The 119,263-nt window shown below is 41.3% G+C and overlaps 7 protein-coding genes and 31 non-coding genes across 46 annotated transcripts; 33 read left to right on the top strand and 5 right to left on the bottom strand.

Annotated features, from left to right (window-relative positions):
* Positions 1-3,124: 3,124 nt before the first annotated feature.
* Positions 3,125-16,603, bottom strand: ttyh3a (tweety family member 3a). Of its 2 annotated transcripts, XM_077618699.1 has the most exons (16): positions 16,314-16,603; positions 15,865-16,051; positions 13,998-14,167; positions 12,644-12,755; positions 12,341-12,561; positions 11,192-11,287; positions 11,042-11,114; positions 10,878-10,953; positions 9,873-9,928; positions 9,328-9,420; positions 8,083-8,175; positions 7,401-7,534; positions 6,156-6,329; positions 5,721-5,796; positions 5,037-5,138; positions 3,125-4,239 (listed from the first exon to the last, which is right to left on the bottom strand). In XM_077618699.1, exons 2-15 carry the CDS (start codon positions 15,988-15,990, stop codon positions 5,058-5,060), a joined length of 1,581 nt encoding a protein of 526 aa, XP_077474825.1. In that variant the 5' UTR covers positions 15,991-16,051; positions 16,314-16,603; the 3' UTR covers positions 3,125-4,239; positions 5,037-5,057. The 2 variants fall into 2 exon arrangements, with proteins under 2 accessions (XP_077474825.1, XP_077474826.1); XM_077618700.1 differs by lacking the exon at positions 5,037-5,138 and having other exon boundaries at positions 16,314-16,601.
* Positions 16,570-27,189, bottom strand: pex12 (peroxisomal biogenesis factor 12). Of its 3 annotated transcripts, none has more exons than XR_013304851.1 (5): positions 27,017-27,189; positions 26,139-26,274; positions 25,516-26,036; positions 24,502-24,943; positions 16,570-16,715 (listed from the first exon to the last, which is right to left on the bottom strand). XR_013304851.1 is itself a non-coding variant. In XM_077618701.1 (4 exons), the coding sequence occupies exons 2-4, from the start codon at positions 26,259-26,261 to the stop codon at positions 24,568-24,570; spliced, it is 1,020 nt and encodes a 339-aa protein (XP_077474827.1). In that variant the 5' UTR covers positions 26,262-26,274; positions 27,017-27,189; the 3' UTR covers positions 22,721-24,567. The 3 variants fall into 3 exon arrangements, 1 of the variants encoding a protein (XP_077474827.1); XR_013304852.1 differs by lacking the exon at positions 16,570-16,715 and adding an exon at positions 16,913-17,122; XM_077618701.1 differs by lacking the exon at positions 16,570-16,715 and having other exon boundaries at positions 22,721-24,943.
* snx8a (sorting nexin 8a) lies at positions 17,724-23,589 on the top strand. The gene is made up of 13 exons (XM_077618702.1): positions 17,724-17,764; positions 18,630-18,757; positions 18,930-19,062; positions 19,865-20,055; positions 20,622-20,742; positions 20,879-21,015; positions 21,127-21,207; positions 21,547-21,707; positions 21,821-21,947; positions 22,021-22,089; positions 22,157-22,312; positions 22,388-22,537; positions 22,912-23,589. The coding sequence occupies exons 1-13, from the start codon at positions 17,743-17,745 to the stop codon at positions 22,981-22,983; spliced, it is 1,548 nt and encodes a 515-aa protein (XP_077474828.1). The 5' UTR covers positions 17,724-17,742; the 3' UTR covers positions 22,984-23,589.
* Positions 27,190-27,729: 540 nt separating the features above from the next.
* On the bottom strand, positions 27,730-63,570 carry hdac5 (histone deacetylase 5). 6 transcript variants are annotated; one of them, XM_077618475.1, is made up of 30 exons: positions 63,502-63,570; positions 63,012-63,346; positions 54,494-54,657; positions 44,834-44,920; positions 43,987-44,234; positions 43,598-43,742; positions 43,217-43,319; positions 42,932-43,059; positions 41,771-41,902; positions 41,581-41,690; positions 40,950-41,066; positions 40,719-40,830; positions 39,895-40,008; positions 39,620-39,813; positions 39,425-39,543; positions 39,115-39,307; positions 38,346-38,457; positions 37,613-37,746; positions 37,368-37,488; positions 36,584-36,633; positions 36,394-36,501; positions 35,688-35,743; positions 35,484-35,571; positions 35,176-35,295; positions 34,791-34,888; positions 34,446-34,564; positions 34,185-34,318; positions 33,484-33,565; positions 33,206-33,395; positions 27,730-32,404 (listed from the first exon to the last, which is right to left on the bottom strand). In XM_077618475.1, exons 3-30 carry the CDS (start codon positions 54,513-54,515, stop codon positions 32,365-32,367), a joined length of 3,276 nt encoding a protein of 1,091 aa, XP_077474601.1. In that variant the 5' UTR covers positions 54,516-54,657; positions 63,012-63,346; positions 63,502-63,570; the 3' UTR covers positions 27,730-32,364. The 6 variants fall into 6 exon arrangements, with proteins under 6 accessions (XP_077474601.1, XP_077474603.1, XP_077474602.1 ...); XM_077618477.1 differs by lacking the exon at positions 63,502-63,570 and having other exon boundaries at positions 63,012-63,133; positions 63,205-63,449; XM_077618476.1 differs by lacking the exon at positions 63,502-63,570 and having other exon boundaries at positions 63,012-63,133; positions 63,217-63,449.
* Positions 56,039-56,155, top strand: trnal-caa (transfer RNA leucine (anticodon CAA)). The gene is made up of 2 exons: positions 56,039-56,076; positions 56,110-56,155. It is a non-coding gene; the product is annotated as a tRNA-Leu (tRNA).
* On the top strand, positions 56,240-56,356 carry trnal-caa (transfer RNA leucine (anticodon CAA)). The gene is made up of 2 exons: positions 56,240-56,277; positions 56,311-56,356. It is a non-coding gene; the product is annotated as a tRNA-Leu (tRNA).
* On the top strand, positions 56,441-56,557 carry trnal-caa (transfer RNA leucine (anticodon CAA)). The gene is made up of 2 exons: positions 56,441-56,478; positions 56,512-56,557. It is a non-coding gene; the product is annotated as a tRNA-Leu (tRNA).
* On the top strand, positions 56,642-56,758 carry trnal-caa (transfer RNA leucine (anticodon CAA)). The gene is made up of 2 exons: positions 56,642-56,679; positions 56,713-56,758. It is a non-coding gene; the product is annotated as a tRNA-Leu (tRNA).
* trnal-caa (transfer RNA leucine (anticodon CAA)) lies at positions 56,843-56,959 on the top strand. The gene is made up of 2 exons: positions 56,843-56,880; positions 56,914-56,959. It is a non-coding gene; the product is annotated as a tRNA-Leu (tRNA).
* On the top strand, positions 57,044-57,160 carry trnal-caa (transfer RNA leucine (anticodon CAA)). Its single transcript has 2 exons — positions 57,044-57,081; positions 57,115-57,160. It is a non-coding gene; the product is annotated as a tRNA-Leu (tRNA).
* On the top strand, positions 57,245-57,361 carry trnal-caa (transfer RNA leucine (anticodon CAA)). Its single transcript has 2 exons — positions 57,245-57,282; positions 57,316-57,361. It is a non-coding gene; the product is annotated as a tRNA-Leu (tRNA).
* On the top strand, positions 57,446-57,562 carry trnal-caa (transfer RNA leucine (anticodon CAA)). Its single transcript has 2 exons — positions 57,446-57,483; positions 57,517-57,562. It is a non-coding gene; the product is annotated as a tRNA-Leu (tRNA).
* On the top strand, positions 57,647-57,763 carry trnal-caa (transfer RNA leucine (anticodon CAA)). Its single transcript has 2 exons — positions 57,647-57,684; positions 57,718-57,763. It is a non-coding gene; the product is annotated as a tRNA-Leu (tRNA).
* trnal-caa (transfer RNA leucine (anticodon CAA)) lies at positions 57,848-57,964 on the top strand. Its single transcript has 2 exons — positions 57,848-57,885; positions 57,919-57,964. It is a non-coding gene; the product is annotated as a tRNA-Leu (tRNA).
* On the top strand, positions 58,049-58,165 carry trnal-caa (transfer RNA leucine (anticodon CAA)). The gene is made up of 2 exons: positions 58,049-58,086; positions 58,120-58,165. It is a non-coding gene; the product is annotated as a tRNA-Leu (tRNA).
* On the top strand, positions 58,250-58,366 carry trnal-caa (transfer RNA leucine (anticodon CAA)). Its single transcript has 2 exons — positions 58,250-58,287; positions 58,321-58,366. It is a non-coding gene; the product is annotated as a tRNA-Leu (tRNA).
* trnal-caa (transfer RNA leucine (anticodon CAA)) lies at positions 58,451-58,567 on the top strand. The gene is made up of 2 exons: positions 58,451-58,488; positions 58,522-58,567. It is a non-coding gene; the product is annotated as a tRNA-Leu (tRNA).
* trnal-caa (transfer RNA leucine (anticodon CAA)) lies at positions 58,652-58,768 on the top strand. The gene is made up of 2 exons: positions 58,652-58,689; positions 58,723-58,768. It is a non-coding gene; the product is annotated as a tRNA-Leu (tRNA).
* On the top strand, positions 58,853-58,969 carry trnal-caa (transfer RNA leucine (anticodon CAA)). Its single transcript has 2 exons — positions 58,853-58,890; positions 58,924-58,969. It is a non-coding gene; the product is annotated as a tRNA-Leu (tRNA).
* Positions 59,054-59,170, top strand: trnal-caa (transfer RNA leucine (anticodon CAA)). The gene is made up of 2 exons: positions 59,054-59,091; positions 59,125-59,170. It is a non-coding gene; the product is annotated as a tRNA-Leu (tRNA).
* Positions 59,255-59,371, top strand: trnal-caa (transfer RNA leucine (anticodon CAA)). The gene is made up of 2 exons: positions 59,255-59,292; positions 59,326-59,371. It is a non-coding gene; the product is annotated as a tRNA-Leu (tRNA).
* Positions 59,456-59,572, top strand: trnal-caa (transfer RNA leucine (anticodon CAA)). The gene is made up of 2 exons: positions 59,456-59,493; positions 59,527-59,572. It is a non-coding gene; the product is annotated as a tRNA-Leu (tRNA).
* On the top strand, positions 59,657-59,773 carry trnal-caa (transfer RNA leucine (anticodon CAA)). Its single transcript has 2 exons — positions 59,657-59,694; positions 59,728-59,773. It is a non-coding gene; the product is annotated as a tRNA-Leu (tRNA).
* trnal-caa (transfer RNA leucine (anticodon CAA)) lies at positions 59,858-59,974 on the top strand. The gene is made up of 2 exons: positions 59,858-59,895; positions 59,929-59,974. It is a non-coding gene; the product is annotated as a tRNA-Leu (tRNA).
* On the top strand, positions 60,059-60,175 carry trnal-caa (transfer RNA leucine (anticodon CAA)). Its single transcript has 2 exons — positions 60,059-60,096; positions 60,130-60,175. It is a non-coding gene; the product is annotated as a tRNA-Leu (tRNA).
* Positions 60,260-60,376, top strand: trnal-caa (transfer RNA leucine (anticodon CAA)). Its single transcript has 2 exons — positions 60,260-60,297; positions 60,331-60,376. It is a non-coding gene; the product is annotated as a tRNA-Leu (tRNA).
* Positions 60,461-60,577, top strand: trnal-caa (transfer RNA leucine (anticodon CAA)). The gene is made up of 2 exons: positions 60,461-60,498; positions 60,532-60,577. It is a non-coding gene; the product is annotated as a tRNA-Leu (tRNA).
* trnal-caa (transfer RNA leucine (anticodon CAA)) lies at positions 60,662-60,778 on the top strand. Its single transcript has 2 exons — positions 60,662-60,699; positions 60,733-60,778. It is a non-coding gene; the product is annotated as a tRNA-Leu (tRNA).
* trnal-caa (transfer RNA leucine (anticodon CAA)) lies at positions 60,863-60,979 on the top strand. The gene is made up of 2 exons: positions 60,863-60,900; positions 60,934-60,979. It is a non-coding gene; the product is annotated as a tRNA-Leu (tRNA).
* On the top strand, positions 61,064-61,180 carry trnal-caa (transfer RNA leucine (anticodon CAA)). Its single transcript has 2 exons — positions 61,064-61,101; positions 61,135-61,180. It is a non-coding gene; the product is annotated as a tRNA-Leu (tRNA).
* trnal-caa (transfer RNA leucine (anticodon CAA)) lies at positions 61,265-61,381 on the top strand. Its single transcript has 2 exons — positions 61,265-61,302; positions 61,336-61,381. It is a non-coding gene; the product is annotated as a tRNA-Leu (tRNA).
* Positions 61,466-61,582, top strand: trnal-caa (transfer RNA leucine (anticodon CAA)). Its single transcript has 2 exons — positions 61,466-61,503; positions 61,537-61,582. It is a non-coding gene; the product is annotated as a tRNA-Leu (tRNA).
* On the top strand, positions 61,667-61,783 carry trnal-caa (transfer RNA leucine (anticodon CAA)). The gene is made up of 2 exons: positions 61,667-61,704; positions 61,738-61,783. It is a non-coding gene; the product is annotated as a tRNA-Leu (tRNA).
* Positions 61,868-61,984, top strand: trnal-caa (transfer RNA leucine (anticodon CAA)). Its single transcript has 2 exons — positions 61,868-61,905; positions 61,939-61,984. It is a non-coding gene; the product is annotated as a tRNA-Leu (tRNA).
* trnal-caa (transfer RNA leucine (anticodon CAA)) lies at positions 62,068-62,184 on the top strand. Its single transcript has 2 exons — positions 62,068-62,105; positions 62,139-62,184. It is a non-coding gene; the product is annotated as a tRNA-Leu (tRNA).
* Positions 63,571-67,673: 4,103 nt separating the features above from the next.
* Positions 67,674-72,715, top strand: cyb561 (cytochrome b561). The gene is made up of 6 exons (XM_077618947.1): positions 67,674-67,763; positions 69,117-69,318; positions 70,732-70,830; positions 70,911-71,014; positions 72,023-72,180; positions 72,344-72,715. The coding sequence occupies exons 2-6, from the start codon at positions 69,120-69,122 to the stop codon at positions 72,534-72,536; spliced, it is 753 nt and encodes a 250-aa protein (XP_077475073.1). The 5' UTR covers positions 67,674-67,763; positions 69,117-69,119; the 3' UTR covers positions 72,537-72,715.
* Positions 72,716-73,440: 725 nt separating this feature from the next.
* Positions 73,441-103,429, bottom strand: tanc2a (tetratricopeptide repeat, ankyrin repeat and coiled-coil containing 2a). The gene is made up of 29 exons (XM_077618946.1): positions 103,128-103,429; positions 94,315-94,392; positions 93,774-93,881; positions 88,186-88,325; positions 87,242-87,404; positions 86,777-87,094; positions 84,817-84,942; positions 84,452-84,718; positions 83,448-83,569; positions 83,055-83,286; positions 82,797-82,969; positions 82,349-82,429; positions 82,059-82,259; positions 81,848-81,982; positions 81,286-81,482; positions 81,087-81,195; positions 80,844-80,966; positions 80,208-80,345; positions 80,031-80,129; positions 79,010-79,201; positions 78,801-78,894; positions 78,028-78,161; positions 77,834-77,957; positions 77,165-77,340; positions 76,951-77,083; positions 76,797-76,888; positions 76,590-76,724; positions 76,399-76,499; positions 73,441-75,625 (listed from the first exon to the last, which is right to left on the bottom strand). The coding sequence occupies exons 2-29, from the start codon at positions 94,370-94,372 to the stop codon at positions 74,062-74,064; spliced, it is 5,535 nt and encodes a 1,844-aa protein (XP_077475072.1). The 5' UTR covers positions 94,373-94,392; positions 103,128-103,429; the 3' UTR covers positions 73,441-74,061.
* Positions 103,430-105,136: 1,707 nt separating this feature from the next.
* Positions 105,137-118,755, bottom strand: LOC144088768 (retinoic acid receptor alpha-A-like). Its single transcript, XM_077619423.1, has 9 exons — positions 118,193-118,755; positions 111,122-111,276; positions 109,775-109,916; positions 108,754-108,914; positions 107,915-108,091; positions 107,618-107,822; positions 106,919-106,986; positions 106,718-106,808; positions 105,137-106,369 (listed from the first exon to the last, which is right to left on the bottom strand). The coding sequence occupies exons 1-9, from the start codon at positions 118,374-118,376 to the stop codon at positions 106,140-106,142; spliced, it is 1,413 nt and encodes a 470-aa protein (XP_077475549.1). The 5' UTR covers positions 118,377-118,755; the 3' UTR covers positions 105,137-106,139.
* Between the last annotated feature and the right edge of the window lie 508 nt (positions 118,756-119,263).

Below are 119,263 nucleotides of genomic sequence, written 5' to 3'. Positions count from 1 at the left end.
AAGGGAGGCAATTCTCTATTTTGCAGCTGGGAAGAGTGGACATTTATGGGCGTATACCAACGTCAATGGCTGATGTTTTTTACCTGACACTTTTGGAAAGTAGAAAGTTCTAAATGTAACGGGTGACTCACCGACGCTGGCATCCTGACGTCTCCCCGTTGAAGGACCTGTGAGAAGTTGTGAAGTTTGTCATTTCCTTAAAATGAGCAATTTGTGGACGGCGACCACTCATACCTTGTCTTGACAGTTTCCCTCCATGGCGTCCAATGATGCAGCCGGATCGGACCCGCGTGGGGGCCTCGTCAGACACGTTGCAGCAACTGGCGGAGGTCTTGATCCCTCTCGACGTGCGGCCTAATCCCGCTATCACGTGTCACTTTTGGAACTTGAACTTTGGAGAGCACACGCTTCGCCGATGACTTGAAGAGTTCTCCAGACGAGAGTTTGCTTCAAGTTAAAACTCGAGTTTTGGTTGTTGAATTGATATGCTCTCTATCTGCAGATTTTGGTCACTGTTATTAATACATTTTAATATAAATGTATCGCCTTTGGAAATGAACGGTGCCTTTATTAGCGAAAAACACCGTCCACATTAGGGGCGAAATCGTTTTTTTTTCGGGATGTTCACAAGGCACCCTTACGACTCCACATGTTGCTCCACCTCTTGTTTTCAGGTAAAAATATGAATTGCCAAAAGGTAAAAATAAACAAAACGGAAATGTTTTCATTAGCTTTGGTGCTTTGTGTCGTTCGTTAGCATGAAGTTAAATTAACTTCCCAAAGGACAAAAGCCGTGTGGTTGTTCAACGTCAATATTATTATTTAAAAAATAATAATGATGCTGTTGTTTTTCTCTATTCCAACGCCAACTGTGCGGGCACGGACGCCGTGATTAAAGTCGGTGTCCAGCAAGAATAGGAGTTAAACGAGGGGCACTCTTTCACTGGGCTAAGTGGGCAACGCCATAAATCCTTCTTTGGACGATCGCTCCTTCTGACTGGTGTGGCCGAGGCGTATAAAGGAGGAGGTGAGCCTTGAATAACGTGACACACACACAAACATACACACATTTGCACACACACACCCACTACCATTGAGCGGGCGCCCCCCCAACCCCCTTTCTGAAAAGCCATCCAGGACGCAGCTGCCTCCTTGAGAACAGACCCCGCACTCTCTAGAAGACACAAAGATACCAAGCGGGACCTCGATGTATGAAATGATGAACTCATGGGCTCTAAAAATAAACTGTTTTGACCACAAAGTCATTTTGCCTTCTTGCAACAACAAAACTAATGAAACTGATCCAGGACAATCCTATCGTAACGGCTACATTTTAGGGGGAATGCTTTATGTTGGACATGTGCCAAAAAATATAAGAAAAGTAACACAAACTAAGAAAAAAAGTCATTAAATGAAAAAGTTATTTTAAAAATGAACTCAATAGCAGCCAAAAGCATCCAATGAATTTGGACTGCGGTCCATCTATAACAAGGGTGTCAGACTCGGGTTGGTTCGCGGGCCGCTTTAACGTCAACTTGATTTCACATGGGCCATTTTAGATACAATATTTAGATTTTTTTTATATATAAATGGATTAAAAGAATGGGATTAAAAGCCCTGAATATTCAGTTTTTTATAGATCTAAAACAATGTTTGAGCTTTTTTATTATTATATATTTTTAGATTTTACAAAATGATTTTTGAACTAAAAACACAGAAAAAATGGAATAAAAAATTACAATTATTGATTTAAAAGGGGGAAAATTAGGAAATTTCATATACATCTATACTCTTCATTTTAATTTGATCCTAAAATAGAAAGTCGGCACTCATGATTTACTTTCCCGGGCCACACAAAATGATGCGGCGGACCAGATTTGGCCCCCGGGCCGCCACTTTGACACCTGTGATCTATAAGAAGCAGCAAATTATGGAAAAATTGTTGAAAGTGGCCCGCACAAGACGCTTGAGTTTATCCAACATTATGTTGCAGTTCACAGCATCAACACCAGATTGAGTTAGTAAATTGAGCTCGATTTTTCTGCCAAATGCGTTTTAGCCATGTACATATAGTAAATACATTGTAATTTCCCTATAGAATCTTCCTGGTAAAGAAACGAACACCTCGGCACTACGCCCAAAAAGTTTCATGACAAGAGCGCTGGCTTGAGCCAAAACGGGGGTGCCGTTACACTCCAGAAGCGGGAAGACGGAGGCCAACGTTGAATAGAAATAGACGTGGCCTTGTGTGCTACTCAATTCTTTTAATGCCGCAGCTGCCCAATGTGCTATCACAGGGAGCTCTGTGGACCCCAGCAGCTGGCGGAGGGCCTGAATAGACCCAGGAAGTGTCCGGAGGGGGGTCTAGGGGGGGTTTTGCTGAGGGCACTTGGGACAAGAAGGCTTCTGGCGTCTGCTACGCCAAGCGACCTTCCAGCCATTCAGCTCCCTGCCTCTCAAGCTTTAGTGATGCATTCCTCTGGTCCGGCAACAGGCGAGCTAATTTAATTTTCTCCACGGGGAGAGCGTGTGAAATTTCATTTGCATCCCGAATCCCGACTCACTGATAATGACCCCTCCCCGGTCCCGCCATTTCACTCCCCTCCTCGGCGCTTTGTTTGTTTACAGCCTTGTTTGGCACAAGCAGAACAATCAACAGCAGGGGAGATGATGTCATCTACCCCAAACGCCCCCCTAAAGCACACAAACACACATGCTAGGAATGGAGCTCCTTTGTTCAAAAAGAACATGAAACATTTAGACTAATCATTTATGGACCCATTCAGAGTCGCAGGCCCCTCAAGCAAAGAAGGGAATGGGCTATGGAATCATCACTTTTGGGGGTGGGGCCTTACTAGATAGTTTAATAAATAAATTAGACCCTTTTACATGACAGCGATTCAGATTAGCAGATTGAAATGACTTCATTTCGGCTTCTGAAATCGATTGACAAAGTTGGGATGGACGTTTGAAAAGTTTCTCAAGTCAAACAGCACCCTCCTCTGGCGGAATTGTGCACATCAACTGTAATTTCCCACCCCAAAGGTCGAAGACAAAACAGTACTGTTTTGCTGCCACCTGTTGCCTGATAATGGAGTTACACTTTGGAAAAAGGAGTATATTTAGTGAAAGCGGGTTTATTTAAACACGGCAGTCAAGCTCAATATAAACAACTCCTTGTTTTCCCATGTTCATCTTTAAGATTTTGTTAAAAAAATAAATAAAAAATAAGCCCAAAAGATAAACGTTACTAAAAAGGGAAATAGCTACCAGTCACTTGAGTGAAGCAACATTGTTTGCTTCAGTCAAAAAAAACAAAAACAAAAAACAGAAAGGAAATCAAACAAATGTAAAAGTAAGGAATTTTTAAAAGTATTTGAGCTATTACAGTAAATGTTCAGCATTCAACAATTTTACACAAGGGGAGTAGACATGAGCCAACCTAAAACTGATCAGTGTACAAAGCACAAAGCATTGTTTAAAAAACAACAAGAACAATTTAAGACATTGAAAAAGTTTAAATGGCACCGCCTGGAAATTCCTTAATGGGTGTAAACTTGTCACCTTCCGACTATTTTCGAAAAAATGCTAAAACACATTTGTGAGACGTCGCATCGCAATGCAAATTTTGAGGGGGAAAAAAACTCTACAAACAAAAAATAAAATAAAATGCACATTTCACATCAACTGTAAACGACTGAATTGGATTCGGCACCCTTCGACAGATATATTTGGATGTCATCAAAAATGTTCCAGTCGTACGTGAAGATACCAAGTTTTGAGGAGTTTTGAATCCTCCCAATTCACAGCTTTGCAGCTCGAGGGGTGCCGGAGGACTTTTAGGGAATGCTTTATTCTAGGCTGGTAAGACACACTTTAGTAGGACAACCGGTCCCTAACACCAGATTTAAGACAAAATACTCAAAAGACTTTGAACAATATACAGTCAGTCAGTCAATGCCATTTGGTTTGAGGCAGTGCTCTGAAAAAAGGTCTTCACTTTAGGTCGAAAGAAAGGAAAATCCTTCTTTTCTTATGAGAAGAATCCATATTTGACCAAGAAAATGATTGAAAGGTGAGGGCTACGGAATCAACGACGAAAAAAAGGCGGAGTGACTTTAAAGCTGCGGCGGCCATTTTGGGGAGGGCGTTGCCCGGTCGCGGCTAGTTTGACGGGGGAGTGTTGTCGGGCTCTGGTCGGCCGTTAGCGAGATACTTTGCTCGCATGCTGGAGGTGTACTGCGTACGACAAGTAGATGGGAAAAAGGTGACTCAGAATGGTAGGAAAAGACAACGCTCACATCAAGAGAATGAAGCTTCTGAATGATTGCTGGATATTTATCATGGAGCACAACATTTCTTGATGGCTGGGAAAAGGGGGAAGGGGGGGTGGTTGTATAGGTTGCACATGCACCAGCTGACATGGCTGCAAATTGCTCAACTTATATTTTAAATAACTGTGCATTGGGGTAGTGATTCCCCACCTCCGACCCAAATAAACGTTTTCTTCATCCATTCATAACATGCAAAATAATCTGTATGATCTTAAAAAAGTATGACAAGCCTTTGCACTCACCTGTCATCACGCCGGATGGTAAAAATGTGCATGTTTTTATCGTCTTGTCAAAGACGATTCTATCATTTAATTAGCCTGTAAAAACCTTATTAATTCGACATCTATTGTCGTAGATTATGTTCAAGTTAAACTGTTTTTACCTTTAAAAAAATACATTTAGTCATAATAAAAAAAGAATTGTTTTTTGTTTAACAAAACAATCGTAAATATTTTCCTCAAATACACCCCTACGTTGTTTGTTTTATGCTAACATAATTAGCGATTACATCTTTGGAGTGTGGTTTAAGAGAGCATACAGGGTTGGTTTTTTTTTTGTGATCATAAAGGAAACATGCAGCCTTTGGGACAAGGGCCACAGGCAACAAACATCAGGTGGGAGACTGGAATAGAATTAGGTTTTAGGTGGGGCGGGGGGTGTCACTGGGTGGGTGGGTCAGGATTGGTTGGACATGTTATGTACCTGTTAGCATAGCAGACGAGGTTACCAAAAGGATCTGGAGCTGTCCGAAGGCTTTAGCTGCCAGCTGTGGCCACTGTTAGTGTGGGCGGGGGTCAAATACAACTGGACGGATTGGCCGAGGGAGGGGGGAGAAAAAGACCACAAGAAAAGTGGAGACAAGAAAAGTGAAGTGTTGTCCAGGTCAGACTGAGAAATCGAAAGGAGAGTTGGCCAAGCTTTGAGAGCTTTTGGAATGTTAGGGGACCTGAAAACTTTTTTAAAAAGTAAATATTTTCTTTGTATTTTAAAAAAAGATAAACTGTAAACAGTTTACATTTTTTTGATGATAGGGAAAACTACATAGCACTTTTGTTTTTTCTCCATTAGAAAAAAGAATAGACTATATTGGTTTCAATTCTTTTTTTCAAAAACCTTTTAAAGTGTAATTATTTTTTTAAACATCTGTAAATATTTTGTTTGTTATAGGTCATCAACCGAGGACTACAGAAATGTTTAGATTTCATTTTAGCGTGAAATTTTAAGTGGTTGCACTATTTATTTTTGTGGGCTGCGCTATATTTTTGTCAAATGGAGAGAAATATTTGACCTGTCTGCTGTTTTGCTACTTTTCTATTATGTTTGTAGCTCGGGCTAAATAATAACGTTTGGTGGAAACGTGGGTGATGTGACGCAGTCGGCACTCACCGAAGGTGGAGGAGATTCCCGTCCGATCAGGGGTGTGTTTTCGCAGCGAGAGTTAGGGAAGTTGGCATTCTGAGCCCTGTGGGATGAAAAACGTTTTATTTTTAGAGCCACTCTGTTTTGTCTAACATCAATGGAAAGCAACGACTTCAATCAGACATTAGCAGCAGTTCAACTTGAAGATTAGAGGAGAAAATTCCAAGAAGTGAGCCCAGCATTCATCAAAGTATTGGATTTCACAGCTGGTTAGCAACAGCTGCACATAGTGAGTAGCTGTGTCTCTGGAAGACTTTTCTAGGAGTGACACATGGGCAATTTTTAGCTTGGCATCCGTCATAAATTTGCAAGTTTTTGGCCAGGGGCTCCAGATCCGGCTCTACAGAGCCATGTCAAGTGGCCCTTTACAGCTATCGAGACCATAACAAAGGGAACACGTACATGTACTCGGTGACGGGCGCGTTGCTGACGGTGTGGGCGGCGGCGGGGATGGACGTCTCGCTGCCGTAGCTGCTGCCACAACTGTAGAGGCTGGGCATGTGGACTCTGTACAGGTTGTCGTGGTTTTGCCTACCGCCGCCACCCAGTGAACTGTCGTCGACGTCCTCGTCCACCCTGCAAAATGACACCGATGATGTAAGTCGCCGCCAGAGGGAGACGTTGCGCCCTTTATGAAAATGAGAGCGCCCACCAGGGAGGAGCTATGTGGTTAGATGTGTCGTGATGGTTCTCACAAGCTTGCAAATGGATTGACTTCAGTGGTATCAGGAGAATGTTTCAAGTTTAAAAGCACAGGATTTGCTTATTCACTATATTTTAATATTTTTATTGCATGCGTTGGTACAGCACAACCCTGCACCTGGCGCTAGACGACCAATCCATTTTGACTGCCAACCTCGAGTCAAATCTATTGAAATATCAATGGCAGGGAAACAGACTCAATGCCAGCCTTCCCAGTTGAAATGGATTTGATCTGTTAAGGGCGACGAGCAACAAAATAATCCTGCAGTATAAGGATATTGCAATATATATTCATATTCACACTATTTAGAGCAACAGAATGTAGGCTCAAGCTTCTTGTGCGGGCTATATTCAATTATACTTTCATATTTTGCTGCAGGCCAATAAAAGTTGGGCCGCAAATGGCCCGCAAACCATTTTTGGACACCAGTGTTTAGATGATTAAAAAATCTATATTTCAAATCAAACAAGCTTAACAGGGACAACTGGGAAGAACCAAACCAGCTGCGATCGAAAATGATGACACCCCCCACCCCTTCATTGCTTCGGAGGGGTCTGCTAATGAAGTGACTGGTGGACAGCTGAGCTTTCCGGTGAAGTGTAACAAGGCTCGTAGGACTAGGACATGAGGAGTTACTCCTACTCTCTGCCGTGGGAGACGACAAACTCTGGCAATGTCTACGACAGATTTAGGCCGACTGCTTGAGAAGGCAGCTGCAGAATTTGGAACGTTTGAAGAGAAAATGATACATATTCATCCTTCTCTTTTGTTTACTGTATCTCAGCCAAAACGGGACCATGGAATAGCCCATGATTAATTAATGGGCTTGTCCTCATAAATCATTTCCAACTGCACATGGGAGAAAAGCGTGTGGCCGTAAAACCTCCACTTGAAAGCTTTTATGCCGTTTTACCAGTTTTAGGTGTCATTGAAAGGAACTTTACCGTTTGCGCCAGGTGTGAGGCACGCCGCAAATGATGGAGCTGAACATGAGGGCCGTCACGAAGGAGAAGAACACCAGGTAGATGACGCCTTCAAGTCCGTCGTAGCACAGCCCGGTGACGCCCTGCACGTAGTCCTGCGAAGACGGAGCGACGAGGCATTCACAAAAGCGTAATAAAGACCTTCACGATCACCCAATGATATGCTGGCCAAAGTTAAGATTTCACAGAAACTAGGTCAAAGCGCTAGGCTTAAAGTTGGCGAGCATGCACACGCAGGAAGCGACGCATTTTCCCACAAACATCCGAAAAGCACCACGGCGCTCCCCCACCGCATGAGGATCTGCATCCTGTATGCATGGCTTGGTCTTGCTGTAGAAAGGGGGGGGGGAATGCCGGAGGGAGAAGGCGAGGCTCCACGTGAGCCCTCGGATTTCGGACGCAAGCCCCCGTCCTCGGACAGGAAGGCCAGTGTGAGGAGCGTTATTGGTGAAGACAAGCCGAGTCAGCTGGGCAAGCGTGGAAGAAAGGTGGCTTTATATAACTTTAGCTAGGCCGCACTGATGTCACAACGCATCAGCGCCGGCCGGGCAGCTTCCGACTAGCGAGACCCCCCCCCCCCCCACACACACACACACACACTTCCCACGCATGTCTGCGAATCTCAGCGGAGCGGCTCGCTCACCATGTGCAGGCTGCGGCAGTCCACTAAGGCGGTGAGCTGATGAAGGCTGATTTCTGTGGTGTTTAGGATCTCCTGGATCTTCTCCAGACTTCCCTGGAAATGAAGGAGCGCAAGGGGGGTTAAAATATGCAGAAATGAACTACTAAGCAGAAGATAAAAAACAGTTACTTCTTAAATCAATATTCTTCGCGGAGGATAAAGAATACTTGAAGTATGGTTATATTTTGTAACCAAAAACATTTGGTTTACAAGCGCATCGCCAGCTAAAATTTAGAATCTAGACCACGTGTCAAATCTGGCCAGCCGCATCATCTTGTGTGGCCCGGGAAAGTAAATTATGAGTGCCGACTTTCTGTTTTAGGATCAAATTAAAATGAAGAGTATAGATGTATATTAAATTTCCTGATTTTCCCCCTTTTAAATCAACAATTGTAATTTTTTTAATCCATTTTTTCTGTGTTTTTAGTTCAAAAATGATTTTGTAAAATCTAAAAATCTGTTTAAAAAAAGCTCAAATAAACATTGTTTTAGATCTATAAAAAACTGAATATTCAGGGCTTTTAATCCAGTTCTTTTAATCCATTTATAAAAAAATATCTAAATATTATATCTAAAATGGTCCGCCCAACGTGAAATCAAGTTGACGTTAAAGCGGCCCGCGAACCAACCAGAGTCTGACACCCTTGATCTAGACTATAGCGCTGTGGCATTTGTGTTAGCATTAAGATAGGCTAATGTTTCAATAATGTCTTTGTCGTTTGTTAGTAAACATACAGTGAGAGGAAGAATAAACAACTTTGAGCTACATTTTAGACAAGTTGAGGTAATGCCACCATACAGCCTTCAAATCTGAATGTATGCTTTAAATGCTTGAGTATAGAATCAACTTAACGCACAACAGCTGAAAACTCCAAAACACCCAAGCCGAAACCGTACTTGAATTTGACAAACGCATCTTTCTGCGCGTGCCACCGTTGTGGTATTAAATATGTCCGTTTGCCTCGAACAAACGCTTCCACGAGCTCAGCACATCTGCGCGAGAATGCAGAGTGAAATGAGCTCCACTTTGTACCCGTCGACACACAGTGGGGACAAAAAAGGCACCCTTGTATTGAGCGAGAGGCTAATACAGATCAACGGACATAATGTGAGGCCACCAGGTGACGGAGTCAGCTTGCGCACTGCACTTTACGGCCCGTCATCACAAATTCAAACAATTGAGCCGGTCGGAAATACGAAACTTACCCGAGTTTGTTTGAATTCCCCGGTGGCCGAGCGAAGGAGCTCCAGAACATCATCCTGCATCTCCACTAGCGCCTTGTAGCTCCCAGAAAGCTTCTGAAAGGGAACATTAGTAGCTAGACTTTTATATTTATAGTATAACGTTCATGCGCTGCTTCCATTTGTAGTCATGGTGACAGTTTATCAATGCGCACTATAAAAAAAATTATAGTCTTAACAATAGATGCAACTGGGCACTCAAAAGCATTTCATTTATTCATGCAGTCAAATTATAGATTTGTTGCAGAGAGCTGGTTCCATTTTACATTCATCTTTCCGGCACAAGCCCAGTGGAGCAAGACTTGGTAAATGCCGCAAAATGGGATTATTGTACTCGCATGCATCAAGTCTCGAGACACTGGGAGCGATCCATTGTGCCCACTTATGCACCAAATTCCCATATTGTGCAGAAAAATGCATTTTTAAAGCCCCATTTAAATAACGGTTACAACAAAACATGGTTGCTAGAGAAGCTTAAATTGAAAGCTTATTTGTAGAAAGCAACAAACCTGCTGGAAGGGGTTGGTTTGCTCCAAACTGCAACCAATGTAGTAACTGAGGATTTCTGTGGGTTAAAAATAGACAGATTAAACAGAGGAGTATGTTTTGGACACCATTGGAAAATTTCCATTGACACAACAATTGCTGTCACTGTAGTGTGTGTTTTGAGACAGTGAGTGGCCTCTTAAATTTCATGTCCTGACTCGTCACGTTTGAAACGATATTGAGCTTGTCTGTTTAAACACGCAAGAACAACACATTTCCTTTAGTATGCTTGATTGAGTCCTAAAAACATCAATTTGTATCAAATACAGAACTCATTAGTTCAAACAATTTCAATTTTTTCCTCCCATTCATGGCAGCGTTTATATTTTATGTTTTCTCTTTGAAGCTCTTCTAACAGGATAATCCTGTGCCTGTTCTATAACCAGCCACCCACAGTCATGAAGAGGCTTGGGTATTAGTCATATGGATTATGAGCCTGTTAACTGACACATTTGAATGGTGGGAGTGATGCTAGGGGAAAAATATATTAGCTATTTGCATTGTAAGTAGTAAAGACATCCAAAGAATAACAACAACAACCAATTTCTTGACAATTGAAGCACAAAATGAGCATCCTTGGGAGGTCAAGGAGATGTGAACATTTTATTATCTTTATCTACTTTTAGTCCCTTTCTCAACTCCTTACATCTCACTTGCCTTTCCACACTCCCTATAAAAATCAGCTTTTTACAAGCATGCTATCATTTAAGCAATCACAAAAAGGATCTCTAGTAGTATAGAAGCTTCTATTCAGCCTAAAATGGCAGCCACTTTTAGAGGCTTTTTATGAGCGGTGAACAAGGGCTCCTCTTTAGAACAATGCCGTCTCACTGCTGGACCACAATCACAGCATTGAGGGGGCCGAGACTTGACTATTCACTCGCGCGAGTGTCCCCCTTTGCAAGTATTTAGCGGGTCACGGTGAGAACAAAGGACAAGCTAACACATCTCGAGTGAGTGATAAACACCTTGATTGACGACTTTGTACTGGTGGGTCACTTGGGTGATATACGTGTCAGGAGCGACGCAGAAATCGCTGGAGGTCTAGAGGAGAGTGGGGCAAATGGTCAGAAGTGACAGTGAAAAGACAACAATTTATTATCTATTATTGAATTGAGGAAAAACAAATGACCACAGAGAGAGCCAGCTCCAGTCCCAAGGAGGCCCAACTGAGCACCAGAGCCAAAACACCAAACAAGCAAACTCTAAAGTGTAAAAGAGGAAAATAAAATCAGAGATCAATCGCTTGGAAAATCTCCAAACTGCGTTTTCTGTGACTCACCCAATGAGTGTCGCCTTGGAATTGCGAATGAGACCCAACAGTACCAGAAGACAAATGAGGACGTCGAATATCAGCAGGCCGAGATAGCCCAGCCACCTGCCAGGACAAAGAATAAGAGGAACGTCTACTACCATCTATTTAAACAATCAGATGTCATGTTGTACACAATTGAATTGTCCCAGTAAACCCTCGTTTTAGTCCACACGCTGTTGTGAGTAAATAGAACGTGCAGAAGTCGGGTCAACGGTCACGACAATTTCATTTAGCTTCATCCACGCCTCCCTTTGTCCTTTTTTCCCTCATTGTCAAAAGGCTGATAACATTTACGCGAACGAGGAAATGAGATGAACAGACGTGAAAGATGGTTTGCTGATTGACCATGGGGGTGAAAAGGCAGGCGAGAAGGAGACCCAGATAGCATCTGGGCTTATTACCGCAACCGCCATAAAACCTCCCCGCCCGCACGACTAAAGTTAATTACATTCAACCATGAATTGTGGTCTGAAATAACCAAACTTTGAAAACTACCGTATTTTCTCGCATACCCGCCGTATTTGTCGCCCAAAAAAATGATGATTGAATCGAGGGTACGGCTTATATGCACAGAAATTAGACTTGACATTCACAAAACTGCAAGGTGACAAAGACGAAAACGCCCTAAGGCAAGACAATGCGGCCGATACGGTCATTTATTTCAAAATAGAGAAAAGATTAATAGATAAAACGCCGAACAAAATATATTTTGACATCTATGAATGAAATTCAAGGGAAAAAAACGTATCTTGCATAACTCGCTCAGGGCGCCGTCATCTTACCAAGGGATGACAAACTAGACTGCTATGGACACACTTCCTGGTTGTACTGCTCACATGACTTCCTTTCTCACACAGAGCCTCAGAAATACCACGTGCGATTATTTTTCTTAAGATTTTCCCTTCAAAGTAACACATTTGTACTCCCTATTAAAACCACAAATATGGAGGTGATAATTGTGAATCAGGGGGCGGCTTATACGCGAGAAATTGTAAAATTCAACGATTTTAAGGCAATTTTAAGGGTGCGACTTATATGCGGGGGCGGCTAATAGGCGAGAAAATACGGCAATACCACAAAATATTGCACAGTCCCCTTTTCTGTTGAGGGGCTCACCTGTACCAGTCAAACAGGTCGAACCAGCCAGCCAACTCTTCCAGGGAGATGTTTCTGTTGTCCCAGTAGGGGATCTCCACCATCTGTCTGACCAGCTCATCCAGCTGTCCCTGCAGCTTCTGGATGATGGACAGGTAGTCTGCCTGCTGGGCATACTGGCCCTCGAGTTGCTGCAGGTTGTCGTCCACCGTCCAATTCAGCGAGGAGGTGCTGTCGGTAACCTGAGCCCGACCGGGGGGACAATCACACGCATGATGGAAACGAGAACAGGCATGGTGGCTTCGTGTAATACTCAAATCTCACCAGTTTTTGCACACCGGTGATTGTGCGGTTTGCGTGGCGCAGGGAATACGTCAGTCGATTCACTCCGTCGCAAGTCTCGCCGTTCCCATAGAAACCCACGGCAATGCCAGCGCTGCGTGGAGACAAAGGGAGAAGAGAAGAGTTCACTTAGGGGCGCTTGCTTAAAAAAAGACAACCCGAGGAGAGCAGAGTGTTGAGCCAGTGAAGGGGAGGCGTGTGAATTTGAACCCAAAATTAACCCTGTCAGTTCAGACGCCTGAAACATCAAGCGCAAAACCATGGAAACGCAGCGGAATGGACTTTGTACGTTCGCCCCAAAAGCGGCGCTCTGGGTGGGTTATCAGATCGTACTTGGAATGAAAGGCCTCGGCTTGGGGGGGGAAAGCAGCTCTGGCGCTAGACTGGGAGGTGATTTTTCTTGGTCTGGCTGCAATTTAATTCGTTTACGGGTGATGTACCGAAACATCGGAGGCGCGGGAGACTCAAGTTGAACACAAACAGTTTCTTCACCAAGTCAGTCTTACATATTTTCTGACTTAGGAATATCATTAGCCTATTAGCATGATGGGGAATTTTTAAAACAGTTTTTTTCGCTCACTGGTAAAAGGTTTAATCTACACTCAGATGTTTTTTTGCTTTAAGTGTTTATGCAAAAATGATACTACCAAGGGTGGACAAAAAAAGTCCTGAGAACTAGATGAGCATCTTTAGAAAAGCTGTAATTACATGTCAATTTAGACTTTTTGGAACACTCATCCAGCATATAGTTGGGTTTCCTAGTGGGGTGATTACACCAACGCCACTTCAATCTGTCGGAACAGTCGAGTGGTATTCCGCCAACAGTGCATCATTGTTTTTCCCCCACTTCCTGGGCCAATAATCTCTTCCTCTCACGCTCAGTGGTGTGAAAGAGGTGGACACGAGCTGTGTCAAAGTTTAAAAAAACAAACAGAAAAAGCGTGGGTGCAGGAATGTAAAATATGCATCCATTTTCTAATCATTGCGGGCTAAGCTAGTTTTTTAATTGCCCATTTTGAAATTGATAATCTAACAACATCATGTGCTCATCTTGTTTTCTATTTACAGGGGGAAAAAATTGATTGTAATGCAGTCGGTGTCCTCATCAGGACCCCGAAGCTCTTTTCTTGTATCAATGAATCGACTGTCATGGCTCTCTAGCGGCCAATCGGCATATGGAGGAAAACAGGAAACAACTGCTTGACAACAAAAGTCCAGATGGCCACGGTTCACAGTTTGGATCAAAAACAAAAATTCAGCATCAAAAGACTGACGTCAATGTTGGCGCCATATGAAAATACCGGACGCGCTTGGCTGTTTTGTGCACCGCGCTCACCTGCACACGAGTGTTGCGATGATGACACACCAGGCGGTGCAGCAGCAGTCGGCCGAAGGTCGGTCGGGACTTTTGTTGCGCCGGCAGCAAAGCCAAATAGAGTAGATGAGCAGGAAGAGCAGGTCAAGAGCCAGACAGGCCAGCGCCACACCTCCCAGTAGCAGGATGGACTACAGGGAAGAGGGTAATGGAAAGATAATGGGGGCCATTAATCGACAATGCAAGAGTAATGGGCTATTGAACGTAAGCGTTCGGGAAAGAGCTGACATTCAAGTTTTTTTTGTTTTTTGTTTTGCCCCTTGTTAAACTAATGTGGCGCAATTATTGGCACAGACTAAAACAAATTTTAATTTGGTCACGTACTGGTTCAAATATGCTTCTTTCAGTAAGTAGCTGCAAAATATGCCAATACTTAGCATGGCTTGTCAGAAATGTATTCAACGGGAGTAGTGTTACATTACAATACGACGCTTGAAAAACAGCAGAATTAACTCAATTAAAAGAGATTACACCGACATTGTTTATGTCACGTGACACCAAAAAAAGTTAGTTTGAAAACCTCTGTTTTGGGCTGCAGAGATTTTTGGGAGAGTCATGTGACTGCCAGGATTGTATTTGATGAGTCAAATGGAGTGAAACAATTGTTAGTAGTTACGATGTATTGTGCAAACAGTGTCATGTGCCAAGGCCTGAAGCAGAAGTTGATTTTTTTCCCCTCTTAAAGCCTGAACAAATAGATGAGTATGCAAGAGACAGACAGATGCAATCAGAAGTCAAATTTGTGTGTCACTGCAGAATGGAAATCATTGCGACACAGTAAAAATGGTTTCTTATTTACATAAATACTTAACTAAACGTAAAAATAATGTTACCTGTGCATCCAAAATACAGTAAAATGCACGTACAATTGATCTGAAAAGTTAAGACTTCGCCAAGTAGATTCACAAATTATCATGTGTATTCAGGATGCTAAAATAATAGTATTTTTTAATCTGAATGACACTTTAGGGAGTTCTATGACAATGTACCAACTTGGGGGGAAAAATGACATAAAACACATCTTCCACTTGAAAATGGCAGATGTATGGAACCAAATCAACTTGCATTCTACTTTTTAGTGTACCTCTGAGGTTACTTATTTTCATGATCGCCTACAAAGACAATACGATGACGCATCTATGCTGGGTAGTTTCTTCCTGTTTTAGATCAACTGGAATCGAGATGTGAAATTCTTTCCCAGTAGAAAAAAAGGGAAGTATCATCGGACAACTGAAGAAAAATAGGAAAAAATAACAAAATAGGATATCGCCTTATAGAGGATTTTTAACTGCAATGTAGATAAGAGCCACCGCATATTCCGACCGCAAATGTGGGGACGAAAACATGGAAAAAGTAATTACAGGATGTAATTCTAAACAATTCGGTATAATTGAATGTTTGTCTACCCTCCCAATTTGAAAACAACCTTTCCTTTCGCCATGTTCTTCAAACACCGACACACAAAGAACCCAACCTTAATATTTAATGAAGGGCTTGTATTTACAATGGCGCTGGCTTCGTTTCAGCCCCCAAAACGAGGTCATTAGCATACTTTGTTATCGTGCCTATTTTAAAACATATACTCCGGATATGTAACTTGTCTCAAATCTAAGGCGGCTTTAGCTTGGATTAGAATATACCAGCTGGTAACAAGGTTGGAATAGGCCAAGCTATGGATATAGCAAGTTAACAGATGGTGACTCAAGCCAAAGGTGAGGAGAAAGAACAGGTGCTAACAAACGGGTCTTTAAGTTACTCAGGAATTCCATTAATCCTGCGAGTTTCAGCACTAAATTCCAAAGTCTACCTTGATTAAGGATGTGTTTACCTGTTGGTAAGTCAGGTCCCATGGCTGGAAGTCGCTGCTCGTTCTCTCGAATTTCAAGTTGAAATGTGGAAGTCGGTGCAAGAGGTCAACCCACCATGGTGGCGTGTAAATAACCACAGCCGCCATTTGCCGAACAGTAGTACTCGTCGAGTTCGACAAGGATGCGAGTGGTTCCTCCTGGAAAAGGCTAATAAAAAAAATACATTAGAAAAAAAATCTCCTTATTAATTCAAGTTGATACTTAAAAATAAGCAGCTATTACTTATTTCGACAACTGACTCACAATGGTAGCTTCCAGAGAGCATCCCAAGCATAATTATGATGCTAATGAGCTAATTATAAACTCAGACGCCAATAGCAACTAGTTAACCACTTGGCATCACTGTTTAAATTCCCGATTTAACAAGCAATGAATGTCGTGTAGATGAAAAAGTGTGAGGTGTTCTCACCCCGGTAAAGGAGTCCCAGTTAAATCGGCTAATGTTAGCCGGTTTAGCAGCTGGTTAGTTAACAACAAGTTTCTTTGTTCCTCTCGTCATTGCGTCGGCTTTGTTTACATCCTGTGTTGTTAGTCGACGTGAGCTGCCTCCGCGGTTCGCCGCTTGCGTTTTTAAACTCCAGGACGACGGGCTCGCTTCGACAAACAAGCGAGTGAAGTCCCCGTGCATCCGGACAAGAGTCGGACGCAAACGCGGTGGCTATTGACGACACTATGCCAGCTGACAAATCCCCACGAGCTCGCGTCTGGATGGTTGGCTAGCGCATAGATATATTCTAATTAAGACTAGATGTCTCAGGGCGGAGTCGGCTGCATAAGTAGTAGAAGGGCGTTTTACGACAGAGACTGCGACCTGGTTAGACAGAAAAATGGTACAGTATTATAAATAAAATAATAAGACAGGGCCATCTTGCTTGCAAGGACACTAATGTAGTGAATATAAAATGACATTTTCTACATTAAAATACTCTATTTTAATTCATGACTATCGACATTCAAGTTGACGTTGATACAAGTTCTTTTAAAACACATATTCAGTCAAGTTAATGCATCTGCAAAAACAAGCAATTGAAAACTGAGCCCTCCAAAGTATTTTAAAGTACACGCTCATTGATTCGTTTGACTTAAAGGGCCACCAGACATCTAGCCTCGTGTATATAGTTATTGACTTGAGTACGCCCTCCCACCAAGCAAGCTGAAACGACGCTGTAGCACCACTATGTGTCCATCGACGACATTGCAGTGTGGTGGATTCACGAACTGTTGGAAACATGGAAACGAACTTGATTTTTTTATACACAAAATCCCAAAGGATATCCAATAGCCAAATCCCAAGCAAAATAAAGTAATATATATTAAAAATACAATTAAATATGTACAGCTGTGAAAGGCCATAAATAAGGGTATTTACAACATATGTAAATTCCAATAAACCTAATAAAAACACGAGTAAACAAGATTACGAAAGCCATACCATTTAAATAGAACATTGAACTAAGCATCGTAGTGCTGAATTAAAGTTGAATAGAGTGGGTGAATGAATTTTTTTTTAAAGGACATAAGAATAAAATCAATGTCTGCATTCAATTTTAGTATTAAAAAATAATATTGAAGATCACCTGATCTCATTGGGAATATTACTAACTTTACATTTAAATTCCAGGTAACCAACAGATCTGTTTTGATGCTATTAACTTTAAAAAAGATCATTTTATAACGTTATAGCCCTCAAGGACCGCTTGGACTTTAAACCAGAAGCTGCCTACTACAACTTTAAGAAATAAATGAGCTTTTTTTTTTTTCGTTTCTGCAGGAAATCACATGGAGGTGCTCTTACACTCACACGTCACATGACAGTCCGGTCCGAACCGAACGGAACCATGGCTGTTGAGATCAATGAAGGTAAAGTATTAACATTCTTCACTTCTAGACTTCTCTCGTGCCTAATTTGGGGACATTTCAACTAATAAAAGCATGCGTGCGTGCAAAGATGCAGTGTAAAGTTAGCTACAACGTTTTTGGGGGTGCCTGTGTTCACTTGGCTGGAGTCAATAGTCGGATATTAAAGCAACATTTTTGCAATTCTTCAACCTGCTTGTTAACTTCTAAAGCATGCTTAAATCGTAGTCAATTTGATAAGGGTTTAAGATTTGGGTGCGCTAAACTATTGATGTTCTGAAATTACTTTAGAGTTCTGGGGTACTTGGATTTTGGATTTACTTTCTTTTATTTTGAAGAGTGGACCATGGAAATGTTAAATTATGCCAGGATAGAAGTATGGATGGAATTCAATTAAAGAAACGCGAGTAGGCTGTTGAAGGTTGGTCATAAATGAGTAAACCATACCTGACTGTCACATGGTGAGGTGCAATTTGTGATATGATTTTTGATGATAGGGCAGATTGTTGAAGCACTGCTTTTCAATAGGTTACCCAAGTCGTTTTTGTTTGTGGTATTTACGGTTTAATTTTAAGGGGTGCTAACAATTGATTCATTGACAGCTCTGACATTAAAATGGACCTAAATCCCCTTTTTGAGCCTCTTAAATAAATAAAAAATATTCTCTACTTTTTTAAATAGATAATTTAATATTCTATTTATTTTGCTGAATTTTAATGTATTTTTAAAAAATATTTGGGGATCAACAAAGTGTTTTTGGGACTCAAAAAAGTAAGAAAGGTGAAATCATTCCTGTTCTAAATTTTTAAATCATTTTTATATTATCTAAAAATGATTTCCCCCCCCCCCCCCCCCCCCCCCTTTCCAGGCTCAGTCCCTGCATATTACAGAGAAGTATACGAAGCGATCTGCAGCCAGAACCATGAGAAGGTTCGAGGGGACGTCTTTCAAAGGTTGCTTGAGAGCACCAAGCTCTCCAAGGCAGTTCAAGCCCAGGTGAGGAGCTCTACAAACTTTATTTTAACATTTGCGGGGGAAATAAATGGCTGTTTGTCTATTTATTGCATTTTTCAGCCCACAGTTGCAAGAATATGCCCCGAAAATGGATCTTAGGAATGTCATGTTGCATTTTAGAAGCATTTAGATTGCAGAGTTTTTTCACCCTTAGATTAGCGAGCACGTTGACGCGTCCCCCGACGGCTTCCTGAGCAAATTGTCGTTGTACAAAGCGCTCGCTTTGATCGCCATCGCCCAGCAAGGAAAGCAGCCCAGTCCCAAAGCCCTGGATAACTACGTACAAGGTGGGTAAGCGTGCCGGCAATCGATGTTTAGCTTAATGAGTGGTTAGCTCACGCTTCTGAGTGTCAAAGGTCGGTGTGACCATCCACCTCTTTTAACCGCAGACACTATGTCATGTGGGGAATAAATATAACACCTCAAAAGTTGGAATTGGACTAAAATGTTCCGGAAGAATGTCCCAAAAGTCAAACAACTTTAGTTTTTAAATGATCAATGCATGAGTCAGCTCAACGTCTATCTAAAGCAAAGACCTTTTTGCCAAATATAACCACAACAAGACCTTGCATTTCAAGCACAGGTGTTATGAATAACATTTTTTTTAAAAACAGTAGTGTAGTATGGTCAAGTATTCAAAAACAGACATCATTTTAAACAGATGTCAATGTTAAAACAGCAAAAAACAACATGTTGCTAAAAAAATGTTCTACTAGAATAATGTCTATGTTAAGAATTTATGGAAGTGTGTAGGTTTAAAAAAAAAAAATTGACATACTGTAGTTATGCTTGCAAATTATTTAAGCCCCACACAGGTTTTTTCAGGTGGCCAACAAAGCGGCTAGCTACACAAAACGTCTCAGTCCGAGTTTTTTTGTTGTAATTTTCGCCGCAGATTACATTCAAGTGGTTGTGGAATGCACAAGCACGGGGTGAAACGGAGATCACCGTGCCCCCGGCACGTATTGCTAAATCAGGAGATAACTTCTTCCCAAAGTGACATTCCTCGCAAGTGAGGCGTAGCTTCACCGCAGCTAAAAGCGTTAGCGCTCGCGTTTGAATATTGGGGCGGCTTGCTTTGCGTTGCAGAGCTTCCCAAGCCTCGGCTGGGCCAGCCCGGGGACTTGCGAGCTCTGAGGGTGCAGCCGGCGCCGGAAGACGAGCTCACGCTGTCTCCGAACTTGGACGGGATGCTGGAGAAAGACGCGGTTAACGTCAAGCTCATTCCGGAGAAGAAGGGCCTGTTCCTCAAGCACGTGGAGTATCAAGTCACCAGCCTGGTAAGGTGGTTTTTGTCACTTGTGAGAGTAAACTCAGAAAACCTGATTTCCATTGGCGATTTCATCCTGAGAGCGTTTGAAATTAATTTTGTGGGTGTGATCAAGTCTGCATTACGGTAAAATGGCCGCCTGATTTGGTTGAAAAGTGAACGCGTTTTAACAAGTTTTGTTGTAGGGACATTGAAGGAATTACCGTATTTTTTTGGGCAGAAGGCCACTACTTTTTTCTCCACTTTGAACTATTGAGGCTTTTAATCCGTTGCGTCTTATAGGTGGATTTTTACATGGCGATAAATTGTCTTTAGTAGCGTTGTCAAAAGTATAGACATTGAAATAGGGCATGTTATTGAATTGTAAAAATACTTAAACACTGGTCACCATACATTTTGTGGAATGGGGTAAATTGGGATTTTGTACTGCTCTTAATAGTAATGGATGATTTTTTTTTAAATGTTGCTTTATTGGCTAATATTGACTTGGTCTGGGAAAAATCATATCATGATGAAGATAAATTGGATCACAATAGTTCCAATCGCATGTTTATTTTAGCTTTCTCTTTCATGCAGCAATACAAAATGTCGGTCTATCGCCGCTACAGCGACTTTGACGTCTTCCACGAGATCCTGCTTCAGAGATTCTCGTACAGAATTGTGCCTTCGCTTCCGCCCAAAAGAATGTTAAAAGGAGGTACGTTGCGTCCACTTTACACGGCAAAACAGGATGGAAATCTAAACCCTGTGATTGCCCCGAAAGCCATTTCCTTTTCCCGCAATCAGTACTACTTGCTGACACTTGTAAGGTAAAATAAAACTATTTTTTTCAGTCTTGACGTCAGTTTCCGAGCAAGAATTCATTGAAGGGAGAAGACGGGCCCTGTGCAGATTCCTCAACTTGGTGGCGCAACATCACATCTTGTCAAAAGACGACTTGGTCAAGACCTTCTTCACCTTCTCTGGCTCTGTATGTGTTTACCTTCTCCAAATCTGCTAACTCCACAAACATTGGAGTCCTAGCGCCATGGCAACTTCCACTAATTCATGATAACCCCGCCCCCTCCGGGTTCGCCAACAGGATGTCCAGATTAGGCTGCGTGACATTTATAAGAAAATGGGTGACGAGTTCATGACCAACAGAGTGGCGACGCTGGCAAAGGTTTGTTGGTTTATTCGAGTTCCCCAACGCCGATGATTTTGCTTTCCTAGTGCATCATACTTGTTGTTGGTATGCCAGGAGTCTCTTTGACCTGTTTTTTGGGCCTCCTTTTTTTCAAAATATAGCTGCAAAGACGAAAGCTGGCTCTTTTAGGTATTTAGATATTAGCGATTAGCGTGGAAGAAGACTTTACGTCGCTAAGAGTCAAAGTCAAACAATGACCGGTTGTGACAATGTTGACAGAGTGCTGTGGGTTATTTTTAGACGCAAGGACTGCCAGTTTTTAGGAGAACCTTGCAATTTGCAGACGTCTTGAAGGGATTTGGTGTGTTTTTGCAGGAATACCTCCCCGCTGATATCCAAGCGCAGTTTGCTGCAAGCAGAGAGCTGATCAAGAACATCCACAACAGCTTTTCCAGGCTGCGCGAGAAGGCCGAGAAGATTGCCGAGCGCTCCAAGGGGAACGCTAGTGACCTCCTCATGTTCGGCAATGAGCTGGGGTATTTTATTTTTGGATGGCTGTCCTTCCTGAAGCTCGGGAATCCAAATCTTCGCCCCCACAAAACACGAGAATTGGAAATTTTGCCCAGAAGTTTCCGCATTTTATCTACAGGACGCTGGGCTCGGAGACATTTCTTCCGCCATTGGCCTCGTCGCAGAATACGTGGGGGCGCCTACGTCAGAGCTTGAAAAGTCTCTCCTCGGAATTTTCGGTGCTTTCAGAAAAAGCGGCCGCCCAGGTACGTAGTGCGCTTACGTCTGCCCAAAAGCGACGTCGGGAGGTCAACGTGCCGTTTGATTCCTTGACTTCAGGGTAGACGGGAAGAGGACGAGGTGGTGGAAAGACTGAATCTTTTCCTTGATTTGCTGCAGTCATACAGAGTGAGTCTTGTGTTGGCTTCTTTGGTGGGAGGTAAAAAAAAATGTAATCTGGCTTCCGATTGGTCAGGACCTGTGCGAACGCCACGAGAAAGGCGTACTTCACGAGCATCAGCGAGCCCTGCACAAGTACGGCGTGATGAAGAGGCAGATGATGAGCGCCACCGCTGCTGCGCAACCCAAAGAGCAAACTTCCGTGGAGCAGCTGGAATCGCGAATTGTCCAGGTATGGCTTTCCCTCAAGCATGTGGTGAGAGTTGTACTTTTTTTTCCAGTTTTTCTACTTTGCTTTTGTTGCTAGCAAGAGAACGCCATCCAGGTGATGGAGTTGCGCAACTACTTTTCCCTGTTTTGCCTCCACCAAGAGACGCAGCTCATCTTCAACTACCTTCCCGTCACGTCACACATCCTGGGAGCGTTTGTCAACTCCCAAGTGCAAGGACACCAAGAGGTGAGGCATACATTTTAAGAACTTTTACACGGAAAAAAAAATTGAAAATATCTCGGACCAAAACATACGAGACCTAAAATGAACACTTTAGGGACATTGAAATGCTGTCAAAAAATTAAATCCATTGGTGCATGAAAATGTTTCAAGAACATATTTCCAGAAAATAAACTATGCTGTATATTTAAAATAGTGTTAAACATTTAATATAGTAGACAATTACGCCAAATTTTCCTTACAATTTAGCATAATGTGCAACACTCAAGATACAACCCACCATAAATTTTTGTTAACAATGATTTGCTGTTATTGCACAAACTAGCGCCCCAACAAATTTTAGCGTAATTGTGTGTCTTTTGTTTTGTTTTGTTTTTCAGATGGGTGCGGTGTGGAAAGAACTCCAGCCCAAGCTTAGCTGTTTCTTTGGTGAAAAAAATGGTGTGAAGTAAATTGTTCCGCAAGTTGGAAAAGGAAAAAAAATAAAAATAAAATGCATTTCTACTGCTTTATAATTCAACAAAGGTGGACTTTCTTACTCCATGCTGGATTTTTCAGGCTTGGCCTTTTGACATTTTGCCTGTTGGCTAATGCAAAAATGTCCAAATCCACTTTTACTGCCAACCAAGCAGGAAATTGTTCGGGTTGCAAGGGACCAGTTAGCACAGTAAATTCCAGCCCCCTTAAGTTATTACGTGTGAGAGAGGGGGGTATATAAATCGAGCATTTTACTTTATTTAAACTTTGGGACTTGTTCTGTTTTTCCTCCCAAAAGTTCCCAATTTTTTGATACAAATGACATTTTTCTTTTATATTATATTAGATATTTGATAAGCGAATTCAAAGTGCCTAAACTTAAATATCCGCACATTATGACAACACTAGATGACCTGATGAAAGCTGCTTTGGAACATTTGAACATTTGTAAAGAAACTTGACACTTTAGAAAAAGGAACACTTGGATACAGTTGCACAAAGATTGATTTTCTTGGAACTTATACGGCAAAGCCATTTAACTGACTGAAATGTGTATATTTTTTTGAAAAATAAATGCATAACAATAAAATGTCTGTTTTTTTTGGGTTTATGAATGGCAAACAATTGACCAATCTTCAACTATTTAACTATAAAAGGGACCGCATCAAAAAGGTCCGGACCAAGGAAACTCAATTACAGACTTGCCTGGTGCGAATACGGCGACTACAATGGCTAAACAATTTTTGTAGGCCACAATTGGTTCCTGAGACGCAAGTTGGATATTCATACGTATTATTAAAAAAAACAGGAACGACTCCAGTGTAGCTCAAAGTACAGTGATTCCTCGAATATCGCAGACAAAGGACTTGGACTAAAACTCCCATTAACCTTTTTTTTTTTTTTTCAAGTTTTCATTGTGTACACTATTTAAAGTATTTATATATACATATGTATATACGTGTATGTATATATATATATATATATATTTTAAATTCAAGCGAAGGGGAACTATTTTCAGTGTGTACAGTATTTAAAGTATTTATATATACATATGTATATACGTGTATGTATATATAAATATATATGTGTATGTATATATATATATATATATATATATATTTAAAAAAAAATTCAAGCGGAGGGGAACTATTTTCAGTGTGTACAGTATTTAAAGTATATATATTTATGTGTATATATCTATATTAATACATTAGTCTTGATGCTTATACCTAATATTTAATAAATATCCACTTTTTGATAATTGTACTTGTATTTCTGTATAGGCATGAAAACATGTATTGTGGAAGTAATAATGACTTTGTGGTTTTTCGTTTAGGGTGGCCATGTCTGGTCTACATTAACCGCGATATTGGAGGGATTACTGTAGTGGAGTATGTTTCTTCTCCACACATCTACTCATAATATAACATATAGATATAACTACTCTGAAAAGTTTGGACCGGATTAAAGGTAACGAACGCGTTGCTACCCACCTTCTGACAAAGGACGCTTGACTGGTCGAGGCCGGTCCTTGAAATTGCGGGCACTCCACGTACGTCTTAAGAGTCGGGCGAGTAGATCTTGATGAGGTGTTGCAGTTGGCTGGGGTAGCCGCTGATGGGACAGCGCCGCTTGGCTTTCACGTAAGCAAAGATGCAGCGGTAGCAGAAGACCAAACCCGACGTGGACAGCGCCGCCGCGTTGACGCGAGGCCGACGGCAGAGCGGGCAGCTGGTCGCGTCCTCCGTCTGCAGGTGGAGGGGCGGCGGGGGCGCGGGGAGCGAGGCCAGGTTCTCGGCGGTGGCCCGCTGCTCGGAGGAGTACCACCACTCCAGGAACTGAAGGAAGAAGACCCCCAAAGAGAGGGAGGTCGACAGGGAGACAGCCAAGCCTTTTGCCCCCTGGGAGGTCCACCGACGCAATCTTTGGAGCGCACTGCCAAGAAAATCAGACAGCTTTTATCTCATCCCCTTACCGTATGTTTGACAACCCTGATCTAAAAGATATAATTAAAAAAAAAAAAAAATGCAATCACAGTATCTTAAAATGCTCGTTTTACGGTTTCAATGATTATGTCTAAAAAGTTTGCCTTCCATGACTCTTGGTTTAATTGTTGTAAGTTTTCTACTTTTTATTTTTCCAGTGGCGAACACGCAGCTCTCGAGCCGCATGCGGCTCGCGGGCAAAATAAAAGCGGCTCTTTGCTTCTTATCATATTTTGTATATACTGTGGCTCTTTTCTCTTATTTTTACTCTGTCTTAAGGAGCCATTAAAAACTAATAAATTATATTTAAAAAAATATCTTGGCAGATTGATTTTTTTGTGCTGCTTCTGACGTAAGGTCTTTGACCCTATTATCCCCCCAAAAAATGGCGGCACCGTGGATAATATCATACCGTTGCATTCGTACATTTTTTTTTAAATCACCTAATAAGGGGAATTGCGATCATTAATAAGGGGAGCGATTGGCCGAGGTTGACAGGTATGTAATATTAGCGATTTGTACCTGTCTCCGGCCAGGATTGGGTTTTGACGCTTTTTCATCTCCATGTCTCTTATATCGCTCTGCGTGAGTCGAGCCAGTCGGACCCCGGCCAGCCACAGCAAAGGATGATGGGTACGCGAGGCCCCAAAGACGTAGAGCAGCTGTTGACAGAAAATCCAGGCCCGCCACGCCGAGTCCACGTACGGGTAGACGGCCACGGCCGCCCGGTACAGCTTCTGAATTCTGCTCTGCGCCAGCCGGATGGAAAAGTCTTCTTCTTCCCTCTGCCGCGCAAACGTGGCCTCCAGCTTGGCCCGCAGGTACGGCGCCAGGCACAAGAGAAGAAGAGAGCGCCATCGGGCCGAGCCGACGGGAAGGCCGCGGCTTCCCGAAAGCCTTTTCAGGCCGTAGAAGTTCTCCGAGAAGGAGGCGCCGCAGTTGGACAAGAAGTGGTTCTGCAGGAGGACGTCCAACAGCAGGTAGAGCTCGTCAAAGCGTCGCCACAGGAAGCCAAAGCGGGACGGGTTGGACTCGGCGAGAACCTGAAGTGAGGAAGGCGGGGGTATTTTTCGAATCCCGACAGAGCTCTACGTTATCTTTAGCTAACCGGCCGCCATTGAGCAAAATTGCCGTTTGGGGCCGACCTTGACGGCGTGTCTCAGTGCCGGTTTGACCGCCTCCATCAGCGACTCCTGAGCCAGAAGCTCGAAGATGGACGGCTGCTCGGACGCCGTCCCGGAGGTCAAATGAGCACCGGCCTCAGCCATGACCCTTGCGCTCCTACAAAATACGGCTAATCTTAATCCCAGTGTAGACAAGGCAAACTGAATTCATATATTATATTGTATTTACAAATACTGTATTATACACAAATGAAACCCTTTTACCCAAATGACTATTTTTGGTTGTTCATGATTCCATATGTGAAAACTATGAATCATTATTGAATCGGTATGATTTGGACAATAAAATACATTAGTACAATGCTAATAAAAAACTTAAAAAGAGTAATACTCAAAAGTTGATGTAGTATTCAACTCACTGCTATATTGCGATATTGACGGGTCCAATTCATTAAAAATAGCCAAGACTTGTGATTTTTAGTGCTCTTAACGACGATAGACGTCCAATCTTTTTTTTTTTTACTGGTAGGACCGAATGAATGAACGAATGCGGCCGAGTATGAGTTAATAAGAGTTAATAGTGTATATTATTCATGCATAACACTGTCAAACAAGCTACGAGGGCTTTTAATTTTCCTAAGCACTATTTACACTTATCAATACTTAATTCTATAGCTATAAGATAATGTCTTATACCAGGCTGGTAATTTGTCGAAATATATTACAAAAAACAATCGGATATTTGGATAGGGCAAATTCTGTACATGACCCCCAACAAATAGAAGTTTGAACGAGGAAAACTTGAAGGAATCAACAAAAGAAGACACTATGCGCGTATAGTTATAAAATGTTAGTCATGTATATGTAAATAAAGTTAAACCCATGAAAACATTCCTTACCTTCACCGCTTGCTGGAAAATAGGACTTTGAATTATCCCTGATTTTGATTACAGTCAACAGCCATTGTTGTTAACTAAAATAATCCTTCGAAAACATTTTTAGAAACACACGCGCGATACTTCTGTCGGTAATTGATCACCTTGCAAAATTGTATTTCCGCGTTAAACGTCCCTTTTCTTGTTCTTCCTTGAGATTGCTTCTTTAGCGAACAGCGCCATCATTCGGTATGGAGAGTCGATCTTGATTTGTTTTTTTTCATCCTAAAAAAAACTTTTTAAAAATAATAATATGCATTCATTCATTAATTTTCAACACCAAGGGAAATAATAACATAAAATACAAAATTACATATATTTTGGTGCACTTAAACTAAACAATTTTACTTATGTACAACTAAAATATGGCAACAACTGCATGTCCAAATCATATTTATCCTGTTTATCTCTTAATTTTTTTAAAATTAACTGCCCATTAAACCTAAAAAAAGGCTATTTTTTCAGGTTTTGAGTTTATAATGTACTACTATTTCAATTCAATTCAATTTATTGGCAAAAGAAAAGCACAAAGGCTAAGGGCCATGTACTATTTCCACTTCAATTTTAACCAGTTTCTTATATAAAAAAAAATCAGCTGAACAGGACAGGTTAAAAAAATATTCAGAGCCGAGGTATATATAATAAAGTCCCCACAAAAATAAAAAACAATAAAAAACTGCCATCTGTGAATTGCTTTATTATGTTTGCAGACAAGTTTAACAACAGGCCCACTTAGAAAGAAAAAAACAACAAGAGAGAAACAGATATTCAGGATCAACATCACAACTTTACGGTGAAGGATAATTGCAAAAAAAAAGGGGCTTCAACCAAAATGTCCACAAAGCCCCCGATTGGACGCAAAGTGCCGATCATCTCAAGAGTCAGCGGCGGGAAATCCGTTTGTCTCCTCAATCAATAATATAGTCACAGTAATTGCTTGGATAGCTTTGTATTGCACATGTGTACACTTATTTGCACGTTTTATATACACGTGAGTAGACGCCGCGAAAAAAAACGTTTTCTCTTTGATTTTTCATTGACGACGAGGACCAAAGGAATGTGCTTGTGATCGTTTTCGGTCACGAGCCGGACCAGAGGAGAAAAAAAATAAAATTAAAATAAAGGACGGATGGCCCGGCTCCTGAAAAAAAAACAAGGAGGTCCCGCTGAAACGTCTTTTTGTCAAGAATACACGAGTACGACGCCACTCGCCACCCGCACGTAACGAGACAGACAAGTACACCACAGTATCAAACATAGATAAGAAAAGAGAGGATTAAGTCGTAACAATACGTGTTTTGTGTGTATTCCAAAGTGTGTGTGGACCAAGTCGACACCCATCTTAAATATACACCATCTCGCAAAACTGTGCTTTGACAGCAAGTGGCCTCGGGGACGGCAACACGTGACCGTTTTTGGCTAAAAATGTTGACGGACATCCTAGCAGTTGATTGGGGGCAATCTGTTCCACAAGGCACTCATTGGTTGCCCTCTTGGCTGGCGCTAAATCTTAGCTTTCGATTTTCCTTGCAGGGATGGGAATTATTTGGTACAATGGAGTATTAGTATTAAAAATAATGCAAGAATTGTCATATTACGAGATTAAAGTGGAAATATTATGAAAATAAAGTCTGTAATACTATGAGAAAATATTTTTAAGGTCATGATAGAAAGAGAAAACAATCGTAATTTTCTGAGATTAAAGTCATAATGTTACAAGATTAAAGTTATTATGTTACAAATCTTTAATTTACATATTTATGGCCCTCTGCGGCTAATTTAGCTAATTTAGGTAAATTAGCTAAATTAGCGTAAATTGTAGTTTACTTTAATAATTTTTAATGGAGGCCATTCAGAGCTGTGTAATATACGTACAAGCTAATTTAGCAACATTAGCCACACTGCGTTCTTATGTTATTTAATGGAATATAACGACTTAATGTCATGTGTATTTAAAGAGAAAGAATTGTAATATTCTGAGATTAAAGTCATATTACAAAATTAAAGTTATGTTACCAATCTTTGATTTACATAATATTTATGGTCCTCGGCGGCTAATTTAGCTAAATTAGCGTAAATTGTAGTTTACTTTAATCATTTTTAATGGAGGCGGTTCAGAACTTTGTAATATACGTACAAGCTCATTTAGCAACATTAGCCACAATGCATTCATATGTTATTTAATGGAATATAACGACTTAACCTTGTGTATTTAAAGTCGTAATATAAAGAGAGAGAATTGTAATATTCTGACATTAAAGACATGATATTGTTTTTTCCCCCTTAAAATATCAGGACTTTAAACCCCTGATGTATGACTTTATTCCCATTGTATTTTGACTTTGATCTCGTAATATTATGATTGATTTATTTGTCTATTCTTGCCATATTTTTTTCTTTGTTTGGCCTTCATTTTCTATCGGAATTTAAGATAATCACAGTCTTTGGAAATTTTCATAATGCATAAATGTTGAATGATTGGGGGAAAAGTACTCCAACATTGCAAATAAAATTTGCTCAAAAATACAATTTATACACCAGTGCAATTTATATAAATATATTTTAGCTCTTCATTGTGCATTTTTGGGGCTGGTGGAAAAAAACAGTAGGAGGGGGAAAAAGCATTTCATATTGACTAATGTTGCTTTGATTTTTTGGCTGCTTTGGAATCATATTTTTATTCTTCTTTTGTAAATTCCACCCTTTCAGCTTTTAGTTGTTCTTTTGTGCTCAGGCCAAAATGATGCATGACATCAAATTATTGCTTAGGCTCCATTTTGTGGCTTTTAAAGAAATGTTTAAAGCAGGGGTGTCCAAACTTTGGGGAAACAGAAGACCAGAATCAGGTAAGGAAGATTGGCTTTTTAAAATGCATTCATTTTTAACGGAATGAACGTTCATTGGCCTCTCCCAGTCAAATTAAATTGGACATCTATCACCCAGCCTTCCCAATTGAAGTGGCTACAAGCAAGAAAATAATAGCCAAGAAGTATCAGAATATTGCAATATATATTTACACTTCTGAAACTATGTAGAACAAAGAATTAAAAATATCCAGCACGGCAAAAAAGGCATGAAAATCATTTTTCCAATTGGATTAATTTATATCTATGATTTCGTCATACGTGTCAACCTCGGCCAATTGCTCCCCTTATCAATGATTGCAATTCCCCTTATTAAGCGATAAAAAAAAATACAAATGCAATGAGGCATATTTATTGGGCGCACTTAAAAGTCTAAAATTTTCTCTGGCCAATCAGTATTCACTAAATTCAAGATTCTGACAGCTTGACTGTCTGAGTACATTGCTTGCTGACGCGCTATATTTATATAGTGAAAAGGGCTGTGAAATGAAAATGCTTAAAGCATGATAATGTTAGCAGTTGACGATGACGTTTTCGTCTGCTACCACTGACTGAGACGATCCGGATTAGAGCCGAAATGGGTAAAAACCAAATCGTTTTTAAAAAAATCATACTTAAAAAAATCCTGTACAAAGTTGTTATATGGTGCACACAATTTGAAATGATCAAAAAACAGGAAAAACGCATAATTTGACAGGTATGTTTCAATTACTCAAGCTTCTTTTGCAGGCCATATTCAATGATTTTACTGCGGGTTAACAAAAACTCAAGCTGTAGTTTGAACACCCCTGATTTGAGCCATCCTCTTGTTTGGTAGAAAAAAAAGTGCTTTTCTGCCATTTTGGAGCATCTACAGGAAATTCCAAACCTTTAAAAGTGGGCGTCAATTACACTGCAATTTTGAAATTGCAGTTACACTCAATTTTCAAAGAGCAGAGGAACCGACATACAATTTATGTAGAGCATCCTATTCATTAATGACATTAGTATTCGAATAAAACAAAAACAATCACATGGCATCTTCGATCCGAATGCCTTTGCACTGATCTCAATTGAAGATGCATCATAAGAAAAGATATTTAATATATCCAAGAAGGAATTTTGGACTTTGAGCAAACTTTATGCCACTGCCGGACACGAGCAACTTTTTCACGACCGTACGAGTCCACATGTAGTCCAAGTTCGGTCCTACCAGAGGAACCAGAATCCTCAACATCAACCTGTGACTAAACCGCTGTCGAAAATATCATCGTATAAGATTCACGTAAGCACTCCGATAGGATAAAACACTCTTTTCCCGAAATATACACAAATATTCTTAAGGACGGGTGACTAATTAAACGGGAAAACCGTCACCGAGCTGCCCAAATTTCTCCTTCGTCGCCATTGTACTTGCGTGAATGTGTATTTTTTTTTCCGTTAATCGTCACCCGTTTGACACGTTCGGTCGATTGGACGCACCTAAATAAAGCTAACGCGTTAAGATTAAAACAGCCCTCAAAGAATCCTCTTCAAGGGGATTTACAGGCTTTTCAGTGTTTAGTGAATTCGTCAATTTCACCGATTTCTCACTAACTCGCGGTGCCGTTTCTCAACTACGCAAATGTGTGCGTGTAACGTCATTATTTTTTTTTAATCGGATATAAAAACAGCAAAAGTTTTGTATGCTCTTTACATAGAAGTATATACAGATTTAGTAAAAATGACTGACACTTGGATGGAGTAGAAAAAAAATACGAATAACAAGAAAAAAAAGACGATAGGGGGCGCTCACGTGCCACCATCTCACCGTTAAGGAAGAGAAAAGGAGATTTCAAGTGACACATGATCGATTTGAAAGAATAAATAAAGCATCTTAAAGCTGGCTGGCCCCCCATTTCGAAATGTGTTTCCACAGCCTGCCTGTCTTGCGCTCTAAAATACATACGAGTAACAAATTAAGGCAACCAGATGCGAAGAAAAACCACGAGAAAAAAATGAAGTGACCAATGAAACGACAGCTTGTGTGTGTGTGTTTGTTCAGTCCTTATTGGCTGCTTGGATTGAGGTGGTTGTTATTGTTTCTGATTATGCTGTGTTTGTGTGTGGAGGAAAAAAAAAAAGGCACCTTGTTCATTCTCGTCCCCCGACGGTCTTCCGGCTCCGTCAGCCGAGCTGTCCGACTGTCACCCGCGGTGACAAAACAAGTGGTGCTGGGTGCGCTTCGTAAGGAGACGCCAGGGAGAGTCAACGTTGACAACGTGTGACGCTGCCCTCCTCGGGTTGCCGTGGAGACGCTTACAATTTTTGCCCCTTCCGGACTTTTGTCGGCGCTTGCTCCAGCGTTCCAGGTCATCCACAACATTTCCACTCATTGCGAACGTGTGTGTACCTATTCACAATCCGTAGGAAGGTCGAGTTGGTGCCAAGGAGGAGGTTGAAGTGGCATTGGTGTGTGCGCTGTCCCCCTTACAAAACGAGCTCCTCTTCCATTGGCTCTTCTGTAGACCTGAACAGAAAGAATGTGGTTTGTTATTCGGACTCACTAGGAAGATAAATCTTGAAATATGACTGGTAAAATAGGAAGAGCTTTTAGCCTTTCCAAAAATGCACATCATTTGCTCTCAGTGTGAAACACATGACAAGTCATGGCTGCCAGCTGTTCTTGTGAAACGCGTTACTGTCAAATTAGTTTAGTATCAAATATTATCATCAAACTTGCTCATTATGAACCCTTCTCTCAAGATGTAATTACATGTACCGTGTTTTCTCGCATTTTAGTCGCCTCCGCGTATAAGCCATAACCTTAGAACTGCCTTAAAATTGTTGAATTTTACAATTTCTCTCGTATAAGCCGTACCCTTAGAATTGCCTTAAAATCGTTGAATTTTACAATTTCTCTCGTATAGCCGTACCCTTTAAACTACCTTATAATCGTTGAATTTTACAATTTCTCTTGTATAAGCCTACCCTTAGAACTGCCTTCAAATGGTTGAATTTTACAATTTCTCTCGTATAAGCCGTACCCTTAGAACTGCCTTAAAATCGTTGAATTTTACAATTTCTCTCGTATAAGCCGTACCCTTAAAACTGCCTTAAAATCGCTGAATTTTACAATTTCTCTCGTATAAGCCGTCCCCTGATTCACAATTTTCACCTCCATACTCGTGATTTTAATAGAGTACAAATGTGTTACTTTGAAGGGAAAATCTAATTTGTGCGCATATAAGCTGTACCCTCGATTCAGCCAGCATTTTTTTTAGCGACAAATACGGCGTATATGTGAGAAAACACGGTAGTCTTTACTTACCCCACTGACCTGCTGGCCTCAGAGATATCGGTGGTCGAGCCTGACTGCTCAACATCCACGCTCAAAGAGGCCATGGCGCTAACCGTGTCCGCCTCGTCCTTCTCGGATTGAACTCGCTCCCCCAGGGGGCTGTCCAATCGCGAGTGGCTGACCGTCGAAGACAGCGTTTGGAGGCAGGACCAGTGTTTGCCTGGAAGAGTCAGAGAAAGGCAAAGAATGTGACAGGGAGACATGCTGTGGCTCCTCGGGAGAAATTTTGGGCCCGTGTGTTGACTCACTCTGGATTTCGATCACTCTTTCTAGAGAAGCGCAGGCTTTTGGACATGGCTTCTCTTGAGGCCACTGAAATGCTGAGTCACTCTGTCAAGGACACACAGATAGATATATATGCTTGAAATTCATTTTTGTTGTTTTTTTTTTAAACTAACATGTAGAGCGAAAAATGGGATGAGAGACAAAAAGTCAGTGCAGATTTAAGCCTTTCGGAGACAGCGATGTCTAAAAACTAAAACAAAACATTTAAAAAAAATCTTTATTGGGCAAAAGTGGCAATTTTTGGTCATTCGAAATATAGATTTATATATATTAGTCTGCAATTGGCTGGGAACCAATTTAGGGTGCTCTAGCACCACTTGCGACTCTCATGAGGATAAGCAGCTTAGAAAACGAATGAATGAAATCATATTATTATTAATTTGTTACCATTATTGATCATTTTTGTATGTATTTTTGAGAAGTTGGGGCGATTTACAGCCCATAAAACAGGGTAAAATCTCCAAAAGAACATCACTAAAACCTCTGTAGGTCATGACACCAAATCTTGAAGATATTACTCGTTCGCTTCGACGAATCATGCAGGAGCAAAAATGTCACAAGACGAAAGAACGCTAATGCAGAGCTAGCATAAATCCCACTGATTATAAACCATTGTATAATAAACCTGATTTCCCTTCAATGTAAGATATGCAAACTCCCTCACCGGGTCTCCAAGGAGCGCCGAGACGCAGGCTTCCGATGCGTCACAGATGGCGGTAAGGTCATGACCGCCCTCTAGTGCCATAACAACGCGCCCACCAGCCAGACCCATCAAGAGCTGGGTGAGCAGACCGAAACCTGCCGAAATGTAGCAGTCACCCAAACGCGCACTGATTTGTGGGTACCCAGAATGTGATTTTTTTTTACCATCCAGAGATTTTACTAGAGCAAACACTGTTGTCATGCTCCTAAATTTGGCACTCACATTTGGCAGAGACGATATAACCTCCCAGAGGAGACTGATGACCTTCCACTGCATCAAAGCCTGCGGACACCAGAATGACGTCTGGACTGAACTGCTGAGCGATAGGCATCACCACACTCCTGCGCAGAATATGCATTTCAGGATTTCAAACAGGTTAGTTACTCAAGAAATCGCCATGGTCGCGTTATTATCAGAGAATTAGAACCAGGTTGAGAAATATCGGGGTAAAAATTTGATTTATTTCAACATATGAAGCCATTGGCTGTCACTGACGGCGATAGATGTCAGATTGCCGATAACTTGAGGCCGTCACAAAGCTCAATTTTAAGAAGCAATTGAGTTTACCTGAAGGCAGCCAGGTACTCAACATCACCCAGGGGGGGATCTACTCCCCCTGTCCAAGCGATGTTCACGTTGAAGCCAACACCTGCCCCGGATCCCACCTGAGGAAATGGGAAGAATCGGTCCATTGTCAATTCATGTGTCTATTTGAGTTAAAAGTTGGTCTCAGTCAACTCAACTGAAAGGCTTATTATTTCTTTCATGCATTAAATGTGAAAAGTACTTGAATTGTGCATACATAAAAGTGTCAAAACAAACTAAAAAAATGACAATTGGGGATGATGTCTGTTTTTATCCTCTACAAAAGTTAAAATAGATTGCAGACAGAGAATAAAGAAATGAAAGCCTGTGTTTGAAAGATGATGGGAACCCAGCTTTATTTATTTACCTCCTCAGGTGCTCCGCTGCCAGGAAAGAAGTTGCCGTCATCGTAGCGATGGAGGGAGATGTAGAGGACGTTGGGGTCGCTGTAGAAGGCCTGCTGCGTGCCGTTGCCATGGTGAATGTCCTGCAGTGAGAGGTTACAGTGGCATCCAAGAGAGAGCGTCATTGTTATGAAACACAGGCTTTCCTAAACATTTTATGCAGACATTTTGAAAGAGCTACCACAGCCCACACTGTTTACTTAGCAGAGTTCAAAAAAGGTGATGGATTAAATTCATGTTACTATGCGGGTGAGTATGGGAATTCACTAACCCAGTCCACAATGAGGATTTTGCCTACTCCCAGTTTCTGCTGGAGTAGCTTGGCCGTGATGGCGACTGAATTGAAGAAACAAAACCCCCTATTTTCACACACACAAATGGAAAGAAAAAAGATTTAGAATTTTTTTTTCATGTAAATAAAACCTTTGTCTCATGCTTCAGTATTGTTTTTTTAAAAATGAATGCATGTACAAACATGGCAGTGGATTCTTCTGCATGATGCCCTGGTGGACGCACAATTGCGAATCCATTCTGGTAGATAGTAAGAAGAAAAACAGTAAAGGAGAGGTTCAAATACAGCTACCGTATTTGTGGCACTTTTTCAATCATACTTTGGCTAACCCTGCGGCTTATATAATGTTGACTATATAATTTGACATCTTCTGAAGTGTTGCGCTGGCCAACTATGGAGTAAACATTCACCACAACCAGCCGCTAGAGGGGTCTTTGGGCTTCTGATTGGCTAGCCAACAAATGTTAGCGCTCTTACAGTATGGACTATATTTATAAATAATATATTCATTTATATATATAAGATAAATAAACACACATTAAATCTAGACACATTATATTGCAGAAAACTGATGCAATGTATTAACTTAGTAAACTAAAAAGGGCTTGTGTTAGCATTAGCAGTTGCACTGTAATTTCTTATATAATAATACCATGATTTTGGAAACTGCTCTTTTGTTGATAAAATAATAAAAGTGAGTACATTTGAGCTACTTGGAAACAAGGCAGACAAGATAAAGTATATACTCCTCCAAAAGTTTGACTTAGATTGTGCAATTTGTCGAAGTTTTTTTTGTCCTCTGTCTAAAGCCTTATCTGCTAAATTGAATTTATAGTCTGTCCTTGAAGTTTTGGAAAAGAGAGTAGGAGTTTATGTGGTGGGGTGTTACCTTGAGTTCCCCAGCTGCAACTCTGAAGGCCAGTTCAATAACGGAGCCCACCGCCATGCGGACAGCTGCGGATGAGTGCATCTCATTCCACACAGTGTCACTGTCCACCTGCAGAAGGCAGCAAAGCATTCCAGTTTTTGCAGGAGAACATATGATGAGCAAATGTAGATGGACAGAAAAAAACATTTACCCCTATTCCTCCACACGGAAGGACGGCATACATCTTTTGACTGATTGGACCTGAAAGAACAGGTTTCCAAGAACAACTGGAAGTCAACCACTGCATTTCAAATTAAATTCTCGTATAGTGATGCCTTGAGATAAACATAAAAAAGGCTAATGACACAATGGGTTTAAAGTAACTTTTTTCCATTGATATGTTTTAATTACAAAAACAAATGGAGAGAAACAGTGCGTATGCTCTTTAAATGTGCATTTTTCTTTCAAAATTCAACAAAGAAATAAACTATAAATGTTCCCTTTTTTTCCAAATCTATTTTTTAAATGATAAAATCAGATTTAAAAAAATGAAATATTCAGAAATTCAACGTGTAAATTTAACAAATAAATAAATAAAATAAAATATATTTTTAAGTTTCATACCCCTGGTTTAATACCAACAAACAATAAAAAAACACCATAGATGGGCTAACTATAACAGGATTTGTGTTTTTGTATAAACCTATAAAAGGGGAACTAAATGCACATTTTTTTCAAGAATCTATTGTACAATAACGTTTGATGATTAATATTGCGTTTATGGAATTACAATTAAACAGTTGACTCATTCTCTTTTCATCCATCTCTACGGGCTGTCATTTTGTCCAATACCACCAGCGGATTATTGGCTTTTCCATTCATTTCAGAGTGGAAAGATGATCTGATATGCGAAGGATTTGTTTGAATTGCCGGCACGGTGGAAGAAAAAATTATTTTTTATCTCAAGGCACCCTTGAAAATAGATCATTTGTTACCCAATAGCTTCTTGTGGTCCAGCTTGTGTCGATTGAGTGGACTGGTTCCATAGAGCAGAGTGTGAAACTCGGAATGGACGGTCTGGATCTCGTCCAAGGATGCTTTCCGCCCACGGATTCTCTGTCCAGACACAAACATCGAGAGACCGAGAAAGCTTTTTGCACACTTGCCCATGACTTATTTTGGGTGCGAGTTTGCGTGTGAGCGAACGCGGGTGCGCTCGTGTGCATGCAAGCGTGGCTACCTCACAGCGGCCCAGCAAGCCGGTCTCCTGTAGCCTGGACCAGATGCTCTGCACTCTCCCAGCATGCTCTGGGTGGATGTGAGCGTTGCCACAAACACACTGGTGCTTTAACATCAGGCTGTCATAGACCATCCCTGAAAAAAGCAAAGCACGATAATAAAGAAACGTGAATGCAGTGACGTTTACATCAAATAAAAGCCAGGCACAATAAGTCTTGTCATTTCCATCAGTATAAACCACATGTGTCAAAGTGGCGGCCCAGGGGCTAAATCTGGCCCGCCGCATCATTTTGTGCGGCCTGGGAAAGTCAACGATGAGTGCCGACTTTCTGTTTTAGGATCAAATTAAAATGAAGAGTATAGATGTATATTAAATTTCCTGATTTTCCCCTTTTTAAAATAAATAACTGCAATTTTTTTTTTTTTTTTCAAATCAGTAATTGTATTTTTTAATCCATTTTTTTCAGTTTTTAGTTCAAAAATCATCTTGTAAAATCTAAAAATATATATAAAAAAAGGTCAAATAAACGTTTTAGATGTATTAAATGTTTTAGATCTATAAAAAACAGAATATTCAGGGGTTTAGTTTAGTGTACGGTTAGATTAAATGTATTTTTGTGTGTGTCTGCATCGTAATCCAAGTTCATTTAAATTTGTTTATGTTATGTTACGAGCGCGTTTCCGTGCAAAAAAAAAACCCTGGTAAGGCATGTATCTTTGTTTTCCAAACTAACCTGTTGTAAAAAGATGCCTGACGGGATTGGCGGAGCCTGCGGGGGACGACTGTGCTCTTCCAAGCGGTCTGTGAGGCGAGGAGGAGGGGAAGACATCCATTTGATGCGAGGCCTGATAGAAAAGTGAAACAAAGTTCACTTACCCTAAAGGAATTGTGTATGTTTCACGTTTAGACTGCAGACACGGAGAAACTCGGCATTGTACATTTTTGTAAGACACTGTGCATTTAGAAAAAATAAAAGTTTGATTTAAACGGTGTATTTTGGGTGCCTGTAAATGCACTTCAAGGTTTGGGTGAGCAATTCTATACGGACTATATATAGAGAATATTGCATGCGCTCCCAACTGTGAACTGGATGAGTCATCATGTGTGGGTGGACACAAAACCACACTCGAAGATGCTGCGATTTTGGAACACACACACACACACACACACACACACACACGGCAATGAGTCCAGCGGTTGAGTCACCAGCTGGTGATGTCAATGCAGCGTCAAATAAAATGGGTGTGTGCATCCAAAACGACATTTGCATTTGCGGTTATTTTCCACATACACTCCCCAGATCGTAAGTGATCAGTATATGTAAAAATATGTGATGGTTACATCCCTAATTAGTTAGATTTTCCCTTCACACAATGTGAGTTGAGCTATGAGATGAACAACGTCATTTAAAAGTAGCGCAACTCAGCGACAAAATATATTGTGGAGAGGTGTGGAAAGAGGCAAGAATAAATTCACTAAAATGTTTCAGTAAATGCGCCAACCTGAGAGTAGCTCCCTCTGCAATCGTCCTCGCTATCCCCCAACTGGATGACATCATCGTCTTCCTCCTCGTCATCCAGTTCGCTTTCGGTGCTCTCTCCTTTCACCCGAACAACTCCTGGTTCTTCTTCCTTTGGGTGCAGACTACGTCGATCAGGGGGGATTGCGCTGTCATCCGACCCCTCCGCCTGAAGTCTAATTGATAGATGTACCGAGCGGTTTCAAACTTAGAGCCTTCACTCAAACCTATTCGTACACAATACGTTGTCGCTATAAAAATCAGAAGGCACAAGTCCTCTGATTAGAGCTCACCCGTGACTGCTTGTTTCCACGTCCTCCTCCTGCATGTCATTGGTCTCCGTAAGCTCCTCTTCGGTCTCCTCCGGGTGAGTGGGAGGTGGTCTGGGTAGGTCGGACCCTTTTGAAAGCATCTACAGAAGCAGTGTTGATGTTAGACAAAGTCAAAAGTGCACTCAATGGTGTTTGATAGTGTTTACAAAGGCTTACTTTGTAATGTTTCTCCAGAAAGTGCTGATGTTGCTGCTGAACGACGAGTTGTTGGAGGGCCTGGGGCGATTGGGGTAAAGGTGCGCTCTGGGTTCGAGCGAGAGGCCGATGGCGAGGCAGTTTGTTGACTGATCGCATGCCGCCGGACACGCCTCTCTCTGCTGTGACCAGGGGTGACTGGCTGTACATGGGGACTTCAAATGGAGAGTAAATAGTAAGTCTGTGGCTATCCTAAACACAACAATTTGCCATTTGTGCGCAAAAAGTGTACCGACCGGATAGCAGAGCAGTTTGTTGTCTGGCCTGCTCCAGTAGTAGCACATGTTGCAGTAATGAAGAATGCGCAGTGTGCGAACCGGGAGGTTGAGTCTCTCCATCATGTCCGATTCCTGCAAATTAAACGAAAAAACATTTTCAGGGTACAGTGGTCATAACAGAGGACACTTAAGACATTTAACCTTTTGGATTGGATTGGATTGGATAACTTTATTCATCCCGTATTGGGGAAATTTCGTTGTCACAGTAGCAAGAGGGTGAGAATACAGACACAGAAAAAGACATTTTAGATATAAATAAATAGGTAATAAGTAAGCTAATAAATAAATAAATACATGAATAAATATATAAATTAATAAATAAGCGTGTGGCTGAAATATATATATACATATACGCATACATACATATACGTATATAAATATATATATACATACATACACATAGATGTACATGTATACATACGGTAGGTCTCAACACTCAGCCATTTGTTTTTTTACAGTAATGACCATTTTTGGTCCTTGGAAAAAATATTAGCATTCATATATATATATGTGTGTGTATATATACATACACACATTTACATATTCTGGATGAATGTTCCTTTATTATTATTACTAAATTCCAAAAAGTGTCTTCCTATTTTTCCTATTTTTGGGTGCCCCACCTGGAACAGATAAAAAATGATGTGATTTCAAGCGGTCTGGTTGTCAGAACGAACATGAATTGGAACTTCAAAGATTTTTAATCTTAAGTAAAACACTAAACCGTGATAGCAAACTTCAGATAGTATTGGTAAAAAAACAGACGATAGATAAATGCATACCGGCAGGCAGGGAGGATGTGGAGAGAAACTTCCCAGTTAGCGCTCCACCAGCTCGGAGAGACTGAATGGCTTGACGCTCTGCTTCCTGTTGACTTGACAACTTCTGGGAGGCCTAAGGGAAACATGATAGGAAAAAAAATGGAATCTTTGGCTTTATTCATTCACTTGTTAAAAATAGATACTAAATCTTTGCTATGCATCTATGGGTGTGTGTGTGTGTATTTTGCCTACCGTGATGTGCGTGTTTGTAGGGAGGCCTAGAGAGATATTGGGTAGGGACGGTGAGGTGTAGAGAGTGAGCGGACTCAATGTCCCATCAGCCCCTATGGTCTGATGAAGGGATCGAAGCTGTGGATGTAAAAACAAAGGTTGGCGTATATTCAGGCACGAGAGAATACAAGCTTGATGATACTTAGTGTTTTTTTTCACGATGGAATCAACTGCGGACAAATAACTCTTTGTAATATGTTTACGAGCTCCGAATCACTGTCACCAAGACAATATGCCACTTATTTCTCTAATTATATTTCCATGCAGATTATGTTTGTGATCCATCTCACATGTAGTCTTAGGAATGTGATCAATCCAAAATAACCGACCTTATTTTTCCCCTTTTGGTAAACAAGGTACTTCGCGACATCAATTAGCTTTGGATCAGAATTTTCAAATGACACTTTCAAGTATGTTTATTATTTTTCTCATCTTTTTTTTTACCTTAAATAAAGCTTAAACCACTCGACAAAATTAAGTGACTTACTAATTGACTGCTTGTACTCCTAAAAGTGCCACGAAATTTCATAAAAAAATGCCTATAGCTCCTTAGGCGCTTGTAAAATGTATCACTGTGTTATTATTTGTGTACCTCAGTCTGTATATTAGGGACAGATCCAGTGTTGCCGTTAGCAATAGCTGAATTAGAACTGTTAGGACTACTGGGTCCTGAACCTGGAGCGCTGCTACAGAGAGGGGATACTGCAACAAGAAAAAACAATTTCATGGAATTTACAACACATTTTTAACACGATCAGCTTATGAAGTGTTATGTATGTAACCTGAAATCTCAATGGCTCTTTTCTTGAAGGTGCTGATGACGGTGCCATCTTTCCTTCTGAGGAGTGGAGAACTTCGCCTCTCGGCTACTTTTTGTTTCAACCTTGAGCGGACTTTCAAGTTGGGCTCTGACACTGGGTGATGACAAAGAGAGAAAATGTTATCTTGGAGGTTTAAGTTGTCTCGGAAGGAATTTTGTACATTTTTGGGGGAAAAAATACATGGCATCGGGCAAGCATTGTATCGGTAAAACACTAATTTGTATAATAAATACCTCTCTCTCTCTCCATACATCTCATTGGTAAAAAAAAAAAAAACTGATTTTTATAATACTTTTTTCTGTTTGTAGTACTTGAACCACTTTTAAAATGTCACCTTATACAACTATCTGGGAGTTTGTTATGGTGCTGAAAAATATGTCAACAGTAAGTGCGGGAGCTGAGAAATTCATCCTGTCCTCACTGAGGTGAGAGATGACCTTGCCACGACTTGAGCCTCCACTCTCCAAACAATCTTTTATGGCTATATATTCAGAGATGTTGCAGCTGTGCTTGAGCGTGAAAAATTCTGCACGCCTGCAAAACACTGTGGCTTCTATACGAAAAACAAAATATCCCAAAGTCATTTGTTGTGCTGCTCAGCTGACTTGTAAAACCTTTTATAGGGTTATAATATTAGCACAGCTTTGCTCAAAAGAGACATTTGTACGTGCTTTCTTTCTTTTCTCCTTCTTGATACATTTTTGAGGTGACAAATTGGTACCAAATTTTCTCGCATATTAGCCGCCTCCGTGTATAAGCCGCACTCTTAAAATTGCCATAAAATTGTTGAATTTTACAATTTCTCGCGTATAAGCCGTACCCTCAGAACTGCCCTAAAATCGTTGAATTTCACAATTTCTCTCGTATAAGCCGTCCCCTGATTCACAATTTTCACCTCCATATTCGTGGTTTTAATAGAGAGTACAAATGTGTTACTTTGAAGGGAAAATCTAATTTATGAGCATATAAGCCGTACCCTCGATTCAGTCATCATTTTTTTGGGCGACAAATACGGCGTATATGCGAGAAAATACGGTAATCGCTTCAAAATCACAAGACTCGCATGGAAAAAATATGTGCTCTGAATATCCCTATGAGGTATGTCCAAGATTTTAATCTTACCTGTTTTGCGGAGTGGAAAGTCATCCTTGCCATCATAGTTACCCAGTAATGAAGGCAGTTGATAAGATGGAGTAGTTCCTGGAGTGTTATTCTGAGGTGGAGAGTTTAGTTCCAGATTCTGGCCTCCCCTGCAAACACAAAATGGCCATCAGGTACCAAAGTGTCATAATACTTGGTCATTTACTCTGGAAAGCATATCAGTAAAATCCAGTTCATTTCACAAAATTCAAAAGTACTATTATTCTCTGTGTTTCTTATATGATCAGATCTAACAGAAATCCTTACCAGCACTTTGAAAAGGAATGGTTCAGTCCACCAATACCAGGTTCTTTCTTATTCAGAAGGAATTCCTGCAGTTTCAACTTGACTTCGGTACTGGCAATAGCACCTTTTATGAAACACAGGCACAAATAAGTGCAGTTAGTACAAGCGCAACAACGTCATACTGGTGTTGCACTGATCGCGATAGTATGGTAATTAATTGACGTCATCGTTATTAGGGAGAACTAACAAATGGATTGCCGAAATGATTGCCATTTATCACTAGTATGAGTCCAATCCATTTGAAGTTGAGTGGCAGCAAATGAAAGTTTGTTCATTTTCTGCCAGACCCTCAGATTTTGTGGAACCAAAAAGTGGTATTGGTGCAACACAATTTGAACCTACTCTCTTTGCCTTTCTCCTTGTTTCGAAGTAGAAGCAGTTGTTGCTCCAGTCGTTGTTTCTCCTGCTCTTCGTGTCTTTGTTGTTCCAGTTTTCGCTTCTGGTCCAGCTCCTGCTGTCGCTTTGCTGCCAACAGCTCCTGTTGTTGCTTGCAAACCGATAAAATCATCCCAATGACAAATATACCAACTGACGAGAATTGAAAAGCAAAAAAACAGACAATCACTGCCGATAACGAGCCAATTTCTTCTTACGGAACTCAACGTTTAAACTAGGGCTGCGATTTTTGAAGAAAAACACTGAGATTGCGATTCGATTTGCGATTTTTACATTTCCTACTTTTAAAATGTATTGATCCAGAATTCAGTTAGTCGGAAGTTAATTCTTCTTACCTTGAGGTGTTCCTGTAGCTGGACTTCATGTTGTCTGGTTAGTACTTCATGTTTTTTCTGGAATTCAGCAAATAGGAGTTGTTTCTGGAGTTCTTGCTGCTGTTTCAGTAGTACCAGTTCATGCTGAAGCTGCTGCTCTCTCAAACTTGTGTCCACTCCTGTATTTACCCCCACAGCCAATGACCCCAACCTGGTCTCAGTGCGTAGGTCAACGGGGCCTCCTCCACCGCCCGAGACCTCTTCTGCACCTACGATAAAGTCCGCATCAGCATTGACGCAGTAAGTACGCATACTGTTTAAACAATGACGCTAGAAACTTCTTACTCCAGATAGGAAAAGGCAAAAATGATAACTCCCGATGATCTGAATAAACATCCAAGGAAGCCACTAAAACATTTCTCTTACATGCCTGAGGAATTATTCCATGCAAATGCATTGTGTTTGGTGTATCAGACATTTGCGTTTCCATCACAAGACTGCCCGCTGGAGGCTATTTTAGACAGCAATGACGCACTTTAGGAACTTTAATATATCAAACTATTGTAGTTTAGTGAAAGAAAAGTCAAAGTGCACAGCAGTTTACCAAGACTAGCCAAGTTAACCCATGATTGTGCGCAAAATGTCCATGAATTCCCTTTGTGGAGCACTCAGAGCAACTCCTTGTAAAGATAGGATTTGCTAAAAGAACGACTAAATATGTCGCTATTGTCAAAATGCTTTATGTAATGAAACTGAAGCCAGAAGCCAGGCATTAATTTTTTATTGCTGTCTTTGTCCGACGACCTCCAGACCGAAGACACTCAAACCGGGAACACTGAAAGACTAAGACGGGACGACTTGTACTCACCACCTTCTCCACCTCCTCCCCGCTGTTCACTGGCTTTTCCTACTGGGCTCTGCATGCCCGATGGGAGGCTGCTTTTCACCTCCACGACTGCAAAGGAGGGAGACTGATTAGTCTGGGTTATGTTTATTAGTCTATCACATCATTGTCACCCAACAAAAAAATGAGAAATGGACTTCTTATTTTATACAGATAAGAACCTAGCATGCTATAAAGGACCACACGCTTTGCAGTACTTGATTGCTGACTAGTCGCTGGCTTGGTTTCAAGCCTGTGCTTCCTTGACAGTGACTTGCCGTATATTCAGAGCACGCGACAATGTCTGCGGTGTGAAGACTTGATCATTTCCTTGTGTTTTATGGTGTTATTTCAACACTAAACTTCGACTCACTTGAGATGAAGTGACCTAAACCCACACACCGCGAAGTAGCATGGTCTTCAAAACGACACTATCAAAGACCAGAAGTATCAAAGACCAAAACAAGACCAACACCTTTCACATAGTTTAGCGACTTATATTGGTCTTGTGACTCATGTCATGTTACTATATACTATTTGACATGTTCTTGAATGTTGTTTTTACATCGACCGACCAAGTAAATTATGAAAGCATAATTAGCTGTATAGCAACGCAGTGATTGGACACTATATATGTTACATGACCCACATTTGAAATTGGCCGAAAGGACAATTGTGTCTCCAGATGTGTCGATGTCGACTGGTCCTTTTCGTAAAGTAGTTGACTGTGTGCATTTTATCAGATCACTCTCTGGCTAAACAAAGCCACGACTCAGTGACGTCAGAATAGACGTCTCCAATTACCTTATCGGATTTGTTAGCTACACTGATCATTGAATATGTGTGTTAGTGTGTAAGATGGGACTTGTGAGAAGTGAGCCAACGCTGACCCTGATCTGCCACATTCTGTTGGCCACTCTCTCTTGAGCTCAGCTGATCCTTGCTAATGGATTAGGCTACTTCCTGAATATGTTAAAAGGTATGTTCGGGCAACAGGCCACTTCCTGTCTGCTGACTGGACAGGAAATTAAATCAGTCCTTCCTCGCATAAAACTAGGAGTATTGTAACTTCTTAACTGACTGAATTAGTTTGGTTCATTCAACTTTACCTTCAGCCCTAAACGTGATCTTTTACGATCCATAAAAAGATGGATTGAAGCTCATCAAACACCGACAAGTTCGTTAGCTCTGACGTGATTGGATAGAGAACATCATTCCCTTTTTGGCAAGGGTTTTTTTTTTCTCCAAAGTGACTTTTTGGACTTCTTCCCTTCAGCAGAATTGGACCTTGTGTAAAATGTGGCTCGATATTGGTGAAACATTATTACTGGGAAAAAAAACTGTGAATATAACTTTAAAAATAATGCTCCCTAAACAGTTCCACACGTTTAAAGGCACAAGCAAAGGATCAAGAAAGTTTTATATTTGGTGCGGTGTGACCATGAAGTTGGCTCAGTGACTTGGCTGCACTTACTGGCTCGAAAAAAACCACCAAAAAGTTGGCAAGAGTCAAAACGTCTAAAAACCGAACGCTGGTAGATAAACACAATGTGTGTCTGTGAATATCTGTGCAGCCACTCACTTCTCAATTACCTAAACAAATATTCTGGTGTTTCACGGTGACGCACGTGTCTCCCTTTCCACTACAACACACACACTGTCCCAATGTCCATGTGTATATGTGAGACTGGATTGTGAGTGTGTGTACAACAGTCCTCTTGGCAAGAGCGAAGCATTCCACAGCAGCCAGCTTCTGACGTCAAACTAAAGACATTTATAGACTAGTAAACACACACAAACTCACACTAACGTACAGTCTGGCAAAAGCGGTTGGTCAAAGGTAACTTTACAGTCAGTGAGTTTAGCCTCTTAACGGTTGCACTTCTACAAAATAAGTCAGGTCTCAATATTTTCTATTTAGCATGTCCGGAAAGTGCATTTTTTTTGTAGAATTAAAACTATATTGGTATTAGCTTTGATGCTAAAGTACAGTCTGGGGGAAAATGTATTTTCCCTTTTCTCAAATTCTTAAATTGGGGGCAACATCCCTTCACTTTAATGTTTTAGGTCAACAAACGTAAATATCAGACAAAAATAACGAATATTTTTTATGGTTGGTTAGCAAAGTGAAATTTGTGCTTTGGATTGGAAGAGGTTAGAAAACACTGGTTTAGATTAGACTCTAATCCTCTTCTTCATTTTTTAAATTATCTTTTTGTTTTGTTTTGTTTCTTTTCCACGGTACTATGAACCATTGTTTTTTGTCAACTCTTCACAGGACATTTGTTAAGCTACACAAAGGACCTCCAGGAATCTAAACAGTCTTAAGATGTCACTAGAGCTGAGCAAATGAAAATATTTCAATTCAACGGAGTAACCAAAGCTGGGAACGTAGCCATTTTGGCTAATATAAGCTAACGGGGCCATCGATGAGCTATCTTAAAGTCAGAACTGTGACTAATAAAGACTTTCAATTCTATTAAAGCTAACAAAGTGGCCGTTGTTAAGATGATGAACTGTAACATTGTAACTTGCTAAGCTAACGGCATCTTATGTTAGCACTAACGCTGCGTGACCATAACTGGGGACAAGGAAGAAAAAATAAAACTTCCTAATCTGCGCTTTTTTGTGTTTTAATTTTCTTCCCTGAGATATTGTATGGTGTCAAAGTACAAACACGCGCAAACACATTTTTGGTCTCTATTACTGTACTTTGTATTTCCCAGTACTGGTGCTGCAGAGTGATATTTTGGGAAAGCGGCATTCATTTATTCTCTTGTTCATTCTGCACTGCTTTAGGAAAATAGGTACTATGACGTCAGCCCTGCAAAACTAGAGAGAGACGGTGAGAGAAAAAACACGCAAGAAAGAATGATAGAAGGAAAAAAAAGAAAAGGTAAAAATAGGATAATGGCTGCGTGATCTTTGGACAAATTAGAAGGCTGGAGTCAGAGCGTAATCACATGTGTCCTGTTGCCATAGATACAGATGGGTGGGCCAGATGTATTATGGAATGGCTGCAGGTCATTGAGTGAGATGTCTGTTGTTTTGTTGCATAGTTCAACTTAATATACATCTTATTTATAATTTACAAATATTAGAGTGCTGTTAGCTTGCTAACTATAGTCCATTCCAAAATTGCATGTGTCGTTCAGGTAGACGATTGCTAAAGACCACCTTGAGTGTTCGCACTTTGTTCTGTCTTTTAATACTGGAAGTCACTTTTTCAATATTTAGGTGAAATCGTAATGTTTGATTGTCATTTAAAAGATTACTTTTAAGTGTTATAGTGACTTTGATCTGAGCCTGGAACAGATTGTCTGAATTTGAGTATAGAATAATCGTATCGAATGCATTTTGCTCAAAACTCCCATTGCATACACCTGCAATCCAAATTTTTGAGACAATTCAGTTCGGCAGGACGAAAAAAAGTGTCCTCAAAATTTTGACAGGCGCTGTGCAAACTACTTGTAAGTGTCAGAAACGCGCCAAGGGATTAGAGGCAATGTACGTATGTCTTACTCCAAATATACTAGGCTGTTGGCATCGAACCGTTCCTCTAAACCCAGCTCACCTCACTGCATCTTTGTCAAAAGCCAGTCCCACCTAAGCCATTTTTCCAGTGTTGTCACAGCGCAAATCCCACCTCGAAAACATCTACAAGATCCACGAGTAAGAACAGAAAAAAGGTTGTGGACTCATCTCAAGGCATAGCGACAACAAATATGCAGAGATAAAGCACATTGACATTGAGTCCATCCAAAGTCCAAAAGAAAAAATCATTGAGGAGCAAAAGGAGGCAGAAGATGCCTGGTCTGCTGACCCCATCAGTTCAACACGAAAAACTCCAAGGAGTCAAGGGCGTCAACTTTAACATTTAGAAATGAAAGTGGAGCGCTATATGAAATCGGCACGTTGTACATATCGAGAGGAGCTTTTTAGTGTGAGGCGGCAAAAGTCCTCAGGCACCCTGGCCGCCCTCCCCATCCCCAATCCCAGTGATGACTCACCGGCAGTGGGCATGTCAGTGGTGGAGCCCCTGCTGCTACTCAGGAGCTCCAGTGGCTGCTGGCTGTCGGCGCTGGCAGAAGAAAAACAGGACTCGGTCTCATAAATGGTCTGCAACATGGTGCACAATCCTGTCACCGTGGGATGCAACAGCATGCCAAAAGACGAGCAGTTGACGATCTTCTCACGAAACGATTGGCTTCCTTTTTAAGAAGAATACTGCCATGTATTCGAGAAGCACGAGTTACTCATTTGAGGAGGATATGAGCAAGCAGAAGCTTTTTAAGTCGAACTGAAGGAGTCTTTCGACATCAAAAAATCGAAATGGGAAATTCCATCAAAAGAGCCATTAGAGAATGCTTGAATATTTTGATTTGGATTTTCTTTTAGGTGGCTTCTAACGCCTTTGTTCTATTTTTACCCTAACACTGACAGCCACTCACAATGTCCTCTACGACGCAGCCTCCGGAAAGTCTTCCCTGGTCTCGGCTGAGTAAATGAATCCAAAATGTAGATGTCAAGTGATTACAGAAGAATTTTTCTTTTTTAAAATCCTTAGACTGTCTCAACACTTAATTGGGTTGGTCCTTTCTATAGCATCTGGAATCCATATCCACGCATAGCAAGTTCCTGATTGTGTAATAACGTCAGGCAGATTGTCTGATGCGGCATGCCGATCTTTCGGATGGCAAAGTTTGTCTCCTCGGGTACATCCAGGTCTTGACATAAAAAAGTGAAGAAACTAAGCAAGGAAGAAATCAATGAAACTGCACTTTGTAAAAGTCCCCGAGTGTCCTCGGACCGTCAAGTGATGGCGTGGATCTGTTCCGTGCATGCATTCTGTTTGCATCGGGATGGCCTGGCGAAGAGCTCGGGCTTCCTCCTTGCCACTTCCCACCGCTAATAATACCGCACCAAAACAGATAGAAGGAAAGGCTAAATTCCCCTGCATCAAAGGATCCTCACGCTGTTCTCCTCCTGTCTGATGAGAGGGAGAGGAGGAGAGCAAGAAGATAAGGAAAGGCGAGGACATAAATAGCTTCGGGAGAGCACTCCCCGAGGTTCCATGCTTCCAAAATTAGAATCAAGCACTGAGAGAACGATAGAGAGAAATGCAAGCGCGGAGGGCGGGTGAGGAAGCGACGAGTGAGCGAGAGAGCGAGAGAGAGAAAGAGAAAGAGAGAGAGAGGGGGGAAAGTGTGTAAGCAGAAGACGAGCGGTGACACCTCAAAGAAAAATGAGCAGCCAAAAAGATTCTGTACTTTCCTCCTCCGAAAAAAACAAAGGGCAAGTTGCTGCAATGTCAAGCTTCCTAAAGAACAAACTAGAAATAAATACGGGTCAGATTGCTCAGATTTTAACTGACTGTGAGACATTTGTGTGTGTGTTCGGGAATAGGAAAGAATAGGAAAGTCGTAGTGTAGTATTTTGTACAAAAAAATTCCAAGACATCAACAAGGGCTGGCTCTAGAGGTGAATGTGTAGTTCCCTTCAAAATAGTGCTAAGTTAGCCAAAGCAGCTTCTTTCTTCATACCAATAGCAATTGACATACGTCAACTCTCGTCTCTGAACCTCTTGGCCAATCGTCTTAAAGCCTGGCTATTCGACGAAGAAAATTGCCATCACAACGCTGTCTAACATTGTGCTAAGTGTGTTTATGTGTCCTGTAGGTGTCATGGTTTATCTTCAACCTAGACAAGGGACTAATGATGGAAATTAGCCCCCGGCTATAATCTTACATATTTACCTATATTCATTAACATTAATATAAATACAATAATCCCTCGAATATCGCAGTTAATGTAGACCAAACATGCCCGCGATAATTGAAAAATCGCGATGTAGGGCCATCCCTATTATAACTTTTTTTTCTTCAGTGCTGAGTCCTAGTAGCAAAAATGGCTTCCGCTTACAAGTTTCAGTGTGGTTTTCACATTTTTATGAACTTTAAAAAAAACTGTTTTTAAAAATAATTTATAGAAGAAAAAAATCGCAAAGAAGTGATTTTGCGATAATCGAGGGAACACTATGTTCATTAATATGTGCTGTCCCTTATTAAATAAATCAAACTCGGAAAGTAGATCGCAGCACGGAGAGGATGTGAAGATGGCTAGACAAAGTCAACAACAGCTTTTTGTCCTTTTGTGAAAAACAGGGGAACGCTGTCATTCAATTAAGTCTTTCTGCAGCTTTCATCTAATGAAGACTAGAGGAGACACGAACATGGGAGATGGAGGGGGAGGGGGGGGGGGGGGTGATGGAGGAACTGGAGATGAAAATAGCTGGCCTGAGAGAAGGAGGAGTTAAGAGATATAAATAGACAAACAGAGTAAAGCAGAGAAGCAGAGAGAAGCAGAGAGAAGCAGAGAGAAGCAGAGAAAGGAAGCGAGAGAGAGAGAGATAAGCTTCTGGCTTTGTAGGGTAAGGCGGGGGGTGATGAAGTAAGGATGCACACCAATGTCATGTTTCTTCACTGGGCCTCCCACAATTCATTTGTCAATTGAGCAGTGAGATGGGGACAACCAGTGCCTCTTTTCACCAGTTGAAATCTAACAATATGTTCAAAATCCATACATTTTTTTTGTTTTGGTAAAGTGTAAATTATATCCTGCAATATCATTATAACTCTGGATTATTTTGATTCATTTAGACTTTTTTCCTGAAGTCATTTGCAAATTCCCTGACTGACATTGGATGTTTATGTTTTAAGAACATGCAGTACTTTCATAATTAAAATAAAATATAATTTCCATTTATACTCTTGTTTTCAGAAATTCACATGTCTATTATTTTATCAGATGATCGATTTTGTTATTCATTGCAATCCGGCCTTTTTTTTAGCTTTTTAAAGTAGGATGGATTTGACTTACCTGAGGCTATTGGTTTAAACATAATAAAAGTCAACACCAACCAGGCACCTTCTTAAAATAAAAGGATTTTTCCAATGCTTTTAAAGTGGACTATGCTGGTTCTGACTGCATTAACGAACATATCGTGAATTAAAACTCTGTTCAGCATTTAAGAGCGGAACCCCTTGGAGATGCCCCCAAAAATCGCCCGGTAAGCTTGCTTTTTAAGCAAAAGCTGCACTGCGCACTTTGCTGTCAGGGTGGATATTATTAATTGAAACTACTGGCTGCTATTTATAGTATTTGTTTGTTCCATTCAGCATTTGATTCCAAAATGAAGCTACTGCAAGTACTTTTCCGTCTAAGGAATCGCAATGCAACGCTGATAATAATCCTACTTTAGTTAAAGCTACCTTCACGAAGGCTATTCCGTTTCAGGAAAGAAAATGTCCTGAAAACCGCTTCATTAATTCACCACCTTCATTCCACCTCCTTCTCGCCCTCGTCATCGTCACCTCTTGTGTAAACAGTTTTGCATGTCCATGGGCAGACTCGCGTATGCCTCGCTATGACTCACGGGCAGAACGCAAAGACAAAATTCATATATCGAATGCAAATGTATCCGGCTGCAATATCATCACCTTGCGACCTAAAAGTACGTACTGTCCTCGTTCCAAAATGTGAAACACCTGCGACGGTGCAACATATCTGACATCTGAATGGTCTCCCATTCTAAACACATCTGCCCAAGGTGTGTGTGCGCCGCAGTAGCTAAAGTGGATGACTCATCTCTGCGTTTCTATTTGAGGCGCATCAACCACTGGAGTCACACTGTGTCTTTGTGTGTATATGTGCCAGTGTGTGCATGCATGCATGCATGTGCTATATCTGTACCCATGACAACCAAATTGCAGTCAGTGTGACAACTGAGGAGGATTGAGATGACTTGGTGACTTTGTTATTCTCCCTCATTTTGACTGCATAATTCTGACATTGACACTTGGACTGCTCCGGGTCACACTTTTGCGCTGGGACCAAAATTTATACAGTAAATGTACTATATTCATACATATAGTAAGGCGAGAAATAACTATTTCATGTTGAGGAGTTTTGCTTGTCACAGACTTTATATGGGGGGTAATTTGCTGCACAGTGGAATTCCCTTGCTTTAAAAAAACAGCCGCCTTTTTTACAAACTTACAAAAACTGAATCGTCCAATGATTTCCAAACAGCGTCGAGTAAATACTGTGTAACGGTGACTCTCATTTACAAGCGTGGCTTGTTATTTGTTGCACACTAACAGTGGAAAAGCAAGTCACAATGATGTCCAGTCACTAATTCAACGTGCTATTTTTTTTAAACACTTAATATGCCGAACGGCAAGCTGTCATACCGCCATCATCGTTCTCTCACCATCCATAAAAGCAAGCTTTAGCATCTTGCGTTAACATCCTCTTCCCAGATTCCTTTCCAAAGCTACGAGGATACAAAGAGCTCACTAAACCGGTAAAGACGCGTGAAAGGAATCTATACGCATTCATGATTATGATCATCCAAATCTATCCGATACAAGATGTTCTCTCTTTGAACAGTCGAGACTTTGGTCTACAATGCTCGGGGCGAGTCGTATTAGTATCCATTGAAGGTTAAACTGCCACCTAAGAGCGCCCTTTAGCCACCCAATCTTTTCGTAACCTGCATGGTCCCGAGTTTTTCTTGGCTTCATCGTGCCGTGATCTATTTCTCTTCGCTGGACTAGTCGGCTGTTGGCAGAACAACACATCAAATAAAAATTCCAACACATCAACAAGGGCTGGCTCTAGAGGTGACTGTGTAGTTCCCTTCGAAAACAGTGCTAAATTAGCCTTCTCTCTTCCTACCTGGAACTCAATAGCAATTAACATACGTGAACTCCCGTCTCTGAACCTCTTGGCCAATCATCTTAAAGACTGGCTGTTAGACTAACAAAATTGCCATCACAGCGCTGTCTAAAACTGTGCTATGTGTGTCATGGTTTATCTTCAACCTACACCTGGACTAAAGATGGGAGTTAGCCCTCGGCTACAATCTTACATTCATTCGTCTTCTGTACCGGCCATCCTCGAAAGGGTTGCAGGGGTTGCTGGAGCCTAATCCAGCTCTCTTCGGCCAAAAGACAGACTACACCTTGGACTAGTCACCAGTCAGACATAGGGTACACAGAGAGACAAACAACCATCTGCACTCCCAATCATACTGTCACCAGTGGGAATTGAGCCCACACCTGCTCGCACTCAAGTCAGGCGAGTGAACCTCTACACTACGAGACAGTATTGCTTAGAAAGTGTCATCATTTATCTTCAACCTACACAAGGGACTAAAGATGCAAATATGCTCACGGCTACAATCTTACATATTTACATATATATGTTCATTAGCATGATAATGAATATGTTCATTAATATGTGCTGTCCCTCATTAAATAAATCAAACTCAAATTGGCCAACCGTAAATCCCTAAATAAATGGTAAAACCTTCAAAGAGGAATAAATTTAAAGGTGAATCTTAAGAAAAATTCATTCGCCAGTGGGAATTGAGCCCACACCTGCCCACGTCGTAGTCAGCCGAGTGAACCTCTACACCACAAAGCAGCAATCATAGTAAATGTCTTAGCAAAAAACAATTGCCAAGGCTTTATGAAGACCGCAGGCAAAAAAAGGCACACGGGAATTCAGGAAGGATTAAACTACTATACGCACGTGTTTAATGCAATTACTAGCTAATGAAAGGGATCAACGGAAATTTACCTGAAGTGTGTGGTGAAGTCATGGAGGCTAACTAAGGCCTTTGCCTTCTGGTCCTTCGGTCTGTAAGAGTGTTAAAGTGGGTCCTCTGTGTCAGCCATCTGTGGCGGGACGGATGATAGATGGACACGCCGTTGAATTAAGACTCCTCCTCGGTATCAGCGTTTCTGAAAAAGAACAACAGGTTTCATTTCACTTGTTAATTGTAAGCAACGCAGCCCGAATGGCCTTCAGAACACGTGACTCAACGGGGGTCAGCAATACGGGAAATGAACGGATGGATGTTTTAATCATTTCATCTGGATTTGATTAAATCACTTCAAAAAATAAAAAATAGCGAGAGATAGAAATTCCGGCTCACGTGGCTTACCAGAATTGCAGTTCAGTATGTTCTAGGGGAAGTCTCAGAATTTTATTACCCAGTAGTTTGGTGCCATCTACTGGATGGATAACGATGAAGATAGGCCCACAGTGAAATCTTTCAAGGAATTCACCATTTCATCTGTCTCTAGGTCTGCGACCAGTTTAGGGTGTAGTCTGCCTTTTGCCAGAGCTCGGCTGGGATGGGCACCATCACCCCGCGACCCGGACGAGGATAAGCGGTGTTGGAAATGAATTGAGCATCCCGATAAATTGGCTCAAATGTCTCGCAGCAACCGTGAGCGTGTGCTTAAAAGTGTGCCTGCATGACAGGGGTAATGCTCAATCTAATTAGCTATAATGTGATTTAGAAGAACAACTTAAGCTGTGATTTGTGCTCTCATGGCTAACTGAAATGATCCTAAATGCTTTGCATGTGCATCAAGCGTTCTCATTTTAGCTTGAAGTCCGTATATTGCAGTCATTGTGATTTTTTTTATACCTGGATGAGATTGTTTTGGATAGGACAAAATGTCCAAACTGGGTATTTCAAAGTAGGCTAAGATAATCATTCAGTTTGAGGGGTAAAAAAAACTGGACACGAACACGATCCCAAGGAGAGAAAACTCTGGTTCTTCCTCTTCACACCCGCATTTCCTAAAATACCTGGCCCCTCCCACAGAGTCGATGAGCGCTGCCTGGCAACCTGTCTGCTGTGGTAACAGTTCACCTGAACACTTCTCGACAAAACAAGTGCAAGCGGGCGGACTTGGAAATGACGAGTCGTGGAGCGAAAACTGAGGCCGGCTGGCCTGACATCTTTCCTGAAAAATACATTTTGCTCTGTTTCATTGTTCCCGCACATGTACGATGACATGAAACTATAGAAGTTTTCAATGAAATAAAGACAAAGGATGGTCACGTTTGAAAACATTTTATGGCCCTTGGAGACCTTAGCTTACTTCTAAAGTTTGAGAATGGAAAAGTTATAAATTCTCCAAATAGTAGGGGCAGGTATATGAGGATGGCCCAGTGGTCTAAGGTGCCAGACTCAAGGTATACAACCTTCCTAAGGAGGTGTGGGTTCAAATCTCACTCCTGACAGTCAAGTTTGTTTATGACCCTTTTAGACCTTAGATTATTTGAGAATAGAAAAGTTATAAATTCTCCAAATAGATGGGCATGTGTGTCAGGATGGCCGAGTGGTCTAAGGCGCCAGACTCAAGGTATTCGTCCTTCCTACCTTGGAAATGTGGGTATTCTGGTCTCCAGATGGAGGCGTGGGTTCAAATCCCACTCCTGGCAATGAAGTTTGTTTATGACCCTTTTAGACCTTAGATTATTTGAGAATAGAAAAATTATAAATTCTCCAAAGAGATGGGCAGGTGTGTCAGGATGGCCGAGTGGTCTAAGGCGCCAGACTCAAGGTATTCGTCCTTCCTACCTTGGAAATGTGGGTATTCCGGTCTCCAGATGGAGGCGTGGGTTCAAATCCCACTCCTGGCAATGAAGTTTGTTTATGACCCTTTTAGACCTTAGATTATTTGAGAATAGAAAAGTTATAAATTCTCCAAATAGATGGGCAAGTGTGTCAGGATGGCCGAGTGGTCTAAGGCGCCAGACTCAAGGTGTTCTACCTTCCTCTCTCGGTGATGTGGGTCTTCTGGTCTCCAGATGGAGGCGTGGGTTCAAATCCCACTCCTGACATTCAAGTTTGTTTATGACCCTTTTAGACCATAGATTATTTGAGCATAGAAAAGTTATAAATTCTCCAAAGAGATGGGCAAGTGTGTCAGGATGGCCGAGTGGTCTAAGGCGCCAGACTCAAGGTATTCGTCCTTCCTACCTTGGAAATGTGGGTATTCTGGTCTCCAGATGGAGGCGTGGGTTCAAATCCCACTCCTGGCAATGAAGTTTGTTTATGACCCTTTTAGACCTTAGATTATTTGAGCATAGAAAAGTTATAAATTCTCCAAAGAGGTGGGCAAGTGTGTCAGGATGGCCGAGTGGTCTAAGGCGCCAGACTCAAGGTATTCATCCTTCCTACCTTGGAAATGTGGGTATTCTGGTCTCTAGATGGAGGCGTGGGTTCAAATCCCACTCCTGACAATGAATTTTGTTTATGACCCTTTCAGACCTTAGATTATTTGAGCATAGAAAAGTTATAAATTCTCCAAATAGATGGGCATGTGTGTCAGGATGGCCGAGTGGTCTAAGGCGCCAGACTCAAGGTATTCGTCCTTCCTACCTTGGAAATGTGGGTATTCTGGTCTCCAGATGGAGGCGTGGGTTCAAATCCCACTCCTGGCAATGAAGTTTGTTTATGACCCTTTTAGACCTTAGATTATTTGAGAATAGAAAAGTTATAAATTCTCCAAATAGATGGGCAAGTATGTCAGGATGGCCGAGTGGTCTAAGGCGCCAGACTCAAGGTGTTCTACCTTCCTCTCTCGGTGATGTGGGTCTTCTGGTCTCCAGATGGAGGCGTGGGTTCAAATCCCACTCCTGACATTCAAGTTTGTTTATGACCCTTTTAGACCATAGATTATTTGAGCATAGAAAAGTTATAAATTCTCCAAAGAGACGGGCAATCGTGTCAGGATGGCCGAGTGGTCTAAGGCGCCAGACTCAAGGTATTTGTCCTTCCTACCTTGGAAATGTGGGTATTCTGGTCTCTAGATGGAGGGATGGGTTCAAATCCCACTCCTGACAATGAAGTTTGTTTATGACCCTTTCAGACCTTAGATTATTGGAGAATAGAAAAGTTATAAATTCTCCAAATAGATGGGCATGTGTGTCAGGATGGCCGAGTGGTCTAAGGCGCCAGACTCAAGGTATTCGTCCTTCCTACCTTGGAAATGTGGGTATTCTGGTCTCCAGATGGAGGCGTGGGTTCAAATCCCACTCCTGGCAATGAAGTTTGTTTATGACCCTTTTAGACCTTAGATTATTTGAGAATAGAAAAGTTATAAATTCTCCAAATAGATGGGCAAGTGTGTCAGGATGGCCGAGTGGTCTAAGGCGCCAGACTCAAGGTATTCGTCCTTCCTCTCTCGGTGATGTGGGTCTTCTGGTCTCCAGATGGAGGCGTGGGTTCAAATCCCACTCCTGACAATGAAGTTTGTTTATGACCCTTTCAGACCTTAGATTATTGGAGAATAGAAAAGTTATAAATTCTCCAAATAGATGGGCATGTGTGTCAGGATGGCCGAGTGGTCTAAGGCGCCAGACTCAAGGTATTCGTCCTTCCTACCTTGGAAATGTGGGTATTCTGGTCTCCAGATGGAGGCGTGGGTTCAAATCCCACTCCTGGCAATGAAGTTTGTTTATGACCCTTTTAGACCTTAGATTATTTGAGAATAGAAAAGTTATAAATTCTCCAAATAGATGGGCAAGTGTGTCAGGATGGCCGAGTGGTCTAAGGCGCCAGACTCAAGGTATTCGTCCTTCCTCTCTCGGTGATGTGGGTCTTCTGGTCTCCAGATGGAGGCGTGGGTTCAAATCCCACTCCTGACAATGAATTTTGTTTATGACCCTTTCAGACCTTAGATTATTTGAGCATAGAAAAGTTATAAATTCTCCAAATAGATGGGCATGTGTGTCAGGATGGCCGAGTGGTCTAAGGCGCCAGACTCAAGGTGTTCGTCCTTCCTACCTTGGAAATGTGGGTATTCTGGTCTCCAGATGGAGGCGTGGGTTCAAATCCCACTCCTGGCAATGAAGTTTGTTTATGACCCTTTTAGACCTTAGATTATTTGAGAATAGAAAAGTTATCAATTCTCCAAATAGATGGGCAAGTGTGTCAGGATGGCCGAGTGGTCTAAGGCGCCAGACTCAAGGTATTCGTCCTTCCTCTCTCGGTGATGTGGGTCTTCTGGTCTCCAGATGGAGGCGTGGGTTCAAATCCCACTCCTGACAATGAATTTTGTTTATGACCCTTTCAGACCTTAGATTATTTGAGCATAGAAAAGTTATAAATTCTCCAAATAGATGGGCATGTGTGTCAGGATGGCCGAGTGGTCTAAGGCGCCAGACTCAAGGTGTTCGTCCTTCCTACCTTGGAAATGTGGGTATTCTGGTCTCCAGATGGAGGCGTGGGTTCAAATCCCACTCCTGGCAATGAAGTTTGTTTATGACCCTTTTAGACCTTAGATTATTTGAGAATAGAAAAGTTATCAATTCTCCAAATAGATGGGCAAGTGTGTCAGGATGGCCGAGTGGTCTAAGGCGCCAGACTCAAGGTATTCGTCCTTCCTCTCTCGGTGATGTGGGTCTTCTGGTCTCCAGATGGAGGCGTGGGTTCAAATCCCACTCCTGACAATGAATTTTGTTTATGACCCTTTCAGACCTTAGATTATTTGAGCATAGAAAAGTTATAAATTCTCCAAATAGATGGGCATGTGTGTCAGGATGGCCGAGTGGTCTAAGGCGCCAGACTCAAGGTGTTCGTCCTTCCTACCTTGGAAATGTGGGTATTCTGGTCTCCAGATGGAGGCGTGGGTTCAAATCCCACTCCTGGCAATGAAGTTTGTTTATGACCCTTTTAGACCTTAGATTATTTGAGAATAGAAAAGTTATCAATTCTCCAAATAGATGGGCAAGTGTGTCAGGATGGCCGAGTGGTCTAAGGCGCCAGACTCAAGGTGTTCTATCTTCCTCTCTCGGTGATGTGGGTCTTCTGGTCTCCAGATGGAGGCGTGGGTTCAAATCCCACTCCTGACATTCAAGTTTGTTTATGACCCTTTTAGACCATAGATTATTTGAGAATAGAAAAGTTATAAATTCTCCAAAGAGATGGGCAAGTGTGTCAGGATGGCCGAGTGGTCTAAGGCGCCAGACTCAAGGTATTTGTCCTTCCTACCTTGAAAATGCGGGTATTCTGGTCTCTAGATGGAGGCGTGGGTTCAAATCCCACTCCTGACAATGAAGTTTGTTTATGACCCTTTCAGACCTTAGATTATTGGAGAATAGAAAAGTTATAAATTCTCCAAATAGATGGGCATGTGTGTCAGGATGGCCGAGTGGTCTAAGGCACCAGACTCAAGGTATTCGTCCTTCCTACCTTGGAAATGTGGGTATTCTGGTCTCCAGATGGAGGCGTGGGTTCAAATCCCATTCCTGGCAATGAAGTTTGTTTATGACCCTTTTAGACCTTAGATTATTTGAGAATAGAAAAGTTATAAATTCTCCAAATAGATGGGCAAGTGTGTCAGGATGGCCGAGTGGTCTAAGGCGCCAGACTCAAGGTGTTCTATCTTCCTCTCTCAGTGATGTGGGTCTTCTGGTCTCCAGATGGAGGCGTGGGTTCAAATCCCACTCCTGACATTCAAGTTTGTCTATGACCCTTTTAGACCATAGATTATTTGAGAATAGAAAAGTTATAAATTCTCCAAAGAGATGGGCAAGTGTGTCAGGATGGCCGAGTGGTCTAAGGCGCCAGACTCAAGGTATTTGTCCTTCCTACCTTGGAAATGTGGGTATTCTGGTCTCTAGATGGAGGCGTGGGTTCAAATCCCACTCCTGACAATGAAGTTTGTTTATGACCCTTTCAGACCTTAGATTATTGGAGAATAGAAAAGTTATAAATTCTCCAAATAGATGGGCATGTGTGTCAGGATGGCCGAGTGGTCTAAGGCGCCAGACTCAAGGTATTCGTCCTTCCTACCTTGGAAATGTGGGTATTCTGGTCTCCAGATGGAGGCGTGGGTTCAAATCCCACTCCTGGCAATGAAGTTTGTTTATGACCCTTTTAGACCTTAGATTATTTGAGAATAGAAAAGTTATAAATTCTCCAAATAGATGGGCAAGTGTGTCAGGATGGCCGAGTGGTCTAAGCCGCCAGACTCAAGGTATTCGTCCTTCCTCTCTCGGTGATGTGGGTCTTCTGGTCTCCAGATGGAGGCGTGGGTTCAAATCCCACTCCTGACATTCAACTTTGTTTATGACCCTTTTAGACCATAGATTATTGGAGAATAGAAAAGTTATAAATTCTCCAAAGAGATGGGCAAGTGTGTCAGGATGGCCGAGTGGTCTAAGGCGCCAGACTCAAGGTATTCGTCCTTCCTCTCTCGGTGATGTGGGTCTTCTGGTCTCCAGATGGAGGCGTGGGTTCAAATCCCACTCCTGACATTCAAGTTTGTTTATGACCCTTTTAGACCATAGATTATTTGAGAATAGAAAAGTTATAAATTCTCCAAATAGATGGGCATGTGTGTCAGGATGGCCGAGTGGTCTAAGGCGCCAGACTCAAGGTATTCGTCCTTCCTACCTTGGAAATGTGGGTATTCTGGTCTCCAGATGGAGGCGTGGGTTCAAATCCCACTCCTGACATTCAAGTTTGTTTATGACCCTTTTAGACCATAGATTATTTGAGAATAGAAAAGTTATAAATTCTCCAAATAGATGGGCAAGTGTGTCAGGATGGCCGAGTGGTCTAAGGCGCCAGACTCAAGGTGTTCTATCTTCCTCTCTCGGTGATGTGGGTCTTCTGGTCTCCAGATGGAGGCGTGGGTTCAAATCCCACTCCTGACATTCAAGTTTGTTTATGACCCTTTTAGACCATAGATTATTTGAGAATAGAAAAGTTATAAATTCTCCAAAGAGATGGGCAAGTGTGTCAGGATGGCCGAGTGGTCTAAGGCACCAGACTCAAGGTATTCGTCCTTCCTACCTTGGAAATGTGGGTATTCTGGTCTCTAGATGGAGGCGTGGGTTCAAATCCCACTCCTGACATTCAAGTTTGTTAATGACCCTTTTAGACCATAGATTATTTGAGAATAGAAAAGTTATAAATTCTCCAAAGAGATGGGCAAGTGTGTCAGGATGGCCGAGTGGTCTAAGGCGCCAGACTCAAGGTGTTCAACCTTCTTCTCTCGGTGATGTGGGTCTTCTGGTCTCCAGATGGAGGCGTGGGTTCAAATCCCACTCCTGACAATCAAGTTTGTTTATGACCCTTTCAGACCTTAGATTATTTGAGAATAGAAAAGTTATACATTCTCCAAATAGACGGGCAAGTGTGTCAGGATGGCCGAGTGGTCTAAGGCGCCAGACTCAAGGTAATCGTCCTTCCTACCTTGGAAATGTGGGTATTCTGGTCTCTAGATGGAGGTGTGGGTTCAAATCCCACTCCTGACATTCAAGGTTGTTTTAGACCTTATCTTATTTCAAACTGTTGAGAATAGAAAAGTTATTACCTCTCCAGATAGATGGGTAGCAGTGTCAGGATGGCTGAGTGGTCTAAGGTGCCAGACTCAAGGTGTTTGTCCATCCTGCCTTGGAAATGTGGGTCTTCTGGTCTCTAGATGGAGGTGTGGGTTCAAATCCCGCTCCTGACAATGAATTTTTTTTATGACCCTTTGAGACTTTAGTTTATTTGAAAATGTTGAGAATGCCAAAGATATACATTCTCCTAATGGGTGGATAGCTGTGTCACGATGGCCGAATGGTCCAAGGTACCAGACTCAAGGGATTTGCCCTTTCTACTCCAGAGATGTGGGTCTTCCATTCTCCAGAAGGAGGTGTGGGTTCAACTCCCACTGCTGACAAGTTCCTGTGACTTTTGATTAGTTCTGAATATCAAGAATTTGAAAGTTATTCTTCAACAATGTATCCAGCTGTGTCAGGCTCGCAGAGTGGTCGAAGGCCAGGTGGGATTTACAGTGTGATTGGGCAGTCTGCCATCTGGCAACTCAATCGCCTCATGTCCTTCAAGGTGAAACTAAACTGCTTTCGAATGGTTTAGGTAACAATGGAAGCTCATAAAGCAAAGCCCACGTGTTTAAGGCTAGTACAAAGTCAGTAAGATTATTGCGTAGTAGCTCCCTGTTAGCATAAGGCGTGTAAAGGAGAAGACCCATTATTGATTGCCTGCTTCGGGCTGACAACGTCAACATGTGCCCTAACTGTTTAGTTAAGTTCTTACAGTTAGTTGACTTCTTAGCCCAACAACTTCGTAAACAAGCAAAACGCTGCTTTATAGTGCTTTGGTCAGGAAACATGTGCGTTTTAACACCCGGCCAACCGTTTCGCGTCCTTTAGCTTTAGCTATAGCAATGTTTTCCCAAGTTAGCCAAGTGTGGACAACAGCTCAATCATTCGCCAAACATGCAATAAAATAGGACGCATGCACAAGAGCATAAACGTTCTCTCGCTACACGGTTACCGTGGATGTGGTCGACGGGTCCTCCCGAAACGTGTATTAGCGCGGAGGTATCCTCCTCCCGGCTCCGTCTCCGTCTCCGGCTCCGGCAACGGTTCCCATCTCGTGGCCTCTCTTCACAACGTCTACACGGGCAAGGCGACCAGGGTGAAATTTCCACAAGCCGCAGCGGACTCACCGCCTAGCTTTTGGCTACTTTCATATTTACAGTCCAGTCCGCCTGGCTCCGGTTCCCCCGTCCCTTCTCCTCTCCTCCGTCGCCGTCGCCGCCGACGCCGCCACCAACAACAACAACATTATTGACGTCCTCTTCGTACCACGTGATCCGTCTGCCGAGGCTAAAAATAGACGCCGTAGAAACTAATGGCGGACGACAGACAGGGACAGAGACCGACACATGGCAGACAGACGGGATCGAAACAGACTACTCTTTTTGACAATGTGTTTTTTTATGCTGCACAGTCATGTAAAATACTTAAATAAACCCACTCACCTCACTTTCTTAGAAGACAGATGAGGTAATAATGAGACCTGAGTAGAGATTCAGTGGCGTTGCTAGAATTTCTGGGGGCTTCCCGAAGAAAGCCCTGCCCACCCCACTTCCAACTCTCATGCGGAAACTGCAAAAAAAATACTCCAAACATAAATAAATGCACAAAAAAAGAATAATATATGAGAGGACATGGGCAAAAAAATATATTCCTTTTCAACAACCCTTACCTGTCAACCTCTGCCAATAACTGCCCTTATAAATGATTATTGATTCCCCTTACAAACCCCCAAAAAACCTTACAAACACCGTACGACTCGTACAGGTATGCGCGGCTTTCCAGGGTAGCAGGGTGCTGGAGCCCATCCCAGCTGAGCTCTAGAAAAAGGCATACGACACCCCAAAGTGGTCACAAGGTTGTCGTAGGGTACACAAAGAGACAAACAACTATAGAATATAGAAGGCCATCCAAAGAGTCAGTCGGGAGGTTTGATATTTCTAATACTAATGATGAAAATATAATAGAGTGAAAACTAAGTGACCCTAATCAAGATCAAGCCTTATGGAAAACATAGTGTACATAAACCCACATGCAAATAGCTATTATTGTTTCATTCTGTTATTAGTTTTTTTCAAATAATAGCTATGTATGTATTATATAAGAGCACATCCTACCAGAATAAGTTTTTTTAGCATAAGGTTAAACAGTGAGTTGTGGAGCTTACTTGAATATGTATTTCAACACTGCATTCTATTAAGTAAGAGTGATTAGGCCAATGAAACTAACCTCTCCCACTCATAATTACTGTCAATGAGTGGGACTCAAACCAGGACCGCCTGCAGCAAAGTCAGGCAGAAGACCCACTGCACCATCGCCACCAGAATTGAATTTAGTTACTAATTCTGAAAAATCATGCCCATGGCTATGAAATATGTAAACATAGCGAGGTGCTAAATACATTTAAAGGGTAATGGCATGCAAAGGAGGACCTTTGCCCTTCACCTCGGTCAACCAATCAATATGCAGCTCTGCAGCTCAGCACCAATCAGAAACAACCTTTTCCAAATCCCCCACAAGGCACCTGTGGAGTGGTCTGACTCGGGAAAGCATCTCCATGGCAACAACATCATTACCAGAATAGCTCTTTCCTTCTTGCGCTCTCCTCCGTCATTTTCTGCCACCTCCACAGTCCTCCTATTTTGCTGCCCCCGTTGTTTTACTACCCTCTCCATTCATTATTCTCCATTCTCCATCAATCCTTACATCTGCAAAGTCTGCCTCACTTCATGGCTCTTCCAAGAAAGCGTCCTGTTCCTCCGCTATTTTTTTCTCTCGGCTTCACACTAATGAGTTCCTTCCTCTTTTGACTTCCTCTCATTATCCCCAAAAAATGTGTAATAGGTGTAATGTTATTTTAGAAAATGCTGACAAGATTGAGGCTCAAATTCATGCTGAAATAATGCATAATGTGACCCACTTCTGATAACAAGATACATTTGAAAAAAGTGTAGCAAAACTACCACTTCAACCAAAATAAATCCCAAAAATGTAAAAATATGTGAACACAAAAAGGGCCTAACCAAAATAAGTGGTTTATTAAACCCATAAAAGTCCACCTATTTTTTTTCTAAGTTTAATTCCAGCTAAAAATCAGTCCAACAGAAATCATATCTATTATTTATTATATTTTTTTAAGTTTAATTCCAGCTAAAAACAGTCCAACAGAAGTCATATCAAATGTAATATTATTTCTTATATATTTTTTAATTTAATTCCAGCTAAGAATCAGTCCAACAGAAGTCATATCTATTATTTCTTATATTTTTTAAGTTTAATTCCAGCTAAGAATCAGTCACACAGAAGTCATATTAAATGTAATATTATTTCTTATATATTTTTAAGTTGAATTCCAGCTAAGAATCAGTCCAACAGAAGTCATATCAAATGTAATATCATTTCTTATATAAGAGAAAATCACTGGTGTGAAAGAAAGGCAATGATGATTAACCACAGACGAAACTTTTCAGTCATCGGCTCAACAAAGCAAACATTTTAAGGAAGTTGGCTTGTGAAAAGAATGACAGAGTGAGAAATGCACTTCTTTTGTGTGCGGCATTATTCGTTTTGTATTTTTGTCATCGCCTGCAGGGAACGCTTGAGAAGATAATTTGTCGTGTAAATCTTGACGCCTTTGTCCTTCCTGGCAGCCGGCGTGGGTACATTTGCTCTAATGACATGACTCACGTCGTTAAGGCAAATTTTCGGCGAGGCCGCCTCTCGACATTTTGCGATACTCAAACCGGCTATATTTAGTGGGAAAGGCCAAAATAGGAGTCATTAAATGTGTTTTTTTGCTGACGATTGGGGACAAAAACATCATTTCAATCAATGTTGGAGTAAGGCTGAAGCAAAGAATATGGAAATTGTGAAATTGTGGAGTGTTGGGAATATTTTGGGGATGGAAAATAAATATTTGGAACATTAGAAAAAGGGCATTTTGAGTAGTAGTATTACTTATTTCGTATGGAAAGAGGCAGCTGGAAATTTTCCATTGGAATTTGGCTTAAATGGCTTAAAAACTCATTTTTTAAACGGAAATATTGTTATGCAACTTGGTAGTTGGCAGCCTAAATTCCAATTAACATGCTAAAGTTATTTTTTAAAATGGGTTTGAACTCTTGCGTGACACTGGAGGCAGATTTAATGTTTTTACAGTAGGAAGGCTAGCTTTAGGATTCAGCGGCAAATGGATTGGACGTCAAGCTCCGTCAATGGCAGCCAATGAGTGCTCTGTGAAGGTTCAAAATTGGCATTATTTGTGCTTAAATACGCCTCCAGTCACGCTGCTGGGATTGGAGGACCTCATTATTGCATTGCCAAAGATCTTGGGTCCATTGGTGCCATTCAAAATTATTAGACGATAAAAGGGGCGCACACACACACACACACACCGCACACACACACACCGCACACACACACACCGCACACACACACACCGCACACACACATAGACAACAAAATAATCACAGTGGTGAGTCAGACCTCTGATTCACAAGGGAAATAAAAAGATGTCAGGCAGAAAAACGGTACACACAAAGTGAAAAACAAAAAAACACCGCTTTGAGCCCAATTTTCAAGATATTGTTGTTATGGTTAACCTTGAATGGACAATTAGGCTCTGTCAAAGTTGCATATTAATGCACCAGTGGGAGGACTGGCCAGCCTAGAAGAGCTTCTGAATGAATGAACATGAGGTCTACAGAATTGCAAATCTTTACAAAGCATATGTATACTTAACAAACATTGCAAAACAAGAATACTGTATCTTTTGGCGAAGATGTACGTATGTAGAAATAGTAATTTGGTCATTTATTTCTGGGGTCTCATTGGCCCAGGATACCCTTTTTTGATCCAACCTGCTATACTACGTATACTGTAAACCTAAATGATCTCAAATACTAAGCGGCAGCGACCTCTACAGGAAAACTAAGGATACTGCCAGCCTTTAGTCACCTATTAGGGATTTTTTTTAAAGCAAATACTTAATAATTTATCTGCAAATTTAAAAACATTATTTGTAAAAACAGTAAATATTCCATAATCTAATATATTGTTGGAGTTTTTAGATATTTTAATGAAATATTCAGTTTTGTATATTTTAGAACTTTTAAATGTCTTTTTTTCAGAACCAAAAATCAAATGGCCGTCAATGGCATCTGGAAAGGTAACAAAGACACTATTCTAGTGGAAAATAGTTCCAATGTAAAATATTGGAAGCATCCTCTATTAATTAAACACGGACACATTTTTAAGACAACACACCATATCCATAACCTATTGGGCTACAGCATATCGCGATATATCATGATATCGACCTATCGTCACACCCCTAGTATGTGCGACTACATAGACTTAATCACGTCAAGTCGACTGCTTTTTCTCCCCTCGCCTCTGGCGTTGTCATGGCAACAAACCTTTACGTTGGACCTCTTAGTCATCAATTGCAAAGGACGTCAACTAATCATTTACATATTTCCCTCTTAAATTGCTTTTAGGTTCAAATTAGACTGCAGCAAGTTAAAATGTGCAGCAACGTAAAAGTATTAGTAAAAGTGTCAAGTAGGACAGCTGTTTCTTTATTTTGTGGGTGACGTGGGTGGGCTCTATTTTCATGGGAGGGAGGAGAGAGGCGGATGTATAAAATCCGTCGGCACTCTGCGAGTTTGTTAAACATCTAAATAGCGACAGCAAAGCCCGGGACGCGGTAAGTTTTCGCACTGGTGACTTATTTACGTGTTTTTTGCAAACTGGTTAAACTGTTTTAAAGCGCTTTGGTGACTGGGGGATAGAGTTAATCAGACAGGAGGGCGTTAACAGGTGGCAGTGCGCGATTATGACAATGCACATCCGCGTGTGATACACAAACGTCACGTCATCGTCGTTCAAACTTTTTTTTTCTTCTTGCTTCTGGTTTAAAATGCTTAAAAAAAGAGGAAATGATTAAGGGATAAAAAATGATAAACCCTCTCAAAAGTTGACTTCTAATCTTTTATGTACAGCTATTGTGTATTTATGGGTATTTTCTTTTTAGCAATTTGTATTATACGCATTTTAATTGTGAATTACTATTGGATTTTTATTTGAATATTATCCATTTATAATTTAACGCAGTAATAATAAATGAAACAAAAGCCGACCATATTTAACTCATTGCATGCCATTGACAATGGCAACCAAAGGGTTAACACAGATATTATGTTAGTGTAACATTTTGTTGTCGACCTGTTATTAAACACCCAAACGATACGACGGGCGAGAGCACATTGATAATAATTGAAAACATCTCCTGATATATCACCATAACGATATAATATTGCCACATCCCTACTGTGTAGGCCACATGTGTCAAAGTGGCGGCCCGGGGGCCAAATCTGGCCCGCCGCATCATTTTGTGTGGCCCGAGAAAGTAAATCATGAGTGCCGACTTTCTGTTTTAGGATCAAATTAAAATGAAGAGTATAGATGTATATTAAATTTCCTGATTTTCCCCCTTTTACATCAATAATTGTCCTTTTTTAATCCAATTTTTCTGTGTTTTTAGTTCAAAAATCATTTTGTAAAATCTAAAAATATATTTAAAAAGCTAAAATAAACGTAGTTTTAGATCTATAAAAAAACTGAATATTCAGGGCTTTTAATCCAGTTCTTTTAATCCATTTATAAAAAAAAATATCTAAATATTCTAACTAAAATGGTCTGGCCCACGTGAAATCAAGTTGAGGTTAAAGCGGCCCGCGAACCAACCCGAGTCTGACACCCCTGGTGTAGGGTGTTGGCTCCAGCACCCCCCAATCGAGGAACATCGCTCGTGAAATTCTGAATGTTTTCATTCTCAATTTCCAGGCATTTTAAAAATCATGTGCGTGATCAGTGAAAATGAAACATGATAAAACAGGCTTTCATTGTTTCCAAATCTCGGCCTGGCTCTGCAATTTGACGTCCCGACTTCATCGGATTCCTAACCGAATTTGCTTCCACAAATAGCGGCGCTGCGGGCAAAAGTCAAGAGTCTGCAATGGCTCTCTTCATTTGTCCGTTTGCCTGTCTTCTTCCTCAGATCATGCAGGTTTCTTCGGCTTATCGCTCGGCGTTTGCGTGGTCGGTGGGAGGCTCGCAGGTTCTGGGTTTGACGTCAGTGGTGCTGACCGGCGTGTGGATGGGCCACTACCGTGGCGGCTTCGGCTGGGACGGCAGCGAACGGGAGTTCAACCTGCATCCTCTCTGCATGGTTCTGGGCTTGGTCTTCTTACAAGGAGATGGTGAGCCATCGCAGACTTTGACATTTTCATTCCAAATCATGGATTTGTAGTTTATGCTTGATTTTAAAGATGGGCTGTCCTCTAGTTTTTATTTGATTAATAACCATAGAAATAACTGTAAAGGCCATACAGTAATCCCTTGATTATCACGGTTAATGTAGACCAGACATGGCCACGATAAACCAAAAACCGCAAAGTAGGGTCACCCATATCAGTGTGGATTTTCACATTTTTATGAACATTAAAAAAATATATATAATTAGAAAAAAAATTCCCCCAGAAAAAAATCTGCGATGTCGTGAAGCCGCGATATTCGAGGGATCACTGTATTTGAACAACTGGGAGTGTGTTTTCTTCTTCTTGTGGTCTTTCTCTTGCTGTTTCCGTCCTTAATGTCCTCTGCTAATTGTTCTAACGACATTAGCGGGTGTGGATCACCAAGACAACCGTCTGTTTTAAAGGTGGATTGCATTAAGGTAACAAAAAAGCCAGAGCGCCAGATTGGGAGATCTTCACAAGCGATGGAAACACCCTCAGGGGTCCCGCAGACGTTGTCGTAATTGATAGTTTGTATAGCAGTTGGCGACCGCAGACAACAATGCGCTCGTGTGGGCAAATGATGGAACAGTATATTTTACCAAGAAGCAACCATTGGCTTTGGAGGCATGATGATGGGCCTTATTCGCAAAAATAAAATGCTTTGAAATGATCAAAAACTCTACATACCTGTCAACTCATACGTTTTTACCATATTTTATACTTTTTTTGATCATTTCAAATTGTGTACGCCGTATAACAACTTTTGTACGGGATTTTTTTAAGTACGTTTTTTGTGAAACCGATCTGGTTTTACCCATTTCGGCTCTAATCTGGATCGCCACTGGTACCAGACAAAAAAACATCATAGTATTGTCATGCTTTAAGCATAATATGCGCAAATGTGTCAGTCACTTCTGCCATTTTCACAATAAGAAATATAGCGCATCAGCAAGCAATGTACCCGAACAGTCAAACTGTCAGTGTCATACAGCGACATGTACAGAATCTTAAATTTACTGCATACTGATTGGACACCCCGTCCACTTTGGAGAAAATTTCAGACTTTTACGCAAGTAATGTATTGTATGGCTTTTTTTAAATCGCTTATTAAGGGGAATTGAAATCATTAAAATTGGCTAGGTTGACAGGTATGTATCCTAATATATCCCAAAATTATTTTATCATGCATGCTTTAATGACTGCATGATATGAGATTTTTTTATGCCCAATTCCAAATAGCATTAAGCATTGGCTTTAGTTGCATTTGACACAACTTGATTGCCATTGAGATTTCTACTAAGGCAATTCAATCACATGAATTGATGCAGCACTGTATTTTTTTTAAGTCTCTTTTGTTGAACTTTAATCTCGCAGCTATCCTGGTCTACAGAGTGTTCCATCAGGAGCCCAAAAAGAACGTCAAGATGCTTCACGGCATCATTCACTTGCTCGCCCTCATCGTCAGCATTGTTGGTAAGTAACAAAAATGTTCGCTTTCTCATTTTGTGCGCGATTTCCACCCGTACTGATATTCCAACCTCAACGCTTTGTAGGTATGGTGGCGGTGTTTGACTACCACAGAGCGGCCAAGTACCCAAACATGTACTCCTTGCACAGTTGGTGTGGCTTAGCTACCGTTATTTTATTCGCTTTGCAGGTAAGAAAGACTACATACGGTATAGGGGAGAATGGGGTTGGTTGTCACAATTTTAAACTTTCACAAATATGTGAATAGTCATTTATTCCAGTGGATATGACGTTCATCGCTGTCAACGGCAGGGAAACCGCTGGCCAAGGGCCGCTGTGCGATCTAGCAGACAGTTGAAGCAACTGGGGAGTGGGGTGAAATGAGAAGCACCTGACTGCAATCCACTGATTGCACCTGTAACATACCAGATTTGGAACGAATGCCTGCACCCACTGCACCCCCTTTGTAGAATACTTTGCCCACCCCTAGGTTAAGGGTTGCATGCCACAAAATATTTTATAATTTTTTTAAGTCCTGAAATTCTAAAGTTTGCTACATGAATTTTAACATGTCAGGTTTTGACTCTCAAGCTAATTGTGAGGCACCGTTTAACTGCCGCCATCTAATGTTAAAACTGAGACATGCAACCCAACTAGTTGTTTGTGAACACACATGCTCTACATCACATGTGTCAAAGTGGCGGCCCGGGGGCCAAATCTGGCCCGCCGCATCATTTTGTGTGGCCCGGGAAAGTAAATCATGAGTGCCCAATTTCTGTTTTAGGATCAAATTAAAATGAAGAGTATAAATGTATATTAAATTTCCTGATTTTCCCTTTTAAATCAATAATAGTAATTTTTTAATCAATTTTTTTCTGTGTTTTTAGTTCAAAAATAATTTTGTTAAGTATAAAGCAAAAAGCTAAAATAAACATTCTTTTAGATCTATAAAAACAGAATATTCAGGGTTTTTAATCCAGTTCTTTTAACCATTTATTAAAAAAAATCTAAATATTATATTTAAAATGGTCCGGCCCACATGAAATTGAGTTGACGTAAACGCGGCCCGCGAACCAACCCGAGTCTGACACCCCTGATCTATATATACAAAGTGTGACAAGCAACCCCGTTTTCCCCTTCACGTACAGCAATGTGCCTGTTTTTTTCCGGGTGACATTTTCATTGTATTTTTCGACAGTGGGTCATGGGTTTATCGTTCTTCCTGTTTCCCGTCGCCTCGTCACGGTTACGAGCCACGTACCTTCCCGTCCATGCGTTCTGTGGTCTGCTCCTATTGGCCATGGCTGTCGGCACCAGCCTGCTCGGTATCACGGAGAAACTCCTCTTTAGCATCATGTACGTCATCGTCAATGTCTTCTTTTCTTTCCGATACGTGAATGACCTGATCTGTGGAAAAGTGTTTGTCAAACTTTTTTTAAATTTTTTAACTCCCAGTGCCAAGTACAACCAACAAAAAAAATCACCAATCACTGTTGTACTGACTTATTTTCTGGCCCAGGTCCACCTATTCCAAATTCCCACCTGAGGGGGTTCTGGCCAACGTTTTGGGGGTCCTGCTGGTGTGTTTTGGGGTGCTGCTGTTCTACCTGATCACTAACGAGGAGTACCGGCGGCCGCCCAACCCCGAGGAGGAGTCTTTGGCTGTCCACTTCAAGACCTTGACGGAAGAGGGGTCACCTTCCGAACCCTAACTTGAGTTCTTTAGTTTTAACTTCCGTTTAGAACTACACCAAGAAATGCGAGGATGCTGGCATTTGATTCACAATTATCATACAAATGTCATTAATGTGTTGCTTAAGCACCCCCCACAACATCCTGTCACCCGTGTTTGTAAATCAATTCTTAAAAGTTTCATGTATGTCTTAAATTTTGCGATGACCAAATTTTTTAAGCATATTAGTGTCCTATAAAATTATAATTAGCATTGGGAGTGGCCAGAGGTTTCAACTTGACCAGTTCAATTTAGGCAAAGTAAATTCTGTCAAAACAAACCAACAACATATCCATATACTTTGTAGATTATTATTGTCAATACTGAAGTGCTACTGAATTGTAATATGACATTTCTGAAATGCCATTTTTTAATTATATTACAAAAAATATAGGGAATGTGATCTGTCAAGATGTGAGGATGGACCAGGTGAATATTTAAAGTGCAATTATTTGTCAATGTCATTGAAAAGGTTTTGCTTAAAACGCGCCAGTTAAATGTTTTATCCTATTTTATTTTGTTATGTTTGTTATTAGCTACATTAAATCATTGGTAGCAGTACAACCTTCGTCTTTTTACTGTACAGTGATGGCTCGTTTAAAAAGAAAACCGTGCTTTTTAAGTTGGAACTGTAATGACGTCCAACAGGAGATGCTGGTTGAGAATTTTTAAAGCCCACCCAAAAACCGGGCCCGGGGTCCAGGAGCACCACCGGTCCACCCCTGAATTCCGCCCCTGGTCCACAGGATAACACATAATTCTTACCGAGTTGTCAAAGACGTTTAATGCTTTTCATCCATTTTTTTTTCAATACATCCAATGAAGTGGTCAAGATCACGGCTGCTGGACGGGGGTGCCGTATGAGACTTGTGACAGCGGGGAAAGGTCAGAGGTTTTGTTTATCAGAAACCTACAAAAAGAAATGCCCAAACATTCATTAACGGAACGCATGAACAAAAGAAGCCATCCCTGGGGATGATTTAGGACCCCGTCTTGTGCTAAAGGTTGGTGTGCTTTTTGGCCTTGGAAGTAGGCCAAATGTTCGGTTACAACCAACGAAACAGGAAAGAAAGAAATGTCAATAATGTAAGAGAACTGAACTGAAACTTAGTTGAAGGAATTCTGAAATGAGCATTTTTTTCAGTACGTTACTAATTGCCATTCACTTGACTACAAATGATCAAAATCAAACTGACAGGTGAGTTTTAGTTCGATAGGAAATAGACTGTGCAGAAAAAAAATACAAAAAAAATCATATACATCTTTTTTGTGCCCTTATCAAAACAAAAGACAAAGACACCCAAATGTGCACATTTTAAAAGAAAGAACATTTTCCAAAAAAAGGATCTATTCGTTGTGCTCAGATGACGTCCCACCACCAAAGTGCGTGAAGAAAACTTCAGACGGAGAACTTGTGGTATTCGCTTTTCATCCAAAAAATCCCACTTTTCGTCCCAAGCACCAAACGCAGTACAAATAAGGTTACCTGTTTCTCTCGGTCTTCTCTAAACGTTAGACTCAACAAAGGGTCTTTTGGCTTTGACGGGCGAGGTGGGACACGTCTTCCTGTTGACCGGCAGCGTTCGCGCCAGCTTCACGTCGACGTAAGGCGGCTTCTGACCGGCGACCCGCGTGCCGTTGCCCGGCAACACGTCGTAGTAGGTGAGCTGCTTGTCGTAGTGGCCGTTGTTGTTGCTGCGGTTGTGGTAGGCGATGGAGAAGGTCTGCGGCGACCGGTTCTGTTCGTCGGCTCCGTTTCTCTGCGAGGTGACGATGGTGTCCACCGAAGACACGGCCCACGATCGGGAGGGACCGAGACCGCCGGGGCCGGACGACGGAGCGGGTGTCGACTGTTGCGGGACCCTCACGGATTTGTCGTTGATACCCATGTAAGGCGTGCTCCTCGAAGACCGGCCGGCTTCTCCCGGGTAGGTCCCGCCCCCGAGCGTGCACTCTCCCTGGGCGGAGGAGTCGAGAGCCAGATCGTCCAGGTGACCTACGAGGTCTCCGGAAAAAGCGTGCGAAGCCGAGACCACGTGCTGCGCGGAGGCCGACGTCCTGAAAGCCGGGACCCGGTTGGCCTGTTGCCCGCTGGCCAGGCCCACGCTGGTGCTCTGGGAGTGGATTACGGGTCTCTGGGAAAGGCCAGGGCCCGTCGGGTGGGAGCTGTGAGGGTGTCGCAGCCCCGCCTGATGGAGGTACGGATCGTCGGGGGGCGCTTTGGTCATTTCGGTCACTTCCATGGGGTAATAGGCGGCTTTGGATTGGTTGCGGCTGAACTGACGGGGCTGACCGAAGCGACCGGTCACCGCGCCGTATGCCGGCGTGGCTTTGGACTGGTAAAGGAGGTCCGCATCCGCAGCATCGTGGAGATATAGCGGTCCGCCTCCCGGGACCGGGCGCCCCTGCTGGCCGGTCGACGTCATATCGAAGGGATTGGGGCCAAATCCCTCCCCCAGTTGGGCGAGTTCTTGAGGCAGCCGTGCCAACTGCGAGTAGGCGGAGCTACCCAGGACCACGCTGGAGTGGACTGCCGAGCCGGGTGGGCCCGTTCGGACCACCTGGACTTTGACGGGTTGGAGCCACTGATTCTGGTTGGGAAAAGATCTGCGCTCCGACATCGGGCTGATGGGAAGCCGAAGCTGGCGCGGCGAGGTCGGGGGGCTGGCGCGACCGTAGCAAGGGGCGGCTCCCACGTGAGAGGGGGAGGAAGAAGGCGAATGTGCGGGGCTCGACGGGGTGCGATGCCCACTGTGAGGCGGAGGGAAGTGCGAGCCCGGACGGCCGAAAATATCGAGAGCGACGTCGCCTTGCCTGGGATTCCTCTCGTCTTCGCTGTCCTCGTCTTTTGAAAACGCCTCGTTGGCGTGAACCTGCAGGTCATCGAAATCTCTGCCCCTGGCATCCGGGTGAGGGAAGCTCCCCTGACAAACACGTGGCGTGGAGTCTTGTGGCTGCATGTGCTGTCGACACTCTTCTTTAACCCGAGAGAGCAGGCGCTGAATCTCCCGGTTGGAAGGACTCAGGCGACTGGCTTCCAGCAGATCTTCCAGGGCCGCGTGAAACTGCCTACATTGGGAGAAATTGGGAGGTAATGACGATAAGAAGTAACCACAGCGATCGCTTGGGTTCAACATTCTCCAGAAGGAATTATATGGAGTTGTGTAAGCAAAGCACGTCGTGGGACAAAACTAGCAGTAAGCAGTTTCTGAGAAGTGTCGACGCATTGGAATTGGAGCCAGAGAGGATTAAGCCCTGAGCGATTCCACACTAGGAAAGTCCATAGTTTGCTTACCATGGTCAGGACCAAAATACAGTCTTCCCGAGATTATCGCAAATTCACTTGTTTGCGATTTTTTTAATTCCATAAAAAATGTGAAAATCCACATTAAAACTGTAGCCACTCTTGCTACTAGGACTCAGTATTGAAGGGAAAAAAAGGTAGTTATAATAGGGGTGACCCTACTTTGCGATTTATCGATTATTGCAATTATGGTCTACATTAACCGCGATATTCGAGGGATTACTGTACAATGCAACTTTTTGGGGTCTGATTCACCTTGCACGGGTCCCAGCATTTGGTAACAAACCCACACGTGCAAACATTGTTCAATCATTGGACAAAACGGTTAGGGCGTAAAATTCCGAAGTAAAAAATAAATAAAATTTAAAACACCAGCGTGCTGCATTTTAGGGCTAAACATCTTAAATGTATTGGCCTAATCGTGTATTTAAAATTGTTTAGAAGGCAATACATTGTGTGGGATACACTGATCAAAGAGGAAAAACCTTCGGAGAAACTCTTAAGCTTATTCCAGGTCTTACCGAGGTATTGAACTCACCTGCGACTGCGTTTGGCACGCGCTCTGGCGTAGAAGGCCTCGTAAGATTTGGGTTTCAGTTCCAAAGCCCTGGTCGCAAATTCCTCGGCAAGATTCAAATCCTGCAGACGAAAATAGTCTTTGAGCGTCCAGCGCTAATTGACATCCAACTAGATTCTTCGCCGTAAAAGTGGGCGTTTCCGCCAACTCACATTCATCTTGCGGCGACAGCGCGAAAGGTTGAGCAGCACGCACACTTTCAGCTGTCGGAACGTTTTCAGCTCGTCCGCCGGAAACTTCTGCAGTGCGGACTGATACGAGTGAGCTGCTTCCCTCACTTTACCTTGCTACACACACAATAAAAAAACGTTAAGTGTCCTGTTGAATACACTTTGTTTTAGTTAGCGTTAGCGTGTTACCTTGTACAATCTGTCACCCTCTTGGACCAATTTACTGATGAGAACCATTAAAATGTCTGGTTTGGATGTAGCCATGGCCCAGGTCGCTGGTCCTACACACACAAGTCAAAAGTCAAGCGAGCGCTGGAAGCAAGTTAATAAGACGTACTCGTACCTATTTTGGCGCCCTTTTTGAGCAGGGCGATGACGGCCGAAGTGTTCCTACATCCGACCGCTCGGTCCAACGGTCGCATCCCGCTGGAGTCCACGTGCTCCACGGAGGCGCCGTGATCCACCAGGTGCTTCACCTGATACAAGCGGAGGCAAACTTGAGTCAAGGTCCGATTTGTGCAACCCGTTTAAATGGAGGCGGCGTCCGTTCCACGAACCACTTCGGGATCGCCGCGGAAGGCGGCCAGATCTAAAGGCGTGCGGCCGCTGCGGTCACTGTGCGTCGTGGTCGCACCTCTGGCCACCAGCTCTCTGACCAATGGGAGCTGGCCTTTCAGACAAGCCCAACTCAGCGCCGTTAAGCCTTCTTTGTCGGCCTGATCCAGAGACGCGCCTGAAAATATCGAAACGTGTCAACGGGAAGCAACCCGGAATTCCTATGCCAATGTCCTGAAAATGTTTCAAGGCACTGTCCAGTCGTTGGGATGATTTTCTTCCAAATGTTGGAAGCTAAATACTGAAACCAGTTGAGAACAATTGAATGCTAAATCTCAGAATTGTAACCAAACTTTTTTATTGTCTGGATTTTTGCCGGGATTTTTTTAGGCGGGTCTAAAATTGAATTGGGTGTCAGAAAGCCAGATTTGGCCCCCGGGCTGCCACTTTGACACATGTGGTCTACATTAACTGGAATATTTGAGGGATGACTGTAATGCTAGCAAGAGCTTTTTTTCTCCTTTATTAGGCATGTTAAAACCAGTCGTTACTTTTGCCCAATCAAACAAATGTTTAATTTTTACTTTGACTGGACAGTGCCTATAAAAAAAATGATGATTCATCTATGAAAAGGTTAATCACATAACATGGTAGAGTGAGTTTTTCCTTACCATGATCCAACAGCAATTTGGCAGTGGCCACGTGACCTTCGGAAGCCGCCGTCATTAACGCCGTGCGGCCCTGCTGGTCCACCGTGTTGACTTGCGCCCCACGGCTCAGTAACAACTCCACCACCTGACGGGGAGACCCTAGCGTGAGGCTATGTAGTATGTATGGTTTGCGTGTGGTGTGGCTTCTAACAGACCTGCCGATGGCCTCGCCTGACTGCACAAAACAGCGGCAAGACACTTCGCCTGCTGCCTTGCTCCAGAGCGGCGCCTTGATCCAACAACAACTTGCAGACCGACAACCTGCCTCCCGCCGATGCTGCCGTCAGGGCTACGGAGAGGAGAGGTTAAATTTGCAAACATGGTACAAATAAAAACAGACCTACAGCCAGTGACCAATCATACGAATGTTGTTCAGTAAGCATGGTCTAGTCATGCTCTACCTTATTTTCTCGCATGTACGCCGTATTTGTCGCTCAATAAAATGATGACTGAATCGAGGGTACGGCTTATATGCGCACAAATGAGACTCGACGTGCAGGAAACTGCAAGGTGACAAAGACCAAACGCCATAACGCAAGACAATGCGGCCGATACGGTCATTTATTTCCAAATAGAGAAAAGATAAACAGATAAAACGCTTAACAAAATTTATTTTGACGTCTATGAATGAAATTCAAGAAAAAAAGTCAACCATATATTGCGAAAAACATGACAAAAATTTACTTGTTCATGAATATGGAGGTGAAAACTGTGACTCAGGTTATACGAGAGAAATTGTAAATTTTAATAATTTTAAGGCAATTTTAAGGGTGCGGCTTATACGCGGAGTTGGCTGATATGCGAGAAAATACGGTAATTGATTCTTCTGGAGGCTAATGTATGCACGCCACAGGTGTCCAAAATAAGGCTAACAGCCCAGTTCTTATTGGCCTGCAAAAGCTTACATTCTGAGACATTTCTTTTATACCTGTCTCTCCCCAAAGACTGTCGGGTGTATTGATCTCAGGTCTTTCTTCTTCTTTATCGTCTTCCTCTGGAGGATCCAGCAGATAAGACACGACCTATACGCGCAAAAAAATTGTGGATGTTTATTTTACATTACACGTGCTTCAAAATACCGTAAACCTTTGATGAACGTTGAATTCTGTTATTCCTCCTTTCAATAGAACAACACACCTCGGCGTGGCCCATGCTGGCGGCCGCGGTCAAGGCTTGCTGCAGCGCCTGGCTTCGGCTCACCCCCCTCTGGCCACAGCAGGGAGTGCAGCTCCAGTCGGCGTGCTTCAGAAGGAAACGCAGCACGTGGAGGTGGCCCCGCTGAGCCGCGTGCACGCCGACGCACCGACCCGAGCCGTCAACGTGACCGATCTGAGAAGACCAACACATACGGGTAGTTTTTACACCAGCTCTCCATTAGCATTCAACACTTACATTTCGGTAACAATCCGACGACGGTGCTTTGACGTCATTTGCTTTCGTGCTGCATTTGATTTCATGTGATCCTTTTTAAGGCGAGTCCGGATTTTCAGTTGCACATTTTAAAAGATGTGCTATGATAAATGGGGAAATGTCAAACGGTAATACCAACCAAGATTGAGTGTTTGATAAACAGTGACGTTGACAAGTCATGTGTTGCTAGGAGAGAAAACATGGAAAAGTAGGCTGGTACCCAGCCAGGTGAAATACACAGAACGTGTATTTTTTTTAATAGTCGTATATCACCGATTTTGACCAATCAGGGGTGGTGAAAACCGTAAGGCAAGGGTGTCAGACTCGGGTTGGTTCGCGGGCCGCGTTAACGTCAACTCGATTTTATGTGGGACGGACCATTTTAGATATAATATTTAGATTTTTTTAAATAAATGGATTAAAAGAACTGGATTAAAAGCCCTGAATATTCAGTTTTTTATAGATCTAAAACAATGTTTATTTTAGCTTATTTTAAATATATTTTTATATTTTACAAAATGATTTTTGAACTAAAAACACAGAAAAAATAGATTAAAAAATGACAATTATTGATTTAAAAGGGGGGAAATCGGGAAATTTAATATTCATCTATACTCTTCATTTGAATTTGATCCTAAAACAGAAAGTCGACACTCATGATTTACTTTCCCGGGCCACACAAAATGATGCGGCGGGCCAGATTTGGCCCAGGGGCCACCACTTTGACACATGTGCCGTAAGGTATTACCTTGGCTTTATGCTGACTAAGCAGGGTGATGACATCCAAATGTCCAGCAGAAGCAGCAAATGCCAGTGCAGTTAACCCGTCTTCTGACTGAATATCCACCTTTAAAAAAATTGCAAGTTCAGCTTCACCCAGTAGAGATTCAAGTTGGAGTTAGTGTTACTTTATTTCGATCCTTACCTGAGCGCCATGGTCAAGTAAAAGAGCCACAGCGTCCGTGTGGCCCAAATGAGCGTGGACGCACAGCAGGGGGGCATTATTGAGGACGCCGCTTCGGTAATCCACATCAGCCCCGCTTATAATCAGCAACCTGCTCACCTGGAAAGAGATAAAAGAAATATTTTAAAAAACAGGTTTTGCCATCAGTATACAATCAAAATTATGTAGTCCGTCGTTTTGGGGCCATGAGATTGGCCTTCCGTGTAAACTAAAACTAACATTTGTTTCTGTTCCACTTAAAGTCCAGACCGTTTTAATAGCTTTCAAACTAATTGTTGCCCGTTAAAAACAAATCGATATTTCCCATTAGTGAAGATGGACTGCTAATGCTAAAAGCTAACAGTGTACTGAGGTTATTTTAAGCGTGGGCCGACAGACATCCATTCAAAAGTTATTGCTGTCAATATTAGAGAACATTGACCATTTTTATTTAGTTATTAGTATTTGAATCATTTTACCCCCAAGAATGGACACTTTTAAAAATAGGTTTTGCTCGAAAGGGTTATTCAGTCGTGGCAAAAATACACAAACTTGACCGTGGAATTTCCCTTGAATGAGAAAAAGGTTTTTAGAGTTTTAGTGAGGGTGTTCCCTTACCTTGATGTTTGGAGTATAAAGGTTTCGCAGTGATGAGAGCACATGGTTCAAGTTCTCTGTACTATAGGCCAACCAAAGGCCCTGCAGAATTGAAGAGGAAATCCCAAGCTTCTTACTCAAGCCCTGGGCGTGGGAGAAAAAGTGAAAGAAAAAACTCATTGGTGGATCACACACAGCTAAATTGTAGCATTAATCATTCACAGACCATTTTAATACTCGGCGTTTCCGGGATTATTCAAATACCTTGTAAATGTGAGCCTTTAAGATGTGATGTCCCAGTTCCAGGGTCTGCTGTCGGCTCAGTTTCCCTCCCTGTCGGCAGAGCCAGAAAGCCAGCAACGTGTGGCCGCTCCTGCGGGAGTGAAAGCCATCAGATTCTCCGATGTTTCGTCCGTGCGTGAGATTCACGTCACCGTCGCCATTTCCTCACTTATCACCGTACCTGGGGTCGCAGAGGAACCGGTCGTCCTGGCCGTCCTCCCTCCACACCAGCCATTCCCTGAAGGAAGTGTGGTTTAGCATCCTACTACCATCGCTGCGCCGCTGGAGGAAAGGAAACAACTGCTCCAGACGCTGCGTGAACTCGGCCCACTGCATGGCCCCGCCGGTCAGAGCGCCGGCGTTTATCGCCTCGAAAAGCTGAATGAAAAGAAGAGTCATTTGTTGTGAAAATGCTCGGATACACAAAAAGGTCGTAGCGACGTGTTCGGAAACACTTGGATGGAGTAGGTTGGCTTTTTAAAATGGCGTATGATATTACGAACAACATATCTGAGGTATGCTGACCGCTAAACTTCCAATGGTCACCTGCTTTTCATTTTAGGGACTATTATACAACCGTTTTTAGTCCATTTAGGAACGGAAACGGGCTCAGATTACGTTTGAGGAGCATACAAAAACCCCGCTTGCGACTTCAGCTCCAGGAAATTGTGAACAATTTTAGAACAATAAGTACACCCTCATAGTTTTGAACATTTTACAAAGTAGTTTTGGATTGTTTCTACCTGGTTGTCAGTCAATGGGTGAAGCGTGGCCACGGTCACATTTAGCAACGGTATAACTCTGAGGAAAGACGACTGCGTGGGGAAGCGCATGTTCAGTTGCAGCAGGTAAACCTCCGCCAGGCTGACAGGAACGACCTGAAGAAACAAAAGTGCTTGCTAAAACCGTATTCAGAATGATGGATCACTCCAACTGAACTGCCCATTTGCCTACCTTGAAGCTGGAACTCTTGAGGACCAGGTAACCTCCTTCTATCAGGTCCAGGGTCAATTTCAGGTAGAGGTATGAGCCTTTGCTCAAGGTCTTCAAGTGGCTCGTCAGTTTGCTCAGCGCCGTGTTGTCTAGACGACCATTGCTTAGCGACACGTTGCTCTGAATCTCGGGGCTGCTGTGGATACGTTGCATCAGGTAGCCCTAAAATGGACGGACAAATAACTATCCCCGCTGATCTTACAGAACTCTTTGGCTACCGTTGAGGACAAGAGACGCCCAATCCATTTTACCTGCAGATCTTGATCAATGCCACTGTTTTCCTCCATTCTATCTAACGAGATGCGGTGAAAAGGTAACAATCGAGTGATGTCCTGATAAGAAAAATCATTGTTACTATTGGTCAATCGGAAAAGCATCATATCTAAAGGAAATATAGCAACAGATGAACGACGACTCCCCAAAACCTGCAATGACCGTATAATTACGTAAAATGAGTTTGATTTATTGAATAAAGGGGCAATACATGACAGTCTTTCGGATAACTAATGGCAAAAACAACAACATAATGGGGTGTCGGTGGCGAGAGAGGAAAAAATACATGAAGTGGCAGTTGAGAATTAGTTGTAGGTCCATGCAAACTGTGTAATTTATGGTCCGGAAAATACGGTAATTATGCTCGACGGTGTACCGCTGTTAAAGTACAAAAAAAATTGAAAGAAAATGTTTGCATGGACTCACCTGTTGATTGGACCTCACAGTGGCGACGATCTTTAACCACGAGGGGAACTTGTGAACATTTCGGGACAAAAACGAGGTCAAGGTGTCGCCGTAATCCGGCCGATGGAACTCCGCCTCGTTTAGCCCATCAATCAGCAAAATGAGCCCCGGCCCGTCCGCATGCAAACTCCCCTCTGGAGGGAAAAAAAACAAGGAACGATTACACCATTTCTTTGGTTGAACGGAAAGAACAAATGCGCCGCCGGATTGATATTTCACCTTTGTAAAGAGCATTTAGCGGTTCCAAAATTCCTTTCTGGAAGGCCGAGCTGGGGTCTTGGATGCAGGAGCGCAGACTGAGCGAGCTCTGAAGCTGCGGCGTTCGACGTAGGAGCTCTCGATACGCCGAAAGCTGGGGAGCTTCGATTAACGTCGCCGCCATGTTGTGGACGAACTCCGGCACCAGACACGTGTGACAGTTGTCTGCCTGACAGAAATGATAGGAAACCACCTGCAAAGACAGACAGACAGCCATTTTTTTGTGAATGGACAATGCATAAATAGGAGAAAGTATATACTATCTTCAGAGGTCCACATTAAAAGGACCAGTGAGGCGGTTCCTCAAATTATTGAACCATATTGACCGGTCTTGCTAGTTTTTGTCTTTGTTACCTGTCCTGCAAGCCTCATCATGGCCTCCCGCTGTCTCCTCTTGATCTCTGGTGTCCCCGGACAGCCGCCTTCTTCTTCTGCTCCTCCTCGTCCCAGAGAATCTTGGGGGAAAGATTCGGGATCTGAAAGAGAATAACTTAACGTGAAGGACACGAACTGCAAGCCTGGCTGCTACTTAAGAACCACAGCTCGGTGCTTTGGCGTTCCACTTTCCACTATATCCTTTCTTGGCCTTTCTAGCAAATGGCTTGGCAGCGCTTCCGATTGTTGGTTACCAAGTTGGCCAATTCTTTTCGATGACTCAGCCGTCTGGAACATGAGGTCGTCTTTGCGGGTGGAATAACGCACTGGGGGTCTTTTGTTTAAAATGCTTGCCAAGTTGACTTTCTTGTCTCCTACGACTATAAAAGGACTATCTGCATTTCATAGTTCCGTCAACTACCGTATTTTTTCGCATATAAGCCCCCCCCCCCCCCCCCCGCGTATAAGCCGCACCCTTAAAATTGCCTTAAAATCGTATCTGTAATCGACTAATCTCGCATAAGACGCCCCTTGATTCACAATTTTCACTTCCATATTCACTAATGACAGATTTAAGGCCACGCCATTTGTTATTCTAAATGTGTGAAAGTGGCGGCCCGGGGGCCAAATCTGGCCCACCGCATCATTTTGTGCGGCCCGGGAAAGTAAATCATGAGTGGCAACTTTCTGTTTTAGGATCAAATTAAAATGAAGAGTATAGATGTATATTACATTTCCTGATTTTCCCCCTTTTAAATCAATAATTGTAATTTTTTCATCATTTTTTTCTGTGTTTTTAGTTCAAAAATCATTTTGTAAAATCTAAAAATATATTTAAAAAAAAACCTCAAATAAACATTGTTTTAAATCTAAATATTATATCTAAAATGGTACGGCCCACATGAAATGGAGTTGACATTAACGCGGCCCGCGAACCAACCCGAGTCTGACACCCCTGTTCTAAATGTTCAACCTTTGCTTACATTTGGGAGGCGTCTGGAAGCCGGCGGACGTGGGCCACATGCGCTTCCCGTGACAACTCAGAGCCACGAGGCGGGCAATGATGGCCGTCTTGCCAAAACCCATGTTTCCGACGATGATCACCCCTTGATTGATTAAGGGGTCGTCGCTGGAAAGGCAAGTGTCCACCTCCTGGAAAAGCCATTCCCTCCCGGTAAAGCTCCAATCAGAACATAGTCCGGGAATTTCAAAGTGGAGGGGCTTCAGGCTGAGATATGGAGTCAACTGAACTGTGAGATGATGGGAAAGAAAATGTTGTTGTCGGGTTAGCCTGGTATTAAAAAAAAAAAACAGGAAAAAATGTGGGGCGTTTTTGTCATGATTTTACCTCTCTTTTCCTGTTGACTTCGACTTCCAGAATTCTGTCTGGGCATTCTGAGGGATGCCCGGGAGGGGGTGGCTTTTTGCTGGTCATCCAGGTAGGTCAGATCTTCAAGTTGAGCAGAACTAGAGGCTGAAAAACATTAAAAAAAAACATGATTTGACAGATTCAACTCAGTCAAGTTCTGTAACACAGAAGGAAACCTTTTGGGCTTTAATACATGAAGCTTGAATACGTTTCAATGCATTATTACACTTTTTAAGAGTTTCCCTTTTTCTGCTTATTGCCAGTTAGTTCTACTGTTGTGTCAGAACACCACAACTCATTCCGTTATTGATGTTACCATAGTTGGCGTGGCGTAAGCGCCGACCCTCGCACGCCAAAGCCGGAAATGAGAAGCAATGAGTGGGCTGACGTTCTGAAATGTATTTAATTTCTAAAGTGCCTTTAGAACATTAGAACAGATCAGTGGGCTAAACTTTGGGATTTTTGGGCTTAAAAACAGAGGAAATCACCAAATATTATGTGAACAGCATTCTTCCTGAACCCAGTCGGACTTTGACGTTCCTTCATTCGCCCCTCACTGCTAATAAGTTAAACCACTTGACTGTAAGAGTTAAAAAAAGCCATGAAAGGGTTCAATGTGGAGCTTCTCTTTGTTTACCATCCCAACACTGAGCAATGAAAATGGAGTGGTTCTTCACTGCTAAACAGCACCACCACCAGCAGGAGCACGTGTACGAGGCATAGCGGCGGCATAATAACACTCTTACGAAAAGGTCTCCAGAATGTGCAAACCTAAGCATGGCTATGATTTGCGGTCGCAAAGCTCACTGAAAGAAAATGTCTTTTTTGGGGGTTAGGGGAACAAAATGTCGGGGTTGTATACAAAAAGAAAAAAACTCACCGAATTTGTGAAACAGTCAATGCAGTCACAACGCACAAACACAAAAAAGGTTAGCACTAACTCTGCTTCATATCCTGTGTGTGTGTGTGTTGTGTGTGTGTGTAAGGAGACGTCATACATGTTACTTCCTTCCTCTCTCAAGTGCTCTTCTCCAGCGTTCGTGAGTCAGTGACCAAGTGAGCATGAAAAAACGGGAAGGGAGGATGACATCCAACCATGTCACTTTTTACGCTTTAACTCTTTCATGCAACAATTATGATCACGGGGCACGTATTGAACTGTCTTTGACATCGCTTCACGTACAATCCATTTTGACTGGGAGAGGCCAATGAGTTATTAATATTAATTAAAAAAAATCAATTAAAAAGTATACAACAATGATCGCTTATCTTTATATCATTTTTCATGATTTAAAATAAATTCACTCGTTGGTTGCTGTTGACGGTGCCTAGTTGAAATCCAGTCAAATCCATTTTTTGATTGGGAGGGGCCAATGAGTTTTTAACATGGTGTTAAAAACAACAACAATAATTAATCATTTAAAAGTATACAACAATGATTGCTTATATATATATATTATTTTTCATAATTTAAAATAATTTCACTCGTTGGCTGCCCTTGACGCGACTAGGCGTCCAATCCATTTTTTGACTGGTTGGGGCCAATGAGTTATTAAAATGGTGTTAAAAAAACAATAATTAATCATTTAAAAGTATACAACAATGATTGCTTATCTTTATATTATTTTTCATGATGTAAAATAATTTCACTCTTTAGCTGCCCTAGACGCCGCTAGATGTCCAATCCAAATTTTGACTGGAAACGGCGAAAAACATTAAAACCTTTATGAATTGATTTATAGATAGAAAAATATATATCAAACTAAATACATGAATTCATCATTTGTTTGTCGCATAAACATATAAATGAGAGAGGAAAACCTGAGAAGGCATTCCGACTTTCCTGCCGAGCAAAAATCCCGCTAAAGCTGAGCAGCGCAAGATTTCCTTCCTGACAGGAAGCGCGGTACGGGACCGATAAAAAGAACGGCCATCTTACCAGCAACCGAATTGGGCCGAGGCATTAGGTAGAGTGGGATGGAGTGGGTGGATCCTGACAAGTGCTTGGTGTCTTGGCCCCAATCTGGGTGGAGCTTGTTCAGGCTGTACGTGGAAGCCATGTTGTCCTCCGCCCGGTAGAGGAGGTCGTCGGCGGAGTCTCCGGTAGCTATCATGCAGGAAGAGGAAGTCGACGCCACCACTGGCCGCGCCCCTTGCTTCCAGAGTTTGAGGCTGCTGCCATGGTAACCCTCGCCGGGATGCTTGACGCCGTCATCGCGCTCCGCGGCCGATTCAGCCGAGTAGCTGGTCAACGTAGCTGCAAGATAAATTTTGTTTAAAGATTTATACATTAAAAGTTGCCAGACTCGAGGGAATGGATGTTTACAAACAAGGGATGATTCATTTAGAATTGCAGTAAAGTGGAGATAAAGTACGATGATGGTAAAAACGGTGGCGCGTTTACCTATGATGCCGCTATCTCTGCTCTCTAGTGTTGACGTGGGGGAGGTGACGGAGGCGAGGACGGGCACTTTGTTGTTGTTGTTGCCTTCGACGCCGGCGGGAGGCTGCAGTGTGGATGAGGGAGACGTGTTGCTGCTGTCCAGACTGGAGGAAGGGGAGATCCTCTAATGGGGACAAAAGGGGATTCAGCAATAAGATACTCGAGATTTTTTCAGCATCTTTTTTTTAAAGTTGGCGTTACTTGAGAAGTTAATGTGATCAATTAACTGAAAGTTTATAACTTCTGCCTGTTTTCTATTACTTGTGAAAGTTAAAGATCCCTTTTTTTTGCACCGATCTCATTCCGAGTCAACTGATTTACTTGATGTGAATCCCAATCAACTACACATCCATATGAAATAAATATAAATATATATACATATATATACATATATATATTATATATACACATATATATTATATATATACATATACATATATATACATATATACACACACATATACAATATAATATATATATATAAATATATAAAAACACCCATATCTAATATTCAAATCAAATCAATCAATCAAAAGCCTTTGTCATCATACACAGGTGCGTATAACAAAATTGGTGGTGCTACTCCACAAAGTGCGTTTTCCCAGTAAAAAAACATTAATATAAAAATATAAAAATAAATTCTAAAATATTGCACAATCTAAGATAGTGCACAAAAGGGATTATTGTCGTGCTAATGCGAGTAGTGAGAAAACAAAACACAAAACTGCAGAGCAAAGAGCCACTGCACCCGTGCGCGCCACCATCTTGGATCTACAATACTAATTCAGCCACTGGAGAGTAAGAAACACTTAGAAATCTAAAAATTGGCTATTTTGAACTGCCGGCCTATGGGGGAACATTTTTGCCGACTTATTGTAATTATGCGTATTTGAGTGTGGGATTACCTGTCCGTCCACTTGGGCATGGTGAGGTAAACCAGGTTCTTCATTATTGATCTTCTCTCCCAATAAAAAGCCTAGTCTGGTCATCAGCGCGTCAGCTGCCTCATCCACTGAGGGAGGCGGTCCTAACTCGTCCTCTTCACCTGCAAAACATGGAAATAAGACCGATATAAATCCTCAATGTTTGCTCATTTCCAGACGGGAATCTTGTTCCTCGTAATATGAAGTCAGTAGTACTAAATTCCAAGGTTGTTGATTAAATTTTTGGTATGAAAATGTTTAAGAACAGCAAGGAACAAATATAGATATATTTCACCCAAAGCATATACAGGCTATACAACAATAAAAACAAGTAGAGTAAATGAATACAGGCCAAAAAATTGTATTTATGACTTTAAAAGCGGTGAGAGTCGAATTTTTACTTTGTGGATTGGCGCTCTGAGGAAAAAAAAAATTGGCCAACGCTATACTAGATGTTTAGCTCAAGATTTGTTTCACTATTTTGACTTCCTGGAGAGGAATCTCTTTTCCTGGTTGAGCTAGCCATATGTTTTCTCTACTGTATCACCATTTTCCAACCGCTTGGACCGAAAATTAAAAGGGACGGTGAAGGCGACGTCAATTAAAGTGCATCTGAAAGAAATTGGCAACGCTTGCCAGTGAAGTTTGGGGGGTGTACTCGTTTGTCCACTTGCAGGGAAGGAATGTTCCCTAGTTTTCAGCGCAATACACTGCAAAGACTCAAAAAAATGGATACATCTTTTTGTATTCTTAAATTTGTATCATTTTAAGGCCCTGGGGCTGATTGCAGCTTACAGGAGAATAATTTCTCGTCTTATTAATTTACAATTGTATACATACATAGATACTGTGCAATGGGCAATAAAAAATATAAAGACATTTAAATAAAATGAATGAATTCAACAATATTTTAATAGAAATAAAGAGTTTTGAAAAATGCATATAAAAAGCCAAGGGTAAAACAAATGATAAATAATTCAAGTTAAAATAAAATTGAAAAAAATAAAACTGCCAATTTTTTTTTTTATAAATGTAATAAATTACAAAAAAAATAGAAATACATACATTAAAATAAGCGTGGCCCGTATCTATTTTTGATGTGGAAATTTGATTCACATTTTCTTTTAAAAATAAAATTTGGAATAAAAAAATATCAATAATTTGAAAACCTAAAATGTTGTTTGTGGAATTTTGCAGCTTTTTCCCCTCCAAAGCTTTTGCCATAAAATGAAAATACATATTCATCAGCAAAGCCAGACAACCTCTTTATATCGCTAAATAAAAATGTTTGCCACTGGGCCATGTATCATAATTATTTTACCACGACACTCATACAGTCGCACAGACGCATGCGCGTACGCGCTCCCGAATGTGGTTGTGTGCGCGTAAACCGCAGTAAAAGAGGAAAAAAAACATAGCGTCTCTTGACAGTCTATAATTAAAGCTATAAATTGATGACTGGTGGACTGAATAATAGAAATGCATTGTGCGTGCAACTACACACTCACGTGCGGTTAGTCAATGACAGAGTGTGGAAGTCGCTGAGCAAAAATAAAATGGAAATTCTCAAACATTCTCCATTTTGGAGGAGCCTCGGATTTCCACAACATTTTCATCTTGACCCATTTTTACACTATTTCCCTTTTTTGCACTTTTTTTCCTTGATAAATAATTTAAAGCACATGATATCTTATTGGTGAAAAAAAGCAACTACCACATTTTTTTAATTTAGTTACGCTTATACCCCGAGTAAAAAAAAAAAATTAAACAAAGTAGCTTGTCATATTTTTTATTTTTTTTGGTCCACTCTAAGGTGCATTCAGGGACTCTAACCACTGGGGCGAGTGTTTCATTTTGAACAAGTTAGCTCATCCATAGACTCCATTTGAGCAAAACTATGTAATTTCAGGTTAAAGTTTCTATGACAAGAGGATGCATGGCTAGTTTAACTAGCACTTAGCGGACTTTTATGGCCTAAAATGTTTTCATCCGGTGCCCAATCCCATTACAAAAGAACAGTTTAAGCCTTATACCAAGGGTGTCAGACTCGGGTTAGTTCGCGGGCCGCTTTAACGTCAACTTGATTTCACGTGTTCCGGACCATTTTAGATATAATATTTAGATTTTTTTTTAAATAAATGGATTAAAAGAACTGTATTAAAAGCCCTGAATATTCAGTTTTTATAGATCTAAAACAATGTTTATTTTAGCTTTTTTTAAAATATATTTTTAGATTTTACAAAATGATTTTTGAACTAAAAACAGAGAAAAAAATGATTAAAAAATGTCAATTATTGATTTAAAAGGGGTAAAATCAGGAAATTTAATATACATCTATACTCTTCATTTTAATTTGATCCTAAAACTGAAAGTCGGCACTCATGATTTACTTTCCCGGGCCACACAAAATGATGCGGCGGGCCAGATTTGGCCCCCGGGCCGCCACTTTGACACGGGCCTTAAACTGTTCTTCTGCAATGGGATTGGTCACCAACCTTAAACTTTAAGTCCAGCCTTGGCTGTTTTGACATTGTTTTCATTTTTAAAAAGCCAATCCTTGCCACCAGGTTTTACTACAAAGCTGCTACACTCATTTCTAGTGCTAGTCAGGAGCCCTGGACCTAAATATAATTTTAAGAAGAGTTTACACACCATCGGCAAGCCTCAACAACAACATATTTTTCCCGCATTTCATCCAAAAGTATCCCAAATAAGCATATGAAGCAGCTCAGAAATGTTTCAAAGTGAAGACACTCATTTACTACCAATGTAATACCAAGCAAGCGCCTATTTGCTGAAACATTTGGACTGAAATTCAACGTGGCTCTCACCTTCCACAGAACCTCCTCTCCCAATTCCCCTCTCTTCACGGATTGGATGATCGTCCCAATCCTGACACAGATCCGAGTTTTCTTCATGACCGAGACAGCAGCACACGTAAAAAAGCAAACTCCGCAGAAGAGACGAGGCACGTCCGTAGACGCCGACCGGCCCGCAACGGCAGTTTTGCGCCGACCTCCAAGGGTGTCGCGCCGAGGCCCGACGCCGGCGCCTCCGCCACACGGTCCTGGAACGGGCGCATGTTTTCAAAATCACCGCCGTGCAGTCCATAACGAGCCACCGGCCTGTGGTAATTGGTTCAGAGTGTTTCCATGTGGAGGGCGGCGTCAACAAATCCAAGAGCTGTCGTCGCCTGGCAAAAGAGCTTCGCCTCGGCGTGACGAATGCGAGAAAAGGTCCGTCAAAGCGCTTCTTTTGTGGCCGTAATGGTCATTTCCACCTTCTTCCGCCGTCCCCGATGGAAAAAGAATCATCGCCACCAGCGACTTTCTGAGCTCCTCCTTCTCCAGAGAACACAAAGGAGAAAGGAGAGGGAGATGGAGGGAGTAAGAAGATAAGCCAACGCTCTCTCCAGAAATGGAAAAGCACTCAAGATACTCAAGTTTGACTCCAGCCAGGCATAATGAAAACAGTCCGTTAGCAGGAAAGCAAAACGCCAACGCCGACTTAATGGTCAGTTAATCGAAGGTCCACGCACGCACGCACGCATCAACGGAGAGCTTTTAAAGTTGACCGCAACTCACGTCAGACCAGACCAAGACCACTGCTCCTTAAAATCCAAAACCTGTTTCATCCACGGGCAGATCTGCCCCACAATTTGCTCAAAGTAAAATCCTACGCCAGGGCTGAAGCTTGGGCGAAGATCTCCATGAAAGCAAGTCTTTAAGTCTTGATTTTTGGTCCTCTTTTCCACGGCAGAGCCTCCATATCTGGTCTGAAAGACGATCTCTCTCGTCTGACTGCGGCGCAAATCAAGACTCCCCTCCTCCAACCAAAACACACACACACACACACACACATACACACACTCCTACACACGCAGACGAAGAGAAAGAGGGACGGATACCGAGAGTAACTCAACACAGGGCAACTTTGTTCTGGGGAAAAGTTTCTTCGCTTTTCGAAGGCTTCGATTTTTAACCAGCGAAAAACTGGGGCGGATTTTGTTGAACAAAACTCAACCACGATTCAATTTAACTAGAAACTTTTTGGGCATACTGTCTGAACAACTAGAAAATAGTAAAATGGACTAGAAAAGATGAAAACACATTGAATGTATGAATTTTTAGAGCATTTCAATTATACAAGTACACACAAATTTTGATTTACCGTCATTTCCGGACTATAAAGCGCAGCCGAAAATCGCCCGTGTGGCCCAAATTTCACAAAATGAAACAAAAAATATTGTGAAATTGATGTTACACAGAAATATCTAATTAATAAAAAATATTTTTCATAACCCAAAAACAAAACATGACAACATTAGCTTCTACGGTCGACATATTACCCAACCAGAGACGACCTTATGTAAAGTAAAGCTCTTGGGTGCAATTAGGGTGACTTACTTTTCAACAAAAAGCCTTTGCAATTTCACTCATCACATTTTGCTGTTTAATATAAACAGACTAAAACTACTTACTGCTCAGGTTAAAACTTCTTGCTGCTGAACAAAGTCTGACTTGGAATTTTAATGAACTTAAGTATCTATAATTATCCATGCCCCCATGAACACCATACAAATATTGCCAAAAAAGCTGAGTTGCCGTTTAATATACCCGGGTACATTAAACAACAGGGGTATATTAAATGGCACACAAACGGGAGGCTCAAAAAAGCAAAAATCATTTAATATACCCGGGTATATTAAACGGCAAAATACGGTAGATTACTAAGTCCGAATTGAAGTGCTTTTCTGATCTTGCGCTCTTGACAAAGACTTGGAGTACACATGGGAATGTTTAGTGCAAGTGTGTCAAATCAACCCCGTGGAGAAGGAAGGGGAGTAGAAGCAGGAGAGGATGACAAGGGTTGTCTTTAAGTTTCGGCGTTTTATCTCTCACCAAGGAAAATGAGGGTTCAAAGTTCAAGCCACCCCCTTTTAGCAGACAAAATAGAACAGGCCCACAGCTGTATATATCAGGCCAGAGACAGAGATAAACCTAGTTAAACCTCACTGTAAGACAGCTGCATTTACACTATGCTTTGGAGTTTTATTTTTAATAAAGGAAAACATCCTAAATTTATCCCAAAAGAAAAATATTTTTTAAAAATTGCACATTCACTCCACTCGTCAACACAGAATTAGTGTACGCGTGATACACAAATTTTAGGCCAAATGCAAAGTTTTGTGGAAAATATAACTAGTTAAAACTATTCCGAGCCAAACATCTTCAAACTATGTGACAACGAAAACATAAAACTAGAGAGTTAGTTAATCAGTGTGGTAATAAAATCAGCAGCAATAAATTTCACTACTCTGCCTGTGGTAAACAAAATTCGGTTGCTATCATTTGTTTTTGGCAGCGTATGTTTATGTAAATTATTTTTTGGGCAGTGTACAAAGAGCATATGTTTTTTTTTTTAATCTTTGAATGAATGTTAGCGACGTAGGTGTGTGTGAATATGCATTGCAGAAGGATGCTAATGTTTCCAAGTCCAATGAATGGCGTCTTCTATTGTAGGTTAGCATTAAGCTAGTGGGTGTTTGGGAGAAAAAAAATAAGACTAACCAGTTATTCTTTTGGCTTGACGGATGTTAAGAGGAGACGAAGGAAGGGAACGAGTAAAGCCTTCTGACAGTCTTATCTCGGAGCTCGTGGACTCAATGCTGCCACCACCTGGCAAGAGAAAATGGAGCTGTTAATACACACAGTCACATAGCCTCTCAATGTAAAACCTAGGGATCTTAACTTATTACATTTTGAGTTAAAGTCAATTGCAAGAATTGGAGGTTAAAAAAGTCAATTGCACTCTGGTGTTATTCCTTTCTATTATTGTTATTATAACGGCCGATTTAAAACTGTGAATGCAATATGACTACTTTATAGTACGAATAGAGACAACATTGTTATCATTACATATTTTTAAGATCTTTAGGGACATTCATGTTTTCGTTTGTTAATTCTGTTCACCCAACAGAGAGTTCATTGTCTGGGGAAAAATAGAGTTGACATAATGTTTCACTGCATTTCTGTAAAAAAATAGGGTACATAATGTAAGATGTGTTTGGATAAGGTTGGTAGCAACACACTGTGACACGGAGACACTGACCGCCATTGTTCTTGCGGCTTTTGCTTCCCAGCAGCATCTTCAGACTGTTTCGGAACATGATTGCTCACCGTGTATTTCCTGTCAAGACATAATCCAACATTAAGAAATCTTCATGTATGACCACGTTGTTTAAGATGAGACATCAATGTGACGTGTGAATCGCACTTGAAATGATGTATCACCTCAATGACATCACAAAACCAAGTCTTAGAAGGAAAAGGGTCAAACATTTTAAAAGATTGTGTAAATATTATATAGTTGTATTACGATGCAAATACAAAAGGGTGATGCAAAAAAAAACATTTAAGAGACCTTGTCGCATTTAGGTTGAAAAAAAGAAACTTCCAAAAACTCCCAGAAGTGTAAAATAAACCTGTAGTCACTCCCCTTGATGACGCATCACAAAGTCCCGCCTCATTGGTCGGAGTGGAAATCCAACTGAAACCTGAATTCATTGCCGACTTCTAAATTGGAACTAGATCATCTGTCTTGAATCTGCATTCAACTTTGTTGTTCTCATTAGGGTTAAGGGTCAACTGGTACAGTGGTACCTCGACATACGATCTTAATCCGTTCCGGGACTGAGCTCGTATGACAAGTTTCTCGTAACTCGAGGTAAAGTTTCCCATTGAAATGAATGGGAAACAAATTAATTCGTTCCAACTATCTGAAGAAAACACCAAAAACAGGATATTGGATTGGAAAACATGTTTTATTTCTTATAATTCACCATCTATTAACAAAGTAATAAATAACGAGTGGTTTGATAGTAATAATGTGTTTAATAGGAGTAAAATTAGACACATTTCGCGGAGGGGAGAGAACAACACACACGGAGGCGGAGGGGGGGGGGGACTGTTCGGGGTGACTTTCTCCACGGCAACATTGCACTCTTAAACGAACAAACAAATTTAAATTAACTTGGATAACTAAAAAAACAGACACTCAACCTTTAATGTAACTTCAAACAAAACTAAATTCTAAATTAGTTGTAATCTTTTTTACCTTACTTAGTTCTACGGGTTGACACCACCTGGCCGCTCCGCGGAAGTCTTCAAAACAAACGCATCAAGCGTTGTTTGTTTTTGTCTACCCTTCAAAATATTTCGATAATGTCGAATACAAATGTCATCATAATACGATGATGCGCGACCACTTGCCAGTTTGTCAGGGTGAGTCTTTTCAATAAAATCCGAAACCTCTTGCCACTTCGCGAGCATGTTTTTGATATCTATTCCACCGCCTCCTCGCTACTAAGTTCCGGCAACAAATGTTCACGCTCCTGTAGGTCGATTAAATCCTGTCCGCCTGGGCATTTTTTCCAAAAAAGACCAGTTTCATCGCAGTTGAAAACTTGCTGGGGGGTGTAATTTTCCTGGGCGATAATCAAGGCAAATGTCTTAATAAATTCCACCGCAGCTTTCGAATTGCAACTCGCCGCTTCTCCGTGTCGGATTACAGAGTGTATTCCAGATCGTTTTTTAAATGTTTCGAACCAGCCATGACTCGCTTTAAATGTTTGTGAAGTTGTTGAAGGCTCTCCTTTCGTTGATATCATATCTATGTAAATTCGGCTGGCTTTTTCACAAATGGTAGACTCGGCCAGGCTATCTCCTGCTAATTGTTTATCTTTTATCCACAATAAAAGAAGGTTCTCCATCTCGTCGTGAATGTCACTGCGCCGGTGGGAAATGATAGATAGTCCTTTGGTCGGCCTCTTCTCCTTAATTGCGTCCCTCTGCTTAAGGATGGAGGATATGGTTGACGTATTCCTCTCGTATTGCCGAGCGAGCTCGGTAACACGTACCCCACGCTCATGTTTTTCAATTATTTCGCGTTTCATGTCCATTGTCAACGGTCGCCTTTTCTTAGCAAAACTTTGCCGATCCATTGTAATACGTATTGTTTACCTGGTATGTAAATGTAGACCAAGTGGGGGGAAAACGCGTGTGGAAATGCAAAGTCCGCCCACCAGTGCTCGTAGACATATTTTTTACACGAAAGAGATGCAAAAACAAAAAAATGCCATGGCGACCTGGCTTGGTCGCATAATGAAATTTTGACCGCATCACGGGCGAATTATTCGATCGAAATTTCCCCCGTAAGACGAGCATTCCGTATGACGAACGGTCGTATGACGAGGTACCACTGTATTTATCACAGTTGACTTTGAGAAGAATTTGGGTACACCCACGATTGGTTAACAGTAATTGCCAGAGCTGTATTGGGTCACCAGGGTTTTAAGGGGTCCTTCTCAGTTTGAACAGTTGTTTGGAATATTCCCATCTGTTTTCCCATTTTTGTTGATGCTTCTGTATCCATCTGCTGCAAGGCCAAAAGTTATCTTTTCGATGCTTTTTGTTCTGGCAACCTTAATCAACCTACGAACCCGGACCACAATGCACAGCCTGTCACGGTCCCATCTGGACTCTTATTTGTACTAGTTTATGGTAATTGGTACTCGTAGAACAAATCTTGCTGGTCATATCTCAAATCTGTCTTTTATAATCTATTTGTTTACAATCTTGGAGTTTGCTCTAGATAGCCTCAGTTACGCTCTGTCAGTTGTTGATTACCACTAGACAACATGGCTCTTTGGTTATTGTCTTGAGTTTGGGTTTATTCTCCATTTTTAAGACCGCTCTGGTTTATTTTGTATTACACATTTCTTCATTTGAATTGAACAAATATGGACATTTCCCCCCCCAAAAATATCAAATTCTTTTGATATCGCTCAGCCCTATTATGGCGACAAACATACACTAATTTAGCTTTTGAACACAACCAACCACTTTTGACATCTTGCGTTCGACATCCTTCAAAGTGAATTAAGTTCTTCAACAGTTCTTAGCTCAATAAAGTGTGAAGATCAGGTTTCATTTCAACCTGTGGATCTGAAATAAAGCCACTATGCTTCCCATGTACAAATCCCATAAAACTCGACCACTATCTGCATGACTAGCCTAGAAATAGACATAATCCCCCCCGTCTGAGAGCTGTCCCACAAAATCCTAATTGCACTGACTAGTTGTCATCTTATTTCCAAGAAATAATGCATGCGCCAGCTTGCTTATCGTTGCGTGTGTGTAATGTGTGTCAGTGTGCTAATCCTCAATGAGAAGCCGGCAGGAAAAGATAGGCCCGAGTCTAAAATCCAAAGCTGTATCCGCCACCCACACGTACGTATGCATAATAATATTTGCAAAAATGCAGGATATTTTTTGGGCAGGGAAAGGAAAGCAAATGCTTTAAAGTGTAGTCAAGATGAATTAAAACAAGATTACTTCATCTGTCTTTTACAATTGTATCATTATTGCATCTAAAACCATGCATTAGAGATCGGCCACTTTGTTTCAGCAAATTCTGGTTGTGACATCACAACCAGAATTGCAGATCATGCCTAGCTTTCTAGCATTGTGCTATATAGTCACACTCTAACTTAAAGATAATAGAAAGATTATGAATAGAATGCTGGCAGACTGCAAAAATCTGAAGCTCGTTCTGGTTGTGACATCAATTTTATCTTTTGAATTTTTGGGGGTGGGCGTGGCATCTGAAAAAAGGAAGACTAATTAGGATGGACTTTGATTATTTAGCTTTTCCTTTCACTAATTTTGATGGATGTCAAAAATATGATCACTTACGAGAGTATTTCAGAGCAACTTTTAAGGATGAAACTCTCCATTCAAACTTGAAAAGCCAAGATAGCACTTTTATTTTGGAAGACATTGACCAAACGTAAAAGACAAACAATGCCGTTAGCATTGTGTTAATTAAGGACGCATCTCCAACACATCTGGCCACGCCCTGCAGGGCTCAGTTAGTTAGTTAACGAGACTTGTGGGTAAAACAGAAACTGATTTGGTGTCTTATCCCTGAGTCACACATGGCGGTGGGTAGCTAGCAAACATGACTCAGCGCTAGCACGGCGTCAAGCTCATTCATGCGAATCCCACATGCCAAGCGCGCGCACACATGCACAAATACACACCATCTGTCGACAGTTACTGCTCTACGTGACCTGCGGTGTATCCTTGTTAGCACTAGAGAGGGTGGGCTTGGGCAAATTTGGATAAGTCCCCCCACCCTCTGCTGACCTCTGTTGATGCTAATGATGAAAAAACAAAAACTAGCCTTGAATAAATGCCTATGCTATTTTTTTAGTTGGTGTTGATATAACAAGGGCTTATACGGTATTAAGATTTTTCCACAACAATTTCTAAGAACAAAAATGGCTGTTTTGGAGAATGTTAAACAGATGGGCAGTGGAATGGAGAAAGTAAATTCCTCTAATGATACCATAAATGAATATTTGCTATTTTGTCCCATGAGCTAGCCTTTAACAAAGTTTGGCGGTAATCAGCCATTATCAAGCTAATAAAATGGGTATGTCCTACCGACTACTTTGACGATTGAATCACAATGCAACGGCTGGCCTTATGATTAGACATGAAATAATGAAATATACTACATGGATTTCCAATAATCTGCTGAATATACTAGCGTGTTATGACAGAGTTGCATTGTTTACAAAATTGATCAAAAGTCTCCTTCTTCCTTTGACAGCACAGATGGACGACCCAATTACTGAACAATGATTTAATGCTACCATCTGACATAGGTTGCAAAAATGGAATTATACGCATATGATCAGCGCCCCAATTCAAATTCATTTTACATTTACAACAACAACAAAAACTACATTTCCAATAACAAATCCATTCTGCGTTCTCTCACTAGAACGCAGCTTCCAACCCTTAATGGAGAAATGTTCATTACTTTAGAGAACACCCATTCACAGAACATAAAAAAAAACACTCCATGTTTTAGTGCCATTGACGACAAAAGATCTGCATTAGAAAACCGGTAATTATTAGATTCATTATTACACTTAAGGCCTTTTTTATTAACCCTGTTTGGGCAAGGGACTATCTTGGTATTTAAACTTTGTGGTTTTTGCGTGGTGGAAATGAAATTAACTCTGAATCAGATGAGCTCGGGGCTATAATAAGAAGCCTCAGGCGCCGAGGAGAGATTAAAGATAAGAAGTTGCAACAGAATTTTTTTACCCATAGTACTTGGCAATTTTAATAAATTTGGATGGATGTGATTAAATGTGAAATTTCCCGAATACGGGATGAATAAAGTTATCCAATCTAAAAAAAAAATCCCAAAATGTTAGACTGGCCTTATTTATGACTGACCGTATTTTCATTTTTTGCAGATGTGCTCAAGTTGCTGGTGATTGCCCATTGGCTGCCCTCGGACAACTGGACTGTTTGGGGTTGTAAACATGTGGAAGGACATTTTAATAACACAAGCGTGGGACGTTATAGCAGACAAAACGGAAAGCTGTAAAGATCATCAAGGACGACAGTCAAGCAACCTGCACTCCACTCTCTTTCCATCTGGAAAAGCAAACGTGCACACGAAATCCTTCACCTCGCATTGCCACGACATCTTTCTTTCACCAGAAACAAGACCTTTCTTACAACAGAACTTTTTGCTTTCGTTAGCATCAAAGTGGACGACCACAAACGCGAGCGGAATACTGAACGGATCTCAGTCCCAAGAAGTGGCGAATTGAGCAAAGAGAATAAATCGGAATAAAATCAACATTAACGCTCTTCAAGAAGGCCGCCTTGTCCATTTAATTAGCACATGCTAGTAATCTAATTAACTAATGGCTCACGTGATGGGAGCGACTTTAATCAGAGTCGCATTAAACCCAGACTACAGACTATACAAGGTTAGCCAGATTAGCGTGGGATTACACCCATCTGCATTGCCGCTGTTAAGGAACAGAAGTTAGTGGGGGAGGGAGGGAGGGAGGGAGGGTTGGGAGCAAATATGTCAAAGAACAACATGGCCTAGTCTTTCCCTAGAAATGCCTGTATTTTATACTATGTTGACGGCAAAGACGTCCAATCCAATTTGACTGGGGGGTTGGCAGCGATGGAACGATCACTCGATGCTAGTTGAAATTGTTCTCTATAACTGTCAATAGCAATCAATATATTAAGGATTACAAAAACAAAGAATATAACTATTGTGTTATTGCAATAAAATATATATAGTGCATCTATTTACACTATTGAAACCAATTTTGCAGAAAAGCGACAGGAAAACCATCAATTTACAAGCAAAATAGCTCAATTTACCAGGTATTTTTTTGCTTCTTTAAAACAAAATACAGAAATGCTACACCACAGGTGTCAAAATGGCGGCCCGGGGGCCAAATCTGGCCCGCCGCACCACTTTGTGCGGCCCGAGAAAGTAAATCATGAGTGCCGACTTTCCGTTTTAGGATCAAATTAAAATGAAGAGTATAGATGTATATTAAATTTCCTGATTTTCCCCCTTTTAAATCAATAATTGTAATTTTTTAATCAATTTTTAGTTCAAAAATCATTTTGTAAAAATGTATATAAAAAAGATAAAATAAACATTGTTTTAGATCTATAAAAAACTGAATGTTCAGGGCTTTTAATCAATTTATATTAAAAAAATCTAAATATTATATCTAAAATGGTCTGGCCCACATCAAATCGAGTTGACGTTAACGAGGCCCGCGGACCAACCTGAGTCTGACACCCTTGTGCTACACAATTTTCCTACATCGATACATCTGTTTAAGAAACTCACTCCATCTAGTGTCAAATCTGGGAAGTGCCAAAGAATGTAGGCTAAATTTGAGCTACTTATGTGAGCCTCAATTAATTATTATTTTCCTAATAGCCCGCAAGCACAACAGAGAAAAGTACCAGAATTGTGTGAAGGACACCATGTGAGGCAAAACCAAAGCAGGCAAAGTTCAAAACATCTAAAGTCTTATCTCATCGTCACACCATGGAAAGTGAGGAATCCCTTTGTTATTGATGTCAGCCAAGTTTGAGACGTGTGCCAACACAATGCATCAGTGGCTAGTTCAGGTGCTCTGCTTTTCTTCCAAAAGACATTAACTCAAGTCTAAACAACGATAGGCCGAGGTCTAACCCACCTTTTTACCCTCAAGTCAACTGCTATACTTTCTAACCCAAGAAGTGACCAAGAAAATGGACGGATTTACCAACAAATTGATTGAAATTGAAGTGTTAATTTAAAATAAGAGTCTAGTTTTTACAGCTACGCGCTATCATAATATTCACGTTTCAAATTGATGATTTTTGTTTTTATTTTCATGTTATGTCAAGCACTTCTGGTGTTGAAATTGTCAAATAAATACCTTGCTTCTCCATCATTACCCTTTTTTTTTATGTATTGATTTATGATCTTACGCGCTGCATGAATGGAGTTCACTCAAATCAACTTGTTTCATAATATGCACATTGAACAAATCAGGAAAAAAAAAAGTAATCAAACACCTCATGGGACATTAAATTCATCAATCGAGAGAAATGCCATCTACTGGCAAATTCTAAACCGACAGGGAACAATAAGTGCACAGCTAATTAATCAGGCCGTAGACAAGAAAATTAAGTGTCGGGTTTCGAGGAGCCATTTGCATACATTTCCACCAAATTTCATTTAGATCCAACTATGAATAATGCAGGAGTGGCCATTTCGGTTTGTGTCCTCTCCAACAAGAAGGAAAACAAAAGGACAAACAAATTAAGTGGGATTTTTGAAAAACTCCATCTGATTGGTGTAAAGAAAAAAAATAAGATTAAGGGGTTTGTTTGGGAGGACAATGGAAGAATGGGTGGATGATGGGGGTTCGGGTTGGAAAAAATGGATGATGGGTGTTCACCCGGCTGATGATTGATGTTAGATAAAGAGGCAGATGGTGGATATACAAAACTAGTGATGGATGGATAGATGGAAAACATACAAGTTCATACAGAACCTCTTTTGTGATATAGACGTTAGAAGGGGTGTTTTATCGTAATGTTGTGTCAGTTAATCCTGTCATTCCTTCACAAAGGATTTGTTCCCTGTCAAAACTGGTAACCACCATCTGTCTCCAGTGGGAAAAAGTTCAATCCATTTCATGTGTTCTCATTAGAGAGCAGTTTCCAAACCCTAATTTAAAAAACAAAAACAAATATTCCACTATTTAGTGCCACCATTTAACTCATTGCCTTCCATTGACGGCACGAAATGTCCATTATGAGGGAGACGAATAATCCCATAGTCAACAAGGATTGGACGTCTCTTGCCGTCAAGGGCATGGAAAGATGACCAGTCCTAACCAGTTCTACAAGTTTAAGTTAACCGTAAATTAAATCCATAACTTTATTAGTGAAAATATATAGTTTTGTTCCTAGTCATATTTTAATAACATTTTCATTGTCATTTTATTACATTGAAAAAATAATCATTACTACTAATCAATGTTTTGATAAAATTACAGTTGTAAACATTTTTGTTACGTAGGCCACACCTGTTTGCGAAATGTTAATTTTGTGGCCTAACAATGCCCACGTAGGGGAATGCCAGTTTTTTTAACAGATTATAGCATAAATGACCAATATTAGTCCCTTACTAAATAAATTGTTAATGCCAGTATGCTTGTATTTCAATAAAGAAGTGCAAGTTTTCATTCAAAAGTGAAAAAAATGTGCCAATTGTTTGTCATATAATAAAAGCCTGGGTTAATCAAACATTCCCAGTGGTGCCTTCACGGAACGAACGTTCTTTTTGAACCACGCCAAGTGTAAAAACAACAGGATTAAAAACAGCGACAACGATAACACTATCGACCTTATCCGAAGTGGCATGCTGAATTTCCTGCACAATTGTTCGGTCAAAGGATGCGAACCTCCACACACACACACTCGGCTTAAAAAAATAAATAAATAAAAGTGAGTCACCTGCGTGTTGGTCTTCAGTGGAGCGGGTGTACAAATGGCGTCATTATGGCAGATACGGTAATAGGTCGGTCACGGTCGGGGCGACGTGAAGCCCTCGCTGGGTGCTCTCCTGTAAATAAACCAGCAAAAGCCACCGTAAATGTCGTAGCGGAGCCAGACTCCCACGCCCCGGTCATGGCCGGGTATTTTCATGTCCTTGTCAATAAAGGAGTGGCGGAAAAGCGAGCACGAATGTCTATCTCCCCACCGGTGAAGGCTACGGCTTGACGTCTGGGAAAGGAAGGGAAGCCTTTCTGGCACGAGTCCCCTCTAGGCTAGAGGGGAATGATGAATTATTCATGAGAGGGGTGTGGCCAATTGCTCCACGCTAGACTACTCCCAACATCAAAATCGCCAGCAGTGTGTATACTAGTAGAAAGCTGCAGCTGTCAGGGGGCCCTCTTGTGGTCAAAGTAAGATATGGCTGCTTTATACTATTGAATTGAATTGAATTCAATGCTTTTTTATTGCCATTATATAATATAATGACATTTAAAGTGCACAAATAACAACAACAAATAAATCTATAAATAATAACAATAAGTAATACATGGTCATTAAGTAAGTGATAAATAAATAAGTAGTCAACATAATAATGTATATATTTATTCATGTATTTATTTATTAACTTATTTATTACCTATCTATTTATGTCTAAAATGCCTTTCCTATTTCTGCATCCTCACCCTCTTGCTACTGTGACAACGAAATCTCCCAAATACGGGATGAATAAAGTTGTCCAATCCAAAGTTATCCAATAAGTAGTCAACAACAGAAGTAGGGAAGTGCAAAAATGACAACAACAAACGAATGAACGTATAAATAATCAATAAATAAGTAGTCAACATCATAAATAAGTAGTAAGTCAAGATAGATAAGGAGTCAGCAGGAACAAGTGGTCACATAAATAAGTAGGTACAAAAGTGACTAAGCCTATGGAGTTTTAGTGCAAGTACAAGATAAGAAATTAATCTTGATTAGGTCTTCCTAGGTGCAGAACTCCAGTTGAGTATGCTGGCGGCTCTTGGGAACAAACTGTCCTTGAGTCTGTTTGTCTTGGCTGTTATGGTCCTGGTCCACGAAAACAGCATTTCTTTCCCAAATGATTTTTTGTGACCACGCAAAACATCCATTCCATTTTGAATGGAGCAAATTAGTATTCAATTCTAATGCATACACAAAAAGACTTTGCCACGGCTTGAAGATTTAAAAAGAAAGAGGCCAAAAATAAGAGGATGACAGAGAGCCAGTTTAATAGTAATAATAACATTTAAAAAAAACGGTTCTCCAGAAAAGTAAATCATGCATTATATACTCCATCCGATAAAAAGCTGTAAACACAAACATTAGGTCCCCTTTCGGAAGGAAAACACTGGCATAGTAAAAAGATTTGTACCCAGCAGGAGCCACGTATACAAAGTGAGAAGACAGTGGCAGTGTGAACTGATACAGAGTGCTACAAGTACAGATAAAGTACACATGCACTCATGTTATCACAGTCTGTTTGGATTAAAGTGCCCCCAATACGAGGTGAATTTTAAATACATAAATCGTTGGCTGCATTAAAACCACCCCTTGGTGTCTTTTGTTGTTCACAGATGCTACAGAGTGATGCACAAGAACCATAATAGCTTTTTTTTTTTAGCTACAATACATTTTTCATTTTAGTCAGCTGTATAATTGATTCACGCGTCGGCACCCCCAATACGATGTGTGTTGGGGGGTGCAGGAGATGAAAAGAAGGGTTCAGTGGATATATTGATGGGGGAAGAACTCGACAGTGTTGCTTAGGGGGGGTCAAATATATAATGTGTATATACACACACTCAGGTTTAAGAAAATATGTTTTGTCAGTCTGTCACAGTATCTTTGATATACAAAAAAAACACTGATTTTGCATAACACGCATGGCTTTTCAAGGGAAAAAATGCATAAGGGTAATAATAAGCATCTATAGACAGAGTCCTTCATCAAATGTGTCCACTTGTTGATGAGTCAAGAGGACTTGACTACTTTTTATTCACACACAAAGCAAAACAATCTTTTTTTTACAAAAATATGGTGTACAACCCTTTTATGAAGCAATAGATTTTTTTTATTTAAAAACTCTTACAGTGGACTCACCCATTGGACTGACAGTGATGGGGCGAGACGTCCAATCCATGAAGGTCTCCCGGATTGGACGCCCAGTCGTCACAGTTTAAAAAATGGCATGCAACAAGTTAAATATCATGAAAAAGTGGGGGTCATGACTAGTATATTTCCATTTGTATTCAATTCAATGTCTTTAATTTAGCTGTTATTGTGAATTTAAAAAAAAAATCAAAATATCTATCCAATAATAATGGCCAATATGTCTTTTTCTAAATAAATCTACAATCGTGACTTTCTAATAGTTGTCCACTCTCCCTGAAAGGGTTAAAATTCAAATCCTATTTTAAAAATAATGCATTCATTCATTAACTTTCCATTCCGCACATCCTCACTAGGGTTTCGGGGGTGCTGGAGCTGATCCCAGCCCACTTTGGGCAGTCGGCCGGGGGACACCCTGAACCAGCCAATCACAGGGCCCAAATAAAACAAACAACCATTTTCACATACTTAAGGACAATTTACCACGCATGTTTTTTGGGACGTAATAGGAAACCACGCAGGCAGTTCGGGACCCACCGGGGATTGAACCGCCGCTCTTAGAACTGCGTAGCGGACGCGCTAACCACTTTGTGCCGCCTACATACAATGCAACAAATTCAGCTTTGCCAATGTGATAATTCTGTAGTTCCGCCAACAGGCCAAAAAATCCCCAATCAGTTTTTTGTGCACATTCGCGCCGCCGCTGAAGCCTTCAGACATTCCGACTCCGTCGACCAAAATATGGTAGAGACGAGCCCACGTGGATGGTGCGTTCGCTGTACCGCATTCTGACTAATGGTGATTGTGTGCAAAGCCGAGGTCCCGTGCCTGGGAAGAAGTTCAGGGGCACGGGGATCGAACGGGGGTACTCCGACCGGGAGAGGGTACCGACATGGGGGACGGGATGGCAGAATTTGCTTGTTTTTCCTGGTCCTTGCCACCTTTGTCTTTTCCCTTCCCTCCCCCGGCGCCTTGGCCCTCGAGACCCTCAGAGTTCTCCAGCATTTCCTGGATGAGCGGAGGCATGGAACCGGGGATCTCCATTTTCAGTGTGATTACTCGTTCAGCTCCTAATTAGAAAAAAAAATGCAAAAAAAGCATTGGAAAAAACACTAAGGCCTCATGTCTTTTTATCATTTGAGCCATTTTTTTGTTTTGTTTCAAATAATTGAAGGAATTTGCCGCTGTATGTACAATCTTCCCTCGATTATCGCAAATTCACTTATTGGCGATTTTTTTTTCTGCTATTCATTATTTAAAATGTTGTTGTTTTTTAAAGTTCATAAATATGTGAAAATCCACGCTGAAACTGGTAGTTATAATAGGGGTGACCCTACTTGGCGATTTTTCGATTATGTCTGGTCTACATTAACCGCGATATTCGAGGGATTACTGTAGATGCCTCTACTGATCCTCACCCTTGACGCTGATGCTCCTGAGGTCAGTAATCTTCATGAGGATTTTGGGGAACATGCAAGGTTTGTCAGGCCTCCTCCTCCGGACATAGAGCTGCACAAACGGGTTAGAACAAAATACATGGGCTTTAAATTTTTTAAAATGATTTGAATGTGTATGTGAAACAAAACGTGGCTGCAGAATTTTTATATGAAATGTCAAACCTTCAGAGCTTCCAGCATCGGCTCTTGAAGAACATCCACTTTGTCTGACTCCTCCAGATCTTGACGGTCTACGGACAAACAATTTTTTTTAAAATTTCATTCTCTTCTTCTTTTTTTAAAGTTATGTAACTTTTTCACATAAAATGCCCAAGGAAAAATACACGAGTCAAACATTATTACCTCTTATTTTCAATACTAATGCTTCATATATTTAATTGCCCATGGCAAAATAAGTGCAGGCCACAGTTACACGACATTTTTATGTCCAATTTTTTTTTTTCACGACTGCAAACGCTCGATTATCCATGACAGTGTTGCGTACATTTTAAAAGGCGAATTGGGATATTATTTTCCTTTAGATGAGGCGTGCACAAACCGTATTTTTTACGAAACTTTTTAACAACAAGAGGTGCGTTCAGGGCCACCTTGGAAATCACAGCCTCGCAAATGCTAACCTCATATTTTTTGACAAACCTTTTTAACAACAAGAGGTGCGTTTAGGGCCACCTCGGAAATCACAACCTCGCAAATGCTAACGTCGTATTTTTTGACAAACCTTTTTAACAACAAGGTGCGTTTAAGGCCACCTTGGAAATCACAGCCTCGCAAACGCTAACCTCAATTAAAACGCAAAAGACCATACAAAAATACAGTACGCTATACATATGGTGGACAGTCTCATATTAAAAACTGCAATACCTCCACAGAGCAAGCAGATGGCGCTAAGTAATCCCGTTTCCGCGTCATCCATTTCCAACGGGAGCAGCTGGTTGGCGAAAGAGAAGACCAGGTCTGTGAGTGGCCCAAACCCGGCGTTGTGCATCTGCGTGCGGTTGAGAGTCAGACCGTCCGAGAAGGTCATGGTGTCCTGGTCCGGGGTGTACCGCGTGCAGATCCTCAGAATCTGAGATAAAGCAAGCCCACTTGTTTAAAAAAAGCCCGGAATTGAGGTATTTCAATGCAGCTGGTTCAATTGCGAGGGTAAAAAAAACAGACCAGTATGTCAAGACAGGCAGCTTTGAGGAGGGTGATCTGATCGGCAATGCTTAGCGTGGTGAAGCCGGGCAGGTGCTTGGCGAACTCCACTGTCTTTATAATGCATTTGGTGGACAGTTCGCTAAACTTGTCCCAAAGGTTGACATCCAGGGGGACGCGGTGCTCGGCGCTGTTGCTCTGCGGGCGGGAAAAAGGGGACGTCAACATTTTTTCTTACTTGACAGAAACAAAAACAAACACTCAATAACATTTCCGCTAGATATTCCAAGTACAGTCATACCTCTACTTACGAATGCCTCTAGGTACGAAATTTTCAGGTTACAATTTTTTTATTGGCTGTCACACAACAATCACTATCCATGTTTCAAGATTCTCTCTTACATACCTCTCCACCTCGGTTAAATTAAAAATCGTACAAATGCATATTTTCACACACACATAGGGCACACGTAAAAGTCTAAAATGTACTACAAACTGGACGGCTTTCGGCCCAAGTAGAACGTGCTCTTGCCATCATCTGGCGGACAACCACGAGTATTACGTCTCCCATAATAACTATATTTCAGCACTGCAGGAGACATTTTCATATTTTTTTTTAAATTTTAAGACATTAATAAATAATTCCCTTATAATTTTCTCTCATGTTTGTGTGTTTCCTCACAGCTTTCATACTAAATTGGGACACTGACTAATTTTAAAAAGTTGGTAGTTGTGTAAGGACTGTGGAACAAATTAGAGATTTACATATAAAGTACACCTCTACTTACAACATTTTCAAGTTCTGGAACCAATTAATTTTGTAAGTAGAGGTACGACTGTAGGACAGTTAGTTTTAGTACCGTGGTGTATTTTCCCAGCTGACCCAGAGAAGGAAAAGTGTTTTGGTGGGCACGGCGAACTCGCTCAATCATCTGCTCCGTTTCTGCCGACAAGACGTAGACCTCCACCTCCATTGGCCTCTTCTCCTCCTTCTTCTTCTTTGTCCGGTCGTTTCGGACCACTGAGCACAGAAGTGGGGTCTTAGTAAGTTTAAAGACATTTACAAATTAGGATCAAAATGAAATAAAATGACAATATTTCTGCCTTTGAAAAGAGAATAAGTCATTTATGATTGGAACATTAGTGTAGTGTTTTGGGAGCTTTATTTAGGTACACAATGTAAATTGGAATATTATTTGGATATGATTTTTGAAATTTGCTTAAATCAAAATGACAGACATTTTGGGATATTATTTGGCTTAAATAGATATAAAATTGCAGATGAGTGCATTTACTAAAAATGCCACCAGAGAGCGACAAAAGTCAATACTAAAGTGGTTCAGCTCAACTATACTCCAAATTGGAGTACATACAGTATTTCTACTACAAAACTACAAGTGTTATATTTTTCCGTTTTTGCATTTTTTAATCCTAACACATTAATCTCAAGGTAATATTTTTGCTAGAAAACAAAACGGGGTGTCAAGATAAGTGGAAATCAAATTTTGGGTCATGCAATTATTAGCACATATATAAAATTTATAAGTAAATAAAATAACAATACTAAAATGTAATTTAAAAAAAAATGTTATACATATTTAATTTGAATCATCTTAAAATAAATGAAGTAAAATTGACTTTTTTGGCCTCCCATAACGATTTTTTACAACGACAGACGTCCGATCCTGAAAGCCTGCCTGTATTATTGTTTTATATCTCAACGACATTGACGATGCTAAGCGCGCAATCCATTTTGACTCCATCGCCCCTCCCAGTCAAAATGGAGGTCTGGCGCCGCCAACGTTGCTAAAGGAAAACGCTCAGAATGAATTAGTCAAGCACGCACGCGACCCAACGGACGACGTGTAGCGTTAAACTCACACTCCTTTGACATTCCCACTTCGAAACATTTCTGCAGACGACAGGACTGACATCGGTTCCGTGTGACTTTATTGATGATGCAAACTTTGTCTCGATGACAAGTGTAGGCCATGTTCTTCTGGATGCTCCTCCGAAAGAACCCCTAAAACAGATAGGGCAGAATATAGCAGTTTTTAAACAGTGTACAAAGTACACCCAAAAAAAGCCTAGAATATCTTTGTAACCGGAAAAGTGAACGTGTATTTTTCTTTTTGGAAAGCTTTTAAGGTGATAAGACAGGATCAAGCGTGACCCGAGAGCGACAAAAACTCCGAAAGGTCTATAAAAGTAAATACAAATTGCATGTAAAGACTGTGCGTGTGTCTATTGGATTAGGTCAAGCTAAACGGATTAGCGATTCTAGGGGAGGTGTAAAGGTCACGGCCTCCACCCTGACACATTATGCAAACACCCCGTTGACTCAACCAACCTCGGTGTGAGACTTCCCGCAGTTTTGCCTCGCCGCAGCACTCCTGTTTTAGTTGTTGTTGTTTTTTCTTCTTCAGAATATACCGTATTTTCTCGCATATTAGCCGCCTACGCGTATAAGCCGTACCCTTAAAACTGTCTTAAAATCTTGCCTCGCTGCAGCGCTCTTGTTGTTGTAGTTGTTTTTGTTTTTTTTCTTCAGAATATACTGTATTTTCTCGCATATTAGCCGCCTTCGCGTATAAGCCGCATCGTTAAAATGGTCTTAAAATCATTGAATTGTACAATTTCTCTCGTATAAGCCGCCCTCTGATTCACAATTTTCACTTCCATGTTCTTGGTTTTAATAGGGAGTACATATGTGTTATTTAGAAGGGAAAATCTTAGCACGTGGTATTTCTGAGATACTGTATTAATCGAAAGGATCGTCTGCTGGATGCACATTCCGAATGGATGTTGCCTGCACATAGACAAATTCAAAAAGGAAGTCATGTGACCAGTACAACCAGGAAGTGTGTAGGGGTCTAGTATGTCACCCCTAGGTAAGATGGCGGCGCCCTGAGCGAGCAATGACAGGAGGCACTAGTGAGTTTTTTCACATTTTATGCTACATGCGGTTAATTTTTCCTAGAATTTCACTCATAGACGTCAAAATTAATTTTGTTTATCGTTTGATCTGTTTATCTTTTCTTTATTTTGAAATAAATGACCGTATCGGCCGCATTATCTTGCGTTATGGCATTTTGTCTTTGTCACCTTGCAGTTCAGTGTATGTCAAATGTAATTTGTGCGCATATAAGCCGTACCCTTGATTCAGTCATCAAATACGGCTTATATGCGAGAAAATACGGGATGTCATGATTGTGCGAGTTGGTGTACCTTGCAGCCCTCGCATGCGCTGACTCCATAGTGGTATCCTGAAGATTTATCTTGACATACAAAGCACGGCTTGTAGATGCGTGGCGGAGGTGGCGGAGACGGGGGTGTTGTGACCAGCAAATCTTCTCCAGAACTCGTGCTTTCAGTTTCTATCGCTGCGAGAAGAGAACAAAAATTTGCTGCAACACCCATTCAATTACATTTGTTTTTTCGTGTCAGCGGACGATTCACCGATTGCTTCGTAACTTACTTAAAATGTAATTTTGTTACCAATTGGGCAAATCTGTTTTGCGGTGACCACGGCTAGGCTATGTTTACAAGCAGCTCGGTTTCAGGTCTGATGGTCTTGACGGGAAAATGGGTCAGAAAGTCATTGTGGCGCAGAGCTAACTGAATGCCCTGGTTTTGGATCCAAGATCTGGATCCAGGTGCAGAGGCAGATTTTAAAACCAAAAAAGAAGGGGCTGTGATTAAAAACCAAAAAAGAAGGGGCTGTGATTAAAAACCAAAAGGTATTTTCAATTTAAAGTGATCACAGATTTTACAGTCGTGTCAAAATGTAGACCAATTACCCACATGCCTTTTGTCAACCAAACAATTCAGCACCGTTATGAGAAATCAACGTTTTCATTTGAACATGGGCAGACAGAAACTGGAATAAAGTGACATGAAATTGGAATAAAGTGACATGAAACTGGAATAAAGTGACATGAAACTGGAATAAAGTGACATGAAATTGGAATAAAGTGGCATGAAACTGGAATAAAGTGACATGAAACTGGAATAAAGTGACATGTAACTGGAATAAAGTGACATAACAGGCCTCAATTTTCTCAATAACTGAAAAAAAAAAGAAAAACAACCAAAATATCTAAACTTCAACTTAAAACAGTCATACATACAATCCTTGTTTAGTTAAATAAATAAAAATTAAAGTTGTGCTGCTTTAATTGGATTGGACTAATAAATGCAGATGTAAATACAACGGCGAGACTACTTAAATACGTCTTACAATAAATAGACAGCGTCATCTGGACGTCTTTTTGGAGAAATATTCTCAAATTGGACATTTTAAGCATTTTAGTTGAATACCTTTTATTATATTGGATACATGGAAAAATGTATGGCTGGTGCAATGATTGTAGCACAGGTCTAAACTGCATTAAAATGTGTTTTGGCATGGAAAGAAGATGAAGAAATCCTTCTTTCGTGTCGTCTCCTTAATGTGTAATCATTGATCTACGATGCCCCTCAATCATGTCAGTTGAATGAGAGACCTCTATAAATCTCTGATATGGCACCTCATAAAACGATGGCCCTATTAAAGATATCATTTATGAGGTGAGGTTGGCAGTTAAGGAGGGGGGATAAAATGTGTGCCTTTGCTAAAGACTTGGACAAGAGCACATTGTGTACATTTCATAGTAAAAGGATGCTCTGAAATAAATGGATGAGGAAGGTTTTTGCATTTTTAGGAAGGTAGTATATATGTTTTATTTAAATAATCATTTTATGCGCAAGGGCAACCTCGGTTATTCTTTTTTTGGTGATTTAGGACATTTGCATTTGTTTTTACTGCAGATTTTACATGACTAAAAGAACTATGAGGATTTTTTTGGCACGTTTCACCGTTTTTGTTTGGCTCAACTCGCTACGTATCCCAAAGAAAAAAAACAGTCTTTGTGATGGCTATCATTACCTGAGCTGTAGTTTAGAACTTTTCCTTCCCAACAATTTGTCTGGAGCCTCTGTGGCCTTTTTTTGCTTTTGTTCAGAGACATGGCAATGATAGAGTGTGACACATTCTCAGGTCGTGACCCTCCAGATTAAAAGCACAATCCCTTTTCTTCTCCCCCTTTTCCCTGTGCCTCCACTAACCTCTAACCTAACACACTTCCACACACATACCGACTCCCCCCTAACCTACCCTACCCTACCCTACCCCCTACCTTGGTAACCATACCAGACATTCCACTATAGAGCGATTGAGCTTCCCTTCATTGATGTTCTCTCTTTCAACAAGGGAGGATCAACACAGGAAAAAAAGGGACTCTTCATATCCTCAAATCCACATCCTAATTAGCCTATCTTCCCAACTGACACTTCATTCGTATTTTTACTTCTTTTGCTATGGCACACTATTGAAAAGGTAACAAATCATGTGCAGTCTTCCTAAAATATGGTACTTTAAGCCAGAAATTCAGATTTAAAGCCACTTTGGCATAATTACAGCGATGCAAACGGGTATTAAAAGCACAAAATATAGCAAAAACCAAGGGTGTCAGATTCGGGTTGGTTCGCGGGCCGCGTTAACGTCAACTCGATTTCATGTGGGCCGGACCATTTTAGATATAATATTTAGATTTTTAAAATATATATATATGGATTAAAAGAACTGGATTAAAAGCCCTGAATATTCAGTTTTTTATAGATCTAAAACAATGTTTATTTTAGCTTTTTTTAAATATATTTTTAGATTTTACAAAATGATTTGTGAACGAAAAACACAGAAAAAATGGATTAAAAAATTACAATTACTGATTTAAAAGGGGGAAAATCAGGAAATTTAATATACATCTATACTCTTCATTTTAATTTCATCCTAAAACAGAAAGTCGGCACTCATGATTTACTTTTCCGGGCCACACAAAATGATGCGGCGGGCCAGATTTGGCCCCCGGGCCGCCACTTTGACACCTGTGGCAAAAACAATAAGCTTCCGTCAGATGGCAACGACCGTTTTAAAGCCTAAAAGACTCGTAAAGTGATACATAATGCTGACATTGACACTAAGGTTCACTTATAGTATAATCCATTTATTCCATATCAGTTATTGTTACATTATTGTTTTTTAGTTCAAATATGAGACATTTAAATTGCGTTTACTGGACCAAATAACCTAAAATCTGCTACTTTAGGCCAGAAATGCGGCTCTAAAGTCACTTTGGCATAAATACAGCAATGCAAACGTGTATAAAAAGCACAAAATATAGCAAAAACAACAAGCTTCTGTCAAATGGCAACGTCAGTTTTTAAGCCTAAAAGACTCGCAAAGTTATACATAATGCTAACATTGACACTAAGGTTCACTTATAGTATAATCCATTTATTCCATATCTGTTATTGTTACATTATTGGTTTTTAATTCAAATATGAGACATTTAAACTTTGTTTACGGGGCCAAATAATGTAAAATAATACAAAATAAGCATTTATTGTGTGTGCAGCCTGGAAAAAAAATAGAAATTGAGCAAAACTGTCTTCAGGTAGTCGCTGAATGAAAGCAAAGGGCAGAGATACGAGTCAGAACAAATCTACAGTGGTTTCCTGGAAAAGTAAGATTAAACAGTGCGTGAGATTATCTAGAACTGAAGCAAAGATAATGGGTAAGTATAGTGCGCTTGTGAAGGCAGGTAAAAGGGATCATCAGGTGATTAAATGGGGCTGTACAGATGATGCACTTGAGTTGTAGGGCAGCGAAAGACGGGAATTAGAATTAAAGCGGGGTCAAGAAAGGTCAAATGAGGCACAGAGTGAACGCATGAACGATAATGAACCGCGAGGCACGCTAGTTTAGATAACATTTTTCAAGTTCTTGTGGTTACTCGCAACAAACCCAAGTATTTACAAACTGTAGTGAGCTAAGACACTCGCAGGAATCAACATTCAATTTGTGGCTTTTCATTTTAATTGACGAGAATCCCGTTGGCTACTAAACAGAGCTGTGATTGTATATCGCCTCCTTAGCATTGAGGTTTTTTTTTTTTACTGTTCTTTCACAAGGATAAGGCAAAAGGTCAGCTTTTTCATATTATGCAATGTGTAGGATTGCAAAATAACCGAAAAGATGGATTATCATTTTCAATTCTGATGAAATCAAATACTGTAAGTGCAAAGATAATTAAATGGCACTATTTAGTCGATTTTAATCATTCCTACTAACATGATCACACTAGAAAAATTCTAGATGAGTGGCTGGAATCAGGAAAAATGCGGGTAAAATCAGTCCACCAAAAAACTTTGCGTTCAATGGTCCATGACCAAAATGTAATGTTTAAACCGCAGACTCAATTCCTGTGCTTCTGTGTTGTACATTCCGACAAACGTAATTATCTCAGAACTTAAACGTGGACGATTAATCGATTGGATTGAATAATTTGATAGGAAAAAAAATCTTCGAATTACATCTTGCCACTTTGATTAATCGTTTAATTAAAGTGGGCTTGTAATTATTTGTTTTGAAGATTCTCTATTTAATTTTAATGATTTAGGAGGATTCATTGCCCCCTTGTGGCAACAGGAAATAGTACATCGCTCCAATCTCCATTGGCCACATTTTTGAGAGCAGCAGAATGAGCAGCGCAAGTTTTAGGGTATGAAAAATAATCCAAAATTCTATAAAATAATGATTTATACTACTGTCTAACAAGTTGTTTACTTTTTAGGACAAAGAAGTATACGTTTATGTTGATGTCAAGAGCTGTGGTCGTCAAGCCAATCCACGTGTTGAGCGCCGGTAAGCAAGATAAATGCTATATATTAAACCTCAATGCTAAATTGTTTTATAATATGTTGTTAGGCTAAACTATGTCTTATTCGAAAATTCCTGAAAAACAATCATTGTTGTCAAGGTATTGAATATTATTGGGGTTATACTATAGTTTTTGAGTACTAAATAACATGTTAATTAGCTATTAGCACGATGCTAGCGCTAGCTAGTCGCGAGTGGCTAATCGCTAAGATAGTGTTGAATATTATTGGGGTTATACTATAGTTTTTGAGTACTAAATAACATGTTAATTAGCGATTAGCACGATGCTAGCGCTAGCTAGTTGCGAGTGGCTAATCGCTAAGCTAGTTTGAAGATATATTCAGCCAATTTGTGCTGGTCAAAACAAATGTTTTGAAAGAATAAACCAAAATAATATTTTTTTGGACAAGGCAATATCCCCCTTGTGTCAAATGAATGAATGCTGACTCTTTGCTGGAGGGCAGAGTGAAATGGGCTAGTTCTAATCCGCTACAATGCTGCCATATTCAATAATACATTTACATTACACTGCAGCTCTTCCACTGTTATCAGTGTCTGAAGTCCACTGTTCTTTCTATTTATTTTATTGACCCATATCTGATGAAAATGAGCCCTTTGTATGAAAAGTCCAACACTGTCCAAAAGAAGCCTGTTTTTTTCCGCTTTCTGAAAAATGCCTTTTCTAATGTTGAGTTCACAGGACGTGCTGAAATTTACAATGAAAACTTTAATTCTTAGGGTATTTCCAGAAAGTGAAGGCACAAAACGGCAGTTGTGTATTTTTTTTGTGTCACATTGTTAATTATTCTAGATGTTGTCAGTCTTTTTAAAGAAAAGCTCTTTAAATTCATTCTTTCGAGGTTTGTATGTGCACTTTATATAGGTTATTACCGCTTACCTCCCTGGTATACATGTATGAAAACTGTGCTGACGGTTATGTAATATTTGTCTGTTTGCATCATTTACGCTTAAAAATGTTGCGCAAGTGCGTCATTTTTTCAAATGGCAAAAGCAAATTTTGGACTGCTTTATAACTGTTTAACCAAAAAGTAGCTCTTTTTTTAGGAAAAAAAAACGTTACATTATGCCCTTTTAAAAATGGTCTTCCTAAAACTGCAGAAAAAGCACCATGGACTACTGCCCTTTCTTTTTTTGCCAGCCCATTAAAATAAAAATGCAACCCGAATTTAAAACCAATCTCATCCAAATGCATTGCACAGAAAGGTAAGCAAAAACCGAGGACTCTGTAAAGGATAATGAATTCATAAGTAGCCGTCGAATGCCATATTTTTCTCATTTGTCGAATGTGTTGTGCCATCCCAACATACAATAAATGCCTATTTGATATAAACACCGACCCGCAACTATTCAACTCCTCCCTTTTCGCACACTCGGGTCAAACTTAGTCAGTGTACTCTCACATTCTCAGGCAAACTGTGAGTGTGAAGGGATCCATGTAGTGTGTGAGTGTGTATCGCCGTGTACATGCGCCCCCTTTTGTGTGCGAGTGTCTCTCTTGCGGACTTGGGGAGAGAAGAGGGGTCATTCTGTACAGAGAAGTGATGACTGGGCAGCTGACACAGGAAAGAAAGAAGCAGATAGAAGGTGGATAAAGAGAGGGAGAGATGTAGGTCACTTCCCAATTGTCAGTGAGTCACCGCTCTGGATCACACCCAAACACGCACACCCCCGCGCACACACATACAAAGCAAAGTGCCGTCCCACCGCGACTGCTTGCAAATCACTGGAGCGCTCGTCAAATGTGAATGTGTGTCGGTGTCCATTTGGCCTTTGACCTTTGACCAGTTTAATGCTCATCATTCCAGTCACACACAAAGAAACACAGACACACACTCTGCAGGCAAACCCCCCATCGACCACCCCAACGTGCCTACTCGTCACCAAAAACTGAAAAAAGTCCTCACCAAAATAAAACAAAAAAAACCTATTAGGTCTATGTTAAGAGCCTAACGGCACATGTAGGGGGATCACTTATCTCATATGGGTTTTAGCAAAGAGTGACAAAAAAATGAAAATTACAACTCTAGTGGTACAGTAAATACTGCTAAACCTGAAGTACTCTGCGTTTGATGTAGTAGTTGGTATACTTGTAGGGAGATGGCACTTCAGTGACAAACAACTCGATGGCGTAGGGGGATTATTTAACATGGAGAATAGATAATAAAGATAAAGCATCACAATGCTAAAGTTTTTTCCGTCAAATTTAGGGTGTGCGGCTTATTTACAGGCACACTTCATAGTCTTAAAATTGCAGTCAGTTAGTCAATAAGTAACTATATGTATTTATTTTAAATTAGCTACATTTTGTTATTGCAGACTTATTGTTATTGCAGACATATTTTTATTGCGGAAAACATTAGTTCTTACAATTGGATAGCAAATGGGGGATGCAAAGTGGGCCAGAATTGGCCCCAGGGCCCCAAGTTTGAGACCCCTGTTCTATAGATGGACAAGTTAAACAAATAATAACAATAATAGAATTGTTAAAATGTAGGACACTGGGTTGCAGCAATACTTACAGTGGCAAGATCCGCTCCAGTGCCTGGCTGACACCAGGGACCCCCCGAAGGGCCTCTGAAGCCCCCCGACGCTGGATAGAAGTCCTTTCTCAGGCTCGAAACCCGGTGGTCTGTGGTAGTAGTCCATGCTCAGGAAAGAGCCGTTGCTGGGGCTCAAACCCACGACATCTACGCTTTCGTACATCCCCACGAATTCTTATTGGATTTGCTTCCTCTGGGTTTTTTGGGGGAAAATTGAGTGTAAAATGAGACGCAGTAGGAGAGGAGATAAGAGTTCACATCTTCATAGTGGACGCAGGAGAGGGGGAGATAGAATGATAGATAGATGGCTGCTGTTCTTTTGACTTTTCAACCCCGAACAAAAGCGTCGTTTGCTGTCAAAAGCTTTTAACCTATTTTCTCCTCTTTTTTCCCCACATTCACGGTACTATAAGTGCCAGGAAATGAACGTGGGTGGCGGTGGGGATTCGAGTTCATTCAAACACACAACAACGCGAATAGGGTTGCAATATCGACACACGTGGTGTGTATTGACTTCACACAAAGTCCAAAACGTACCTTTGTCAGAACTACTACCGCTGAAGATTTGGATCGCTAGCTAAAATTAAATCCAGTCCAGATCGGCGTCATTCGGCTTTTCAATGTGCCCAAGCCGGCGGTGTGTCGTTCAATCCATGGCCGCCCGTAGGAGTCGAAAGTGGCCGGAGGTCCGGACTCCCACTCGGTGGCATTCGCGGATCGCCTCGCTGCAGTTCAACGAGTCCTCGCGGAGATCGTGGTTCGAAACCGGCGCCCGACGATGGAGGCACGTTCGAAATGATCGCTAACGCGTCTTGCGGCGGGGGGACGGCACACAAATCCGCTTTTGGAATGGCGGAGCCCAAGTCGGCGCGGTCAGCTCTTGTTGTGTTGTGTTTCGGCAGTGTCCTGTGGTAACCTCCGGTATGTACCCATTGGCCTCTCTCTCTCTCTCGCTCTCTTTCGGTCTCTCTATCTCTCTCTCTCTCTCTGAGACACGAGCGCCCCCGCTCTGCCCGCACCCAACGTCGAAAACTCAATTTAGTTGAGGTA

This window comes from Stigmatopora argus, chromosome 14 (genome assembly GCF_051989625.1).
Source record: "Stigmatopora argus isolate UIUO_Sarg chromosome 14, RoL_Sarg_1.0, whole genome shotgun sequence".
In the NCBI taxonomy this organism is placed as follows: domain Eukaryota; kingdom Metazoa; phylum Chordata; class Actinopteri; order Syngnathiformes; family Syngnathidae; genus Stigmatopora; species Stigmatopora argus.
Note: the sequence above shows the minus strand (reverse complement) of the source record. Positions and strands in the feature narration are given on the sequence as shown.

Excerpts from the sequence above, each read along its gene's own strand:
- ttyh3a (XM_077618699.1), bottom strand. The coding sequence starts at position 15,990 with ATGGCGGCTGTGGTTATTTACACGCCACCATGGTGGGTTGACCTCTTG. Across the intron at positions 11,115-11,191 it reads TCCAAGGCGACACTCATTGG|AGTTTGCTTGTTTGGTGTTT; the intron begins GTGAGTCACAGA and ends TTTACACTTTAG. Across the intron at positions 9,929-10,877 it reads GTACAAAGTCGTCAATCAAG|AAATCCTCAGTTACTACATT; the intron begins GTGTTTATCACT and ends TTTAACCCACAG.
- snx8a (XM_077618702.1), top strand. The coding sequence starts at position 17,743 with ATGGCTGTTGAGATCAATGAAG. Across the intron at positions 19,063-19,864 it reads CCTGGATAACTACGTACAAG|AGCTTCCCAAGCCTCGGCTG; the intron begins GTGGGTAAGCGT and ends TTTGCGTTGCAG. Across the intron at positions 20,056-20,621 it reads AGTATCAAGTCACCAGCCTG|CAATACAAAATGTCGGTCTA; the intron begins GTAAGGTGGTTT and ends TCTTTCATGCAG.
- pex12 (XM_077618701.1), bottom strand. The coding sequence starts at position 26,261 with ATGGCTGAGGCCGGTGCTCATTTGACCTCCGGGACGGCGTCCGAGCAG. Across the intron at positions 26,037-26,138 it reads CACTGAGACACGCCGTCAAG|GTTCTCGCCGAGTCCAACCC; the intron begins GTCGGCCCCAAA and ends TCCTCACTTCAG. Across the intron at positions 24,944-25,515 it reads CCAATCCTGGCCGGAGACAG|TGCGCTCCAAAGATTGCGTC; the intron begins GTACAAATCGCT and ends TTTTCTTGGCAG.
- hdac5 (XM_077618472.1), bottom strand. The coding sequence starts at position 49,012 with ATGCTGTTGCATCCCACGGTGACAGGATTGTGCACCATGTTGCAGACC. Across the intron at positions 35,572-35,687 it reads GCAGAAGAATCCACTGCCAT|GGGGTTTTGTTTCTTCAATT; the intron begins GTTTGTACATGC and ends GTGTGAAAATAG. Across the intron at positions 35,296-35,483 it reads AAATCCTCATTGTGGACTGG|GACATTCACCATGGCAACGG; the intron begins GTTAGTGAATTC and ends CTCTCACTGCAG.
- cyb561 (XM_077618947.1), top strand. The coding sequence starts at position 69,120 with ATGCAGGTTTCTTCGGCTTATCGCTCGGCGTTTGCGTGGTCGGTGGGA. Across the intron at positions 70,831-70,910 it reads CCTCATCGTCAGCATTGTTG|GTATGGTGGCGGTGTTTGAC; the intron begins GTAAGTAACAAA and ends AACGCTTTGTAG. Across the intron at positions 72,181-72,343 it reads AAACTCCTCTTTAGCATCAT|GTCCACCTATTCCAAATTCC; the intron begins GTACGTCATCGT and ends TTTCTGGCCCAG.
- tanc2a (XM_077618946.1), bottom strand. The coding sequence starts at position 94,372 with ATGTTCCGAAACAGTCTGAAGATGCTGCTGGGAAGCAAAAGCCGCAAG. Across the intron at positions 82,970-83,054 it reads GCTAAATGCTCTTTACAAAG|AGGGGAGTTTGCATGCGGAC; the intron begins GTGAAATATCAA and ends TTTTCCCTCCAG. Across the intron at positions 76,889-76,950 it reads CAAAAAGGGCGCCAAAATAG|GACCAGCGACCTGGGCCATG; the intron begins GTACGAGTACGT and ends TTGTGTGTGTAG.
- LOC144088768 (XM_077619423.1), bottom strand. The coding sequence starts at position 118,376 with ATGTACGAAAGCGTAGATGTCGTGGGTTTGAGCCCCAGCAACGGCTCT. Across the intron at positions 106,987-107,617 it reads CATCTGCTTGCTCTGTGGAG|ACCGTCAAGATCTGGAGGAG; the intron begins GTATTGCAGTTT and ends GTTTGTCCGTAG. Across the intron at positions 106,809-106,918 it reads CGATGCTGGAAGCTCTGAAG|CTCTATGTCCGGAGGAGGAG; the intron begins GTTTGACATTTC and ends CCGTTTGTGCAG.